The sequence below is a fragment of the Numenius arquata genome, chromosome 2 (genome assembly GCF_964106895.1).
Source record: "Numenius arquata chromosome 2, bNumArq3.hap1.1, whole genome shotgun sequence".
Lineage (NCBI taxonomy): Eukaryota > Metazoa > Chordata > Aves > Charadriiformes > Scolopacidae > Numenius > Numenius arquata.
The window spans coordinates 32324362-32461103 of NC_133577.1; the positions used below are offsets into that span (position 1 = coordinate 32324362).

The 136742-nt window shown below is 49.2% G+C and overlaps 9 protein-coding genes across 12 annotated transcripts; 4 read left to right on the forward strand and 5 right to left on the reverse strand.

Annotated features, from left to right (window-relative positions):
• Window positions 1–5345: 5345 nt before the first annotated feature.
• Window positions 5346–17089, forward strand: TJAP1 (tight junction associated protein 1). Its single transcript, XM_074168731.1, has 8 exons — window positions 5346–5471; window positions 8553–8581; window positions 9724–9885; window positions 10523–10589; window positions 11060–11089; window positions 12315–12422; window positions 14001–14084; window positions 15773–17089. Exons 1-8 carry the CDS (start codon window positions 5346–5348, stop codon window positions 17087–17089), a joined length of 1923 nt encoding a protein of 640 aa, XP_074024832.1.
• A 4613-nt stretch (window positions 17090–21702) lies between these two features.
• Window positions 21703–27662, reverse strand: LRRC73 (leucine rich repeat containing 73). 2 transcript variants are annotated; one of them, XM_074169146.1, is made up of 7 exons: window positions 27391–27662; window positions 26754–26914; window positions 25618–25740; window positions 24280–24380; window positions 23470–23603; window positions 23177–23215; window positions 21703–21829 (listed from the first exon to the last, which is right to left on the reverse strand). In XM_074169146.1, exons 1-7 carry the CDS (start codon window positions 27660–27662, stop codon window positions 21703–21705), a joined length of 957 nt encoding a protein of 318 aa, XP_074025247.1. The 2 variants fall into 2 exon arrangements, with proteins under 2 accessions (XP_074025247.1, XP_074025248.1); XM_074169147.1 differs by lacking the exon at window positions 23177–23215 and having other exon boundaries at window positions 21703–21773; window positions 23420–23603.
• Window positions 27663–32860: 5198 nt separating this feature from the next.
• Window positions 32861–38155, reverse strand: YIPF3 (Yip1 domain family member 3). Its single transcript, XM_074168865.1, has 9 exons — window positions 38063–38155; window positions 37782–37982; window positions 37601–37707; window positions 36913–36958; window positions 36438–36530; window positions 35964–36095; window positions 35325–35438; window positions 34734–34857; window positions 32861–33351 (listed from the first exon to the last, which is right to left on the reverse strand). Exons 1-9 carry the CDS (start codon window positions 38141–38143, stop codon window positions 33230–33232), a joined length of 1020 nt encoding a protein of 339 aa, XP_074024966.1. The 5' UTR covers window positions 38144–38155; the 3' UTR covers window positions 32861–33229.
• A 323-nt stretch (window positions 38156–38478) lies between these two features.
• Window positions 38479–42172, forward strand: POLR1C (RNA polymerase I and III subunit C). 2 transcript variants are annotated; one of them, XM_074168825.1, is made up of 9 exons: window positions 38479–38564; window positions 38659–38730; window positions 38843–38950; window positions 39855–39987; window positions 40107–40226; window positions 40431–40583; window positions 40761–40910; window positions 41429–41545; window positions 41858–42172. In XM_074168825.1, exons 1-9 carry the CDS (start codon window positions 38496–38498, stop codon window positions 41974–41976), a joined length of 1041 nt encoding a protein of 346 aa, XP_074024926.1. In that variant the 5' UTR covers window positions 38479–38495; the 3' UTR covers window positions 41977–42172. The 2 variants fall into 2 exon arrangements, with proteins under 2 accessions (XP_074024926.1, XP_074024928.1); XM_074168827.1 differs by lacking the exon at window positions 40107–40226 and having other exon boundaries at window positions 38496–38564; window positions 41858–41976.
• Window positions 42173–43365: 1193 nt separating this feature from the next.
• On the reverse strand, window positions 43366–74615 carry XPO5 (exportin 5). 2 transcript variants are annotated; one of them, XM_074168063.1, is made up of 32 exons: window positions 74440–74615; window positions 74010–74131; window positions 73272–73344; window positions 72544–72681; window positions 72054–72236; window positions 70115–70141; window positions 69600–69785; window positions 68857–68933; window positions 68316–68415; window positions 66836–66919; window positions 66301–66426; window positions 65985–66075; window positions 64393–64521; window positions 63515–63630; window positions 62402–62557; window positions 61952–61993; window positions 61238–61327; window positions 59698–59897; window positions 58978–59077; window positions 56943–57124; window positions 51991–52091; window positions 50773–50869; window positions 50097–50233; window positions 49361–49458; window positions 48936–48982; window positions 48539–48633; window positions 47674–47736; window positions 47093–47175; window positions 46263–46370; window positions 45945–46082; window positions 45627–45791; window positions 43366–45062 (listed from the first exon to the last, which is right to left on the reverse strand). In XM_074168063.1, the coding sequence occupies exons 1-32, from the start codon at window positions 74542–74544 to the stop codon at window positions 44922–44924; spliced, it is 3600 nt and encodes a 1199-aa protein (XP_074024164.1). In that variant the 5' UTR covers window positions 74545–74615; the 3' UTR covers window positions 43366–44921. The 2 variants fall into 2 exon arrangements, with proteins under 2 accessions (XP_074024164.1, XP_074024162.1); XM_074168061.1 differs by having other exon boundaries at window positions 61238–61345; window positions 74440–74544.
• Window positions 74616–74788: 173 nt separating this feature from the next.
• Window positions 74789–85122, forward strand: POLH (DNA polymerase eta). Its single transcript, XM_074168917.1, has 10 exons — window positions 74789–74985; window positions 75087–75221; window positions 75314–75561; window positions 75960–76129; window positions 79778–79881; window positions 80857–80976; window positions 81571–81694; window positions 82371–82436; window positions 83113–83276; window positions 84148–85122. Exons 1-10 carry the CDS (start codon window positions 74849–74851, stop codon window positions 85001–85003), a joined length of 2124 nt encoding a protein of 707 aa, XP_074025018.1. The 5' UTR covers window positions 74789–74848; the 3' UTR covers window positions 85004–85122.
• A 2041-nt stretch (window positions 85123–87163) lies between these two features.
• Window positions 87164–97797, reverse strand: GTPBP2 (GTP binding protein 2). Its single transcript, XM_074168437.1, has 12 exons — window positions 97612–97797; window positions 95584–95610; window positions 94761–94945; window positions 94357–94465; window positions 93610–93807; window positions 93186–93360; window positions 92334–92553; window positions 91760–91895; window positions 91292–91350; window positions 90353–90524; window positions 89915–90079; window positions 87164–89497 (listed from the first exon to the last, which is right to left on the reverse strand). The coding sequence occupies exons 1-12, from the start codon at window positions 97795–97797 to the stop codon at window positions 89300–89302; spliced, it is 1830 nt and encodes a 609-aa protein (XP_074024538.1). The 3' UTR covers window positions 87164–89299.
• Window positions 97798–98681: 884 nt separating this feature from the next.
• On the forward strand, window positions 98682–102020 carry MAD2L1BP (MAD2L1 binding protein). Its single transcript, XM_074169112.1, has 2 exons — window positions 98682–99035; window positions 99589–102020. Exons 1-2 carry the CDS (start codon window positions 98682–98684, stop codon window positions 100117–100119), a joined length of 885 nt encoding a protein of 294 aa, XP_074025213.1. The 3' UTR covers window positions 100120–102020.
• A 98-nt stretch (window positions 102021–102118) lies between these two features.
• LOC141479573 (epoxide hydrolase 1-like) lies at window positions 102119–114157 on the reverse strand. The gene is made up of 10 exons (XM_074168815.1): window positions 114129–114157; window positions 112753–112776; window positions 111040–111250; window positions 110093–110273; window positions 109100–109330; window positions 108603–108732; window positions 106621–106835; window positions 103718–103826; window positions 103271–103396; window positions 102119–102320 (listed from the first exon to the last, which is right to left on the reverse strand). The coding sequence occupies exons 1-10, from the start codon at window positions 114155–114157 to the stop codon at window positions 102119–102121; spliced, it is 1458 nt and encodes a 485-aa protein (XP_074024916.1).
• Between the last annotated feature and the right edge of the window lie 22585 nt (window positions 114158–136742).

The window sequence follows — 136742 nt, forward strand, 5'->3', positions numbered from 1 at the left end:
GGGTCAGAAAAGGCAATAGAAGAGAAGGTGATGTTAAGGAAAACCCTGCAAGTCCTCTGCAGCTTTGCAGGGAATATTCAGCTGCAGCAAGCAGGCAGGCGCTGTGTGCATCCTAGAACCAAAGCAAAGTATTAGCTACCTCAGACCTCAAGGGACTTGACATATATCAAGAAAACAATAAGTGTCTACAGATGTCACTTTTTTTCCTTCACTACTTTCCCTTTTTGTCCAAAGGGTTCCTTCTTGCACCTTTTTTTGTATATTATGAACCTCTTTCTTGTTACTGGAAACAAAGTGATGCTAACAGAATGGGTGGTGTTGTGGTTTTGCGTGCATGCCAAGTGGCTGTTAGTTCTGTGGGCCCTGCACAGAATAATCTAAGAAGTTCTGTGCTAGATCACATCTGTTCCTGGTGTGTGGTAAATGTTTTGCCTTTCTCAGATCACAAAGAGAACATAGCTACTCTGCAAGTGGAGAGGGTGGACTTTACACTGAGGGATACTCTCTCGTAAAAACAGCTGGAGTCAAGCTTGTGTACTCCCTGTGCAGTTGCACTAAGTCACTGTCTCTGCACCCCCTTACTGTGAGGAGGAAAGAGGTTGTGTGTGTTTTGTCTTTGTGGAGGAATCCTCAGCTTTTTGCATTAACAAAGAAAATTGTTATGTTTCCACTGCAGTCTTCTGACCCTTTGTGTGTTCGTGTCTGTTTGCATTGAAGAGGTGACTATGGCTGATGCCGATCAGTATGAGCTCAAGCTTTGTAGCCATCAATGAGCCATTCCAGTGAAGCTGTAACTGTCAGTGAGCTTAGAAATGAGACTGGAACTACAGTGGGTAGTAGCTAGAAGACAGTAGAATTGGAGCTACTGCAGACAATAGCCTGCTAGGAAGAGGACTGTAGTTAAGGAACGTTTCTGATGAGAGATGGAAAGGGCAGATAAAAGGGACCAAGAGGTTAAGTTTCCTCTTGTATTACAGTGCTAATTAGAATAGCTGAAGAGCTGCCTTCTGCTGTAGCTTCAGGCTAAAGCTGAACTTCTGTAGGCTAGTCAGAATGTGGACTTGACAGCAAGCTCCTTCAGAGAGGCACTTGTGAATAGTGTGGTGAGCAGAATTAGTGCTGCCTTCTATTTCTGGATATTACCTATATCAGTTCCTGCTTTGGAGCACGAGGTCTGTCTATTCTGCAGAGAGTATCTGCTCCTCTCTGAACAGAGGTGTGGTGAATTGAGACACCATGGGATTCTGTCTCTGCGGTAACAAAGGATACCCAAGTATTGTAGGCAAGGAGGGCTTAACTGTGCTGTTCAGTGCGGGGAAGTCTGCAAAACAAAATTAGGTTGGTGTGACAGGGTGGTTGGAACAGAATGATGGAGACTGGATTCCTGGTGTTGGACAGGAATGCAGGTGGGGAAGCAGTGACCCCTGGAGCCATCTAGAAAAAACAGCTGCCTTTCAGAGGTCAGTTACTGGTCTGCACGGGCATCCTGCTTGGTGCAGAGATGGTTAAAAGACTTCTCTTTTCTGGGACACAGTGAAGACAAGGAGCTTATTTCACTTCACTGGCATTAGATAGTAGCCTGATGGTGCAGCAGTTTGCTGCTGACAGCTGCCCTGGTACCTGGCTGGGGGTTGCTCTGCGTGTGCCTGGCTGTTTCCATGTGTTGTGCTAATAGGTGACTGACACCAAGTTTCCTTTCTCATGTTTCAGGAGCTGTTTGCCAGATGCTGCTGGATGCTGACAGGGGAAAGCTGATTAGGAGACAAGCGGCCAGAAATGTTTGGACACGTCGTCGCTTTGGATCTGTAAGTCCTTGTTTGAGGGAAAGTTGCCTGGAGGCACTGTGAGTATTTGTCTCTGGAAATTCTCAGATTGTGAGGGTAGGTTTCAAATCTCAGTATCTTTTCCAGGTAGGTGGGAATGAGATGGCAGGTAGCATAGTTGGTGGCTCTGGGGTAGGAAGCAGGACAGTCCTGTTTGAGCCTGAGGAACTGTGTGCTGAGAGACAGGGAGGCCTTTGACATGTTCATTCTGAGCACCTCTGTAATAGAAACATGTGTGGACCCATGGGTGCAGCTGTTCCCTGGAAGCCTCTGCTGTCTGCTAGCCCATGTGGCTGGTGGTTTTGCCTTGATGCTGAATCAGCTTATGCTGGGAGTTGGTGGAAAAGCAGATTCAAACTATGCCAGCCTGGTCCTTCCTGGAGGTGCACATTATCCATCTCTTTCTCCCCCTGTACTTTACAGCTTTGCCCTGCAGAGCAGTTATGCTGTTGTGAAGCTGTTTTTTTCCTGTGCTAGTCGAGACCCGACTATAGCATTGTAGTAACAAAAGGGGCCAGACAGCTTGTTGGGGCAGGGCCAGCACTAGGGCACTTCTTCAGTTTGTTTTGGCAAAGCTTGAGTTTGCGTGGTCCTGGTTGCCTGCCTGTTCCATTCAGCTTCAATCTGGCTCTCCCTGTGTATGTACAACTGCTCCACACCCTGCACTGCTGTCCCACCTCCCAGGGCTTGGTGCCATTGACAGGGAAAAAGCAACACAACATAAGTGCATCAGGGAAGGGAAGGCTCCACTGCAGTCTCTCTCATGCCAGTGGCTGTGATGGCCACAGAGCTACGCTTTTACAACTGGCTCCCAGATCAACCCAATTCTCTTCTTGTAATGATGGGTACCCAAGGCTTTGAACAGAGGGGAAGGTTGTTCTGAACTTCTGTTGTATCCTTGGTTGTCTGGACACTATTTTACAGAAGCCTGTTAGCAGCAAGGTAGAGCATGGCATGCTGCTTCCTGGAAGTCAGAGAGTAGCTTTCCTTCCTCTCCGGTGGACGTGTGGGTTATCAAAGCTGTAGGCACAAGGATGTAATGTTTTGGCTCAAACAAGAGTCTGATAAATGCCAGCTCATTTGTAGGTGAGAAGCACCGACACAAAAGGATGAGTGAGGCAATTGTTAGCATTACTAAGCTTCTATACTGAAGGCTTCACAGTTAGCATCCCTCTGCAGTAGAGGGGAAGATTATCTGGGAAGGTTCCATTTCACAGGAGGTTTGTTTAGTCCTTCCTGGAACCAGGGTTCTTTGAAGCTATTGGTTCATGAATTTTGAGTTTGTGTGGTCCCAGCTGCCTGAGTGCCTTGGACATGCCCTTGCCAGATGCCTTTCCAGCTCTTGCTGGGCTGTGTGGCCCGACTATCCTAAGCTAATTTAATTTACTTTCAGAAGATCTGATGTGGATTGGAGTGGGTACCTGGGGTGAGATGACCATCCAATTGTTCTCGGTTATAAACATTCCCTATTCATTACATATTTAAGGGGTGAGATTTCAAACTGTCTGTTTTGATGAATGCTAAGCTATTTGTTTCTCTTCTTCAGGGCATCTGAGTGAATGTCGCTGCTTCACGAGGCTTTGAATTTGAGCCGAGGCTGGTAAGTGCTTAGGTCCTTGTGGACTAGAGAAATAACCATGACTTCAGCTCGGGATATCTCCATGCTCAGCTCCTATCCTTAGCCTGGCAGGAATTGACATAAGAGTCCCCTAGATCACCTGTTTGATGGTGGGGTGTTGACAAACCTGCTTCTGGTCAGGATTTCAGCATTCCTCTTTGAAGAAAAATATCTTCCCAGTAAGTCAGACCCATCTGTTTTGCTTGGGGATGCAATGGAACGTGCATTTGGTATGCTGTATGTGATTTTTCTAAAGTATTAGAGATGTCTTCATCTACCTGAGCCTTTTTAGGAGAAGGGACCTTGAGGGAATGACTGCAGCAAGGGAGAGTTTCCAGCATTTTGATGGTAAGGATTTATAGGTTAGTCCTAGGAAGTTGTTCATGTCTGGAAAGGCATGAGAAACTTTTGTGAGCTTGAGTTTTTAGAAAAGTGGAGGACAGCTTGCAAATGTTCCTGTGAAGTGTAAAGCCTGTTGTGGCTTGGATCCACTCTGTGCTTGGTGCAGACGCTGCACACTTGCCGGTTCTCCCAGGGGACTCAATCTAAGTGTCAAGAAGATGCAGCAAGGCATGAGTTGATAAGAATTGGAGAGAATTCTTGGGGCTCTATTTAGACGCTTAACATGTAAAACTCAACTGGCCAAAACAAAATCAAGTGAAGTCTGCTAGGTCACTGGCTCAGTGGTATCCATTGACTGCCTTGAAGGTACATGAATGGGAGTCAAATGGCCCTGCCTGTAGAAGAGGGGAGAGGGTCATCTAAGTTGAGGTAGGTCCTGCATTTTGAAGTGCTGCAGGTCAGGTGCTGCCGATTGCAGACATGAGTGTTAGGATCCAGAAAGGGAAAGGGGAATGAGAAGTAGGTGCCTACCCCAAATATAGAGGGACTATGAACAATGTATATGTTCTCACTGGGGAAAGTCTGGTATTGGGCTCTGCAAGGACTGCTTGGCATCTCCAAGACTACTTGTCTTGTGTACAGTACATTGGCTGAAATCCTGGCTGCTTGAGAAGTCTTCCTGCCTTCCACTGCAGTCCTGAAGTAGTGGAAAGGAAAGCAGCTATTCCATGCGTACAAGATAGCTGCTTTCCTTCTACCCCATTTTTTGCTCTTGTACTGCTACTGCAGCAGGAAGAATCCTGCCCAGCATGGCTGGGGTAAAGGCACTAATCTGGTCTTTCCACTAGTGGTACTGCTGCATGTTGCAAAATCTGGCCTTAGACACAAACATCAATGGCATTGCTCCCTAATTTGGTGCCACTTGTGACTTGGGGGTGGTCTTTGTCTTTTCTGACAGAGTGAGCAGTTGTCATGGTATGGTACCTCCTTCTGACAAGCCTCCTGTGCTGTGGTCCATTGGGGTTCTGGTGTAAGCCAAAAACTTCTGGGTTTGGTCTCTTTAATGGTTGGAGTCTCCTCCCACATAGTCCCTGCTGACAGTGACAGCACATGATCAATAACTCCTGCTCCAGCTGTCACTGCTGCCTGTAAGGCTTGCAGTTTCCATACTGGAAAAGGCCTTTCCTAAAGAGCCTAATCAATATGCTGCTGTGAGGTCTGTTCTCGTTTGCTATATATAATCTGGACACACACAAACTACGTGAGTGAGCGTGTGTAGAGGGGGGGGAGAGGATGTGCCAGTCCTCTGCTCTTGCTGGCTGGGAGACAGACACAGCTACCACTTACTTTGCTCCCTCTCCTGCAGCTGCTGCTCAAGGCTTGTGGCCACATCCTTTCCCTGCTCTATTAGCACTCTGCATGGGGACCTGCTCTGGGACTCCAGGGGAGACGAATTTCTGCTGGGTCACTTCTAGGGTTCGATGGAGCGCCTGTGACTCTCTCTTCTGTGCACTTTCTGCTGTTGGTAGGTAACCCGCTTTTGGAGCCACGCAGGTGGGAGGATGTCGAGCACGGCTCCATCAAAGAAGCCTTACCGCAAGGCGCCCCCGCAGCATCGCGAGATCCGCCATGAGGTACCCATCATTCGTGATGACCAGGATGGAGTGATCTTGGCTGAGCAGAGTCAGGTAACAGCTTGCCGGGTGGCAAAGGGCTTAACACCATTGCACCAGAAAACAGGGTTTAGTTACACCAAGGCAGGCCAGCTCAAGCAGGCAGAGGGGTTTGAGGTTTGCAACCTGAACTTCTCCTCATCGTGGTCCCTGGAGTCCAGCAGTGAGAAGGAAGTGACAGGGTGCAGAGCAGAGTTGAACATCAAAAGCCAGACTGTCTCGCCAGCACTTCCACGTGGTGGGAAGATGGGGCAGCGAAGTGGGAAGCGGTGCCCAAACCGCAGTCATGGGCACCTTAGCAAATTTATGAGCCGTAGCATGGAGACAGTTGTGGTGTCTGGAGATGAAAGACACCATCCCACTTGCTCTTTCAAGAGCAGAAGCCTGGAACGCTCACTTATGTTTAAAGAGCCTCCTGAAGTCCTGACACCGAGGAAGTTTCGGGTCTCCTCTACACACCTGCCTCTCAAAGGGATCCTGAAGCAGACCAACATGACAGGCCCATGCCCTGAGAACTTACGCAAGTCCCGCTCAGTAGAGACACTCTCCCATGGCCGTGGCTCACGCAAGTACAGTGATCCTCAGGTCTGCCTCAGCCATAGGGAGAAGCGCTCACTGGAGCACAGCAGCAGCAGTGCCGCTGACTCTGTCAAGCGCAGGGAGAAGATCACAGAGGAAAAGCTGCAGTTCTCCAAATTCCTGGATGAGATTACGCAGCGGGTGCTGAGTCCCATCCGCTTGCGCTCACTGGGAGAGACCAGAGGAGCAGAACAAGACCAGAACTCTCCCCTTTTCCCCAGAAGCTCTGTGCCAGAAGGCAAAGGGGAAGGTCACCTGCAAGGGGTCAAAACCAAGCGTGCAGCTGAAAGAACCCCCTGCCCAAGCAGAAGAAAACCAGAAAAGAAATGTGAGGGGCTGGGAATGGCTTCATGCCAGAGAAAGTGTGCCGAGGAGGCTGAGAGAGCTTCCAGACTAAGAAAGAAACCTGTCCCTGGGAGGAAGGACAGTAAGGAAAAACTCCTTTCCTTGGAGAGAAGGGTAGTAGATCTGTGTCGGTACGAGCTGCAGCAGCTGGCAGACCAGGGACTGGCAGGGACATCCTCTGGGCAGCAGCACTCACTGTCTTCATGGAAAAGCAGTGCAGAGGGCAGAAGGGATGAAAGCAATCCCTGTTCACGGCTGTTACAGCCACACCATCTGTGTGCTAAACTCGGGCAGAAGCGTGCAGTGGAGCCGAACTACTCAGAGAAAGGATCCTTCTCCACTCCAACACGCTGGTGTCAGGAGGAGGGGCCTACCCCATCTAGACCCTCCCCTTCCTTCAGTCTGGCACTAAACAAGGTAGGTGCCAGGGCCACTGGCTCACAGACAGGGGTCTCACAAAGGCCAAAGCTCCCACCTGGATCTCATCTAGTCTGTAATGCCAGTGGGGAGAGTGAGAGCAGGCCCTCAGACCTCATGTTGTGGGTGCTTACTCACCAGAAGCTGCTCTCTTGTGTGTGCTGCTCATGGCTGTGCTCCAAGTTGGGTATGTCTTCCTGGGAGGAACCAGCTTCTCTTTTGGCCTAGGAGTTAGGAAGGCAGGAGCTGGTGCTGTTCCCCCCACTGCAGACTTTCCAGGTGTTTGCAGGTTGGAAGCCCTCCAGGCTGCAAGGTAGCAAGTGTGTGCAGCAGGCAGGCAGTTCTGTTGTCAGGGGATGGTGGGATCCTCCTGGTGCTTTTTGTGTTCCCTGTGCCTGACTGTCTTGGGGTGCTGGATCTTTGTATGATGGCTGTTTCAGGTCTTTGTAAGCCTTCTCTTTTTCTCCAGCCTACTTTGGGGCCATCACCTCATTTTAATAGGAATTGCATTATACCCTTTGCCTAATCACTAGCATCTGCTGTGTGTGTATTTGTATGGGTAGGGGAGGCAGTCGCTAGATAATTCTGCATGAATTAACAAGTTGCCACGTGGGGTTAGGATGTAAGAAAAGAATGGATTGATGCTTTCTTTGCCTTTAAGGACAGGAAGCTGTATGCAGGTGGTAAGGACCATTCTTTTAAGTGTGACTTGATGAAGGAAGCAGTTCCATGATGTCTTAGGGCCAGGACCGGCATTTACCTTCTGCAATATTGCTAGCAACTCAACAACCTCATCCACAACTGTCTGTGGCACAGCCTCTCAGCACAGAGCTGGCTGTGACACTTAATGAACAATCTGAAGTGTGGCAGTACTTTGGCTTTGTGCAGTGCTGTTGGTACCAAGCACCAAAAATAGTCTATGGGCAGCTTGGACTTTGTGAGAATGGTCACAGTCTTGGACTTTCACAGAAAATATGGTTGCTTCTAGTGCTAATTAAATCTCTCCTAGCTGTGCTGGCAGGCAGCAGCCATCTCATGGGTTAAAACAGAGAGCGCAAAGGAAGTGAGAATAGCTGAGCCGTGTGCTCTTGTCACTGTGCTGTGTCTCCTTGTTCTGCAGGTCCCTGCTCCAGCCATCTCTGGGGATCTTACCCAGAACGTTAATTACTTTCACAGACTTTTCTGACCCTTGGTGTTTCTTCTGCTATCCCAGAATAGTTACAGTGGCTGGTTTCAGGTCTGCAGAAAGAAACCCTTTTAACAGCACAATTTGGGTGGTAGAAGTGGTAGGCACACTTCTCAGCTCCCAAATGATTCTTTCTCATTCTTTTTGTGGGGCTTCAAGGGTGTTGCAATTGCTGTGGTGACAATTTAATTCTCAGTGTATACTGGCCTGTGAGACTCCTGCTACCCACTAACTGTGGATGTGGAGGAAGCTGAAACTCCAGCTAAGGTGATGGTGTTACAAGAGATTTTGAGATTGCACTGTGGGAGACTAAAGTTACCTGACTTGTGTGGTGGTTTCTAGTCTAGCTCTTCTACCCTGAACCAGAATACATAGTCTGTCTTGGTATCAGACAGCTGAGCGGTGTGTACAGATCCTAGGAGCTCTAAGCTTGCCTAGCATGACCTGCCAGATCAGGTGAGGAAAAGGCACAGTTAGGGTCTAGCAGTCAAGAATCCGCCCTTTAGTACAGTGTGAGAGACCAACTCCTCCTCTGAAAGAATCTCACAGCTGTTTTCTTCCCCATACAGGAACCCTTGACGGATGCAGAAAGGATGAAGTAAGTGTCCTGCTCCCCTTTTATGCCTGTCATACTGCAACTGTGTGGGTGCTGATTCCTCACATCCTGCCTGTGCCACCTGCACAGTGAAGCTGACTGGCCCTGCAGGCTCCTCTCAGATCGCCAGTCTTCTTGAGGCCATGTGGGCAGAGCTTTAGTCTGTGCCTTGCCACCTCTGCCTTGCATGTCACTCCCCCTGGAGGGGGCGGAAACATAGACCCTCAGTCCAGGTGCAGGCAGAGGAGTTGGCGGGTGTGAAAGAAAGTAGGAGATGAAGACTTTAACGCTGGTGGAGAGAGGAGTGCCTTTTTTAACCCTTCTTGTTGCCATTATTTTGGTGTGAGCCACCAGAAACAATACACAGAGACCTGCTGCTGACTGAGGGTGAGAGCTGAGCCCTTTGCTGGTGGTGATGTGGGGCACAGACAGCTGCTAGCACTGAGCTCCAAGCCATAGTGAGGAGCAAGCTTGCACTGCCAGAGAGAAGCCATGCTTCTGCGTTTCTCTGAGCAACTGAGCACAAAGGAATGAAAAACAACAGGAAATCCTTCTGACCACTAGGCATGTCTTGGCTGAGGAGGAACAGAGCAGTTTGTGGTGGAATGGGGTTGACTGGCAGCTGTGATCACATCAGTATAGGCACCTCACCACCTCGGCTTCTGGGCTTAAGGCTGTATGAGTCCTCTCTCCACAATAGGTTAAAGGTGTGATGGCTTTTGAACCATTTCAGGGGACGAGAAAATGATTTTACTTTTTTTTGCCTTCAACTCTTCTAACCTGGTCTGGGATAAATTATTGAGGGGGTTTCATTCACCAGTGAGGGACACTGGAGCTGTGCAGCTTGTTTGGCTAGTGGGCTTTATCCAAGCGCTGTAACCCGAGAGGGAGCTGGGAGCCATGGCTGGCCAGCTGGCATGTGCTGCTTTGCCCCTGCTCCGAGAGAGTTTAGGAGAGTCTCCCTCTCCTTGCCAGTGATGCACTATTCACTGCGTGTGCTGGAGTCTCCTGCCAGTTCAGTTCCCAACTTGTTGGGGCTCCTGTGTGGGGCCCTGGGCCCTAGAGCAGGGCAGCGGGGTGGGTGGGGGTACTGGTGTGGAGTACCCCTTGTGCACTCAGTGGTACCTTGTTCCTGTGTGCCACAGGCTACTGCAGCATGAGAATGAAGAGCTGCGCCGACGGCTGACATATGTGACTAACAAAATGGAGGCGATGGAGAGGGAGCTGGAGTCAGGTCAGGACTACCTGGAGATGGAGCTGGGCCAGAACCGCGAGGAGCTGGAGAAATTCAAGGACAAATTCCGTAGGTATGGAAAAAAAAATGAAAGAGGTAGAGCCAGAGAGATCCTTCCCACCAGGCACTTGCTCAACTGGTGTGAGCAGGCTGTGCCCTGTTGTGGAAATCAAAAGCATGCTGCATCCTCAGAAAGGTACACCCCAGGACTGTAGGGGAATTAGAGATTCTGCAGCCATTACTTCCTCCAGGGTAGTGTAGCAATGCGGCCAGCATGATGAGCTGACAACAACAGGGAATTCTTCGTCTATTGGATATTGGACAGGATCCAGCTTGGATGATTACCCCACTTGTGCAAAAGGAGCGACTGATGGCTGCAAGAAAATACATTACCACTTTACCTGAAAAGCACCTCAGTTAAAGGTCTAGTCTCTGGTCACATGCTTATACATGACATAGTTCAGAGGAGACCTCCAAAGTCATTCACACCCTCCCCTGTAAGATCCTTTCACCCAGGAAACCTCATCTGGCCTCCAGTAGCTTGGGATCTGAAGGCCATTATGTGGCAGAGGTGAGGCATAGTTAATACACGTGGTTGGCTTAGCGAATGCCAGTCTTTCTGGAGTTGTGGAGTTGGTTTGCTTGGCAGCTATGAAGGGGACTTGAGTAGGTGCCTAAGATCCATTCCGCTGTATGTCTTGTTTCTGTAGGTTGCAGAACAGCTACACTGCTTCCCAGAGAACCAACCAAGACCTGGAGGAGAAATTGCATGCCCTGGTAAGTGCCCTATTAAGTCACTACAGAGAGGAGGTGGAAGTGACTTGGGTGTTAGGTCCAGATGCAGGAAGGGGCTCTGGCTTTACCTAGCAGATGTAGCAGTGGGTGGGGGGTGAGATTCTGGCCATGACCATCTACTCCCCGTTCCGGCTGGTGTCATGAACTGATTTCTTGGTTTACTGAGCCCCTACTTGGTTATTATGCATGTGAGCTTTGGTTCCCCACAACATAATTGCATGGTATTCCGTCATGTTGCTTCAGTCCCTCTCAGAAGGCCAGGGTTGTGTCAGCCAGTCTTGGGGTGGCCATCCTGGGAGGACGGGGACAGTCAGAGCAGAGCCAATGTGCGTGTATGTCTGTTGTGTGCATTCATAACACTCATGGCTGTTTCTTTTCTCTCCCTCTCCCTCTTTCTCTCTTTCTCCTCCCCACGCTGCCGCTGGCACACGCTGGGCGCACTCACCTCTCAGGCCTCTCTCAGCCAAAGCTGGATTTTTGCAGTTGCGTCTTTTCGTTTGTGTGTTTTTTCTTTTTCCTCTTTACATGTCTCAGCCTGTTGGTTTCATTGTCAGTCCCACATACACCATCCCAGATGGAGGGGCCCCAGCCCTCGTCCAGCCAAGGGCTCACCTGGTATCCAGCAGCTGCCCGCAGATGCAGCAGGTCCTAGCTTGCAGTGCTCCATCTCAAGAGCATTTGACTCTGAGCCAGCTGGAGCACGGTGTGCTGGGAAGCGGTGCCCATAAGCTGTGGCACTGCACAAGATGTGGATGGCTGTGAGCCTCGTTTTCTCCCTTTCCTTCCCCTTCTGGGCTGTGAGCAGGCAAGTCGAACAGCTGAGATGCTGATTGCCTCCATGTAGTCCAGGATGAGATTATTTTGGTTCTAGCACTTGAGTTTCTTGGGTTAATATTCATTGTGCTGGTGCCTGAAGAGACTGCCTGTGTGGGAAGCATTGTCCTCCCCTACTGCCCTGTGTGTCACTGTGATGTACCCCTGATGCATGACTGGGCCCTGGTGGTCACAGCCTCAGAGCACCCTTGGGCAGTGTTGGAAGAACTTCTGGAGAAGGGGCTGGCTTGGTTGTTCTGAGCTGTTGCCACTCTCTGCTGTTATGTCTGGGTCTCTGTCAGCCCTGTACCTGAGCTGTTAGGGAGCCTGAGGAGGCAAGATTCTCTGCTTTAGAGAGGGCATTACCTAAGCTCCATATGAAGCTACACAGGTACTTTTTCTTACTAGAGCAAGGCTTAAACTCTTTCAAGATGGTACCCTTTCCCTGCCAAACAAGCTTTTTTGTCCATTCAGCATTGACTGCTGGACCTTTATGGGCCATATTCTCATTCTGTTGCCCCAGAGAAGAGGGCTGGGTATCACAAGCTCAGAGGTCTTTGCTGCCAGTGGCAGGATAGGGTTGACTGCTCAAAACCACTAGCTCTCCACCAGGCATTGTGTGAACAAGGGCAGAGAGGAAACATGGTTGTGCTGCAGAAGAGATACTGCATTAAGGAGGTTCAAACTCAGCCTGTTGTCTCTGTAACTAGCAGAGTGGCTGGCTCGGTTTGGCCTTTGGAGTCCCTCCCTTGGTGAAGAGCCAGGCTGTCCCCCCTGCCTGTCTGTCTGGAAGTTTTTGTATCCCAGCATTGTGCTATGCTTGGGCTGAGGTGGGTGGTGAAGCCAGATTCTTCTGTTCTGGAGAGATTCACACTTGGTGTTCTTGCATCCCAGATTAAAAAGGCAGAGATGGACCGCAAGACGCTGGACTGGGAGATTGTAGAGCTCACTAATAAATTGCTTGATGCCAAAACCACCATCAATAAGCTGGAGGAACTCAATGTAAGTAACCCTCAGTAAGTTTGCAGATGGGACACCAAGTTAGGCAGGAGTGTTGATCTACTTGAGAATAGGAATGCTCTGCAGAGGGATCTGGACAGACTGGATTGATGGGCTGAGGCCAGTTGCATGAGGTTCAACAAGGCTGAGTGCTGGGTCCTGCACTTGGATCACAACAGCCCCATGCAACCCTACAGGCTTGGGAAAGAGTGACTGGAAAGCTGCCTGGTGGAAAAGGACCTGGGGGTATGGGTCGACAGCTGGCTGCATATGAGACAGCAGTGTGCTCAGGTCGCTAAGGCAGCCAACAACATCCTGGCTTGTATCAGAAATAGTGTGGCCAGCAGGGCTAGAGAAATGATTGTGTCTGTGTACTCAGCACTGGTGAGGCCGCACCTTAAGTTCTGTGTTCAGTTTTGGGGCCCTTACTACAGGAGGGACATTGAGGTGCTGGAGCATGCCCAGAGAAGGGCAGTGAAGCTGGTGAGGGGTCTAGAGCACAAGTCTCACAAAGAGCAGCTGAGGGAGCTGGTGGTGTTTAGCCTGGAGAAAAGGAGGCTGAGGGGAGACCCTCTTGCTCTCTACCTGAAAGAAGGTTGTAGCGAGGTGTAGGTGGGTCTCTTCTCTCAAGTAACAAATGATAGGACAAGAGGAAGTGGCCTCAAGTTGTGCCAGGGGAGGTTTAGATTAGGAAAAATTTCTTCATTGAAAGGGTTATCAAGCATTGGAAAAGGCTGCCCAGGGGAGTGGTTGAGTCACCATTCCTGGAGGTATTTAAAAGACATGTAGATGTAGTGCTGAGAGACATGGTTTAGTGGTAACTTGACAGTGCTAGGTTAACGGTTGGACTTGATGATCTTAAAGGTCTCTTCCAACCAAAACAATTCTAAGTGTCAGTCTGCAGATGGCTGTGGAAGTGTGTGAGGTCTGGTCTTTTTCTCTTGTGTAAAGGAGCACATTTCAGTGGGTATGAAAGTGTGAGCGCTGCACACAACAGTAGGGACAAACAGAAAAGGGTCTGAGGGGTTGTGCAAGGAAGAACTGATCTTCAAGTTTGATGTATTTGTTCTTCTGAGCTTAGGGTTTGACCCGAGTCCAGGCAGTACCAATGGAGGCATCATTTACTCTAGAGCTGGGAGGGAGCTGATGCCTTTTCTACACCATTAACATACAAGTTCCTGGATCCTGGTGCTTGTTTCTATAACTGCTCTCAACTCCCTCCGGTCTGTCTGTCTGCAGAATGCCTAACATCAGGCAGTGTCATCAAGCATGGCTGAGAGCTCTGGGATGGGTTAGCAAATCTGGTGGGACTTTTGGAGAGTATTAAAATCCCCAGAGGGAAACAGTGTTCATACACTGCCAGAGTATATGCCTGGAGCAAGGGCTGGAGTTGAAAGGGACACCTTTGCTGAGTAGTAAGAAAAGAACACAGATGTGTAGAGAGGAGGGAATGGCAAGTGCCCTCATCAGCAATTCATCAGATGCCTCCTCCTGCTTCTGTGCAAGCAGCATCTGGTCAGGTTTTTGGGTAGGAGATCGGGCCAGTCTGACACTGTTGCACACCTGTGCCTTTTCTTGCAGGAGCGCTATCGACAGGACTGTAACCTTGCAGTGCAGCTGCTCAAGTGTAACAAGTCCCACTTCAGAAACCACAAGTTTGCTGATGTGAGTAGCTCTCCTGCTGAGATGGGGGAGAAGGGCTCAGGGTCTCTGCCTGCATCTTGCTTTCTCCACAGGGCTGTTGGCTTCTCATCCTTCAGCCTCACATAGAGGTGTGGGGGGGGCTCCTATTCCCACTCCCACTGAGAAGGCAGCACAGAGCCTCTGCCAGCTCCTCTTTCACACCAGCTCCATTTCACAGTCCAGCCAGGAGCTGTTATAAAAAGCACAATAACCTTGAATTTGATAGCCTGCTGGGTGCGTGCTGGGAGCTGGCAGGAGGACAGACCTCTCTCTTAATGTGCTCTGTCCTCTTCCCTTCCTCACCTGGCCACATGGAAGGGTCACGCTGCCTGATAAGAAGTCAAGCAGCAGTAGTCTGGCCCTGCTTCACATCTTACTCTGAGGAGAAATGTGGGAGGCAGCATTCAGGGTGTCTTTTAGGCCTCCTGAATGGGAGAAGTTGGTACCAACTCATACTCCCCCTTGTGGGGTCTGTTCAGCTCATCCTGTGCTCAGGATGAGCAAAGACAAGAGTTTAGGCCTTTCACATTAGTAGCATCACTTCTTCAGTTGGAAGTATCGTTCAGGCCCTTACCCCAGCTCTCTCTTTGCCGTACGCCTAGTGTCCATCCCTCTTTATGTTCCTCTCGGCAAAATCATGTGCTTGTCTTTTTTAACTTAGCAGGTGACCAATATGTCACCCTCTCCCTCCCCCATTGTGGCTCAAATTAGCACTCTTGAGGTCAGTGTATCAGTTACTGCTGGGGTAACCTTGACCTCTCTCCCAGCTGTCTCCCCTCCCTGGAGCTTTGAATTCTGCCCCCCAGAGCACTGCATCACACGTGGCTGCCACTGGAGGGGCATTGGTGCTGAGCAGCTGTGCAGACAGTCTGCCTCAAAGCCAGCTGTTGTCATGCAGTGTGCCCTCTGTCCCCAGCTTTGGACGAAGTTTCCTTCTGGCTGTGATGGGACAGACCTTGCTGTGCCACTGAGTGGCTTGTGGAGTTCTTCTCTCCACTTCATGCTCTGCATGGGTGTGGTGACCAAAGCAAGGGCAGCTCAGCAGGGTGGTGGGGAGAGCAGTAGCACCCATTTGCATGACAAGGGGCAGCCCTTACCCCCTGTTGAGACCCCAGCCCTGCAGCTTTGGTAATAAACCCCATATTTGTTTCTCTAAAATTAAGAGAGCGAGGAAGTGGGATGAGGTGGTGGAGTTGGTGGGAATAAGGGAAGGCATCGATTCTGGTCTGCAGGCAGGCTGCCAAGGTGGCATGGCTGCAATTACCGCATTCGGGGAGCACTGTGAATCCCAGCTCTGGGGGCTGTTGAGTCACTTCAGTGCAACCACCGGCTGATTTTCCACAGATCAATAGACCCCTTCTGAGCATGTGCTGGCTGGACCTTGTCTCTGTGCTCACAGGCATGGGGGACTGAGCCCACGTGCTGTCTTCTCTTGTTCTCTCTGGAAACTGGGGCCTGTGAACCATGAAGAAAAACATGGCTGGTGTGACAGCTCACGTGGGGCAGGTTTGCTTTGAAAGAGATACCTTCCCTAAAGCAACGTACGCGAATGTTAGGGTCAAGATAAGGAGTACAAAGCACATTTGAAAATTGGTTGGAAAGGGCAGATTATTTAAAACTTAATGACTTGCATGGCAGCCCCCTTCTAACCTCATTTTCCTTCTCCTTAGCTTCCCTATGAGCTGCAGGACATGGTCAATAAGCATTTGCACAGCACTCAGGAGTCCTCAGGCCCTGGTCAAGAGGCAACCCACACATTGGCTCCATCTGATGTTGTGCCCACCTCAGTCATTGCCAGAGTCTTGGAGAAACCAGAATCCCTGGTTCTGAATTCAGCCAAGTCTAGCAGCAGCAGCTGTCCCATGGCTGAGGATGTCTTTGTGCATGTGGACATGAGTGGAGCCCCTCCTGATGCCTGCAACAGCGCAGGGCAGATGGGGAAGGAGGGAGGAGATGCGGGGAAACAGCAGAATGGTGGCTGCAAGCCACAGAGCAGTGTGGAAAGCGTGTCAGAGGAGGTGCCTGCCTTTGAGAAGCTAAGCCCATACCCTACACCCTCCCCTCCCCATCCTATATACCCTGGGCGCAAAGTGATTGAGTTCTCTGAGGACAAGGTGAGGATCCCAAAGAACAGCCCCCTGCCCAACTGTACATATGCTACGCGCCAGGCCATCTCCCTCAGCCTGGTACAGAGCGAAGATGAGAGCTGCGACAGGCACCGGACACTCCCCAACAGCCCTGCTTCAGAAGGGCGCCGTTCGGCCTCCAGCTGTTCCTGTCAGCAGTCCCCCAAAGCAGCCAGGGCTCACGGCTCTTCTCAGAGCAGCCCATTCAGCAGCCCTCCCCAAATCCCGAGCGCCTTCGCCAGCTCTGCCAGCTCTGAGGAGGACCTGCTGGCCAACTGGCAGCGGATGTTTGTGGACAAGGCACCCCCCACCTCAGAGCGGGTGCTGATGAACCGCACAGCCTTCAGCCGTGACACAGCCCCTGAGCTCCAGAAGAGGTTCAGCCGCTCCATGCAGGAGCTGGGTAGGGCAGCCTCGGGTTACTCGGATGGTGAGGAGTCTGCGCAGAGCTGCAGCTGGACCGTGAGCCGGGACTCGAGTGTGGACACAGACAGCACTGAGTCCAGAGCCCGCAGGAGCCATTTCTCCTCAGACTATGGGACAGATTTCTCTCAAGATGAAGCCCAGAAGCTGTTGCAGGGAAGTGGAGAAGGCACTGCTGAGCCTGGCAGCCCTTCACCAGAGAAGCACAAGGACTATGTGGACCTTGGCTTGCCTGAGAGCCCAGGTGAGGAGAGAGAAATGTTGCTCCAGGGAAGCAGGGAGAGCAACCAAGGAGGCGCCCAAGAGGAAAGTGGAGAAGGCAGAGTCAAACCTCCCTTCAGTCGGCCACACCGCAGCCCCAAGAGGATGGGGGTCCACCACTTACATCGCAAGGACAGTCTGACACAGGCCCAGGAGCAGGGCAATCTCCTCAGCTGAGGCAAGGCAAGAAGCAGCCACACACTGCAGAGCTATGGGCTGCCTCCATCTGTCCACCTTCTGAGGGAGAAAACTCCCTCGGTACCCTCCTCCTGGGGGGGTGCTCTGCTCTGAAATTTTATATTTATTCTCTTTTTTTGCTACCTGGAAGAGCTGAGGTCTCCCTTCCCTGGCACCTCAGACCCACAGTACTAGCACACACAGTGTGCAGAAGCACACCCACTGCCCTGGCACACTTACATCTCTCTTCACAGCCTCACACTGGTGCCTGTACCGGAGCTTGTTCTTGGTACCCGTCGTCCTGGTGCCTGTGCCTCTTTATGTTCGCATCTTCCTACCCCCTTCCCACTCAGGTACCTGGGGCCCCGGGTGCTCTCATGCTGGTTGCCCGCAGCTGCTCTGCTCTCTTTTAACTTGTGCCAACAGGGCAGAGTGCCTGTGTGGTGGTGTCTGATTCCCTGGGAGCCCACAGGGGCCGTGAGTGGGGCACAAGGACTCTCCCAGCGGATGGCTGTGGGCCCTTGGGGATATGCTGGGACTGATGGTGTCTCATTTTCCTGCTGGGTTTTGTTTTCCTCAGCTGCCCTCTGGATGCTTCTCCAGAATCTGCCTCTGTAGGTCCCCATTGCTTGGCTCCTGCACCGGGCTCAGCCCCTGACCTCCACTGTGGCCCGTACACGGATGCTGGAGCTGTGGCGTGGGGTGTGGGTGCTGTCTGCCGAGGCGGTTCGGGGAGGCACTGCCTGCAAGGCGCTGGGGTTTGTGTTCGTGTGTCTCCTCCCTCACACCTCTTCCCCTGCTCTCTTGTGCTGTTGTTTTGTTTTGAACGGTGCTGATGCTTTGCTCTTGGGTGGGCTTCTTTCTTCTTTCCAAGCCTTTGGTTTTGGGGTGTATTGTTTTTTCTTTCTCCCCGCCCTGCATAAACAGACACAGCCGTTGGCGGACGGTCGACACCTGCATTGAGGGTGTGTTGAGTAGGCTCAGCTCTCAGAGCTGTGTTTCCCTCTGATCCTGGCCTCTAGAAACCCCTCCAGACTCGAGAACAAAGTCTTGCCCTGGGCAAGCAAGCCATGAAGGACGCTACTGGGCTTTTCTAGGCAGGGCTTGGTGCAGGGCCAGCGGGGACGTGAGGGCAGCGTGTTGAGGAGCTGCTCCCTGCAGATGCACTACCTCATGGCTGGGCAGCAGCCCTTTGCCAGGGTCTCCTCGCATGCCCCCTTCTCTGGGGGGGGCTCCAGGCTGGCTCTGGTGCCTCTCTGGGGCCTCCACTTCTGGGTAGGGCCTCTCTGTGCATTTTTCCTAGTGTAGTGTGATATTGCGTGACTTTTCTTCGCAGTCTTGTGTGCTCGGTGTCTTGGGGGGGGGGGTGGGAGGGAAGGGGAAAGGTCTGTAGCTGTAGATATTTTTTTTTTGAGGGCTTACAGAGTCCAGGTGTCCTGTATTAATTTTGTCCTGTGCCCTTGTCTGTCTGGTGTTTCTTCGCTCCCCCAGGGGTGTGAGACAGAGAATAGCCTGGTTCCCTGGGCTGTGTCTGCCTCACACCACGCCGGCTGTCCTCAGTCTCCTGTCTGTTTTTTGAGTTGGGTTTGTGTTGTCCTCTCACCCTAATCAATGAGGGCTCTTCACTGGGCTGTAGGAGAGCAGCCCTCTGTCCAGGAGGGAGCTCCTGTTCATATGCTTACAAGATGCGCAGCCAAGAACTGCCTGGGGGCCCTGCCCCCCTCCCCAAACCCCCCATCTCTGCAAAGGGCCTCCTTCAGCTCAAGCCTGGAGGCTCCAGGGCCGGTGAAAGGGAGCTAGAGGCCTCTCTGGTGGCTGTTTGTTGGCTGTGTAGGTTGGTTTGTGTGCCCTGGCTTGGAGCTGCTGCCTACATGCTCGCCTTTTTTCCCACCTCTAACAGTTGTGGAGCTGAATGCCACCCTCTGGTGGGGAGGTGGGACTCAGTATTTCACTACAGTATTTTGCTGGATACCTGTGCAAACAGGCTGGTGCTGAGAGTGGGAGCCTCCTCTGAGCCTGTAGGGTGTTCATCTCCTCTGTCCTGAATGGGGTGGTGGGGGCCTTGCATTTGCTTTCATCAGCCACTCCACTGCTGCATTTCTTCGGTTCTTCTGCAGTATTGTTGAGGGCTTGTGGCTGCCAGCTCCTGCCTCACGGACATCACTTGGGGTTGGACGCTCACTGAGTGAGCTCCTCTGGCTCTGAAGCTGCTGGTGGCCTGCCTGTGAGACAACACAGCCACCTGTGCAGTGGGGGAGAGGCATTGCCCCTCAGGGCTCAGCCCCAGCCCCCCTGAATCCTGGCATGCTGATCAAGGGACAAAACCCACTCTTGCTGAAGCAGCTGGTGCTGATGGTGCTGGGCAGAGCCAGCCTCCCTCTGCTTTTGGTCAAGGTAGACTTAAAAGCAAAACTGTGGAGAAATGGAGGGGTGACAAAGGGGTGTGCAACACCTCACAAGACACGCTTCACAGCATTATGCTGCTGGCAGAGACTGAGGGGGAGCAGTGGCCTCAAGAGGAGGAGAGCCCTCTCCTGGCGGGCATGCTGCCTGCCTTTGCACTCCTGCTCACCTCCAGCAGTATTGGCTCTGGGGCCTTGAGCTGACCCCACTTTCAGTGTCCCAACTCCAGACTGTTAATCTGTAACTAATGTGGGTTTTTTTTCTGAAATTTTCAAACTGATGTATATTTTAAGACCAGAAATAAACTATTTTAAAAGTAGATGGTGATGGCTATAGCGTTCTCTCTGTTGGTTAAGACCTGGACCAAACTGATCCTGAGCATGTGAGGGAGCAGAACCCCTCATGGTGCAATGTCTCACGTTTGCTGAACTGCTTGTGCCACCTTTTAGCTGTCCTAGGGAGAGGTCATCCTCAGTGCCCACTTTAGCAACAGCCTAGTTCCAGGTGTTTGTGCAAATCAAGTCATCCGTGTTGGAGAAGAGATGCAGACCCAGGTAAGGAGTGATAACATGGGGTGAGTGGTGTTTTACTTCTGTAATTGTATCCAAACTCTGGAAACTGCTCTCTGGGTCTGAACGTAGGCTGTCAGCTCCAGGAGCAGACTGAGCCTGCAGACCAGAATCCATTGTTCACGGTAGCACTTGTGTCACGGTTGACTCGGAAGCTGACAGCAGCTTAAAGAAAAGGGCAGATTATTTAACCAGGCAACTTTGAGAAACATCACAAAACAATGTGGACAATTTTCACCTTATTTAAAGGCTTTAAAGGCTGGGCTTGGCAAAACCTCTGCAATGAAGCTGCTTGTGCTGTAAGCAGCCTCAGTGTTACTAGTAAAATTCTGCCTACCCCATTTCAAGTATTTTGCTGGCTGTCATTCTCTCTGATCCGTGTCTTGGCAAAGACCTCCACGTACTGATCTAGAATAGGATGTGATGTAGCTAATTCTTGTATTATTTGTTTGTGTTCTTGAAGCTCCAGCTCTAAGTCACATGAGAGTATCAGTTCTCAATTTCAGAAACTGAGTTATGTAGAACATGTAACATACTCCCTCCCTGGAGTTTGTAAGAGGTTTATAATTCTAGTGTCAGTATTTTGTGAGGAGGGAGGGTTGGGGTTGAAGCCCTGCAAACATGAGAGAAGCAGTTCCCATAGGATGCTGATATGGACATCTGGAAGCATTTCCTTGTCGCGTTGAATGGTGCTGCAGAGCTCAAGGGCTGTGATGAAATTTCCTCCATCTCCCAAGTTGTGCTGCCTGTGCCCTTCTGACCTAGGTGTATGCAAAGCGTAACGCAGGAAGAGTTTCTTGTTTCTTTGTCCCCATAATTAATGATTTTATTCTGTGTTCCCTTGAGTAGCAGCTGCTGCCACGATTTAATCTTCCAGCCTAATCCGGGCCTTGAAATGCGATCTTCGTCGCCTAGCTCCAGCAAGGGGCACTTGGCTGGGCAGTGAAACCTTCACCAGAGGGTGCACAGCTGGCGCCAGACTCCCTGCCAGATGGGTTCCAGCCTGGCCCTCTCCCTCCTGGGCAGAGGGAAAGCCTATGGGACAGCAAACTGGGTTATGCCCGACCTCCCTCTAGGGCTGGGAAGAGAACCTCCAGGAGGCCATGGCAAAGAGTTTGCCCGCCAGGGATGGAGGGAGCCCACCAGCCAGGTGGGCAGTGGGGCAAGGAGCTGCTGCCCCCTCCCCACCTTCCAACACCCCCACCCCCAGCTCCTGCCACCAGGCAGTGATGGAGGCTTATGCCGCCACAAGTGGTGCCACATCTGTGACCTTTATAAAACTCTCATCGTGACAGCGATACAAGCAATAGAAAGAACATCTCTTATACACATCTGAATAAATACAGTCTGCACCCTGTGGGCACAGCCGGGTGTGGGGAGAGGCAGGGCAGCGTGAGCTACACGTACAGTGACTGGACAATCACAAGCAGCCAACGGGGCATGTGACAACACAGAGACGCGTGTAGAGATTTGCTTGGACCAGGCTCCAGTGCTCAGAGAGCAGAGGGAGGCATCAACAGGACGTGAAATGTGTGAGAAGACAGCTGGGGCAGCCCACTGGAGGCAGAGGAGCTGGGGGAAACACACGCTCCCCCAGTGGGCATGGTGCTCTTCTCGGCAGAAGCAGGCAGGGTAGCCCAGCTACATTTCTGTTTCTGCTAAGAGGCTGTCACCGAGACCTGACGTCATCAGGACCATCTGGGAGCTGGAATCTGTGTCAAAAGAAGGAGAAAACCATGAGTGGGTTGGGCTGTTGGAGAGCGTGGGGCTGTATGCCAGCTCCAGAGGTGAGGATGAGGAATTAGAGCGCCACAGGGTGGAAAGTGAACTGCTGAGAGGATTGTGAGATTAAGTAGTAACTAGGTCTACTGTGGCCACGCAGCAGAACAGAATTGATGTTTGGAGAAGGAGGAATGCGGAGACAGCAGCAAGAGCCCAGGGTGCAGATCTGCATTTGTTATCTTGGCTGTCGAGAGGAACATCAGCTCTGAACTGCCCCCACATATTCTTGCAGGTGATGCTGGTTGTGCTGGCCCAGCCATGCCCTCACCCAGCCCTGCACAGCCCTTTAAATCTGCACTCACCATGTCCTTTCAGCTACAGAGACAGTATCCAGGTGGCATGGGCCAGCAGGCTGCAAGCCAACCAACCCCACATAGGGTGGTGGTGGCGGTGCCTTCCCAAGAGCAGGGAACGCAGCGGGCAAGCAGCCATTCTATGACAGCGGAGGTCTGGAAATCCTGACTTCCTGTGCTGCATGAATGGAGGGTTTGTGCAGCCCTTCCCTGCCTGCCTCAGGAAGGTGAGGGCAGCTTGCTGGCTCTGCGACAGCACAGAGCACCAGCCAGGAACACTGCGACTCCCCCTGCACCAAGTGAATCAGCTGCAAGGAGGATGGGCACACATAGCAAGTAAGAAACTCAGCAGGGTACCAGTTTCCCATCCAGAACCCTTTTTAAACAGGAAAAAAATATTTTCTTCCTGGATGTGAGGGGGGAGATCTTCAGTGCCCATGTGCTTCAGATTCAGTCCTACACATTCAAAGCTACTGCATGGAATCTCTGTTTTGGGGATCAACTTCTGGAAACTGGATCCAAAACTTGGCCAGAGATGGCAGTAAAGGATTTTTATGGCTCTAATAAATGAAGATATAGATGTTTTGAGGCCCAGAGAGCTACTATGCTTGTTTGCTGTTAGTCTGATATGAGAATTCGGAAGGGGAAAGCACAACTAAAGGTAAAAAAACCCAACCCAACCCCAAAGCAGCAGGATCACAAGGCTTGTCATGACAATATATAGTATCATATATACGAGCAACACACAGCAAGCTACTGCTGTCTCCATAATACACTTTTTTTTTTTTCCCTGTTAGAAGCTGCTGCACAGATAGGCTGTTGCACCTGGCTATCCCCTTGCATGGTTGGGATGGAGATAGGAATAGCTGATACTGTGCAGATTGCAGGAGGTTCTTCTGGAAGCAGTGAGGAATGACATGAGTTTTGGCTAGGATACCTGGCAAAGGTCCCTGAGATCTTTAATGCTCCTGCCCTTGAGTTTTAAGACACTGCACAAAGATTTCGTTCCTGCAGCATCAGGGAAAACACCTCTGAGGTACCGTTTCCACTCTTTGCTGCAGCCGCATTGTCCTTGGAGGCTGCCTTTCCAACTGTGGCTCAGCCCAACACTATTTAACGTGAAGGTCGTGCCTGGAGGCTGTCTGGATTCTAGTTCACAGGGAGAAGGGACACACCCCATTCATCAACCCCACCATGAAAGACCAGTGGCACTAGAAACACCCCAGACATCCCAATTCCTTCCTGCCAGCCCCTGCCCACAGCCCAGGTCCCAGAGCTCTTACTGTTCTGGCAGATCCAGGGGTTCTTCTCCCTGGCTGTGACTTCGCGAGACTCCGTCTCCTCCTCTTCCTCACCCTCCGAGAGCAGGTCAGAGATCTGCTGCTGCAGCTCAGGACTAATGTTGTTCTCCGCCAGGATGAGTGTCCGTAGGGCTGTGGGGTAATTCTCTACCATGTCCAGCAAGGTCTGGGCAGAGAGCAAGATAATCATGCTGACAAACAGCACAAACAGCAGCTAGGCTGAGCAGAAAGATCTTCAAAGCTCTGTCTTCCTGCAAACTCCAGCCTTCCTCTTCTTACCTCTGCCTCCCCTTGGCTTTGACCTCCCTTTGCCAGGGCCTTCTGAGAGCCTGAAGGCTTCCCATCTTTCTGTGGGAAGAGCTGAGCTTGGATTTCCTGGCTCTTTTTAAAGAGGAGGGGACTGCTCTACATCCTGTTGCTCCCACATATCCAGGCTAGTCCCCTCTTATCACTGGGAGCTGGAGCTCTGAGAGGACAGCCTCTGCTACCACGCCTTGGTCCCTATCTGTCCCCAGAGCTTTAGCTCTGATCCCCAATCACAATTCCAACCCCTTACTTCTGAGAAAACCACACTACAAATAGAGCTGCGTGTTTCTCCCTGCTGACTTGAGGGAGATCTGGGAGCCCTAGGTCAGAGCTGTGGCTTACGAGCTCCTCCTGTGGCCAAATGCCATGGGCCAGGGGAATACAACAGCCACCCTGGGTGCAGGGAGGGAAGGGGGTGCATGTGGACACAAGGAGGGGTATGGAGGCAGGTATAGCTCCTAGGGCCTCTATAGACAGCCAAGACCTGCGCCCTTGAGATGTCAGTGATGCTGTAGAGTAACTGTGGGCTCTCTTACCTGGGCTGACTGGTTGGTAAGTCCTGTTCCCTCCAAGTCCAGAACTTCGAGGGTTCGACTGGAGGCCACAGCGACAGCGAGCATCCCTGCTACCTGGTCACCTGTGGGAGAAGCAAACCGGGGCTATGAGCAATGTCTGCCTCCCCTCATGTAATACCACATGCCCTCATGGACCTGGGGCTGTCATGGAAACATCCTCTGTGTATTTCTGCCATCAGACAATCTCCAAATCTTTGTTACCTTGGGTAAGAAAAAAAAAAAAAAAAAAAAGAAAAAGCTGTTAACAGAGAAAAGAGACAAGGCAAAGGTGCACCATTTTGTGGTTACAGGAGCAGTCATTGATTATCACAGGGAACATGAAGGAACACAGTGAAATTGGTTTTATTCCCTCAGGAACACGTCTTCCCAAATCTCCTTCCTACTCAAGGATGTGAGGGCCTTTAACATCTCAGATGCAGAAGAAGGAGCTGAATACCTCAGTCTAGGGGGAGGTCGGAGCCAGACAGGGGGCCCTGCACCAGCTGATGGACTGCATCCCTGGAAAGGGGACAGACTTTTGAGGGTGGACACAGCAGGGCCAGGAGCATTAAAGATTGAGGCTGGTGAAGAGACAAGACTTCAGCACTTTCTCCTGACATTCCCTGGCGAGTGCCAAGATATCATAAAACTGTGACACCTTCTCTTGGAAAAAAAAAGAGGTTGCTGTGCGGTAACACCCTGGATCCTTTCCTGCCCAAGAGGAGGTACCCGGTCAGACAGACAGGGCCTAGAGGAAGGCTCCGTTTCCAGAAGGGGTAAGGAGGGGTGCACCCTGTAATGCTCCGGGAGGCACGGCCTGGTCTCCTCCTCCACCACCTTGCAGCAGAGCTGGAGAGAGTTGGTTTCTATGGCAACCAGTGCCAGGCTCTCCTCCTCCTCCCTGCTCCACCGCCTGGAAGAGGAAGGAGGGATCGAGGGGACATACTGCATCTGCCAAGCCGGCGTCACTGCCCAGGGCTTCAGGAACAGGGGAGACGTGGAGGGTCAAACGTGACGACAAAGGCAGTGAAGTGGGCAAGGCACAACCTCCTTTCTGTGCCTCCCCGCAGGGCATGTGGCCACGTCACACAAGCAGAGCAGCAAGGCCGGCTTTCCCTACAAGCCGAGGGCACCTGGCAGGGTGAACTCGCTGCCAGGGATCAGAAGGCACCTATGCAAGAAACTGCCCCATCCTGCTGGTGAAGCTCTGCTGCCCTTCCAGAGCTCGGTCCCTGGCCCACCCACCAGCACAAATCACACAAATGCTGAGAGGCAGGAGTGCCATGTCCCCTGCCCCTCCTCCCTGGCCCCCCAGCTTACCTAGGGGGTTGTAGTCCAGGTTCAATACACGGAGCTGTGAGCTGTGAGCCACTGCAATGGCTAGGCGTCCCCAGCCTTTGCTTGTGACGCCTGGGTTGGCGCTCAGCGTTAGCTCTTTGAGGCCTGGAGAAGAAACAGAAGCCAAACCAGAGCCTTAGGGTCACCAAAGCAGTCTCAGGGGAACTAGTTCAGCTAACCAGGACAGCTTTGAGATGTGTCCCCTGTACTCCAACAGGCTAAAGGGTTTGGTTTGCTTTGACAACAGTCATCACTGCTTTCAGCAGTGTCCTTTCCTTTGCCCATGCTTAGACTGCCCCATTTCTCTGCTCTCCCAAACTGTGTCTCGCTTACCCTAAATAGTGAACACAATGGAAACAAGTAAGGGGTGTGTGAGGTGACTGACCAAGAGGTGGCATGAGGTGACAGGTTGGAGAGAGGATAATAGGGACAATAGGCTCTGAAGCTTGCACCCGAAAAGGGTTGCCAGTTGAGCTAACAGCATCAGTGGCACTGTGAGCACACAGACGAGAAGATGCTGGAGAGAGGAGGCAGAAAGCAGTTTGAAAGTCAGGAGAGAGGGGTGGTGTTACCTCAGCGCATGCCAGCTTTCAGCTCAACTGGCCCACTGGCCTCTGACCACTGAAGATCATCACCTGTAAAGATCTGAGTCATGATGCTAAGGCTATGACCACCCAACTACACACTCATAAAGTGCACCCACAAGCAGGGACGATTCCCAGGCACTGACAATAAAGCCAAGTGCTCAGGTGGTGGTACACCATATATTTATGTATGGTCATTACCAACATGCAAATGCAAAATAATAAATTCAAAGTCCAAGCTGTCCCCTCTTCCAGTTTCAAACACTCCCATCATGAACCAGAAACAACCTGTTGGTTCCTGAGCTCCAAACTGCCAGCAGGACAGATCAATAGCAGAAAGACCATGCCTGCCCGAGGGAACTGCTCCTCTATTGCTTGGCTTTTCTGCTTTACTTAAGTTGGGGAAATAAATTCCTCAGCCCAGGCAAACTATAGAGCTTGCCTCCTCCCGGGCTGAGGATTCACTGCTGCATGCATCTGCTCTATGTGCAAGCTCCACTGGTCATTGTGCAGCCCACAGCCCCTGGTGCTTACCGGACTTGGCCCCGTCAGGTGGCAGGAGCCCACAGATAAGGTTGATGCCTTCATCACCCAGCATGCAGTCTCCTAGATCCAGAGCCACCAGCGAGGGGTGGATGGAGAGAGCAGGGTTGAGGAGGGCCAAGCCTGCATCTGTCAGGGGACTCCCATGGAGGCTGTGCAGGTAAAAGGGAAAATTACTAGGCACCCTTCTTTCTGGGGGCTAACTAACCCAGCAGGGAGGGACAAGCAGACGAAATAAGGATGACAATTCCTAACCTCAGGTGGGGGAAAAAGCCCCAGGAAGACTCTACTGCAGGGATCACCTGGCTGCTATGGTGGCCCTCCTCTCCCGGGACGAGGGGGTGCAGGGGATGCCAGCGGGGCAGGGGCAGCCCCTGCCACTGGGGCAACCCAGGTTGGAGGGGCCAGGACGAAAAGCCAGGGCCGTGCTCAGCTGGGGGCAGGGTTGAGGGGGACAAGTGGAGGTGGCTCCCTCCCAGGGCGAAGGGTGACCCTCTGACACGTCAACGGCGTTTTACCACCGACGAGACTTAAACTCAGGGGCTGGCCCGGAGCTGCGAGCCCCCGCGGGACCCGTCCCCACCCGGGAGGGGGCCAGGGCATCCCCCCCCCGCCCCGCTGTACTCACAAGAGGGACTGGACGGAGCGGTTTGTCTTCAGGGCCTCGGCCAGCTGCTTGACGCGGTTGATGTTTGAGACGATGCCCAGGTTGAGGTTGAGCTGGGCCAGGGAGCGGGACTCGGCCGCCCCCCGGCAGACGTGCCCGAAGTCCCGCTCGGAGAGCTGGCAGCCCCGCAGCGACAGCAGCCGCACCGAGTTCTCCCGCAGGCTCTCGCAGATGTCCCGGATCTCCGCCCCCGACAACGTCTCCCCGGAGATCTGGATGGACCCCGGCAGCATCTTCCCCCCGCTCGGGGAGCCGCCGCCGCCCGCCGCCGCCGCCGCCCGCCGATCCCGTCGCGGCGGCTGGGCGCCGGGGGGGAGCCGCGATGCGCGATGCGGGCCGGGGCGGGCGCCGCCGCCGCCGCTACCGCCGGGCAGTCCCGGCCCGGCCCACCGCGGCCCCGGGGGCGTCACCGCGCAGCCTTACCGGCGGCCGCCGGGCCGCCCCGCTCCACCCGGCGGGACCGCCGCCCCTCCGCCGGCGGCGAGACCCGGGGGAGCCATCGGCGGGGGCTAATCCGGACCGGCACCGCACCGGGCTCCGAGCCCCGCGGGGCCGCACCGCCCCGCTGCGCCAGCACCGGCCGGGAAGGGGCCGGGCAGCCCCGCCCCGCTCCGCCCGCACCTGCCGGGCCGCCCCGCCTCCTCCCCGGGCCCTCCTACCGCCCGGGGCGGGCCGCCGCCGCCCCGCCACCCGCCTCTCGGCCCCCCCACATTCCACCCCGGTGTCCCCCGCCGCCATCTTGGGTCCCCGGCGCCACTCGAAGTCCGTGAGCGGCGACGCCGGCGCCCGCCGGCTCCTGGCCGCCACCCTGACGCGGTGGCGGGGCCCAGGCCGGCGGGGGCTGCGTCCCGATTGCTGAGGGGGTGCGGCAGGCAAGGGAGGGTGGGAGAAGCCCCTGGGAAGGGCCCTCCCTGCTGGCATCGCTCCTGCCCGGGGAAGAGGCAGAAGCCATCAGGCCATGGCCAGTTGCTTCTTGGCCTGAGGAACAGTATCCTCCTGCTGGCTTTGGCAACATTTATGCTTAAACCCGCAACACGTCGAGCTTGGGACCCATGGCTTAATGGTGAGGTCAGTGTGAACCACTTCTTGCAGCCCAGGGCTTGCGGAGGCAGCTGGTGAAAGGTGGAGGGGTTGGGGTAGCGCCAGCTCTTCAGTCCGGCAGCCATACCTTGCCCCCCTGCTAATTCCCAGGTATGGATCAGAGGAATTTTCCCTCTCTGTCCTCCGAGTCGGGTCATCCTGTACTCGGAGAGAAATAGGAAGCAGGGCCCCTGTGCTTTCAACTCCACTGAGCTGAAAAAGCAAGCCAGTGATGTGGAAATTAGGTTAAACCGCCTAAGTAGGCAGCTTTCTGCACGTAACTAATCTGGCTGCTGCATATAGCAGTGCCCAAGTGAATTCCAGTCTGGTGGGTAACTCGGGGACAAACCCAGGGTCCTCTGCTTGATTTCAGGCCAGAGCGGGAGAGAGGGGATGGACAGTGAGGAGGAAAGTAGGATGTGGAGGAGGACATGAAGCAATTCTCTTCCACTGAAATGGAGGCACAGGTCACCTGAGCCAAGGGCTGCACGTTAGGTCCTGAACGAGACAAGGGGAGCACCAGATAAGAAGCTGGACTCAGATGTCAACTGTAAGACTTTGGCTGCAGCATCTAATTTACAGTGTAGGTGTCACCACTGCCCTTTGAGTAATCCATTGCTGTTCTCTAGAGCTGTCCACATGCCTCCCTCTGTTTTCCTGTTGCACAGGGGTGCATGGACTCAATACTGTACCTGCGAGCTGTGCCAAGAACAGACCACTGGCCTGGCAACTCAGCTGCCCTGGGATATGAACAGCGGCCGCGAGCATGGAGATGTGCAGTACTGGTACAGCTGATGACTTTCAAAAAATGAGCGACTGATGTCTAAGGGCGCGTTAAATGGTCCAGGTGAGAACGAGATCCTATGTATTGCAGGGCTGTAAGGGGCAGAGGCTGGATGTCAGAGTGGTGGGCAGGGGTTGACGAGGAAAATACCAGCTGCTGATCAGCACAGGTCGACTGGAAGACTGCACTCAGTCTCACCTCACAATTACCTCCAGGCACTAATTAACCCATGCTTCATTAAACAGTCTATTATTAGAGAGGTGCTTGGAGGAGAGCCCCTGGGACACGTCCCACTTCAATTGACAACAGCAGCCCCGAAGTCTTGCTTAGAGAGCATCAGGCTGCTTCTAAAGCCCCAGAGCTGACATTTTCACTGCCTGTTGTCAGGAGGAAGAGCACATTGAGGAGACAAGTGTCCTACCTTGCTTTGTGCTCATACATTGAGAAAAGTGGCACAGGAGCTAATGGTTTAAAGCATTGGCTCACTAAACCTAATTAAGGGCTATGCAGAGGGGAATTTGGCAGTGGTATTTTGCGAAGAACTAGATATTGCTTCCTTGTCATGTGCACTTACCCAGCAGGTTTGGGAAGGTAGTTTATTGTTTACCTACTGGGGGCACAAAGAATGAGAGTTGACTCTCTAGACTGATACCATTAAGACAGAACACATAAATGGAGAAAAACAGTGGATGAGGAGCAGGTAGAATGGGACTAGACGCAGGAAGGAAAGTAAATGGAGAAGAAACAGCCTACCCGTAACCCAAAACACAACTAAGGTGACAATAAATGCAGCAACGATGGACTGTAAGAAGGGTTGGACTCCCAGGTACTGCAGAGGAGAGGAGGAGGTCATAGCATGCTTTAATATACATGTTACTTTCTTCTTTTGAATCTGACAACCTTATACTTTTATTTCAGCTTTAATAAAATGGAGCTTACACAGTTCTCACAGAGCTACCCTTCCTCAAAAGGGGGAGATTATTTCAGATTTGCTGCAAGGGAGGAGGCAGAAAATTATTTTAGATTTGCAGCAAGAGCCATGGCAGGAAACAAAGGCAGAGATAGTCTGGCATGATAGGGCTGTAAGGCTTGTCCTGATAACTAGAGGACTTGAGTAAGCACCGAGCGATGCCCTCCCACAGGGACTTTACTAGGGCTGCGTGCTCAGCATACTCCCTGCAACTGCAGCATGCAGGCATTTCCCTGCAAAAGCGCGTCCCTCTCTGTCAGCAAAAGGAGATGCTGAAGCTCTCAGCTGAGTGCTGAGTTTCTGGCAGTACGGAACAATTCAGCTTCCAGCTGCTGCTGCACAGAGAATTAATCAGGGCTGAGGAACTGGAGCAGAGCAAGCCCCCCAGCTTCTGAGAGTGTGCTTGGTTGTCACCCTGGTCATCTGTCTGCAGCTGACATAACACACAAGCTGTGCAGGGGAAGCATGAAGAGTTTGCTCGCTGCTCTCTCCTGTGCTTTGAGTGAAAACACAGGACACAGCTTCATCCCTCTGATTTAGCTAAGTGATTAGGTGTGGGAGGGGAGCACAGCTCTCCTCTGACAGTGTCCGTAGATCAGCGGTGATAGAGTGTGGTGCAGAGTCATTTTTCTTCTTGGCTGGACTTATTCTAGCCACAATTGTCTCTTTTTCCTTTCCATCCCCCCGCCTGTGCTTGGAGGGTTTGCACCACGAGAAACAGACCCGTTCCAGGCTGTCAGGGCAAGAAGCGCAAATTGGAAACCAACCTCCCTTGCAGTTATGAAGAGGGAAATATCAGAGTCACACAGCATTACAAACTAACACTTCCATCTTGTCAGGTTTAAAAGTAATAGAAATTCTAGGAGCTTAAAGTGGTTCAATTGGTCAAAAAACAGTCAAAAAACTACTAGCCCAAATCATTAATTTCATTCCCCCAAACAACTTGCTCTGAGTCGTGTTCTTCAGCCACAAAAAGTTTCCCAAGGTGGGTGGGCAGGGCAGGACAAGAGGGGGAGAGGAGGTGTCTATTACATATGTATTTGTTAGCAGATGAGCTTCTTGCTCTTGGAAGGGGGACAAGTAATGAACGCAGGAATAAGCTTACAGTGAAAAGTAGGTCTGTGACTGAAAATGCTCAAGTCCTATCCAGTGACATTTTTGTTTTAACGGAAGCAGATGACCAGCCTGATGACACCAGCTGGCGCCATCTTCCTCTCTTTCACTACACCTTGGCACTAGTCCAAATGCCACTACAGCTGTGTCCTCTCCCACTAATATAACCAAGAGGCCAAAGAATCATAGAATGGTTTGGGTTGGAAGGGACCTTAAAGATCATCAAGTTCCAACCCCCCTGCCTTGGGCAGGGACACCTCCCTCTGGACCAGATTGCTCAAAGCCCCATCCAGCCTGGCCTTGAACACTTCCAGGGATGGGGCATCCACAGCTTCTCTGGGCAACCTGTTCTAGTGTCTCACCACCCTCATAGTGAAAAAAGAGTGCAGTTCTGACACGCTGTCTGCCTTGTGCACAGCTAGCTTGCTGGCATACCAAGAAAGGGAAACATCGTGTTGGGTTTTTTTTTGGTTGGGGTTTTTTCTTTTTTTCCCCAGCATAAAAGTGTAAGGGCGAACTTCTCTGAGAAGTGACTCCTCTTCCCAAGTCATCCAGAGCTAAAGGGAGAAGAGAGAGAAGGTGAAAGCCAGACATCAGCAAACAGCTTTCTACTCTTGGACCAGTACAAGTTAGAGCAGTGAGGGAAAGCTACGTCTGAACTACACAATTGTGAGTTACTGCAGTAAGCCTAGGCTAGGCTGCTCTGCTTCCCCATTCTTACTGCAGCTTTCCTGCACCAGTATGCTGGAGGTACATATGCCAACTCTACTACCATTGTACACTCCCCATTTCTCCCTTTGTTTAATGGAAAAACCCTGGAGAAGAGTTTGCCAGAGATTCTCTCTTAAGGCTCCAGAAGTCCTTGCAGAAATAAAGACCTAGACTCAGCTTGAAAAGTCAGACAGGACACAGCAGACTGTGTCTGGGGGAGCAGGATGCAGCTCCTGCTCAGAGCGATGGGGTTAAAGTCCTGTGGCTGGGAGACATGACAGCAAGCTGCACGAGGCTGGGCTGAACTGGCCTCTTAATAGAAATATCCACAGAAAACCATGCACAAACATGCTGCCCCTGCAGTCAGAACTGCTGTCCCACAGAGCAACATGGGCAGAAGGGTGATAAGAACAAAAGGTGCTGTGAAAGCATGAGGACAGATACATTTCTGACGTACGCAGGAGAAGGGATGGTGAGGTGAGATAGCAGCTTGGACCAAGTGAAAACAGAGGGATCAGTCTGGAACATGACAATAAAGAGAATGTAGTTAAATGTTGTGCTGTTCCTGAAAAATCTTAAGAAACTAAAGTTCCTGTGCCTTTTGGCCTATAGAAAAGGCGCCCAAGACAGACCCCATATCAGAGAGTACTTGAAACAGGACAGCAGAAAATTGCAAAGAATCCTGTTTTGAGTCTAGGACAGGACAGATAAAGGTGTCAAGATCCAACACCACTCTCCCATTACACAAGTAGGCTCAAACGTAATACATCACTCAGCACCAACATCAATTTAATTCTTCCCTCTTCAGGACAGGAACAGGGCAGACAGCCCTGGGGTTACATCAGCAAGCGGAAAGAGCGGTAAGGGACAAATTGCACTGGGAAATCCCAGCTAAACATGCAGGCAACAGAACCACTCTACTCAAGACAGCCCAGACCTGGTTGGGGGAAGAGCACGGTTCTCCTGAATCACTAAGGTGCAGTCCACTCAGCTGCCCAAAACCACAACCTAAAGGACAGGTCCAGGAAAACAAACCCCAAGCCTTCTTCCTGCTGTTCTGTCCTGTTCCTAAGAGGCAGCAAGTTATTATGGCCCTATGCAGGCCCAAAAGTAGTGAAGGAAGCAAGTCCAAGTCTGTGAAACTACAGGGTCAATGCAATGGCTTTGGCTGTTGTGTTCAGTACAGCATTGGAAACAACTGGAATGTCTCGGGCAACTCTCTGAAACGGTGGCATGTTGGGTCCTTCCAATGTGTCCAGGATACCTGCAGGGAACAGAAAAAAAGAGGAGAGTGGCAAGAGTTAGTTAGATGCAGATGGCATGTTTCTTCTTGCTTTTCTCTCTGGCTGGGTAGTGGTTGATGGTGGCAGGGCCCAGGACATGCACAGCACTTGTAGGTGACGAGAGGAGACATCTAGCCCCAAAGACTGAACAGGAGTTGAACACCTCCATCCAGAGACCACAGGATACAGATCAGAGCTTGTCCTTGGGGCAGGGAAACCGCATGTTCCCAAGAGGAAAACAGATCCTTTTTGGGTGCCAGATCCTCTGCCATTTGACCCGAATGCAGACACTGCCAGGGACGCTGCTCTGCCGATGCAGGTTGATAAAATCCTCTCCCCACCTCATCCCAGCACAGATCCTGCTCTTAGACCAATTGTTTGCTTTCATCCTGAGATAGACTTGCAGACTCACATGAGGAGCTGCAGCTCAGGGTGCAATGTGGGATTTTTATCACTGCAATGCAAACAGAGATGACGCTTGGCAGGAAACACACAGACTGACATAAGTGTCCTCCAGTCCCTGTCAATTACCCTCTCAAGACCGATCATGAGTCTTGGAGTGCCTTGAAGAAAATTGCTTGGAGTATATTTTATCCTATTTCATTGGCAGAAAAGTTGCAGATCAGGGCTCAGAACCTTCACCATAAGAACAGATCCAGAAAAGTATAGTATTTACATTTAAAGGACTTGTAATGCTATGCTATAACCTCAAATTATGCAGATTTATCTGAAATACCATGAACACGTCTGGCTGCCTAAACTCATAAAGAAACTTGCAGAATTGCATATTTAGGGATCTGGAAACTCTAGCAATGGGGTAGGGGAAGACCTATTTTTTTTTTTTTAAAGGAGATTGAGACTTTGTTAGGAGAAAAAAGAGACACAGAAAGGGGACCTGAACATGTATAGCCTGGTGAACAGCACTGACTGGGAAAGATGCAGCTTCTGCTACGTGTTGTACAACACGAGATAAAAAAGGTGTTACACAAAGAAGGAGAAAGGCTTGTGACACATTTCCTGATCAGAGAAAAGCAACCCGACTGCAACAAAATTCAGGAAGGGACTGGACATCTGCATACAAGAACAGTCAGTGCTGTTACACTTCACTTGTGGGGAAAGAGTAAGTATCCTGCCTCCCAACTTTGGTCTTAAGTACTAAAACTCAGTGCATAGAAACTATCCCACGCCTATCTGCTGCCCTACTTTGACAGCTCCCTCTAATAAAGCTAGTGCAGGTCATTCTTGGGTTGGAAACCAGCACAGATGCCCTCAGGTCAGATACAAACTGTCCATCCTTTCCCTCAGAGATGGCAAAAAGCAGCTCCTCCTCCCCCAGGATATGCTTCATATCTCCCTTGCTTACCTTCTACCACCTTGTGATAAGCAAAGTGCAGATAGAGGAGGAAAAGCATATGCAGAGCAGCAAGGGTCCCACACAGGATGAGCCGCTGGGTGTGCCCCACGGTGCGTGACACCAACACAGCAACCTAGGAGAGAGGTGGAGATGAGAGACAAGGTAGCTGCTACCTGAACCTCTGGCACTGCAGTCAGGAGCACACAGGAGGATGGGGCCAAGTAGAGCCAATGGAAACACTGCTTACAGCCTTTCTTGCAGTTTGCGTCAACAAATTCAGAGTAATCTGACTTTTTTTCACGTAGTGAACCTTGCCCAGCCTCACCAACAGCATGGGATGCTCAGGCACGACTCTCCACAGCAGCAGGGGCTGTAAGGGACCAAACCTCCTGCAGCTGTTAGAATGGGTGAGGATATTAATCCAGGTGTCACCTCCATACACCAGTGGCCAAATGACCCAGGAGTGTCAGGCTGTCCTTCACAGCAGCCTGACTGGTTGTGAAATGAACTGCCAGAGGCCCAAGGAACAGATAACAAACAACACATCTCTCCCTTTTTTTGTCCCCAGAAGAGGAAGTCCCCAGGCTGCTTGTCCCTTACCATTCGTAGTGTAGAGAGTCCGCCAACACCAAACCAGAAGATATAAAAAAGGGAGTGGAAGTGGATATTATAGGTGACAAAGAGAGTGATGCAGTGTCCAAAAAGACCGTAGCCCTGACAAAACAAAAATATTCATGTTACAAGCGTCAGTGCCATACAAAAGGCCATCGATCAAGAGCATGAGCAGCCTATTCCCGCAATGCTTCACCAAGGTAAAGCTTCACAAACCACTCATTCAATGTCAACGCCAAAGAGTCAACCAGCACAACGATTTTAACAGCAGCTCACACCCAGATAATCTGTCTGAAGGATTCACAGGGATGTCAGAGATTGCAACAACTTGGGAAACAGAGGACAGAGCCTCTGATTCCAGAGAAATTGGAATCTCCTGGTTTATTTACCACCAGGCTCTCAGATCACAAAGTGCAAAGCAGGAGACCTGCATGGAAGAACTGCCTCTTTCTGCTACTGCTGTGCCTGGGATGGGGCAAGTCAGAGGATCCTGGAATTCCAGGTTGTACCAAGTGCAGTTACTTGGGACCACCGATTTACGAGGACTTTCCCTGTTGTCTGAGAAGAGCTTGTGCTGCAACATCATGCAGCCAACCCGCACCTTGGGGTAGCTCCATTTTTACGTACCAACAGCGACAGCATCTGCACCATCGTGATTTGGGCGTTGCACAGATATGCCAGGAAATAGATGAAAGAGGAGACGCCCAACCAGTAACCGAAGCAGGTGCCAATGGCTGTGCCCATCAGTGTGCCTTCCCTCTGTGGAGACAGCATCAGGATGAGGAAGACTCAAAGAAGTGGCCTGCCAGCACCTAAATTCCACCTCTGAGTCCCAGAGCCTTTCTAGGCATTATCAAGTAGCTGGCTAGCAGCATTCAGGGTGCCACGTGGCCTACACCCCAGCTCTCCCAGCAGCAGAGCATCAAGACTTTCTGATGCGTCCTTCCTCCCATCCCCAAACAAACAGGTTCTTCCTCAAATCCATGTGCTTTTCAGCAAGATGCTATTCAGTCATGGAAGAGGTTCCCTCTCCATTTCTAGCGTCATTATAGCAATCCAGAGCTCAGTTAAACCACAACTTATCGCAAAGACTTAACGTACAATGATGGTGTCCGAGGTCTTCATTCCATGCAAAAGGATGGCCACCAGTGTGAAAACAAGCATAAGGGGTCCATATAGCTCACCTGCAATCTTCTACAAGAAGAGACAGATCAGGGAAGTTTCGTTAGTGCTCCTCAATACCAGGCTCCCCACCCCAAGGGATGCAAGAAGTGCCTTGGCTGATGTTTATCACCTAGCTGCCTAAGAAGGAACAGCAAGGCCACTGCTGACAGGAACCAGGCAGAATAGGTTGGGCGATGAGGAGTCTGGGATGTGTGAAGTCTAGAACTGTAGCAGCACTAAAGGTAGCACAATGAAGTTTGGAACAACCACAGGGAAGGGTTTACCAATGCTTTCAGGGAGATGAACACCTAACAAACTCGGGTCCTTAATCACATGAACTACTTTACTTCTATAAGGTGCCTGTGGAACATTCACTTGGCCACGGAGTCTGATTCAGCAACAGGGAACTCACCTGTGGGAAATTAATCATCTTCACAGGAATCATGGACTCCAGCAGCCTGCATCACACCAAAGCAGGGAATGACACCAGGAGCAGGGAGGACAACAGGATGGTTAACAAAATGCTTCAAAAGTAAGAAATCCCATACACTCATTACCAGTGTTTTCTGCTGTGGTCATAGGCCCTGGGGGACAGAGATTCCTTCTAAAGGGTCACAAAAGGTAACTAAAGGAGAAGAACCTACTGGGTTAACTCTGCCGGGGGGATTCAATGAAAACGTTTAGGGATCCACTGGGGGTGAGAGCTCATCGACAGAGCAGCAGGAAGGAAAGGCACCTTTCTTCATCCAGCCGCACAAAACTTTGCCTTTTTGGACACAGCTATGTCGCAAGCCCAACAGAAGCCACATAACGTAGCTGAGCGCTAATAGGCTGAAGATGCTCCAAAGCTCCTTTTTCCGCCCTGTGCAGCAATGCCGAGTGACAGGGCGACCGGCCCACCTGGGGGACCTCATTAAGGACAGTGGGACAAAGCACAGTTTGTTTCCCCGTAGCTGAGCCCTGCTGCAAGGCTGGCAGCCCACCCCGGCGTGCTCCCTTTGGTGGCGGGGGAGCAGCCATCCCCCCCCTCTGGCAAGAAGTCGCTGTCCCCTTCCCGGTTCCTTCCCCGGCGGAGGTGGCCCAGGCCGGGCCCTGCCCACCTGGCTCGCACTTGGACAGGCTCCACGTCGAAGTAGGGCCGGAGGATGTCGATGTTGGCATAGAGGCTGAAGGCCCTGGAGGCTTGCCTCTTCCCCACCTGCCACATCTGCGGAGAGAAGGGAGGTGGCAGCGGCCGGCCGGGGCCCACCGGGGCTGGGGGCGGCGGGGTGCCGCACTCACCTGGTCAGCCACCTGCCGGCCCAGCTGCCCCCGCAGCCCCTTCATGCCCAGGAATTCCCCGTCCTCCTCCTCGGCGGCCCCTGCCTCGCCGTCCTCTTCCTCCTCCTCCTTCATGCGCTGGTGCATCTCCCCCATGTCCTCGAAGCTGGAGCCCGACGTGTCGTCCATGTTCTCCATGTCGATGACGGCGGAGCCGCCACCCTGCGCCGGGGCAAGAAGGCTCGGTCAGCGCCCGCTCGGCTGGGCCCCGCCGCACCGCCGCCACCCCAGCCCGGCCCCACCTGCATGTTGTCCTCGAAGCCGCCCCAGTCGGCGGCGGTACCGCTCCTGCCGCCGCCCGCCGCCGCCCCCGGCGCGGACATGGTGCCCGGCCCGGCCCGGCCCGCGCCGCGCTGGCTGCTGCCGCTCACCCGGATGTGACGTTAGCGGCGGAGCGGCGCCTACACTCTCACGAGGGAGAGCCGCCGTGGCCGCCATCTTGTGTGTGGCGGAGGGCGGGGAAGGGCGCAGCAGGGGCGGGGAACGACAAGACAGCCCGGGGGGGAGCGAGGCGGGCGGGATGCGCAGCTGCGGGGACGCCGGTCCCGTCGGCCGTCGGTGGGAGAGCGCCGCGCTCCGCGGGAGCGGCGAGGCCACGCGTGGGCGGGCGGAGGCCCGTCACGTGCCGGGGAGCACCGCCCCCCGCTCCACCGCCCCCCGCTGGCGGCGGCGGCCATGGCGGCCAAGCGGCGCACGGACGAGATGCGGGACCGCGTGGTGCTGGGCGAGTTCGGCGTCCGCAACGTGAGCGGGGCGGGACGGGGTGTGGGGTGAGGCGGTTTGAGGGGCCCCCGGCTACCAGCCCCCCTCATGGCGCCACCTGTCCACCTCCTCGCAGGTCCACACCACCGACTTCCCCGGCAACTACCCTGGCTACGAGGACGCTTGGGACCAGCGGCGCTTCGAGGAGGTGGGTGAGGGCCGCCGGCGGCTGGGGCGGCGGTGGGAGTGGTTGTGTGTATGTGTGTGTGTGGGTCCCACGCGCGGAGCCCGGCGTGACCGGCGGCGCGTGGCCCTTGCAGGAGTTCCGCGTGGACGTGATCCGCGAGGAGGAGGGCGCGCTGGAGTTCGACATGGTGGGCATCGACGCCGCCATCGCCAACGCCTTCCGCCGCATCCTGCTGGCCGAGGTAGGGCGGCGGAGGGAGGGTGGGCAGGGACCGAGGGTCGCCGGGGCGGTGCGGGGAGGGCACGGGGGTCCCTGCCGAGGAGCGGGGAGGGCCCTGCGTTAGGTCAACCCTTGCGGGCAGCTTCTGGTTTTGGAAGAGGGCTACAAAGATGATTAGGGGCCTGGAGCATCTCTCTTACGAGGAAAGGCTGAGGGACTTGGGTCTTTTTAGCCTGGAGAAGAGAAGATTGAGGGGGGATCTGATCAACACATATAAATACTCAAAGGGTGGGTGTCAGAAGGAAGGGGCCAGTCTTTTTTCAGTAGTGCCCAGCCTCCAGGACAAGAGGAAACGGGCACAAACTTGAACAGAAGAAGTTCCATCTAAACATGAGGAGGAACTTCTTTACTTTGAGGGTGGCAGACCACTGTGCAGAACACAGGCTGCCCAGAGAGGTGGTGGAGTCTCTGTCCCTGGAGACATTCAAAACCCGCCTGGACATGTTCCTGTGCAACCTGCTCTAGGTGGACCTGCTTTGGCAGAGGGGTTGGACTAGATGATCTCCAGAGGTCCCTTCCAACCACATGTGATTCTGTGAATTCATTCTGCACGTGTCAGGTGCCCAGAGGGAGTTAGGGCCTTAGCAGCATGAGTGATGGCGCTTGTTGCTCTTAAAGTGTGCTATTGGTAGTGTCTGTGGATCAGCCTGCCCATCACTTCTTGTGGTCATTCCTTTTTTTACAAAAAAAAAAAAAAGGAACAGGGAAGGGTGTATATTGGGTGTAAGGGTATATTGGGTAGCCAGATTTGGCAGAAATAACACTGAATATTATTTATGGGAGAGAAGGGACACTCTAGCTGGATATTCTGTTGGCCTGTAGCTCAACAGTCATCTTATGCTGACTTTATCTCTCATCTCCTTGAGGTGCCAACAATGGCTGTAGAGAAAGTCTTTGTGTACAACAACACATCCATTGTGCAGGATGAAATTCTTGCTCATCGCTTGGGCCTCGTCCCGATCCGAGCTGACCCTCGACTCTTTGAGTATAGAAACCAAGGTGAGAGTCTTGGATCTAATAGAAATATTGAATGTTTACCCCGGAGTAGGAAATCAGGGTTGCGTAAACAGAGAAAAAGTGTGATTCCATAGAGGCTTATGCTGTTCTCCCCTTCCCAGGAGATGAAGAAGGCACAGAAATTGATACTCTGCAGTTCCAGCTGAAAATAAAATGCAGCCGAAACCCTCAGGCAGCCAAGGAATCATCTGATCCTAATGAACTATATTTCAATCACAAAGGTGAGATCTCTTCTAAAAATAGGTGCCATTTTTTTCTTTTTTGGTCTTGGGAGACAGGATTTGGACTGTTCTCTTAGCCCTGTGAGTAAAGAGAGCTGATTCCTTCATTCTGCAAAACACATTTTTTGCCGTCTCCAGTCCTGTACAGGTCAGCAACCTGTTTTGAGACAGCAGCTGGCTGATGCTTGTGGCTTCTCTTCGCAGTGTACAGTAAACATATGACGTGGGTGCCCTTGGGGAATCAGACAGACCTCTTTCCAGATGCTGACTTCCGACCTGTTCATGATGACATCCTCATTGCACTGTTGCGGCCTGGCCAGGAAATAGATGTGCTTATGCACTGTGTCAAGGGTATAGGTGAGTTGTGGGTCCTGGGGCAGCGGGAGGAGGAATGTGAGTGCTTGGACTACGGCACAGCTATGCAAAGGGGAAAGGTGGAGAAATGGCTTTCTCCCTGGAACTTTAGGCCCTGGTATCCTTGCACTCTTGTCCTCTGAGGCCTGCCCTCATCCTTAACTCTAACTCTTTGTGCAGGTAAAGATCATGCCAAGTTTTCTCCTGTGGCCACGGCTAGTTATCGACTGCTTCCTGACATTACTCTCCTGCAGCCTGTGGAGGATGAGGCAGCTGAGCTGTTGCAGAAGTGCTTTTCCCCTGGAGTCATTGAGATCCAGAACATCAAGGGTACTGTTTTCCTGCTCTAAAGTTCCTTACAAGCCTTAGCAGAGACTGATGAGAGACTAGAGCCAAACCTCGTAGAGACAAAACCACATTGTGGTGTCTTGCTGATCAGCAACTGTTCATGCTATTCTGAGCCTGATTTTATGGATGAGTAGCTGTCACAAGCTGATGTGTTGGGTGATGAACTGAACTGGGATCTCCCTGAAACACTAAGGCATTGGGAGTCTACCTGCAGAGCCCTGCAGCTGCTGACTGCAGCTTCCAGTACTGCTCAGTTGTCGGTAAGACTGGATAGCGAGCTTGCTCTTTCCAGCAGTTGAGTGTGGAGAAGACTTCTTGTGTCCTGTCCAGGGGTACATACAAGCTTTGTGTTTGGGTTGGAACTGTTCAAGAAGACCAGTCTGTTGGGGATGTGTTAATTCTTTATATTGATAGCTTTGCTGCCTTTGCTGATGTGGGAGTACACGTTTGAGGGGTAAGCACCACAAGGCACCTATCTGCTTTCATCTTTTTCTCTTTAGGAAAAAAGGTGGCAAGAGTAGCCAATGCACGGTTGGACACATTCAGCAGAGAAGTTTTCCGTCACGAGGGTTTGAAAAACCTTGTGCGTCTGGCAAGAGTGCGAAACCATTACATCTGTAAGTGCCCCATTTTCCACAGGTCGTAGAGCCCTGCTGTGGTTTGTGCAGACAAGCTGGGCCCCTGCCTCCCACTTCCCCCCCACATCATCAGCATTCATACGTTCATGTTCCAGTGGGTAACTACTGAGGTGTTGCTTTGGGATTGAATGTGTTTGTGCTTCCTCTGGCAAATGTAACCTCTTCTCCTCTGGCTGTGAAGATCTGGCTTGTCAGGAGTGCAGTGTAAGGGAAGACGAGGGACAGAAATGCTGGAGCCAGGTGTAGGCTGAAGCTGCCTAGTGGCTGTGCTGACTCATGTCTTCTATGCAGTTTCAGTGGAGTCGACGGGTATCTTGCCTCCAGATGTGCTGGTGAGTGAAGCCATCAAGATCCTGATGGGAAAGTGTCAGCGCTTCCTGAATGAGCTGGACTCTGTGCATATGGAGTGACTGGGCTGGGAAGCGTATCCCTGCACTGCTGTTCTGGGCTTCCTGTATCTGCCTGCAGGGGTGATTCCTCTTCCATCGGCGAGAGGTTTGAGATGGACTTGTTGAATCCTAGGACCATCTCTTTGAATTTGTTTTCTGTTGGTAATGAGCCTCAGTGAGGAGATGCACTAAAATAAAGGCTTTTCTTTACAGCTGTCTCCTTCTGTGCTGCTCCCAATTGTGAGACTAATACACAGAGAAGACCATGCAGCAGGTCTTAAGGTGAATAATGCATTTTAGATTGCATACAGTATGTGAAGAGGAGTGATATGGCAGCGTGCTAAAGCACTTCGCAGCAGGTCAGTAAGAGTTAACAAGTCAGTATCAGTGCAGGGCTGTTTTGCGAGTGTCTCAAACCAGTTCTGGGGTAGTTAATGTGGTATGTAAAAGGATGTACTGTCAGAGGGCTGGGACACCTCTCCTGTTAAGAAAGGGTTAGAAGCGTGCAAGGTCAGGTTGACCTCAATTTTGAGCAACCTGATCTAGTGAAAGATGAACGTGCCCACAGCAGGGGGTTGGACTAGAGGGTCTTTGACAGGTCCTTCCAGCCCAAACCATTCTATGATTCTGTAATAGAGTACTGGCCTTCTCTGTGCAAAGATGTGGTTTAAAAAACATGGCTCTGTAAGGACTGACTGTCCTTTCTTAAATAGCTCAAGGTAAGGTGTTTCTTCCCAGGTGTGAGATTTGACTACTCTGTTCCCCCTTTCAGTGCCCTGTACTTTGGGCGGAACTGGATGGTGGAGGGCAAGTGACAGTCAAAGGCTTGTCTCCACCCAGGGAAGCCTGGGAGGACTTGCAAATTAGTTGCAGTGGTGAGCACTACTGTAGTGGGCATGGGGTAGGTCTTGGCTTGTGAAAGTCTCTTTGCAAGCTGATGAAGGAACTGGAACTTCAGAGAATGGCTGGGAGTACTGGTGTGTCCCAGCAGGAGGCTACTTTAGTAGCATGTGCACCTTTGTGTTACTCTTTCACACTTTCCCATACTCCTTATGGGACTTACCCAGGCACAGCCATGCCAAATGTTTCTTTCACTTTGGCAACATGTACCCTTCAAGCTGTAAACTGGGACCTGGCAGCTGTTGTGGAATTAATATAAACCAGCTCTGAGTGACGTATTATTACTTTTTAAATGCAATTTTCCCCTTGCCTTCTATTTTAATTACATAGTCTGGCTTGGTTCATCTCCTCCCTGATAATGTACGTTGACTACCAGCAAAGGTGTCCCTTTTTGGTAGCTGGAATAAGGAATCCTGAACAATCCTTAGGAAGGCAGCGTGAGCAGAGCAGAGGGCTCAGATCTTACTGAAACAGATGAAAGAATAAAAATGAGACCATGACACCACATGTATGAAACTGGAATAGCTTTACTGACATTCGGAGGTGTAACACAACCAGTTCAGAGACAGCTTCGGATTTAAACATTCCTACAAAAAAGGTTCTAAAAACCATTTAAAAAAAACCAAACCCTTGTGTCTAGCATGAAGTCACAGAATGTTAAAAAATATCACAACACAATATACACCCAGCCTTTGCTAGAGCCAGGAACCATGTTAGCTCAGAGGTTAAAAAAGTTTGAGGCCAGGAGGAAAGTGAAGGCTGCTGGTGGAACAGCAAGGGCAGGAGGGTAAGTGGATTCCCAGAGCCTGCTCATCCTTTCTGTGCTCTCACCCCTCCCAACCCCAGCTTTTCTGACCAGTCTGTCCCAGCAGAGACACCATCTTCTCTGCCCACCACAGATTATTACCTGTTCTGTCTCCTGGATGTCAAAACTGCCAGCTAGCTCTGGACAGACCCTCCCAACTTCTCTGCTAACACTAGGTTAGATTGAATGTCATGTAAGAAGAACCAGCTTTGCAGACTGGAGTGGTCTGACAGTCCCACCTCATCTAAAACCCAGTTTCTGACCTGGCTCCCCCTGCCCCCTGCAAACTGCAGTATAAACCCCACCCCTCCTGCCCCGCTAGGCAATTCTCCGAGAAGTACCAGGCTGGGTAAAAACACAGGCTACTGTCACCTCCACAGCAAGAGAGTGAGGAGATCCCTTTTGGTTTGCAGGTGCTTCAGATATTGGTCCAGATTTTGTGTACCCTGCACTGGCCATGTTCTAGTCTACAGGGCATGGTAAAAAGAAATAATAATTAAAAAAAATAAATCTTTCCTGCTCCCCCTGAGAGATGTCCAAGAAAGGCTGGCACAAAGCCTTCCATTTGGCTCTGGATAGAACAAGCTGTATGATCCTATATATATACATTATGCATGTATATATATGTATGACAGTATCTGCCTCCTAGAGAGCAGCTGCACCTTAAAAAGGCTGATCTCGAGGGAGATCCTAGAGCACTGCTAGGTGTCCTGGCACACAGCCCCCAGCCCCCGGCTCAGCATCCTGCGGGGAAATGGATTCATCAGAATACTGGTCTGCTAGGGACAGGTGCCGACAGGCACGGTGGAAGTGTCCGATCCGTTCCCTACGGAGCCTGGCTACTAGCACCCAGAGGAAGATGAGGCTAGCTCCTTTTCACATGGCGCACTACTCTGCCTTTTGCATTAATCCTAAACCCCAAAGGATGAAGCAGTGGAGCAAGAGTGACCCAAGGCTACAGGATGACCAGGCTTTACCTAACGGAGTCTGTGGGCTCAGCTCCCACCTTGCAGAGAAGCAGAGGCCTAAAGATGCTCATCCAGTGGAGGGGAGGGGAAGGAATCAGGAAAAGCTTAATAGACTGGTTCAAATGCCACCGCAGGCCCCATCCCAGTGTAGGGAGGAGAACGGGACAGGACCTGTAGAGGGGCTTTATTCAGACAAACGCTTGTGGAGGTGGTGACAAGGAGAATCTAATGTGCTTACTATGAGGAGAGACAAAATATAAGGTAGGGGAGGAGACGGTTGCAGCATCCCAAGCTCAGGGCTCAAAGAGCGCGTTGAGGCCTTCCCCATCCTCGTTTTCTAGCACGTCTGTCTCCAGTGATGGCTTCACCATTTTGAAGAGAGATGGGAGGTTCCGGATATGAACCTCTTTGCGGAACTGCTCCCCAAGGGGCTTCTGCAGAGGACAGACAAGCAGACATCAGTCATTACTACCTTCACAGCCCCACTCAGCTCAGAGGCAAACCCCAGATTCTGAGCAATACCTGGGCCTGCCCCCCACACTTGCATTTTGGGGAATCCTGGGCCTGGTCCCTCCCAGGTGCCAGGGCACTGAGGTAACCACCAGCACACCGAGGTAACCACCAGTGCACCAATTCCCCAGCTCCTAACCCAGTGCCACCAGGCTCCAGTGATACCATTCTCACAGAAGCCCAGCACCCACCTAGCAGCTTCGCTCAAACATTTTAGCACCCTGTTCCCCCGGGCACCTCTGTGCAAGGTACCCCCTGTCTCTCCGTGAGAAGTCATTGCTGGAGGGTCTGCTCAGTCTGTGGTGCCACCCCTGCTGTACCTCCAGGGTGAAGAGAGACAGAACAAACACTGAGAATATGCCTCAACGGCCTCCTGGCTGGCAATGGGGGTGGGCTGGGGAGAGGCAGGCAGGCTGGCTGCCCCGTCACTTCTGCAGGGTACCTGCCTGAAACAAAACAGGTTCATTTTCCTCCAGGATATCACCTACCCCAATGCAACCTGTGATGAGGCGCTTGAAATGATCCTTCCGGCGCTTGTCTGCCACCTTCTGAAGTGTTGGGTTGAGAAGCTTTGAATCAAATTGCTCCAAAGAGTCCCTCTGGATATCTGGGACCTGCTCCATCACTGCCTTCAGCTCAGCGTAGCGAGGGCGCTGCAGGGAGAAGTACAGTTAACACAGCCCTGCTAGAAGAGGAGCCCTGCCCTCCTTAGGGGGCAATTAGCTCCTCTATCCCTACCCAAGCAGGCATGGGATTAGTTTTCCACCAGCCAACCTGGCATCTGGACAAAGAGCAGAATTTCTCACCAAGGCCTCGTAGATCTGGAAAGCCAGGTGGACAAGAGCTGCCATGCAGCCATCGTGCTGCCCGTGTATCTGTAAGCCCTTCAGCACGCTTGTGAAAAACCAGGACACGGCATCAGGCAGGAGGTTTCCCGGAAGCACCTGGGGAAGAGGCACTGTCAGCACGGAAGCAGGATACTGATACATGACTGCCTTTCTGCAGCAGCTTGGTCTTCCTGAGTGAGAAGGTGCCCAGGGATGAAGCAGCCACACTTCTCACTACATTCAGGGCTTCCTCTCCCAATCCTGCCAGAACTAATCCCTTCTTCCTCCCAGAGGTACCTGTTTGAGCAGTGGCCAGCAAAGCTGTGTTGTGGTTCTTTGGCAGGACAAGGTGTCCTTCCAGGAGAGGGATGTGTAGGCAGTGATCAACAGCGCGGTGCAAACATCCTGAAAAAAAGGGTATAGAGGGAAAAGTCAGAGGAACTATTTCCCACCTCCAGGGTTCATACCTGAAGGGAGCCAAGAAGCAATCCAGGGAGTCTGCAGGAGCTCCTCGGGGCCATCTGCTGAGAATCCTGTGTGCTGCTGCTCCAGCTGAAGGTGCTCAAAAGCACCCAGTGTGCATCATCATAGCCATGAAGAACCAACGTCAGGCAAACCTGCTCCCTTCATCACCCATGGCCTCCCATCAGCTGCTGCTCTCAAGTCAGCGCAAAAGCTTCTGAGGGGGCCACAGGAGAGGAGTATACAGGTATCAGGATGAAGGTACTCTGCACAGTGGGTTGTATTAACACTTTAGCTCCTGTGCCAGCTCTGGCAGATTTTACAGAAAAAAAAGAGCTGCTAGATTAAGTTCTTCCTTGTGAAGACTGGCACCCTGGTGGGGGCAGAGCCAGGGAGCACCTTGGAGGCTGAATGCCCAGGGCCTCGCCCACAGAAGGGCTGAAACTCTGTGGCTGCATTTTATGCTGGATCTCAACCCCCATTTGCTTCGTGGCTTCTGCAACCATTAACAAGGCCCTTAAAAACCACACATGTTCCCAAGAGATTGTCACACTGGGAAATGCTCCAGCAGCCTACGTCTCTGTAGCAGCACCTGGCTGCACCCAAAACAAGTGTGACAAGGAGTACAGAGAAAGGATGGTGGAAGTCAGAGCATGGGCTCTTACCTCCTGCTTCATCAGACACTTGCCGAGCTCGGTGAGCTCTGCGCTGGCAGGGGGAGTCACCTCTGTGGCCATCGCCTCATCATCTGCAGAGCAGAGAAAAGGCAGCACTGTGAACACGGCCTCCTGAGGACTGAGGGAGACAGCAGGAGGCACAGCGAGAACTATGCTGGGAACCAGGAGACAGCACACAGAATCATTACGCTGGCACAGTGTGCAGAATATCTCTCTCCAAGCAGAAAGCATCCCCCCTTTGTGGGGGAGGAAGGGCACCCAGCTAGCTACCTCCAGCTCTCAGGAAGACCACGCACATCCCCCTCTGCTCCTTAGCCTTCTTCTTGGTACCGTAAGAATTAGCTGCTCCAACATGCTACCTGTGAACACTACAGCCTTTGTTCCTAGGCTAGACTGGGTTTTTCTGTGAGCCCCAGACACACTGGCCAGGACAGAGCTGAAAGCTTTGTACCACACCTATACCCTTCACATAGAACTTCCAGCAACAGGCCAGCCCCTCCCTCTTAAGAAATGGGAAAAGTGCTTGCACACACCAAGGGGAGGAAATGCAAAGATGGGCATTTACTCACCGTCTCCATCTACAGCAGCAGTAGTGTTATGCTCAACACCTTTCTTAGAAACACAGCAAACAGCTGCAATAAGAGTTGCAAGTCAGAGAAGACGTTACTTCAGAATGTGCAGAGATTATCCTACAGAGTCTGATGGGCTCCCAGCAGCTTCAAGCTCCCCCAGCTCTAACACAGTATGAAGAATCTGGAAGCCCATTATAAAAGCCAAATACTGCATGACCTGGAAGGCTGAAACACCCCACCCACAGCATCCTCCCACAGTGGAACCTGCTGCACGCTGGCGGCTTCGAACTACTGACAACCAAGAACGTGCAAAACCATTTGAAGCCTAGAACCTATAACAGCAGCATCTTAAGGCAGCAAGGCAGACCAAGAAAGGAGATACAAGGTTGAGGACCTGTAATCTCAATGCAGAGTCAATTTTCCCAGCCTCTCTGCTCAAAGCCATGCTGGCAAAAACATGTTGAAGAAAGGGAACACAAAGAAATTAAATTGCTTTGCTTCCCTTCTGTCTGGCTAGAAACATGGCAATTGCCAGCAACAAAACTGCTCTACACTCAGGTTGTCCACAAAGCGGTGTCCAGTATTGGGCTCCAGGGCACAGAAAGGGAGAAGCCAGATTCTAAAGGACTGGGCTCCTACAGAGACAATGCCAAAACCATAGAGCCCTAAATGAAAGAAATAAAACTCTTCTGAAGGTTTTTAATTGATCTCTTACTAGGTTTTAGGTAAGATTTTGGCAGGTTTAACTGTCTCGCACCTAGCTTCTAAGGAGTATTACTGCTGGCCATTATACTGCACATTGGAAACTCCTGTTGGGCAAATTTCCCAAATATCCCAGGGGACCTAGCTATATTTCACTTACTGATGAGATCCATGACTTCTCGGGTCAGCAGCCTGACCAGCTGTTCCTCAAGCATCTCCTGAGACTCGGGGTTGTCATCTGCAGCATCATCCTCACTGAGGAGAACAGGTTTTAGTGTGCATCACAGAATCATAGAACAGTTTGGGCTGGAAGGACCCTTAAAGACCACCTTGTTCCAATCCCCCTGCCGTGGGCAGGGACACAATGAAGGGAGCCAATATGTTAAAGTATTCCCTCTGCCCAAGCACAGGGAATGAGTCATCATCAGGGTAAACAGTATTTTCTAGCTTTTGCTGGCAGGGCTATCCCTGGGCCAAAGGGCCACACAAAAGGCCAAAGCTCCATCCCATTCCCCATTTCCCCCTTTCAGTACTTATATCAAGGGATGACAGCTTACCAGAGCATGCTTCGCTGGTTGATCACCTGCCATTTCTGAGACAACCTCTGTTCAAGACAAAAGGGAAGACTCAATACCTTCCTAAGGAGCCATGCTGGACACAATGAAGAGAGGCCCAAGTGATAGGTGCTGACAGAAACACAGGAGCTTTAAACACAGCTCTCTTGCCAAGCCCCGTTTTGAATGGGACAAGAACTGCTACCAACTGTGCTGAAGATGCTGTGCCCGTGCTGCGTGTAGGAATCTGAGTCAGCTGTCAGAAAAATGAGGGAACACAGGCAAAAAAAAAACCCACAAAAATTCTCAGGGCTCTCGGGAGCCAATATCCACAGGTTTGAATTCACAGCAAGGGGTGCTGTGCAACAGCCAGAGTTCAATGCGCCTCAAAAGCCCAAGAACAGGCATCAAACAAGCTGTTTTCTTACCACGTGCAGATAGGTAAAGAGTGGTCCCAGCATGGGGCAGACAAGGGTTTCGTAGTATTCTGAAGGGCAGGAGAGTACCAAGGGCTTCACAAACACACCTGCACAGACCAGTTAAGGAAGAGCCCCAGCACATATGGCCAGCTGCTAGGGAGACTGCAGCACCCAAACCAGCCCATTCCACTGGGAGGCCAAGCAACAGACACTTTGCACTTTGAAGCCCATCTCCTCGCATCCCTGAATTAACATGTGGCATCTCTACACAGCAAGAGCATGAGGTATTTGGAAGCCTCTTCCCCTGACAGTTCAGCTGACAAAGCTGAGGGTGCTTAGCGCCCATTTCCTTGCTGTGAGTCTGAATGTCCAGCCCTGGAAAGCGGGCTGGGAACCCCAGATAGTCACCGCAGAAGCCCGAAGTCTAGTCAGACACCCTAAGGCTGAGATCCTACACTATTCATGCCCTCTTGCCCCCAAGAAGGCACTACCCACCCCTCATGGTGCCTCCAGGATCACACAGATCCTTTGCATTTATTCTCTCTGACCCCACGCACTGCTGTTTCTGCTCATGCCCTCCTAAGATCAACACCTCATCCACACCAGGTGTATCCCCGTTCATTTTCCTTCTCAATCACCCTTCTTTGGCTTGGCCACACTGGAAATGATGCTAGGAAGCCACCATGTTTTCTATTTACATGCTCAAAGCCTCCTTAGCTGGCCTGAGACAGTAACGGAAGGATACGGAGCATGGGGCGCAGTCTGTAATCCGGAATGTTGTTGAGGTTGATGAAAGCTGAGCTGAGAAGCTGGGTGGCGAGACCCTCAACGGTGTAGAAATCCTGTTGCATGGAGGGCCCTGCATTTCCCAGGATGTGGAAACTTCAACAAAAAAAAAGTTAGTTGCAACTCTGCTAAGTAACAGGTACCATGCCTCTGGCCTGCAAAGGTCGCAAGTACTATCATCTCGAGATTAGATAGTTACCATGTTCTCAAACAAATACTATGGAGGAATTTTAGCATGGTATCTCTTTTTTTTCCTGGGATGCCTACAGAGGGACAATTAATTAGGCATTTAAACACTAAAATGCACTTTCAAGTGCTGATGTGTCCTAACACGTAAAAGTGGCAGAGAGACAAACCAGGTCAGGATATCAGATAAGTGCTCCAATTCAACTACTAACTGCAGAAGAGCTAAAAGCAAATCTACATTTTGAGATACTTTTTCCAGCGACTGTGTTCCATGTATACGCAGTAGGTTACAATGACCGAGTGTAGTTCACCACTGCAACTTGTACTTGGACGTTACAGGATACAGCTCACATGAAAAGTCTAACTTTAGAAGAAGTCAGCACCCAGCAATAGCCCACTGCTCCAGCTGTGCAATGCTGGATTGTGTGTGGGACATCTGCTGCTCTTACCAGTTGTCGTAGAGGGTACAAAAGAAGCCCTGCATCCTTTCTAAGACCGTTTTGTAAACAGGAGAGTCATACAGCTCCAGCAGAGGCTGAGGGAGACCTGTGGGAAAGAATAAGCTTCAGCTATATTAATGAGAGAGCAGAGTGCACCTTCAGAACGTGCTGGGCAGGACCCAGCCAGCCTGACGGCAGTGAGGGAAGTACTTGGCAAGATCACCATGCAGCCAAATGGGAAGATGTGCAGCAATCCTGGTGCAAAACCTCCCTCAGAGGTCAGCCAAAGTCAGGTCGGTTGTACCCAGAGCAGAGGTATTCCCACTAAGGTTGTGTTATAGTCCCTTCATTTCTCCAAAGCAAAACTTACTGGAGCTATCGGAACCCAGTCAGAAGCAAAGCTGACACTTGCGCAGCTCCTCTAATAGCCCATTCCTTCAGGTTTGTATTAATCTCTGATGGGACACAAACTACTGCTGAACTACAGTATCAAAGTTTAGAGCAGAGATCAAAGCCCTGCTGCTTTACGTGCAGCAGTTCACAGAGAGTCTATAGGTCATGGAAAACAGATGAAGGAAGGATCTCCTAATTTTACAGATAGGAAACACAGATAAGACAAAGCAACTTCCCCCGAACTATTTCACTGCCTGTCAGAACCTGAAATTAAACCCCTATTTTCAGAGTTGTGGTCTACAATTTATCCACAAAGCCACCCACTTCTGCTTGGCTGAAAAGGCTTCTTTGTTCACAAGCTCAAGCTTGTTTTAAGACGGTTCCAAAAACCTCTTTCTAATACACCATCTGGAAACAAATGACAGGGCCATACTGCAGGACTTGGCTTTTGCCCTCCAGGATACACCTCTGCACCAGCACTCAGGGATCCTGCTGAGCACTACTTCTGCCTTTACTAATTCTGCTCAAAGGCAGACAATTACAGCACCCCCAGCCTCTCCAGCCTGAAATGCCATGTTGCAGAGATCACCACCCAGCTGGGATAAGCAGTTTGGCAGGGTACCCTTTATTTCATGCAGAAGAAACCAATTTGTCAGAGACCAGTAAGTGATTTAACTTCTTCATTTCAGCAGGTTCAAATCATAGCTGAGCTGTAAATACCATGAAGAAGCTGTCTCTCCAGCTCCTATTCACTTCCACTGCTACTTAATGACCACTGCCTCAAATACCTCCGAGAATCTGCCCACACATTCCTCCCGACAAGAAGCCCCTTACCTAGGATGGCATTCTTCTCCACCTCCAGCATGTCTAAGGCCTTTGCAAATGTCTCCCCCATCCTAGCCACCATCTCTGGCATGTAGAGATTATTGTGAGTCCTGAAACAGAAGAGCACTTGGTTTATACTCATGTGGGTAAATTCCTTTTGCCCTTGACAATGGGATCCTCTCCTTCAGCTTGTGAACAGCTCCTCTGAGGCAGATGATGAGGAAGGTGAGACCAAGCACGTGTGCATGGGATCCCCCTTCCCCACCTGCAAAAATATTGGGGAAGCTGACCCGACAGAGACATGGAGTGATTCCACCTCATGTCCTGAATCTCCTGGCTGCCCCTTCCACTTATTTCAGTTCACCCCACCCCTTGCAAGCACTGGCAGTAAAAGCTCCCAGCAATTCTCCAGTCGATGCTGGCAACAGCTTATCAGCTTGGCCAAAGGGATCAGAGAACGTATTTTAAAAACTGACAAGACATGGATTCTGTGATCTCAAAAGATCTTCTGCACCTGAGGCCCCTGCAGAGGGAGGGGCTATTTCAGCTCCAAAATACACACACTGCCCCCCAGGAATGGGTCACAGTCCCCAGAATGGCAGGTGGCATTGGAGGGACTCTAGGGAGAACATCAGTCCATCGGATGTTACTCGTGGCAGACACACGTGCCCCCTGGACAAGACATCCAGCTGGGAACAATTCCGCATCATCAGGAGGCGGCCACGGTCAGCTCTCCGCAAGGGACACCAATTCAGCCACGGGTGGCTGGTTCTTGCCATCCAGGCCAAAATGGGTCCCCTCTTAGCCAGGGTACTGACACTGAGCGCTGGACTCGGCAGGGGGTGTCTCTCTCACCTACCTCTCTCCTTTGAGACCTCAGACCTCCACTCTGGGTGTCGCCAGCTGCACACAGCACAAATCCTGCAGCCTCCTCCAAAACTGCAATGCCATTGTACCTGCTGCTAGAGGTGATCAAGGGCAACTCAGTATCTCCCCCTAGAGCAGCGTTTCCCAAAGCAGGGGGTACATGGGAATGGCTGGGGGAAGGGAGCGTGGACAGACCTCAGTATGTTCTCCAGAGTCTCAGCTTTCACTCATGTCTTAATTTCATTTTTTTTTTTTTTTTTTTGGAAGGTCTATGTTCACAATCCTGGTAACCCCGACGCAGTGACATCTGCCTGAGTTTGCAGAGAGCCTGAGTTAGCTCCGAAACGGTAACTATCCCATTTCTCTCTGCAAGTGTTAAATACTTCCCAGCTCACTGCACGTGAGGAAGGCAAGTATGTAAATTTCATAAGAAAGAGCAACACAAATGTCTTCTTAACGACCCATACTCTCATTCTGGGCTGGATCTAACACCATGCAACAGGCCTCAAAAAAGGGCACAAGCTGGTTTTATTTTCCCAAGAGGGGCCAGGGAACAGCCCAGCCTCCACAAAAGTTTGGATAATGCTGTTCCACTGACTCAAAAAACATCATTTCTGCTTGAGGATACCCTGCTTGAGGATACCTAGCTACTAAAATAACCTCCTTTTGTATGCCTCCTGTCTGCTCCATGCCAATGCTGGCTTTGCCTCATGCTGGGCAGAAGGGCAGTGGAGCGAACCCAAGGACTGTGGAATTGCAGGGGGGAACGTTGAAAACCCGCTGCTCTAACCCCAGCAGGATGGGCCAGGCAGTCATATCCTGATGCTGCGGTCACAGTCCTTGGTGGTTTCAGAGTCCTTGAAGCATTTTCTCAAGTTTGACAGTTGGGAGGGCAGATGTTCACTCACAGGCTGATCTCCCTTAATTAATACTTTAGCAAGGTCCCAGTGGTAATGGGGAGAAAATGGCTAATCAGCTACTCCCCGTAAAGAGTTAAAAAAGCATCCAACAGCCCTCGTACATGATGAAGATGTAGCCCCTAAGCATGTTCCTGCTGAGACTCTCAGCAGTAAACAGCACTTCTAGGCATCTCACACACAGGAAAACACAGAAAAAAAAAATTCAAGAGACATTTATGCTTTAGAAAAGACAAGCAAAGGATATGGCAGGACTTGAGGGAGTATATTTTTAGCGATGGTCTCAGCTCTGCTGGAAAGAGTGTCTGATGCCTAGAGAGATGGGCTTGAAGGCCAGAAGATGAGTTCTTTAGGACAGTCCATGCTTGAAGAATCTATATGCAAAGCTGGAGCCGTCTACAATGAAAACACCTACAGCATCCATGTCTATCCAGTTCTTTCACCAGCATTAACCAGCATCTCATCAAGAGGAGTTCCAAAAAAGCCTTTGTCCACGCAAACCATTTGCTGAGCCTGACCAGTCCAATTGTAACAGAACACGAGCAAATCCCAGCACAATAAAGGTGCTGCGCCCATCAGTTCGTGCAGCTACTGACTACAGAAACGTGCCTTTATCTATTAAGGCACAGAAACGTGCCTCCTTATCACAGAGGACAGGAGAATCGTCACTCAAAAAGCTGCAAGCAGTGATTAACAAAGCAACCTCGAAACAATTCTGTAAATACAGCTAGCAAGACAGAGACAAATATGGGTAGGCACAAAAAGATGCCACTCAAAACTACCTTATTTTTCCTTGTTACCTGGACTCCCTCTCACTCTTCTCAGCTCTTTGGTCTCATCCATGACCTACCTTCAAGCTACTTACCTTGGCAAAAAGTAAACAAAAAAAGCAAGCAAATGGCTTAGCGACTTTCACTGTCTGCAAGCACAGCAGAAGAATACCACACAACATCCAGAGAGCAGCAGACCCAACTGCTCAGCCTGCAAAATGCCCTTTTTTTGCATACTGGTGCCTGACTTATTCAATTCAGCTGCTCAGTAGGATCTGTCCCACTGCTGCTACTTGCAGATCTGCTCACACAGTAACCAACGCAATCTGTGAGGACCTCCACCTCCTGCTTAAGCACATGAGCAACACTAGACCTTGCTTATCCGCACAGTAAGCTGCCTTATGGCACAGAGCTAAGAGAAGCATCCATCCCCAAGCAGCAATGCAACTATGTTCCTGAAGGCATCCTCAACACAGGCAGCTTTCCTGCCAGCAGTCTTCCTCATATCCCTGTACTTCTTGCCTGCTGACAGGCTGCTACAGATTCCACGTTCTCTTGTGTAATCCATATTAAAGAGGGCCTGAGGAAGCAGTACATGGAAAAGGTACTCAAAGCCAGCGAAAAACACACCAGAAGCTCCACAGCACAAGCTCCAACTTCTCCAGAAAGACATAATCACCATCAATATTTGCACTGAGCAGCTACGAGTTTGCAGTTGTCACATAAAGAGGCCTCTACATTCAGCAGCAGCCAGGAAAGGTATGAAGTGGAGCATCTACTGCTCTTAATACACCAGCCGTTTGGTTCTTGTCGGAGCATCCAGCCTTAAGAAAAGCCTGGATACCTCTGAGTGAAGGACAGGGTGCACCATGTATGTTACCACCACATGCTCAGAAAATATTTCGGTCTGCAGTGGAGACGCTCAAACACCACAGATGCATTATCTCAAAAAACAGCAAGGGAGCCTCTTCTTTATGTTGATGGGGAAGCACTGGCAGCAGAACATAGCTCATGCATTTTCCTGGAGGTGGTAAACAAGCAGGCACAGAACTTCTGCTTCTTTACAGGAAGTGCAGCAGGAGTTTGACAGAAGACAGTTTGGTAATAGCCTCCAACGCTTGTTGTAAAAGAGATCCCAAGTGTTTTTAGTAACGCATAAGTTCTGGCAAGAACAGTGATCACACAAATGAAAAGTCTGTCCATTGCAGCCTGTTCAGACCTTGGCCACTGGTTTAGTTCGTCTCCCATAATATGGAGCACATTCCAGGCTCTGGAAGAAACGGCATGAGGCAACTCTACCAAACCTCTCCCAAAAGCTCACTGATAGAATCTTCAACGTTCCGGGATAAAAGGCCAAAACACTTCAAGCACAGCTCCGCAGCCATGACAAGACGGTTCAACTGTGCCCATTGGACAAAGTATCACCTGGTGTGCTACACAGAGCTTTGCATTGAGAAACACTGCTAGGGTAGGCCAAGACATCACATGCTTGTCTTACCAGTCCAAGCATGTTGCTTCGCACTGGAAGCAGCACGGTCTTGAGCTCAGTGGCTACCAAACACGCCTGACTACACAGAGCTTGAGTAATAGGGCCCCTTTCCTCACAGACATTCGAGCTGAAAAATCTACATAGATCTGAAAATGCTCTTTCCCAACAGGCTCCTGCCAAGGACAGAGCCTCAAGTTTTCAAGTATACAACATGCACCATTATCTCAGAAAACTGCCACATAAGCTTGGCAAAATCCCAGTGTCAGCAGTTACCCCATGACAGATTCCTCCTTTATAATTCTAGGAACTGTGTTATTCAGGATTCCCCTTTTCTGCCCTCTCTTGCTCCCTCCTCTGGCTGCCCCAGATGTACGCAACACCAGTGACGTGCAGAGAGGCACTGCAAGGTAGCAACAGCCTGAGAGTATGCATCCACTGATTTCAATAGCAGACAGTGCTTCAGGAGGCTGGTGTTCACGTTTGGCAAAACCAGCTTAATTTAACACTGAAGAGAGAACAACGCAAACGGGATGCGATGAGAGCTGGGACTGCCCTGGTGGTGACTGGAGAGGTGGCCTTGTAGGGGCTGAGGGCAGAGCAGAGATGTTAGTCGAGAAACCATTAACTGGGTGGCAGATTTATAGCAGTGGAGGTGGGGGAGGCAACCCCAGCCCAAGCTCCCATTGGCTTTGATGGACTCTTGTAGGACAGGCCAATGAACATTCAGAAGGCTCCAGTTTCCCCAGTGCCATTCCCCACTGTGAACAGTCAGGAACAGTACTTGGGCACCTGCAACCAGCCTGTGTTCCTGCTGGCTTCACTGGGAGAACATGCTCTGAGCATAATATGTATTTATTACACTTTGGCTTTCAGAGAATTTTAAGTCAACATAAATGATTTCAAGTCAACTTGACCCACCTTATAAGAGCAAGTAAGTTGTCAAGAAGCTTCAGGACCTGCTCAGTACAGGGATTACGGTAGATTGGACTTCCACTGGGCATGTATCCCACCAGGAATCCTCCAGCTTTCGCCTCTTCAGTAGCAGCAGGCCAACGAGCTCGTTTCACAACTCCCAGAATAGTGTACACACAAAAGCTTATCTGCGGCAAGAGATGTGCAGAGAGTTTCTTAGCCAGAGCACAACCTGAATAAATAAGTTTCCAGAGAAACACATAATCATCCCATCTCAAAGGGATCACTCTACCGTGAGCCCAACCTGGTGACAGGAACAAACTGGTGGGTTTGCTAACAAGAAAACACAGCAAACGATCATGCTTCATTCCATCATCTTCAGTGACCCTTGGCCATGGCAAGACAGCCTAGGAACAAGCTGTTAGACAAAGCATCAATGCGTACAGTCTCATGAGTATGCAAGAAACCATGCAAGTTGCCCTCTAAAAGGAAGGGTCTACAGCACCAGTCCCTTAACTCCTTCATGTGCTGGGATGGATCTGGAGATCTGTGATGACACAGTGGTCAAACTGCATTAGCACCAAATCACAAGCACAGCTGTGTGGACTGCATTTCAGTGTCTTCTACAGACCTAAAGACAGCAACTCCATCTGCAGTCTGTCCAAGAAGTGAAGACATGTCACTAGCAACTTGAACAACATGAATCTCCTTGGATGAATTTTAATTACATTCCATGCTGCAGCCTTAGCATGACACTTTCCATAGTGCCTGGCTTGAAAAGCACAATTCACTGCACCCTATTTCCAAAAATCATTAAACCAATCATAGAATCATAGAATCATCTAGGTTGGAAGGGACCTTTAAGATCATCTAGTCTATCAACCTAACTGACAAAAAAACCATCACTAAACCATGTCCCTCAGCACCATGTCAACCCGTCTTTTGAACACCTCCAGGGATGGTGCCTCAACCACTTCCCCGGGCAGCCCATTCCAATGCTTGATAACCCTTTCAGTATAAGAATTCTTCCTAATATCCAACCCGAACTCCCCTGTCGCAACTTGAGGCCATTTCCTCTAGTCCTGTTGCCTGTGACTTGGGAGAAGAGACCGACCCTCACCTCTCTACAACCTCCTTTCAGGTAGTTGTAGAGAGCGATAAGGTCCTCCCTCAGCCTCCTTTTCTCTAGGCTGAACAACCCCAGCTCCCTTAGCCTCTCCTCATAAGACCTGTGCTCCAGACCCGTCACCAGCTTCCTTGCCCTTCTCTGGACCCGCTCCAGCACCTCAATGTCTTTTTTGTGGTAAGAGGCCCAAAACCGGACACAGCACTCGAGGTGGGGACTCACCAGTGCTGAGTACAGGGGGACGATCACCTCTTGAGTCCTACTCACCACACTGTTCCTGATACAGGCCAAGATACTGTTGGCCTTCTTGGCCACCTGGGCACACTGCTGGCTCATGTTCAGCTGACAGTCGACCAACACTCCCAGGTCCTTTTCTGCCAGGCAGCTCTCCAGCCACTCTGCCCCAAGCCTGTAGCGCTGCATGGGGTTGTTGTGACCCAAGTGCAGGACCCGGCACTTACCCTTATTGAACCTCATCCCGTTGGTCTCAGCCCATCGATCCAGCCCGTCCGGATCCCTCTGCAAAGCCTTTCTACCTTCCAGCAGGTTGACACTCCCACCCAACTTGGTGTCGTCTGTGAACTTACTGAGGGCGCACTCAATCCCCTCATCCAAATCATTGATAAAGATGTTAAAGAGAACCAACTGCTTCTCCAAACCAAACTCTGCCACAGAAAGAGCAGGGAATAGTGTGCTTCACTCTGCTGAACAATCTGTGTTTTTGCAAAGCTTACAAAGCTCAAAGAGGCAAAAGCCAGCCTGTTATTCTGCAACCTGCAAAAACCTACTGATTCGGATCCTAAAAAAGTAGATGATCAAGTAAGATCTTGTGTGTAACCACAACAGAAATGAGGGATGCAAGGAAACAGGTCTTCTCTTGCTAAGGATTACACCTCTCCAGGTAACGATACTCACTCTAGAGCGGTTCAGGCCACTGGGATCTTCCAAGACTGGATCAGCAATTTTGTTGTCTGCACCCACATAGGAGATAAAGGCTTCAGGATCCAAGAGAACTCTGGCATCAACAAAAGACAGCAACGGAGATTATTGTTTGTACCAGAGAATTTGAACAGAGCTTTGTACTGGCAATGAACATCTTAACAAATACAGAGCAGGCTAGAGAGACTCGCTAGTGCTCCACACTGGATCTGGGAATATGATAAAAAGCACCAAAAATGTGTGCACTCTCCAAACATCTCCAGTTCTTCTGGGCCATGGGGACCTAAAACCTTTGAAGCTCTTATGAAGATAGCCCTGATGGGAAAATGCTTGTTCACACACACAGCTGCCCAGGGCTGCAGGACATCTCAGCTTTAGTAAGGAGAGCTCATCCTCCTTGCTTCTTCTGGAGATGAGCAAAGACATCTTCTACTTCTCATTTTCTGCAAATGCTTTCAGTGTGCTGGGAAGTGTTCCCCTATCATCCTAAACAATTCTTACCTAGCAATTTTTAACAAACAGCATTTAGACTCAGTTGGCAGTTTCTGAACTGCAGGAGAACTATTACCACAATGACTGCCCAGAGCACAGGAAGTTACAAGGCAGCCCACCATCTTCACATTATCACGCATTCCCTTATCAGGCACATTACCTCTGCGACACATCCAGCTCAAAGCTCAGAAAAACGACCCGTACCTCTGCATCTCTGGAGAGAGCCATAAGCCAGCAACAGGAGCCATGAGCTCCTCCAGGAACGCTTTCTGCCGCTCATAGTCCTTGAACTGGTTGCTGATGAGAACAAGGGCCTCCATAAGGGCACACTTCTCCATCTGCGTCAGAAGTAGTTCATTGGACAGCAGCTGCTTCACGTGGTTGTACAACATCTCAAAGTTTGGCTAGAAAACACATCCAAGTGGAAGAGCATCATGCATAAGGTGTAGAGAAGAGCTACGGGGGCAGGCAGAGGTGGTGTGTACTTTACTATGCAGAACAGCTGGAGGAGCATATCTAGGTTACCTTTTCTCTACATAGTCATCTCCTTCTCAGTCTCAAGTTTCTGTGAATGTTCAGTCTAAAAGAACCTCTTCTCTTCCCTACCCCTCTTCATCATCCTATATCCGGTTTACTTTAGTTCCCGGAATGACTGAAATAAGCAGAGGAAATCTCTCTCTTCTAGGCAGTCATATCCCCTACAGCAGTGTCACACCTCAAAATTGTTCTCGTGCTTTTATTTGCTCACAGAAAGTACCTCGCTCCTTTGGCTTTCAAGTGCCAGATTCTTCCATCTCTTTGCTCACAACTATGTTAATAACGATTCATACGGTTATCACTATCTCCATAAAGAATGGTTGACTTTCTTCCCTGTCCACTCTAGTTGCCACCGTGTCTTCCTGTGCCTGTATCAACATTAGCAATCACCCCCTTCATCAAAGTCATCTGAACATATTATGGGGCAGCTCTGGGCCCTTGGCTCCTCCAGTAAGGATGTCTGGCTGGCCACAGGAAAGAGAGCTGTAGTTCAAGGACCAGTAAAGTGGGACAAAGACAAACCCACTAGTTCCTAGCAGCTATTGAAGAATGCAGAGTGGAATCCCTAAATTACCCTAACTAGCATCCTCAAAAAATGTCTTTGTTTAAAATAGGAATGTCCTATGGTGCTCCCATAATCCTAGAGCCAGCCCACACAAACACCGCTAAAGAAAGGAGTTCAGAGCTACGCAAGTTGCATGCAGGCTATTTAGTTCAGCAAAACCGAACAAAATACCAGCTCATAGACTTTAAACATGTTTTTTCTAGTCTCCTCAAACTAATCCAGAAAACAAATAATCTCCTCTTGCTCCTACATTCTCTGATGTAACAGAAGAAAGTCTGGAGATTAGTCATTGCTAGTGGTCTTCAGCTAAGGAATCAATTGAGACCACCACAAGTGACCAAATGGAAATTCAGCAAACATTCCCAAAAATTAATCTAGTACTGCTTGTGTCCTCCTCATCATCCCATTTAACTCACCACCTTTTGATTTAACTCATCACTATACAATTCAACCCCACAGGCAGAAAATTTTTCAGGGGCTGGGAGGAAGAAGGGAAGTGCAGGGAATAAAACACTTTGCCTTTGTGCAGCAGGAGTGTTTCTTGGAAGAAAAGCAGAGGCTGTAGCCAAGGCAGCTGAAGATCCCACAAAATGCAGCTGAAATTGAGGCAAGACTCTTTATGATAGAGTTGAATTTACATACCAGGACAAGCTGAGGGTAATCCCGACACATCTTTATGATTGAGGAGCATGCATGCCTTCTCACATTCTTCACTGCTCGAGTTCTAGGAGCCTGGACAGACATAACAAACTTCAATGCAACAAAACAAAAGTTCAGACAAATGCAGGGTATCTTCAAGAGACAAATGCATTACATAAAGTTTTCTGCACTGTTGATTACAGATCAAAAAAGGATTCCCACAACCCCCAGCCCAAACAATCACGCAACAACCAAATTTCCTCTGGAGCAGTAGCCAACCCAAGAAACCCATGTTTGAACAAGCTGTGCTCAAGGAGAGAGGATGCCATGGATCTTACTCACTATTTCAAGATTCCAAGCACTCCCATGGTAGCTGGAAGCTTTACAGCCATCCGTCACAGCCACGTATACCAACCACTGAAGAGTGCCCATAGCTAATGAAGGGATTTCATTCTTGTGAAGGCCAACATAGACTTTGGGACTAAGTGCACTGGCCTTAGACCACACCTGTGGCCTTCTAAATTTGTGAGCCAAAGCTTATTAGGCTACATCAACCAAGAACAGATCAGTTGTATCTAGACTTCCCAGCCCTTTCCAGGAGCAGGACTATACTTGAGAGGCCTACTACAGCAGAGTTTTCAGACTTGGCATGCTCTCAAGCAGTGTATAATTGATTCCATTGTTATAGCTTATTAACAGAGAATAATTCAGACATACCTTACTTTCTTCTATAACTTCAAAGGTAACTGAAGCAAACAGCTGTGAGAAAAGGAAGGAAAAATCCAAAACCTCATGTCATTTGTTAATATCTAGCACTCATGTGTGTTTTCAGCTCAAGACTTTGGTGCTATTTTATTAAAGTCAGTGAAGAACCCTTGACTAAGTTGACAGATGTATCATCAGCACAGTAAGGCCCTGAAATAAAACATGGTGTTTACTGGCCAGACTGTGCACTTAACGTTAAGATTTAAGGCTAGGAACTATAAAACTTGTGTTATTTGATGTTGTTTCTTCCTGAACAAGACTCAGTCTCAGTTTCTCCCATCTTTAACATGAAAAATAGTCCTTCCCTGACAGCTATGCCAAGAGGATTAACTCCTGCATTTTACTACAAGGGCCTTGCACCACAAAGTCTACTTGATTTTAGCATTGTCTGCAAGTACCTACCTTGGAAAGTACTTGCGGTAGGTATTCTGGTCGATAAGTGACAAATGGGAAGAGAGCAGAGACATTGGTGAGCACACAGGACAGGATGAGAGGGTCCTTTGTTTCAAAATTAAGGACAAGCTGCAGCAGATCTATGCCATCATTCACTGGGATTTCCTACAGAGGCAAGAAAGGGAAAACAGAAGGGAAGAAGAAAGGAGGCAACACTCAGTACTTCAGCCTGTAGCACACATCCTACAACTCCTAGATCTAGGCCACGGAGCTGCTGCTATCATATCAGGACTTCTCAGCTGAACACCACTGTCCTCAAAGCAGAAAGAAAAGCAGTAGAAACCTCAATTTAACTGTTATGTGTATCTGCTGAGGGGAAGAAGGACAACAGCACTGCCATGGTTGGTAGGGCAGTCTTGAGATGTCAGTCTCAAGTCCCCATAGTATTGCTTGCACCTCTGGGAAAGGCAAATTTCCTCTCTCTTAGTTTGGCTCCCAGTTCTCCTCTTGACTCCGTCCAACAGATTCCACGCTTAACCAACTATACCAACTCATGTAATTATTTTACTGTGATTAGAACGATGAACTAAAGTGCACAAGCCTAATTTAACAAAAAAATCAAGTCAGTCTACATCAGACTGAGAAAAAAATGCTTTCCTTCCAATTTGCCTGCTGTTGAACAAAAAAGCACAAAAAAGCTTCTGATCTCCTACTCCCTGAGCATCAGTTTGTCTCATTTAGTTAAAAGTTTTTTAAAAAATATAAAATATAATCAGGGGATAATTAAAAAAAGAATGAAGTTAGGAAATTTCTGGTTAAGCAGTCCTCTTCTCTTCTAGCCAGACACTATGTCAAAGCACACCACCCGAGCACTCTCCTGTGACTTCTCATGGCATAGTGTCCAGAACCAAGACAAGCCTGACACAGTAAGCCAGTATGAGTTTGGTCCCATCTAAAGAAGGGACACTATTCCTCATGAGAATCACTCACCAAACAATCTGGTGTTCTGCATGGAGGTAACCGGCTACTACAAACTTTTCAAGGACAACGTAGCTGAAAAAACCCGCTCTTGTCAACCCAGAACAAGCCAGAAGAGCAGGCAAGAGCATCTGGTACACATACGTCTTTATCCAGGGTTCGAAACATCTGGCTGATGACACTCTCTGAGAAGAAGGTCATGGCATCCCACTGCACAAAGGATGGAGAGAAGATGGAGCAGAGACCTTCGCCTGTCTTAGCTGAAAGGAAGAGAACACTGTAGCTCTCACCACGCTCCTCTCCACATGCACACCACCAGGCTGGTAAGCTCCCACACTGCAACATCTTAGGACTCACAAGTATTTCGGTCACACAGCTCTCCCTGCAGACGCCTGGCAGGGATGCACCGGGAGCAATTAAGGTGCTCCCACATGATTTGCCTCATCCCAGTGAAGGCTCCTGACACATAAGTCTGACCTTTGAGGTACTACAGGGAGCAACACCAAGAAGTTACAGAAGGGAAAAGAAAAGGAGGGAGACTGCGTGCACAGACTCAGCACTGCAGGCAAGACTGCCCTTGGCCTGACTTTGCAGAGCACCAGGTGGCCTTTCTTCACAGGAGGGAAAGCAAGGGGCCTGACAGAGGGATCTGCCACACAGGCAGAACTTCCCTGGACAAAAATAATCAATATGTTATAGAGAAAACAAGGTCCAAATAATTGTAAAATTGTATCAGAGGGACAGATGCATGTGTTTTACAGAGAGATTTGGGGGAGGGAAAGGAGAAGCCAGGAACTTTACATTAGCTATTCCATAGGTAAACTGCAAAGGGTTAAATTTGGGTGGGGTGGGTTTGATTTGATTTTGGTTTTAACTTGCAAAGACCTTAAAAGCCTGAAAACCTAGTGTTGAGTCTTGGCTCCCCCTTGAAAAAAAAAATAAAAAAAGGCAAAGAAGTTTCTTCTTGGCTTGAATCATAAACCAAATCCCACATCCATATTTTTTTTTTTCAGGTAACTCACAGTTCATGGGTCCTGTATCAACAGGAGCTGTGAGCTGGTACTTCAACCATTCACCAGCCATTTGGAAGCCAGTTCGAGGGTCCAGACGACAAGCCATCCTCATCACCTCTCCTTGCTGGGCTCGGAAAGCTGCAGTGAAAAAATGAGACACCATGCGACAAGCTGATGCTGCAAATGCTCCCTTCCCCAAAGCTCACCTGCAGCTTTGCACACCTGGGAACATTATGGACTGTTGCTCTGGCAATAGCTCTGTAGTAAGCTCAGATACACAGTCAGTAAGCTAGGTGCAACAGGATGGGCAATTTTTGAAGCAATTTAAATGGACTAAAAAATGATGGATTAACATAAAAAGAAGTACAATTAAAATGCAATATGAATTATGAAAATCTATGCTAAACCCAGATTTACTGCAATTAAGCTTCTATTTTTCATTTATAAAAATATCTCCAAACTATACACGTTTGCTGCTTACAAAGCACCTTGAGATACTGAGACAGGAAACCAGCATTAGATAACTACCACTTCCGTCAGCTAGGCACACTTTCTCTACGTTATTCAACTTAACCCAGTTCAGATTCTAGGCTGACAAGCTAATGCGAACTCAAAAAACCCAAAGAACCCTTGTTTTCAATTTCAGATACAAAACGCAAAGAACAGAACAGGAACTAAATTTGTTCCAAAATATTCCAGTACACGACCACATAAAAGAATCAGCTCTGCTGACTACAGATGCAACCTGCATTGTTTAAAAACGTTGTTTTATCAAGTAATTTTATGTTGTGTTTCAAATCAGTTTTATTTTCTTACGTATGTAACACCTTCAGTATCACTTAACTCCCTAAAACTATTTCAAATTCTGGCTTTGTGCATTTACCTACTTTTTGATTTCCACCCAAACAGAGTTATTACGGTAAGTAAAAAATAAACTATCTAACAAAAAATAAAAAATGGAACACTTAAAATCTTCAAACATAAATGTAAAAAGTAAGAATTTAAGTAATTTATTAAGTATATCCTCACAGCCACCAAGTGAGTACCAAACAATATCAGCCAGTGAGAACTAGCTTTGGTTTTGGGAATTAAAATACAAAAAGAAAAAAATTTATTAGTACCCAGGGTTCCCCATTTGCAATAAGATCATGATTAAATTTGGCTATTTTAATTGCTCAAGTCTACCTATTGGTACCGAACCAGATACTTCTTAGCAGAGTCAGGACACATCTTCTTTCTGGAATGATATTTAAAGTCTCTTGTAAGCTGCCTTCCTCTCCTAACCTGAGCAGGACTCCAGGCTGTTTCATTTCCTCCTCTAAGTGACCAAGAAGCACGTTTTCTTTGACACTAGGTAGCAAATACTACCAGGCCACCTACCTGGCCAGCAAGCAAAATAATAGCAAAAAGTAAGTAAAATGGAACGCCTGAGCTGACACAGGAAAATCTTAAATTAATTTAACTCTAAGGTCCAGGTTTAAAGAGTCAAGACACAAACAGAAGCTGCCAAGCCAACATGGTAGGCTTCAAGCTCAGCCAGCAACTGCAATTAAGAGGAAAGGCACAGACAACAGCTTCCACATGGGGTGATGGCAACTTACAGTTGAAGAAGGCATTGAAGTCCTCATCACTATCAAAATCAAAGCGGGAATATTCACAACTGGGGCTGTCTGTTTTAGAGGGAAAGCCCACCTGGAGACAGAACAGGCAAGGTCAGGAAGGAAGAGAAGTCACTCATCACAGCTAAGACTGTAGGCAAGGAGCAGATGGCAAAATGTTGAGATAAGCTGTTTGCTCAGCGGCCTGGAGATCATCTCTCTGGCAGACACAATAAAACTGTAGTTTCTCCCCCAGGACCCACAGGCCATGTTCACCTAGGCACCTTCTCACACCTATCTGGCCACAGGTCCCACATACCTTCACTAGGTTGGTCATAGATGCACGAAGATACTTGGGAATCATGGCCAGCAACAAGGGGTCACGAGACAAAACTTCATGTCGAAAGAGGGCTCCCCATGTGATCTGGGTGGAAGAACGCAGAAACTGGGGAGAGAAGAGGGAAAAGAGGGTAACAGAGAAGTATTTCAGTGCTGGAATCTCCACTGCTAACATGAAGTGTTGCTAGCAGAAGGCAATGGCAAATTACACAGACTATTTGGTTGAGGCCAAGGCACCCTGCAGGCATAACTCAAACTTCCAGAATGACAAAACTTAAATAGTAGGGCTGATTGCAAATTCTGCACTTTCTACTCAGCACCTCTGTGTCAGGCACTGTCCCTAATGGGGTGGTAACAGAGGAGAAAACGCTCTGCCTTCCAGGGCTCCAGCTGAAATGGAGAGCCTGGAAAGCAGTATTTGGCAGCTGAAGTTCTGCGGTCTCCTATAGGTTAGCTCAATTATGTATTCACACATTCTAACATGGACATAAAAAGACTTTCAGCCCTTTACATACCTGGCTGGGATGGGTCGTGAAGGCTAAAAATGAGTCAAGATATTTTCCAAAGTTGGCTGGTGTTTCCACATCAGCATCCGAGCCCTATTAGGAAGACAAAAAATTTCAGACAAAATACTAACTATATGTCATGCTGGGCTCAAAAGTGGCATGTCACTGGGTAAAGCAGGAGCAGTACATCCAAGGCCACAGGCTGTAAAGGAGCAGAGTCAAAAACATCAAACAACTGCAATTTTCTCTGAAATCAGTATAGCGTGAGGAGCAGCAAGTTCTGCTGACCAGCCTGGAGGTGCCAGAGACAGCACCACCTTCACTGAAGAGAAAAGGGTGACTTCTCAAATATTAGAGTTCCATTAAAACCAAAGTCATAACCACTGCTGCTGCCATGAGTCACAATTTTCCCCCTATTGGGTTGAGCCCACCCAGCAGTACCAAAGTGGAGCAATTCTCAACTGCAGAATTTCACAAGCAAATACACCCAGACGACTTCACACCCATTGCTCCAAATGTTTCCTGCATTTAACATACGGACAATTCTTACCAATACCTTTGTGGCAAGTTTGGCAGGAACATAAATTTTACCTGGAGCCATAAATTCAAGGTTTTGCTGCTTCTTGCTAATCACAATGTGACCTGGTGCCCTCAAGATCCCTGTTCTGGAGCTGTACAGCTCAAGTGCTGCCTCTCCCAAGCCATCGTGGATGAGAGGACTCAAATCCCCATCTCATGACTTCATTCCAGACTAACAGCTCCCACTGCCTAAGCGCAAGTGAAGTCACTGAAAGTAATAACACACATAGGACTTTTTTGCTTTCCCTCCCTGTGAGAATTTACTCCGGTGTCACTTGCCCAGGCTGGCTGCCTGTGTCTCCCCACGAACAACAGCATCTCTCAACAAGCCTGCCTTCCTTACTGTAAAAGCACCGCGCTGAACAGAGGGAGCAGGAATTCAGCAGTCAGCACGGCACACGAAGTACCAGTGTGTGTCTTCACCTCAACATTGACAAAAAGCATTAGAAAGATGAACAGCAGGAAGAAAACCTGTTTTTTCTTCAGTTTGAGAGAATCTTAGAAGAACGAACAGGTATACTTTTTGAGTTATTTGTAATAGGAAAATTTAAGAGGCTTCCAACACAAGGGTAATTTCCTGGAGTAATTTTTCTGTAGCAGTAGACAGTAAGAAACTTGACCAATTTTCAATAAAGCTTCAGCATTTTACAAAGGTTACAGAAGATGACTTTTGATGACAGCCGAGGCCTGGAATCAGTCAGGGTCCCTCCATATTCCTATGATTTGGCAGGATACAGTTATCTCACTTGCAAGCAGAGCCATTTCTGCCTTTTCCAAATGTGTGGAGAGAACCCTAGGCCTATCCAATGTGCAGAGATAACCCTGGTCCTACCTTCAACTGGGGCTGCCTCAAGCCCAGCCCTAAAAATTAGCTTTGCCAGGGTTGCATCTGGTATTAGTAGAAACTTACTAGCAATGCACACAGCTGGCTGCCCAATGCGCACAAAACTTGGCAAAGTCTCTTCAAGAAAACATAGTGCTTCTCCACCAGGCCTTCTCCATCTGCTGTCCTGGGAATGAGGGGAAAAACAGGATCACAGTTAGTCACGGTGTAGGTAACAGGCACACTGCTATCTATCTCGTAGACAAAAAGAGGACGAGAACAATTTCATTTTATCACAGTGGGATTTTATTTGCTATTATCAAGAAGTACTGCTTTATGGGTATCTAAAACCTCTGTAATTGCCTCTCTAAAAGAGTCCCTCCTGATCAGTTTCAGGCTAAAAAAGAAAGCTGGGGAAGCTGTGATATTTACACCGATTTGTCCTTCCATTATGTGATTTGAAAAAGCTTGCAGTTTTTCAGGTTTTTCAAAATAAATGGGGGTTTTGTTCTCTCCTAACCCAGTCCCAGCTTCCTGCAGTTAAGCAGCAATACCTTTTGTAAATTGCATCTACAAAGCCATTTGTATGCAGTTTTGTGTGAAATTACAGCAGCAGGATGGTACTCACTGGGCAGCAGAGAGAATGTAGTGCATGGCAACATCTCCAAACAAGACCATCAGAGGCTTCCGATCCTCCAGCTTACCCTATGTGTAAAATACGCCAAAAGCCTCCATTAGAACATACTTATTTATTTCCATCTGCAAGTGAAATTAGGAGATCCCCAGCTGTCCTTCCACCTGGGGAAGTGCTTACAGTCCACAAATTATTTCTGTAAAAACTTGCCAAAATATCTAAGGTATTCCTGATCTCAAGGGATTTCCGCAAGCAACCCCACCACAGGAACTTTAAACTAAAAAACTGATCCTGAGGCATTAACTCCTCTTCACTGCAGACTGGCTAGTTATGTAAAGGCACCTGATAAACACTCAGCCTTGATACTAAGCTGCTTGTGAACGCATGTGTCAAAATCACTTGTTTAGATCCTCCTGTCATTGCTCTGAGCTGCCAGACAACACAGCTGGTGACAATATTTCCCACTTCACAGTCGTAGGGAAAAAAAGGTTAACGGGGATCTCCAACTTCAAAAATGCAAGGAGAGCTGAGCACAGAAGTTGGAGAGGGTTCCAACAGTTGCTATATGTATTGTGTTGGCATAACATTCACGCTAAATATCATCAATATACGCAGCCAAATTTGAATTTTGTTTCTTAAATAAAAGGGCAAAGATATCATTGCTCAATTTGAAGTATTATATAGGAGAACAGGAGGAAAACAAAGGGGACCCAGAGGAGCTGAGGAGGAGAACTCACTTTCCTGCTGACAGCAATCAGTAGACACTCTGCTGCTCCTATTTGGAGCTCAGGTTCATTTAGGAGCAGACACAACATCTCCAAGAGCTTGCAGTTGTCTGCTGTGATGTGGCTCAGGGCCACCCAGTCAATGTAGCCAGCCAAGGTGTTGAGTGCTGCTATCCCCACACGGCAGTTTGCTTGGGCCTGCGAACAGAGAGGAGGCAAGAGGTCAGAGCGAAACACCAGTTCCCGCCTAAAGCCATAAACCCTGGAAGAACAGTATCAGAAACCACTGAGAGTGAGGTGGCAGCAGAAGGGTACAAGTTCTCACGCTAAGGATGCCAGTTAAGGCCTGGGCACTTCTCCACTTGTGCCTCATTCTTTCTTCTCCAGAAATCTGTATTATGGGTGAACAAACCCACCTGTAAATGACTATCGCAGGTAACAGACTCCAAAGCCTGGAGAAACCTGGTTCTAAGCAATCTTAGTCTTAAGAAACACTAATGCATTAATTCCTGCACATCTCCACTCACCTTTGGCTCCTGAGCCAGATCAGTCTTCTGAAAAAGAAAACAAGAGATGGTAAGTGAGCAGCTACATCACATGCTTCCACCCAGGCACTGCTGGACAGGCTTATTCTCGAGAATGTAGCCAGAAGCAGCTTCACAGAACAGCTCCCTAGTGACAGAGGCTGCAACACAGTCTCCTGCTCGGGACATCGCTGCAGCCATCATAACCACCTCCACAGCCCCCTGGCAGGGAAGACAACAGGACTTTCAATTGCAAGTTAAGCCATGATTCCCTTCTCATCCAAAAGATGATACTCCAGTCAGCAGGCATCAGGGAGACACAGGGGACAAGAAGGAAAGGAATTTCAGTGCTTCCTGGAAGCTTCCAGAGAAGAAACTCTTGACCTTTTAGAGCATCTTACATCCAAAAGCCAGACTCTGAAAGATGCTGGTGGCTTTTACGTGCTGAGATTGATGTCTGAAAAGGTTAAGGGATTTGTCCACAGTCAGAAAGGCAGCTGGAGAGAGAGCTGGGGCAAGAGCTTACAGCCTGACTCCCAGTTCCAAACACTTAACAGCAGCAATGAACTGCTTGCACCATCTTTTTGACCAATGCAAATGAGTTCCTCAGACACTCAGGTTTGATATGACAAGCATTTCTTTCTGCTGCAAGGTTTTGGTTTGGAAACTCTGTCCATCAATGTATTCAGTGCAGTGATTTTAAGTTAATTTGGTTGTGTTTCAAGCATTTACCTGAGCCACCATGCCAGAACTGCGTAATTGTAAGCACTGCAGATTATGGTCTTGTGGAACTGCCCATCATCTTCCCCAGTCTCAGTGTGCAGACGGGGAACTGAACACCCAACCCTCAGAGTTTACCCTGTGTGCAAACATCCCAAAGATCTGCTAACCTGTGGAGTGGTGAGGGCTTCTTGTTCCTGGGGTGCTCCAACCTTGCCAATCAGAAAGATTCCACCGTTAGCAGAAGCAGCCACACTTCAGAGCCTCAAGCACTGCAATTCAAACCTTACCTGGAAATGCATTTCAACCAGACTACAAAATGCACCAGGGTCTCCCACCCACCACCATGAATTGCACAGAGAACTGTCTGTTCTACTTCAGCATGTCAGCACACCAGGAAAATGAACAGAAGTCAGATAGGAGAGGGTTTTTCATCGCCTCACAGTTTTACATTTAGTGTATCTCTGGATTTTAAATCACAGAAAAAAAAAAACAAGAGATACACCGTAGCAACTTATTTCTAGATTGCTTTCTCGATTGTGCTTCACTCTCAAATCCACTTCCTTCTCACAGGAACAGACTGGGGTAGAGACTTGCCTTCACCAGCCATCTTGACCAACCTGCACATCTCTGACTCTAGGTAAGAATTCAGGAAAGAAGTCTCTTTACGCAAAAGGGAAGAACATTCCTCACCACAACTTGACAAAAAACGGGCTTCCTGACCCAAGCTCTCAGAGAAAAGGACCACAGAGGCCCAGATGCAATGCTGAGACATCAGAAACTCATGCATTTTGGTGCATCGCCACAAAGACACCACTACAGCATAAGAGAGCAGATGCGAGCCCAGGACGGCATCTCTTTACCACTGTGTGTTACATAAAGTACCCCAAATCTACCCATTTCTGCTACAACCACACCTTTGTTTTGCTACGCCATACACCCCTCGTGTCAGCGGAGCCTTCCACCAGTAAGGATAAGGCACTCATCCACTCAAGCCATTTAGACCAGCAAATCCAAACTATCAACACTAACCCTGTCAACCTTGTGCACTCAGTCTCCCTGACCAGCACCGACTTCCCGGGCCACAGCAGATCCCCACCTCACAGCGACAGCAGCAGATTTCAGACAGTTTCTGCACTTGCTTCCCCAACAACTTGAGAGCTGTACCCCAATTCCTAAACACCTCCAGCACTGGCTGAACCCAAGGAAAGGAAACTCTTACCATGCGTCTGTACTTGTTGACATTCTGCTGCAGGGTAGTTAGTAGGAAACTGAAGATCTTCTCCATGTTCTGGGTGAGAGTTTGCTGGATATCTCGTCGCCGCTGGGTAGGCAGAGTTTGAAAAGTTACCACATCCTCTGCCAAACGTAGGAGGATGAACATCACCAGTTCTGTCTGAGTTTCCTGGTGTCCCAAAATGAAATACACTCCATCAGCACAGTTCAAACATCAAAAATCCCTAAAATCCAGCTCAGAGATGTAGAGAGACAGTGAGTATGCATAAAGATACGTCACATCTTAGAGAAACAAGAGAGGATGATGGTCCTCTCTCTGCTGAAACCATCTCCTAGAATAACCTAAACTAGTGAAGATTTTTAAGTCCATCATCAGCCTGTCTCAAGTGACCACCTTGAGGCTCTCTTCGGGACAATGGAAGATTGAAACCCACACTATGAGCAAGCAGAAGAGAACAGACAGGTGTGTTTCATACCCCTTGCTTGGAGAGAGTATCCAGCTCCTTTAGCATGTCAGGCCAATGCTGAGGCCACTCACGCTTGATCATCTCCACCACAATGCGAGACAGAACATCCTTGATGTGACTTTCCTCCTCCAGAATACTTTGAGTTCCCTGTGATAGAAGAGGGGCAGAGTTACACAAAACAGCAAACATCAGACATTTGTAATTCTGACCTGGGAAACACAGTGATTGCAAATATTCTAAACCACACAAAATAATAACAACAAAACACAACATTGGGCAGCTCTTCATCCCAGCTACCTTGAGTGACACTCCTACCCTCCCAATCACCCATAGCTAGTGAACTCTGGGCAACAAAAGGATTCTCCTCAGAAGAAGGTCACTTGGTCACAAGAGCAATCACAACAATAGAGAACACGACTAAGATAACGACTTTAGTATTCTTGCAAAGGATAAGAACATCCACATTTACTGAATTTCCTCCTAAGGAAAGATAAAGTACCTTATATATCTCATCCAAGCCTCACAACCTCCTGCCATGTGAGGTGACATGGTTAGTGACTACAAGACAGAGAAAAGCATTGGAACAACCAGAGATGCACAGCAAGAAAGTAAAGAAATGCAGAATTGAATTCAGGTCCTCTGTGCTAACTAACTGCAGTCTTTTTTCCTTCTGCTCTCACTTTTCCCAAGTGAGAAAATCATGTTTCAGAGAATAGTCTGGGGTAGAAGGTACTTACACTGGATATGAGGCCCATGACATTGTTCTTTAGATAAACTTTTTCTAGGCGAGGCATATTGTTCCAGCGGAACCTGTTTGAAACAATTTAAAAAAAAAAAAAAGGACAGAGAAAACAAAAAGGACACCAAGTCAAAACATTTATAAAGATCTCTGACTTGATTCTCCATGAACCATCACTTCTTTACCCGAAGTAAAGAGAGATACTACAGCTCACTAACTCTGCCAGTGCTGAAGCCTTTAATAAAAAGGCTGAATTAAAACTGCTGCTGGCAAATGGGCGTGCACCACTGAGGTCAACAGACATGAGAAGCAGCAGTAAAAGCACAAAGCATCAGGTCTGTAGAGGCGGCAGAGAGAGGAATCTCAGAACTGAACTAATACAAAGCCTCTTTGTTAGTGTGAGGCTAATGACAGAGAACGCAAAGCCCTGCTGACAACCCTGTGCGCTTATTTACATCTTGCGATGTCAATGTGTCTCAGAGCTGGGCCAATCAACCTTCCCAACCTGCCCGAAAACCATTTTCTTCTCTCCTTCTTTGACAGAGGAGGAAAGAAACAGAGCAGGACAGCAACTGTCCTCTGCTGCAGAACAGACTCTCTGCGCCCTAAAAGTGCATCCCTGAGGCGGGAAGCGCCAGAAGGGGATCAGAGCCCACGGTGGCGGCTGCGTGGCAGTGGGCCGGCCCCCTTCCCCAGGCAGCGCAGGGGGGCGGGCGGCGGGGACGGGCTGCCTTACTTGACCACATGCTCCAGGATCTGCAGGCCGAAGTGCCGGACGATGGCCGTCTGTGTCTTCTCTGCCAGCTTCAACCCGCAGGGCACGCAGATGGGACACTTCTCCTTGAACTCCTCGCAGAACTGGGAAAGGACCGGGGACAGATACACACAGTTATATCACGGGCACGGGGCGGCCGGTAACGGGGAGGGGGGGGCAGCCCCGACCCCTGAGGGAGCAGGCCGGGGGCGGGGGGGGGGGGGGGCGCCCGACCCCCTCAGCGCCGCGCAGGCGCATCCCCCACCGCCTGCCCCCACTTGCTGATGATTCCCAGCACCTCAGGGGCTGCCCGGACCCGGCCCGTCCCCGCACCTCGCTCGGGTCCCGGGACCGTGCGGACAGCGGCACCCGCGTGGCCGGAGCCCGGCACCTCCTCCCCCCGGCCCGGTACCTTGAGCGCCTCCAGGCGGTAGCGCTGCGTGGAAGCCGGGTCCATGATCACCGTCACCGCCTTCACCAGCTGCTCGCAGAGGCTGCTCACCTGCTCGGCGGACATGGCGACAGCGGCGGCGGGCCCGCGCCACCGGCCACCGACGGGCAAGAGGAGGAGGGGGCGGCCGCCACGCGGCGCACGCGCGGCACGGCGGCGGCTCTGCGCATGTGCCTGGGGGGGTGTGGGGAGGAGTGAGCTGGCGGGGAAAGCGCATGCGCCACGGCTAATCGCGCTCTTCCACCCCCGAGAACCACAACTCCCGGCGTGCCCCGCGCGGGTACTACGGCTCCCGGGAGGCTGTGCGGCAGGGCGGGCGGTCGGGCGGGAGGCGGCGGTGGTACCGGTGGTGGTGGCGGCGCCGGTGGGGATGTCGCGGGGCCGAGAGCGCGTGGTGGTCCTGGTGGACATGGACTGCTTCTTCATGCAGGTGGAGCAGCGCCTCGACCCGCAGCTGCGCGGCCGCCCCTGCGCCGTGGTGCAGTACACCGAGTGGCAGGGCGGCGGGTAGGTGGCCGCTCGTAGCGGCGGCAGCAGCGGACCCCCGGCCACCCGCACCCCTCCCGGTGGAACCCGCCCTTGCCACCGCCTTCCTTGTCTCCTTGCAGGGTCATCGCCGTGAGCTACGAGGCGCGCGCCTTCGGGGTGTCCCGCGGGATGTGGGCGACCGAGGCGCGGGCGCTGTGCCCCGATCTGGCCCTGGCGCGGGTGCCCCAGGCGCGGGGCAAGGCCGACCTCACCCGGTGAGAGGGGACGGACGGGGCGGCGAGGGGCTGGGGGGAGTGGTCTGCCTTACGCGGGCCGGTGGCTTGATGCTGTGGCCGCCGCCCGGCAGGTACCGGGAGGCCAGCGTGGAGGTGATGCAGGTGCTGTCGCGTTTCGCCGCCATCGAGCGGGCCAGCATCGACGAGGCGTACCTGGACCTGACGGGCAGCGTGCGGGAGCGGCTGCGGGCCCTGCGGGGGCAGCCGCTGGGGGCTGACCTCCTGCCCACCACCTTCGTGGAGGGGCTACCCGAGGAGACCGGACCCCAGCCCGGCGGGAAACATACGCACCGACCCGGCCCTCAGCCTGGCGGGAAGGGTACGCACCGACCTGGCCCCCAGTCCCCAGCCCCATGGGGCTTTGGCCGCTGGGGCCGGCACTTTGCATACCACAGCGGGGCGGCTGTAACGGCTTTGCTTTGAGACCGCACAACGGAGCAAGAAAGGAGCCCGGTGCTGCTGACCCTCTCCATTGGTAACACTCCTGACAGAGGTAGAGAGTGGGCTGCTTTATCCCCCCGCAAAGCAACAGCATGGTAAATGGGATCTATGTGTTTCCCAACAAATGGCTTTTAAGGTGCGTGCTTCTCATTCTTGCTGTTGGCATGTAGTTACAGAAGCGCGTGACTGTTTGCTGGCTCTTGCTGAAGCTACTGATCCCTTTGCTGGGCTCAGCAGGAAATGCCCATGTTGATCCCCTTTCTGTCCCTTTTCTAGAGGAGCTGCGGCAACGTGGCTTGAACGAGTGGCTGGCATCACTGTCTTTCGATAACCCTGATTGTCCTGACCTGCAGCTGACCATGGGTGCAGTAATTGTGGAAGAAATGAGGGTGGCTGTAGAAGAAGCCACCGGATTCAGGTGTTCAGCTGGGATTTCTCACAACAAGGTATGCGTGTGGTTTCTTCTGAGTAGCAGAGTCAGAATGTGCTGTAGACGTTCTCCTGTGCATTCTTCCAAGTCTCACATAGAAGATGAGCTGAAGGGGGAACGCAGCCATGTGTGAGCACACCTTCAGGGAAATTATAGGACATCTGGGAAGTGGAGGAATTTTTTTCCCAGAGATGTGGCCTATGCAGTCAGCACTCAATTAATTTACTGCCTGGGTTCCTGGTGTACCCTAATGAGTTAGCTCACTATAAATAAAAGGGGTTTAAGTCCCCCAGGAGGGTTTTCTTCAGGAAAAAAATGAGAGCTTAAAGCAGGAAATGCCCACCTTGAGTTTTAGGTAACAGAGGCCATAGCCAGGGAATGGTTTTTACTGACACAAAATCCCAGCAACTTGCAGGAAGAATACCAGCGTTTTGGGGCACTGAGGTGAGTCGAGTTGCTTTTCCTCTTTCTGGTCACTGAGTCTTTACCCCTGCTGGCCACGCTTTGGGTGATGCTCAGCTGCTAAGAGCAGCCACAGGAGCACTTCGTGCATGACAGCAGCTGCAGAAACAAACGGACTTTGATGCTGCAGCTACAGAGGGTTTCCTGCTGAGTGAGATGCAGGGTGGTTTACTGAGAGCACCTAGCACTCGTTTCGGCCTTTGCAGTAAAGGTTTGTACCTGCAGAAGTGAGTGGGCTGTGGAGGCACTGTAGCGTGTTCTGCACAGCCACATGTAGGCTTTTCACCTGGTAATCTCTGCATTGTGCTTGCTTGTATGGATACACAGCTCTTCAGGTGTAGCGCAGTATGCTGTAATTTCCTTGCTCCCTTTAAAAAAAAAAAAAAAAAGAATGCTGTCATAGAAACTTAATGGAAGCTGGGAGAAGCTGCTAGGGATAGCAGGGATGTTCTCTTATTCTTGGTTAAGCAGAGCAAAAAAGCAAGTTGAACATCCCTTCCACTGGAAGTTTCTACACCAGTGATGATCTTCAGTTAGCTCATTTCTGCCTCACAGACTGCTCTAGTTTCAAGGCGAGCTAGTGCAGAATTAGCTCCAGTACCTGTGTACAGCTGCTAATAGTTCCAGTTGTTTCTGCAGCAGGCTAGGATGAAGCCTATCTCCCTCAAGATCCAAAGAATTGATTTAGTCTTTATCTTTTTCTTATTTTGGTCAGAGCCTACATTTTTAAAGTTATAACTGTACAGATAACCCCTTTTGCAAAGGCTGAAACGACTGCTAGGTGCTCTCAGTAAATCACCCTGCATCTCACTCAGCAGGAAACCCTCTGTAGCTGCAGCATCAAAGTCCAGTTGTTTCTGCAGCTGCTGTCATGCACAAAGTGCTCCTGTGGCTGCTCTCAGCAGCTGGCTTAGCATCACCTAAAGCGCAGACAGCAGAGGTAAAGACTCATTGACCAGAAAGAGGAAAAGCAACCCAACTTACCTCAGTGCCCCAAAACGCTGGTATTCTTCCTGCAAGTTGCTGGGATTTTGTGTCAGTAAAAACCATTCCCTGGCTATGGTCTCTGTTACCTAAAACTCAAGGTGGAGATTTCTTGCTTTAAGCTCAAGGTCCCTCTCTTGAGGGACTTTTCTTCCTAGTGAGCTACCTGGTTAGAGTGTACCAGGAACCCAGCTGATAAATGAGACTGAATAACTGAATGAGCTATTTGGAAGCAGCTGGAGGATAACAGCATGGTTTTACCATGACCCAGTTACACCCAACTCATTTATGTGCCGCCTTTGACAGCGTAAGTGGCCTAATGTACAGGGGAAACTGCAGATGTGAGGTGCTGACCTTAAGGTTTCTAATGCATCTCACCCTGAGTCGCATAAGCCGATACTGACACCCTAGCAAAACATAACATGGCTGAGGTTATGTGAAGGGCATGCATCTAGCTGAAGAAAATCTATTGTTTTCCATAATGATTTTGTTCCATGAGTTGCACTCAAATTGGGATGTTTAGAGTGAGATCCTGGGGAGATCTGTCTGAGGTCCACTGAGAGCCAATATTGGGGGTGTTGGTGGATGAGAAGCTCAACGTGAGCCGGCAATGTGCGCTCACAGCCCAGAAAGCCAACCACATCCTGGGCTGCATCAAAGGAAGCATGGCCAGCAGGTTGAGGGAGGTGATTCTGCCCCTCTACTCTGCTCTGGTGAGAGCCCACCTGGAGTACTGTGTCCAACTCTGGAGCCCCCGACATAAGAAGGACAATGGACCTATTGGAGTGAGTCCATAGAAGGGCCATGAAGATGATCAGAGCAACCTGGTCTAGTGGAAGGTGTCCCTGCCCATGACAGGGAGGTTGGAACTAGATGATCTTTAAGGTCCTTTCCAACTCAAACCATTCTATGATTTTCAACGAAGCCCTGTAGAGAGGGATCAGCTGTAGGAATTCAGGTGATGCTAAGCACAGATGTGTCTGGGCTGTGAGACTTCTGGGAGATGAAACTAGTGCTGAAAATTCTGTGCTTGGAAAAGTCCAAAACAGTCTGAAATAGCCAAGCAGTGCTTCTTATGCTCCTCACTGACTGTTTCAGTGGTTTATAGGAAAAAAGCAACCAGCGGGCTTTTGGCTAAGTTGCAGTAAGTCAGGAAGTAGCCTGGAGTTATTGTGGACAAGCAGCAGGATGAATCAGTAAATTGAGTGCTCTTGTAGAAATGGCAAATCCTGTTTCAGCATGTGCAAATTAGAGAAGGTGTCAGAAAAAGTAAATTATTTCTCCCCATGAAGTCTCAGTAATTGGTTCAGCTTGCAGCACTGCACTTTAGGAACAGTGTGGGTAAACTTGGAAGAGTCTCCAGTGAAACAAGAATAACAGTAATTGAACATCTGGAAAATGTCTGGATATGAAAAGTTGAAGGAAAGGGATCTACTTTGTCTAGAAAAAAGAATGTATGTAAGCCTGTAAAACAGGCTGTCAATAAAGATCATAGCTTAACGGGCAGGAAAGAAATTCTGCTTAGTTATAGGATGTGTGGTAAAGCAGTGAAAGAGGAAATTACTAGACTTGTTCAAAAAAACCCCAAACACCCAGTTAAATGTATTTCAGGCTGGTCTGTGTATTCTTGATCCTGTGGTAGATTAAAGTGGGAGGGGAAGCTGTATAGCAGACAGGTTAGAGAACATCCCTTCCAGGCTAGCATTTCTGTATTTTTCAGATTTCCTTTTGCAGCGTTATGCTGCTGTGGACCTTGCAGAGAGAAGAATAAAATAGCGACCTTGAGTAAAGGCAAGAGAAACACAGAAGATGAAGGAGCAAGACATAGTGAGAGAAATATGAGGAGGAGTGAGAGAAATCCTGGGGAGGATTATGGGGATACTCTGGAAACTTTAGCGTGCTTGCCTGATGGAAAACTAAGCTAACTAGAACAGATGATAGACCCAGATCCCCTAAGCTGCCTGAAGCAGGAGTCCAGCCCTTTGCAGAGCTAGAAGTCTGGAAGCAGCAGTGCTTTCAGAGCATCCAGCCAGTGTGCGCCAAGTCCCAAAGTGGGTACTACCTGGGAGCAAGCAACGGTGCAACCTGCACGTCCTTCCTAGCAGCTATTCCAAAGGCAGCTCTTAGAGGTGATACAGCACAAGCCGTTTGGTAGACTCACAATCAAGTCAGTGGAAAGTTTGTCATAATGGGGTTTCCACCCTCTTCTGTGTTACAGACATTGGCAAAACTGGCCTGTGGGTTAAACAAGCCCAACCGCCAGACACTAGTATCTTCACGATTTGTGCCACAGCTCTTCAGCCAACTGCCTGTCAGCAATATGTAAGTACTGGGGAGCTGCCTGCTTTTGTGCAGCCTGGGACTCAGGCTGAGCTGCTCTGTGGCAAGAGCATGTATTTGAAATGCTGGTGCTGTGCTTCCACGATCCAGGCTTTTATCAGGAAGAGAGCCCTGTTTGTCTTCATTGTTGTGGTATTTGCTCCTGTTGGTTTGTCATCATTGTTTGTGTGAGCAGAACTAAAGTGACTCAGGGGTAGGAAACTGTTCCTGGCCACCTCAACAGAGAGTCGTTTGATGCTAACTGATAGCAGCCAGCAAAGGCTTTCAACTCCACAGTAACTGCTCATCAATGCTTGTATGAAAAGGAGGAAGTCCTGCCAGTAATCCCTCACAGCTGTGAGCAGCAGGTCAGGAGGAGCATGCCTGGGAGCTGCAGCCCTGCCAGTGAAGGGACCACACTCGAGGAACATCTTGTGGGCAGCCTTTCCCTGGGTAGAGCTGTGCTCAAGATGATTGCTGGGGTGCCATAGCTGTGCCCCAGCATGAGTGGCAGAGTTGTGCTCCCAGAGAGCAGATGTGGTTTGGTTTTGAGCATCTACGCTGTGCACAAGTACTTTTCCTGGTGTAGGAAGGAATCCTACCAGAGGAATGGATCCCTGGTCGTGCTCTCCAGGCTGCTCTCTGCCTTCAGTGTCTCACTAGGGATGGAGGGAGGGGTTGTGAGGAAGGGTCCTGTCTGTGTAGGAGGAAGCAAAGAATGTGTGAGGCATTCTTCAGAGCATGGTTTGGGTGAAGCACTGAAGCTGGGTGAGCCAAGGAGCAGTTCCCACTTCAACTCCTATGTGTCATTCTACTACGAGCAGAAGAGCTGTTACGTATCAAGAGTTCCCTTCCTAAGTCCTGCTAGTCCTGACTGCTGCTGGCTGTCCTGATCTAGGGACAGCTGCTGCAAGACTTGGCATAGTCTCCACATGATGCTTTGTGTTTTCACTTTCTCTTTTTCTTTCTATGCCATAGCCGTAACCTGGGAGGCAAGCTTGGCACTGCCATCACAGACATTCTGGGAGTAGAGTACATCGGGCAGCTGACACAGTACAGTGAGACAGAGCTCCAGACTCACTTTGGAGACAAAACTGGGTAATGATAAACCACTCACCACAACTTGGCTCCTGGCAGGAACTGAGACTTCCTTTTGGTCACAGGTTGTTCTGCTGTGATTAGGAAGGTTGGAAGGTAAAATTTCAGTGATGTCTTTGAGAAGCACTGGTCTGGCAGGCACACAAACAGGCTTCCAGTCTTGCTTGCTCCCAGGCACTCTCCCCAGCGTAATGTTTTGCCTGTCAGCCAGCTCCTTGGCCTTCCTCTGCAGTGTCTAAGGATGGTGCCACGCTTGGGAAGGGCTACCTGCAGGCTGGGAAGCAGGCAGGCTTGGCAGTCTCATTACAGAGGAAATTACAAGGCTTGGACTGGTGCCTGAAACACCACTTCTGGGCCCAGAGCAGTGGTTGGGGTGCCTTGTAGACTAGCAAATGACTGCCACCTCAGGAGAAGAGGCAGAGGAGTGGCACTGACAGGCATTTGTGGCCTGAAGGAAGCCTGCCTGTTCGGCTGCGGCTGCACCTACAGAGCTGGGGATGAGAGGCAGAATCACAGCTTGCACAGAGCTGAAAGCACAGCTCAGCAGAAGGCTGACTTGCTGCCCAGCAATGCCTGCCTGTCTGTGGCTTTCAGGTCCTGGCTCTATGACTTGTGCAGAGGAATTGAAGAGGAACCTGTCAAAAACCGGTACCTGCCCCAGTCCATTGGCTGCAGCAAGAACTTCCCTGGAAGGACAGCCCTGGCCACGCAGAAGGAGGTAGGAGAAGCCTACATCTAGCACAAGGCTTAGCCTTTGCCCTGGAGAAGTTGAAAAGACTAAAAGCTGAGACTAGCTTGCAAAACTGCTGCTTTTCTCTGTCCCAGTGCCCTGAATTTCAGCCTAGGGGCTCAGTGTGAGGAATTGGTTTGGGCCCCAGAAATTAGGGAAATCCCCGTTTGACAGAAATGTATTGACTAACTCCTGACAAAGAGGTCCAAACTTCTTGTAATTTCCATGAGCAAAACTGTGGGCCTGTGCTGTTCAAAAGGTATTCACGGTGCCAAGCTTAAATGGGCTTGGTTGCTAGAAAGAAGGTAGCTAGCCCAAAGAAAGAGGAAGAATGCATCTTACCTATTAGCTGGGCAGAGGTTCCCACCGTGGGAAGCGTTTGTAGGGGAGATGCAAATCCAGGACAGGGGACCCAAATTACTTGGCAAAGTCTAGTGGTAATGTTGCAGGACTTGTATGGTATCTACAATGCCTTGCCTCCAGCGTTGAACCCTCACCTGGGCTGATGTCTCCAGGAGTACTCCAGAGATGGGGCCTTGTGACAGTCTGTGTCTATTCCAGTCTGATCCCCCTCTAGCATTCCCCCTGTGCGGAGTGTTGCTCTGGCCTAGTGGCAGTCCTGGGAGCAGAGGCCCAACCTGTCTGTTACCACTCTTTTGTCCAGGTGCAACACTGGCTCCTGCAGCTGGCCTTGGAGCTGGAATCCAGACTGACCAAGGACAGGAGCCAGGTAAGGAGAGCAGGCGTGGGAATAGCGTTCTCCCTGCTGGCCTTCAGGAAGCCATGCAGCGTGTTTGCACTGTGAGCTGTTTGCAGGAAGCTGAGGGTGGTGTGTGGTGGGGGAAGAAATCTGCTTGCCCTCAGATATGTGTCTGTGTGCTGAGGTGCCCCGAGGAGAGGTGTGCAGGAGCCCAGCCAAGAAGGATGGTTTTGCCCCAAAACACTGTGGGGGGCTAAGGAAGGTCCTTGTCCTATGCTTTAGGATTCAGGGACCTGAAAGCCACCACACCTTCATCCTGCCACGCTGCTGCTCCCTTGCAAGCCCTTTGCTGATGCAGCTCTGCCTGTGCTGTGGGCTGTGAGAGGAAGCAATACGCTCAAATCCAGAAGGTAGACTGCAGGCCAGGGTGCGATTAATCTGCTGCCTTCATTGCTGCACGGGGGGCAAGAAAAGGTCCGCAGCTGCCTCTGAAGGAAAGCAAGGACTAAGTGCTTCCCATCCTGTGTGACATAAGCTGTAGAAGCACTTGTATCTTCTCTGCCGTCAAGCTGCCGTCTGTCCCACAGCATCATCGTGAGGTGGTAGCTGAGAGCACAGGGTTCTGGGCAGCGAGACCGTCTCCTCGGTCTTTCCTGCTCTTTCCTGCAGGGGTCGCTTGAAACTCGACTATCTCTTCTCTCTGCAGAACCACCGAGTGGCCAAGCAGCTGATGGTGGTCATCCGCATGCCGGGAGACACCCGGGTGTCACGCTTTTGCGCTCTGTCCCGCTATGATGCCCAGAAGATGTGCAATGATGCTTTTGCCCTCATCCAGAACTGCAACATGGCTGGGCCTCACCAGGCAGCCTGGTGAGTGTGGGAGGAAGTGGTTCATGTCCTCGTCAGGGGTTGTTCTGCTGCAGGAGGTGCAGGGTGAGCCAGGCACCTGACAGAAAGGAAGGAGTGTTATGCTGACTGGTGGGAGAAGCAATCCCCAGCACACACACACAGCAGAGCGCAGCGACCTCTGCTCGTTAGCAGCAGGACAGCTGTGAGAGCCTGGCCTCTTCCTAGCCCCACATCTGGCCAGACACTTTGACTTCTGTACTCGGAGCTGATGACTGCTACTGGCATGGGGATGTCCAGCTGCAGCAAGGCAGTCCCTGCACTGTGGGGCCAGAGAAGCTACCTGGGTCTTGCTCTCCTCCCCCAAGGACAAAGGCACTTTCTGGGAGGAGGCTGTTGGGGCAGGAAGGAAAACTAAGGTGCACAGCTCCGATATTCATTGGTACTTCCTTCCTCTTGCTTTGCAGTGAGGACTGAGGCATAGCTAAGGCAAGAAGGTCCTGTCTGTTAGGCTCCCAGGAGGCTGCTGCTCCCTTAAGGGCCCTCTCACCCTGACTGGGAGTCTCACAGCAGCTCTGGCCTGTGGTGGACTGAAAGTCCAGGCTGGCAGTCAGCTGCCCCTGCTCCTGTGGCCTTTCCTTTGGGAAATGCCGCTCGGGAAAGAGGCTTTCTGCTCTGCCCAAAGCAGCCTGCTATGTCTTTGGGACTGTGCTCTGGAGATAGCAATACTAACACTTTTTCAGAGAAAGCATCTCTCCCACACCTTGCCAGGTACTTGGACTGCAATTCCCCTGTCCTCTGCCTGTGAACATTCTATGTTGCTTAAAGTCCTACCTCAAAAGGCTTCTTGCTTCCCAGGCTGGTGACCGAACTGATGTTGATCTGTCCTTTGCAGGTCTCCACCACTCATATCGGTGCTTCTCTCGGCAAGCAAGTTCTCAGAGCCTGCCACGCATCTCTCTGCAGGCATTGCCACCTTCCTGACGAGTGATACCCAGCCTGATGGCACTGCCACTGCCAGCCAAAGCATGTCTTCTACGAGGCCCAAGGTCAAGTTCTTCAGGAGCCCAAGCAAAGAGCTTAGGCAGAAGCCAGTTAATGCTATTGAGTCATTCTTCCAAAAGGTGGCAGAAAGGCAGCAGTCACAGATGGCAGCAGCAACCTGCCTGCCCACTGGTACCACTGCAGAGTTGCCTGTGCCCAGCTCCCCAGAGCACCAGCAGAGAGATGGTGTTGGACTCGCCTCTCTGCAGCGTGGCTTGGAGTCCCCTGTGAAGCAGAGTCCCAGAGATGGGAGTCCTACTTCTCCTTACAAGAGGCTTCCTTGTGAGAAGTCACTGTCAGATGCTACACAAACACCCTCGACTCCACCCAGCTCCAGGACCTTTCTGAAATTAGAGCCAGCTATGGAGGGAAATGAGCAGAATTTACCACCTTCTCCTGAGCTCACCTCGCTCCCTCCTGCCTCGCCGGGAGACCAGCAGCGCTGTGAGAAGTGTGGCCAGCTCGTGCTGGTGTGGGAGTTCCCAGAGCACATGGACTACCACTTTGCTTTGGAGCTGCAAAGCTCCTTCTTGGAGCCCAGCGCTCCCACAGCTCCAGTAGCAGATTCCAGCTCAAAGGCTGCAGCTTCCAGGTCTCCCACCAAGGCAAAAAACAAGCTCAAGACCCCAGCAGGATCTAGTGCAAAACGACCCAGAGAAGGTGTGACAAGAACTTTAGATTTTTTCTTTAAGCGCTTACCTCCATAACTCTCAGCCATGCTGGGAGTTTTTAGATAATCAGTGTTTTTAAAGAATCAGTGTTTTTAAATAGTTTATACTGCCTGTCAGGTTTTAATGCAGAAAAGTCTAATAAATTATCTATACCCGAGAGGAACTGGAACTCATGAGTTGCATGTGATGTTGGATGTACTCAGTTTAACTGGTGGCAGCTAGCTTGCTTCTGCCTGCTTGGTGCTACCAGAAGATGCATCATACTGTCACCTACGCTTCCTGCCATGGCTATTTCCATAGCATCACTGCTCAGTAATTTTGTTCCTACAGCTCTATGTTCCTACTGTAAAAGCAGGCAAGGTAAGCACAGTGGCTTATTCCAGGGAAGCCCCAGCCAAGTCTAGGCTTGAACCTCTATCCAGTCACTTAGTATGAAGCCTGCACCTCATGGCAGTTCTCTGGCTACAGTTGCAGGCCTTGCCCTTACTGTATAGCTTATATATGGTAGCTTAGCCCTATGGTTTCTTCTCCGCTCACCACTGGGAAGACACTGATTTTTATTCCCCGCTCATGAGGATTTTTGTTACAGATAGTTTGGCAATTCCCTGTGTGTAGCAATCCATTGTGTGATGCTCATCACCAGCTCTGAAGCACAAGAAAGACTGCTCCTGTCAAGTCAGATGTGAAGAAGCTGGAGTGGCATGAGCATACTTTTTGGTGTGCTTTTTGAAATCTCAGTAACAGTTCCTGATAATTGCTATTGACATATAAACAGTCCGCTGCTAAAGCCCTCATGGAAGGGAGGCACAACATGTTGGGAGTCATGCAGCCCTCTGTGAAAGAGTTTATAACCACGTTTTTCCTCCTTCCCAGACTCTGGGTGATACTACATGAAACTTGGTAACAGGTGACTGTGCTTTTCCCCATGACTTGTTCAGCTCTCTGGGCCACAGGTCACATCAGAGTGGCTGCCCCAGTGCTCCACAGATTCTAACAGCCAACAAACCAGAGTATCATGGAGGGGACAAGTGGGCACTGAGAGAGGACAAGAGATGTGCTTGCCCTCAGCTGCCTGGCAGGGCTCAGCTCCGTGCTACGCTGCTGGCTGCCTGGAGCCCGCCAGCCTCTTCCAGAAGTGCTGCTGCCAATAATTTGAACTAAGCTCTTAAAGCAGGGGGAAGGAACGTGCCACGTCAAGGCAGCACTGGGTGGGGCTTGGAAACAGACTTTGCGGTGAGTTTCATCAGCTGCAGGCTTCCTCTCCCTCAGCAGGGGGAGAGAACCTTTCAGGCAGCAGATAATGATGCAAAGTGCAGCTGTATTTGCATGTGCTGTTTCCCCTTCTTTTCTGAACTGTACTATCCTGCTCCCAGCTGTTGAGCTGCTCTCCCTCCAACAGAGAGCCTGTGCTGGGAAGCTGCTACACTGCTGTCAGCGGCAGTCTGATACTTGACAACAGAGTTGTTGAGAGATTTCAGGAAGCACAAGCAGCTCTGCTGGTAATCGGCAGAGGAAGGAATTATGGAGTCACTCCCTTAATGACAGTCCTCACGTTGCAAAGTGACAAGTTTCCCCAAAGTCCTCATGTAAAGACAAATAACAACCAGTCTGGCAGCGTTGCCTCACACTCCTATGACAGCAGCACGTCTCATTTCCTAAGAGTCTGGCAGGACCAGACTGCAGATGTCACTACCTGACACAAAAACAAGCTGAGAACAGGCAAATCCCTTCAGTGACACAAGTCACTTCCATAGGGAAGCCCTCCTGCCTCTGCCTGTCCCAAGGGAACAACCTGTTCTCATGGAGAGAGGGCAGTTGCAAACCCTTTGATAAGGTCAAAGATATTTTAAAAACAAACCACCAGTTAGATGTGTGCCCTAGAAAACACCCCTTTAATTAGGCTCGGGGGGAATTTGTGGCTGGAAGGAAGCACTCACCACAGCCTGTTCCGCCCACAACAGCCCGAAGTGCTGTGCTCAGGGTGACGTGGCTGCCTGTCACCCCAGGCTGCACACCCAGGCTTGCTCAGATAAGCCGGGAGAGCACGGTTGTAAACAGGAGTGTGCGTGCATTCCTTCCACGCCACTGGCTGGTATTTATAGGCTGAATGCAGGAAGCTTAAGAAGGGGTGAAGGGCAGCCATCTGCAACCATGACCCAGCTCCACCCTTGCTCGTTGTACAACTCAGCCAGCAAGCTCAATAAAACATCTTTATTCTGTACATTTATATATAGATGCTTGGGGAACAGGGCCAAACCCCAGCATTAGAAAAATTCAAGACAACAAAACAGCAATTATGAAGAGTATGGCACCAAGAACAGTCATGACACAGATGGCAGGGATGAGGTGAGACCAGCCATCAGTTATTTCAGAGAAGGTCACAGCACCTCATGCCCGCTTTGGGGCAGAAAACACCCAGCAGCAGGGCTGCTGCAAACAGCTGGAATTCCCCCCACCCCCCAGGCAGCTTTCTTTGTGACCCACTAGCACCGAAGAGAAGAGCCTGCTGGCAGCTGGGTCTGTCCTTCTTGCGAGCATAGGTGAAAGACCATGTCACTGTAACACCCAGACCGCTGCCAGGATAGGAAGAAAGAGGGAACCTGCTTGGCCAGCGAACCTTAGCCAGCAGCTGCTGTCTCACTGCTGGGCTGATGGGGAAGAAGCAGATTTTCAGTTGGGTCAGTGCTCCTGACAAGGGACAGGTCACTCCTGTTGCTACTGAGCTGCCTCTGAATCCCTTCATTGATGCCACCATTTCACTGGCTTCCCCACACCTCCGCACGCTCATCGCAGGGTGCAGCCACCCCCCGCTGGAGCCCACCCCAGCAGAGAGCGCTGCTTTGTGACATCCACAGAACAGCATGGGCGGCTCAGCCCCACAGGCACTGCGCCAGTGCCAGCAGCCCGGAAGCAGAACTTGCTCTCAGGATGGTAGAAGGGCTTGTTTGGGTGTCCAAGTGCTATCACAGGCCCTTGCCCTTCTCTTCGGTCAGGGCCTGGCAGGCCACCATGCCACACGACGGGGCTGGCTGAAGGCCTGTTGCTCACAGCTGACACATTTGGTCTAACAGTCAACAATAAAACCAAAAGTCTATGTACAGCTTATACAGCCCCTGCTGCACGCTCCAGGCTACCAGTGGCCTGGAGTAACGGTCACACGGGAGCTGCACGACAGCGAGTGGGAGACACCATGCTCCACTCTTTGTGCACAGAGTCCTTGCTGCCAACACCAGCTTTCCTCTGACAACAAACCCCAGTGGCAGGGGAAAGAAAAGAATTCTTCCTCCAGGAGAAACACAAATAAAGTCACGCCACTGTCAATTCACATCTAAACAATAAAAGCCACCTGGTTCTGTGTTAGTAACACAACCTGTCCTCCTCACACACAAGGCAAACCTGTGAGGAGCAAGCTGGGCTGGGCCCTGGAACAGCCACACCAGGGAGCCCACTGCAAACCACTGCTGCCCATGTGCAGGTGACACCTGCGGCCGAACATCCACAGAAACAACCTGCACACGCCAGCACAGGCCCAGGCCCCACTCTGCTCCACGGAACGGCCTCCTGCCCAGCTGCTGCAAGGAACAGATGCGAGTGCAAACTCTGCCTTCACGCCGTTACGTCAGGAGGGTCTGCCACTCAGAGCTGCCACAGCTTCCCGGGAGCCAGAAAGTGGGGTGCTGAAGGAGTCCGTACACGTGAGTGGGGAACAGGACATTTGTCCAACAGTAAGACACTCAGATTAGAGTAATGCAAAACCAACACACAAATGGACACATAGCAGATTAAAGCCAACCAAGATTAAAACAGTTAAAAAGTGTCCTGGATGCATTCTGAGAGGTTCTACCAAGCCCCTGATGTGGGTAGCAGGGCCTCTTGCATACCCTGCCCAGAAGCATGTGCTGCAGGATGACTCAGGAGAGGACTGTTATCAACCCAATGCTCAGAAAGCAGAAATGGGACCAGATCTTGTGTCAGAGATGGAATAACATCCCATCACTGCTAGTCTTCAAGGGTTCTGCTCCTCCCAACAGTAATTTTCAAACAGTAAACAAAGCCAGAACTTGCCTGCCCAGGTCTGCAGGTGCCTCTGATCTATTCTGAAGGAGGGCAGGGTAACAAAAGTTGCAGGCGATGTGGAGAACATGCTTGAGTTGCCCCATGTACGGCACTGAATGCAAGAAACTCTCCCAGGCTCCATCTCACAGTGCGGAGAAGGGACACCCACACTAGAATGGGACAGCAGCAGCTCCAGGCATCACTCAGAGAGCCACAGGAGCTTCCATCCTTCTCCCTGGGTGTTGGTGAGTGGAGATCTCTCTGACCTGGTGGTAGTCAGAAGCTCAGCTGTGCAGGCCCCAGGGACTCCTCCAGGCCGTTTTCTTTGGTGGTGATGGCTTGGAGGTCAGTGACATGCCCAATGCCTTTGGTGACTCCTTCACGGAAAAGCAACTTGGCTCCGATCTTCAAGTATTCAGGATGCTTGATGAACCTGAAACGGACGACTGCCTTCTCTCCTGTCCGCAGCTTGTCCTGAAAAGAAAAAGGGGAGAGCTTAGATGCACCTACCATACCAATGCATGCAGGAGAGGTGTGCGTGGATGCTAAGAAGATGAGGCAAATGAGCAGGTTGCCTCCCTCAGGCTGTGTGGCTTGAGCCCTTCCCATTACTGTATGCATAAGGGGAGAGAGGAAGGCACAAGCTCTGGAGAATGGAAAGTTCATCTCCCTTCTCAGTCTTGCTGTAGTCCACCATGCTGCTTGTTTTGTAAGGAGGGAACTCTTTAACATGTTTGGAGGAAAAGCAACCAAATGGGCAGGATAAAGGGATGGAGTGTGCTCCCAGCTACTCAAGGTACCAGCAGCCCCTAGCTTTACTAGAGGACATAGTGGAATCCAAACAAACCCCACAGGGAGGTCCATCTTCCTCCTCTTTTCTCCCATGCGTACCTTTCCGTGGATCTTCTCTACGATAGCAGTCTGTCGCACATTCCCCACATGCACCGTCACCTGAAATCCTTTCCGGAAAGTCGTGGCATGGAACAACAGCACGATCTCAGCTTCAAACACTGAGCAGATGGTGGGGTTCATTTCTGGGCTCACCATGACCATGCCCTGCACAACAACCCAAAGCTCAGACCAGTTAGGGCCAGTCCCCTTGCTTCTGAACAGCCCCCCAAACTACAAATACATCTCCGCTCTGCAACTTGGTCTTGCAGCCCATTCTTGAGCCTTGTACTCATCCTACTTTGTACCCTGGCCATTTCCTCCCCTTCCAGCAAGTTTCCTGCAAACATCTCTACTTCAATCCCACCCTACCAATGGGGGATCTCCAGGGAAGCATCTAGTCCTGCTCTCTGGTTCAGTGTGCAACCTGGCAACACCCACCTTCCGCAGCAGGGAGCGGTCGAAGGGTCCGAGGGCCAGTGTGGCTGCTTGCCCAGCCCGCAGCACGCGGCAGGCAGAGCGGTTGCGTTGGATACTGCACACTTTCAGCCGGAGGAACTTCCCATCATCAGTGGGACCAACCACCAGGTTCTCCCCTTCTCGGCAGATCCCACTGCCCAGGGCAGAAGAGCAGCACAGAGTTCATCAGGAGACAAAGAATAAATTTCATCCTCAAGATCAACCTGCACAAACTCCCCAGGGCCAAGGAGGTGAGTGTCCTTGGACTCTTACTCGGGACCAACTAACAGGGATGCAAAGCTGGTGGGAACAGGGATTTCCTACATTAGGAGCAAAAGGCACACTACCACACCTAAGAATACCAGTAATCATACCTAAGTATCCCTCAGACAGGGGCCATTCTGTCCCTAGTGCTCTGCCACACTGCATTGTTTCTGCTGGAGAGACTGCAGTTGACTCCTGTTGTGTGTGGATGCACTGTAGCCAAACTGCTCTGATCAGTCCCAAACACTGAGGGACAGCTGCCCTCTCACGGGGTAGCATGCCGTTAACCTCTGCTGGGATCAGAGGACTCGCCCTCTAACTTCCCTCCCCCTGCCTGAGGAAGGAGGAAGACAATACCTTGGGATCATGGCTAACCTCTGCCAGCTCTGGGTCCCAGCATGCCTTCCTTCAGCATGCTACAGGTCACATTCCTAATCCAGCAACTTTAGAGCAGACTTTCTGCTTACCACCACATGACCAATGGTCTGCTCATCACACCTCCCAACGCCCTGGAGAGCTTGACCCTCCCTCATCTCAGTCATCTGGTAGCAGTCAGGACTGAGCCTCACACTGCTTCCATCTGCAGTGGGCGACTCTAACCTTGTGGGAACTCCAGCAACCATTCACACCCACGCTTGTCTGCCTGGCCTCACTTACCTCGACAGAGTTCCTCCCACAACAGTCCCCACCTCCGGCACAGTATAAATTTCATCAACCTGCAACAAGGCAACAAGAACGAGCTGCTCAGCTGTGAAATAGCACTCCAGAATGAGAACAAGGTGCCCGCCCTTTGTGTGGAGGGAGGTGAGCTTTCTGTTGGTGATCAGACACCATCTCAGAGCTTTCACTAGCTCCCGCTACCTTCCCATTAAACAACCTCTGCCTTTTAACTGGCAACCAGAGAAACAATCCTATCTCCGAGATGGGCACCTCTTAGTTAGGACAGAGCCCAGCCTAACAGGCTTTTTTCAAGGAGCAAGTCTGTCCTTTATTTATTTTGATGTCTTCTGATAGTCCAGGAGTTCGTCACATCCCTCCCCACGGTGTCCAGAGCCCCTAGATGTTTGTTAGATGTCACAGCAATGAGTGCAGGACCGGGACTGGAAACAAACTACCCTTACACACCTGAAACTCTGTGAGTTGCTGCATTAGTTCTTCCTGCTCTTTACTGTTGGTCAGTGGAGGGAGGATGTTGAGGAAGACTTTTAAGAGATCCAGGTTCTCCCCAGAAACGCTGGACAGTGTGAAGATAGGGGTGATGCTGTCAGACACAAACAGACAGGAGTAAGCAGAAGGCCAGAGTGCAGCTGCAGAAGGTGGCTGGGATTCTGAACTTACCGAGTCCAGCAAGAGGACAGAGACTACAACAACAAATGGCCAGAGCAGGAGGGCACATGGGCTAGGTACAACTCTGAAGTAACCCCTGCCTCAATGGTTGGTCGAGGCACAAATCCCCTGCCAACTCATGCTTCAGTCATGAAAAAGTAACTCCAGTGCAGCCTCGGGCACCTTCTGCTCCCAGAGCCCAGAAAGAGGCCTGGGAGGGGAAAATGCCTTCTTGGAGAATGCAAAGGTAGGAAGCTTGATGAGAAGTCAAGATGTGGTCACCTTCCCTATGGTTGCCCTTCCCCAGCTCCACACAGCAGCCCAGTCTGAATTGCCTGCTGAAGACAGGCAGAAGAAAGAAATTTTCCCTTACTTGGGAGACTGTGCAAACTGCTGTGCTGCTGTAACAGCATCATCGTCCGAGTTCACAAGCAGGGGAAGCTTGTTGCAGCCTGGCTGTTTCAGGATTCGCTCCAGCTGCTTCACTGTCCGTTCCACAGTGGCTTTTGAACACAAGTCAACTTTGCTGATGACAATGAAGAAGGGGACCTTGAGGGCCATGGCCAAGCCCAAGTGCTCTCGCGTTGTGCCTGCTGCAGGAGACAAGTGAGAGTGTCAGTGTGGTAGCAGTCACCACTGTTGGTTGTTTATGGGACAGCTGTGTCTCCTGACCCTCCCATAGGCCCACTCTAGAGATTTCACCCTAACTGCTTAGTTCATCAGCCAATGAAAAAGCAAAGTTATTCTTTTAAACAAAATGAAACATCAGTCCAGAAAAATAAAAACCACAAAGAATTTTTGCGACTGATCTGTTTGCTTCAGAAAGATGCAGTAGTTTTCATTCTTGGGCTAGAATTTACCAGAAAACAGTCACAAAAATGTCAAGAAAAGATGTGAGAGAACTCCAGCTGCCCTTTTACAAGGCTTCAGGATTCAGCACCCCATAGAATATGCCAAAGTTTTTTAGGTTTTTTTTCTGACAAACACAGCCTCAAATTCCAAACAAAGACTCTCTGTCCAGGGTACAGTTTAATGCAGTATACAGCTCATAAGAGGATCCCAGCTCTGCTCCTCTCCCAGGCACTTATAGGCACCATCTTACAAGAGATCAATAGAGGCTTCCAGACTAATATCTTTTTCTGACAACCGTTTCCAGCTAAAAAGAACCCAGTCCTCCCACTCTTCACACATTGCTGTCAGTCCATGCATGCAGGGCAGCACTCACCAATGCCAGTGTTGGCGCTAACCACCAGCATAGCAAAGTCTGGGCAGTAGCTGGTGAGGCCAAAGATGGTTGTTTTCAGATACTTGTGGTGGCCAGCCAGGTCAATGAAAGTGATCATTTTGGAAGAACTCTCACAGATCTCTTCTGCTGTTCGGGAGTCGCTGTAATTTACCACCTGAAAAACGTAAGGACTCAGTGAGAGAAGGAGCAGGCAAGTGAAGAAAACCCAGCTCTTATCTATCTACTTTGACCTCAGAATTAGTGAGGAGAGATCATTCACCAGACGTGCAAGAAACATCTGTTGCAAATGGACAAGTAGCACTCAGGTTCAGCTAAAGGGACACAAGCTGTGCCCGCTCAGTTGTAACAGGAGGGTAGTCCTACTCTCCTCCAGCTTTCTGAGTTCAGCAGCACAGTCTCTCACCTCTCCTTTGCTGTTGAAGCCAAGGATCTCAAAGCTGATGCTCGACGTTCTTCCTGACTGGATTTCATGGAGGTGCCGGAAGAGGTTGAGGCGTGCTCTGCCTCGCCCGTTGTCCAGCTCTCCTTGCGTTAGGACACCCAGCAGGGTTGACTTCCCTGAGTCCACATTCCCCAGCACAGCCACTCGCAGGTCTAAGAACTACAGGAAGAAGAACAGAGAAATCATGAAACTTAACCGCTGCTGTGCTGGGTGTGCATGAACACTACATGGCAGTGAGATGTGCCTCAGAGAGCTTCCCTCCATGATGGGCACTGCACTGTGTAATTTTGCTCAGATTCTGCTCTTGCTCCCAGCAAACCACTGTCTAGGAGTTGTGATATGCTTTCTAGAGTTGTGATGCGACACATTGAGTTTTAATATCATAAAAAAGGCCATTTGCTGCAGCAGGACCTCTAAATCCTTCCTTGTTTGCACACTGGCCTGCATCAAAACTGTTGCCATAGAAGTAAAATAATTTCTTGCCTCTGATCCAGGCAATCTTCCCTACTGGTATCTGCCTCAACCACAATCTTGAAGATGAAAAGTGTTATCATGAAGCCTCCCTCTGGCAGCTCTTTAAAGCATCTGCTATGGTCCAATCTATGACAAAGTGCCTCTAGGCTTTGGGCTCCCATCCCAAAAGGAAGCTGCTTGTATGAAGCCTCTAAGCCTCCAGCAGGAGAGGATGGCCAAGTTGCAGGTCCCTACCTGCTGGTTGTCAGGCACCTTTCGGACAAGCACCTCCGTTATCTTCCTCGGGACGTCGCTGTCGTAATCAACCTCCCTCTCCCGCAGCACCGTAATGTCAGCCCCAACCCTGCCACAAACACGAAAGGAATAAGTGAGACACACACATGTACTCAGCAGCTCTTGCACCTCTAGAATCACAGCTGGCAAAGTGAATAGGATGAAAGCTGGGAATAGCAAGGAAGGAGCCTCAGGCTTCCAGCCAAAAGCCTTTGTATTTCCAGAGCCTCATGATAAGGGAATTTCAGTCATAGAGGGGCTTTGTAGAATGCAGCCATCAGCTCCTCAGGGGACTCCTGGGGACAAGCCTCTCTACTGGAGGCTGTTTATGCCTGCAGGTCCTGCAGATGAAAGGGAACACATACTTCTCTGCCATACGGCGCAGTGTCTTGAGTGAAGCACGCATCTCTTCCTCTGAGAGGCCCACCAGCAGCCCGTTGTCCTCCACGCCGATCTGATAGACGGCCTCACCTCGACCCTCCTGTAGTCGCCACTTCATCTGTGTCACCAGGTGCTCAAAGCGATATTGCGAGGGATTCACTAGCTTTAGCTGTTTAACGGAGGGGACAGTTACAGTCACAGCCTGGATGCAGAGGAAATCCCATTGCCCAAGCCAGCAACTCCCTAACCCAACAACACGAAGCAACACCCCCAACTCTGACCCACCTCTAGAAAACACAGCCCATGTTAGTGTCTGCATGGAAGCCATAGGGCAGATGAGAAAGGATTTCATGGAAGTACACACATATGGTAGAAAAACCTCCTGCATCTTAGCAAAGGGATCTGTACCCTGCCTGCTATGGGGGTAAAGACAGCACTGTGGGACCTATCTGTGACACAGGAGCCAAGTAAATGCAAATGGCAGAACAGCCACAAGAAAGTGACAAAAGATTATCAGGGACACCTGCAGCTCTCTTTCAAAAGGAAGATTTCATAAAAAACACAGTGGGTCTCATCTCCTAAAATAGATTCCTAAAAATGAGTACTGAGATTAAACTCTTCCAGTTTAGCATACTCGGTATTGCTAGGCACAAAGACACAGAAGATGACTGACAGTTCCTTAGTACGGTGTCCACTTTTCTGTCCCTTCCTTGGACATGTTCCCCATATGCTGTCTTTGGTGAAGTTACTACTGCAAAATAACCCCTCTGGGAGGAAGACCTCCTTCTGCAACATCAAAAGGCTCACCTTGTATTCGATGTTCCCATCTTCTGCCTGGTCAGAGAGAATGAAACAAGACAGAAAGGTTAGATGCTGTGCCATCAGGGACTTCTCTAGGTGTCAGCTGCCCAGATACTCCGCAGCTCATGCTGACAGTTTCAGAGAGAGGGAACATGGCAGAAATATACTGTGTTAGGTCACAGCCTCTCTGCCGTTCATTCCTACACTCAACTGGAACTCACTTTAGGTTTGTTTCTGTTGTTTGCATCCCACATCATGAAAACCAGAGGACAAAAATAGGGAGGGACACCGTGGGTAATACTGTTTGGGGGGGATTATTTTTACTGCCAGTAAAGAATAGGAACAATCTAAGAGTCACAGTGAGAGAATTCCAGTTTCAAAAAGGCACAGGCCAACAGGTGATTAAGTCTCCTCCCTCACTCATCCATGACCCACAACGCTACCCACTGCATCCCATTCCCACCCTACCAAGCAGCTTCCATCCACCCAACATGGACAGAAACATGGGACTGGGAACAGAAGTTGCTGCCTCCTCTCCTGCACACTGATACCTTCCCTCACTCAATTCGTTTTTCATGGACTCCTTTACATATCCTTGCATACCTCCTCTCTGCAAGAGAGAAGGACTATAGACATAAGGAAGCAAGCTGGCAGACTAAATGGGGCTGCCAAGACTAAGCACTTCCTTTTCCTCGGGACACCAATTTACATGTCAGAAGAGGCAATAGCCGTCTCCTTGCCTTCTAGCTCAGCTTCTAACCACAGCGGTGCTTACAGTGGCAAAAGACCAACAGAGGGAAGTTCTGAATTGTCAACTCAGCTCTCAGGCAGCGGAGCTATGCAGTGAGAAAAGGGTACTTGCGGAAGGTTTTCCTCTCTTACCATCTAACAGCTTCCCAGCTCTAAGAAAAACACATTCACATACTGTGCTGTGGTCTAAATAAGGGGGTGGGTCTCTTTCAAGGCAGCTGAGACTAGAAAAGCAACAAGCCTAGACTTGCTGGGTCACATACTGCACAGGGTAGCCAGTGACAGGAAGCTCTGCTGAAACCACAGGGGGCCGTCCAGCCTCCAGCTGAAAAGAACAAAAACTAAACTGCGGCTGCAGGGAACAATCCTCGTGGAGAAGATCTAACAGTAGCAAAGCGCTGTTTTCCCTTCTTGCCGAGAGTCATAGCCCTGCCTTGTGGGGGAATCGCTTCCTCCCAGCACAGGGTCTTATATTTTATAGAACGCTTGTTGAGTGGGGCCAAGCAATCGACTCCAGGGGCAATGTAACGCTTCCCCACAGCGACAGCCCTATTAGTGTGGTGCCAACTGCTTGAACTAACCAACACACCCACTTACTACCAATACCATTTTTTCCCTCTGCAAGAGGCAGGTGCCTCACACTCAGTCAGTACCGTCTGCATCTCCACGTCAGAAAACAGTTGCCAAATTAGCTGGGAAGGGAGTCACTAGAACCCGCTGAGCAATGTCTACTTTGACTTTGGCAGCTGGAAAGGGACTTACACCCACGTCTCCCAGGGAGAGATGTGAACAGGATGCTCGGGACTACGAGTTGAGCAAAGCTTTATTTCTGAAGTTATTTAGTTCCCAGACGGCAAAGCACCCACAGACAGATGCCAGGCAGCAAGATGCTACCAAGGGACAGGTTTTGGCAGACGACACAGGGAGCTCGCTGGCACTGGGGGCTGCCACATCAAACCCCGGAGGAGACCCCGGAGCAGGGGGATCAGGGCCGGGGCTGCAGGGCCGCCCACCAGCTTCTAGCCCAGCCCCGGGGCCACCCCGCACCAACACCTCCGGGACCCTCTCCAGAACCTGCCTCCAGCCTGACCCGCCACGAAACCTGCCAGGGGTCGGGGCTGCCGCGGGGCGCTAGCCCGCCTTGCACCGAGCCTTCCTCCCGCCGCCCCCCGCCCCCGGGCCCTGCCTGGCCCTGACAGGAGCGGCGCCAGGCCCCCGGCCGGGGGTCACCCCCTCCGCGGGTGACGGGACGCGGCGCCCATCGGCCCGGCCGAGGGAGCTCACCTCAGGCGGCAGGTACGGCGGGTTGTTGGCCTTTCCCCCCCGGCTCCGCCCGTTCTTCTTCTTCGCCTTCGAGCCGCCGCCGCCGCTGCCAGGAGCGGGCCCCCCGCGCCCACGCAGCGCCCCGCCCGCCCCACCGGTCGCCGGCCGGCAGCAGCCCCCGAATAGCTCCGACACCCGGGAGTCCATGGCGACCGGCGCGGCCCCGCCGCCCCGGTGCGGCGCCCGCTCCCGGCCCGGGCTCCCCGCCCCAGCCCCGCCGCCCCGGCGTCAGCAACCGCCGCGCGGCGCCACGGGAAACTGAGTCCACCCGCCTACAGCTCCCAGCAGGCCCCGCGGTCCCACACCGCCGAACTACAGCTCCCAGCGTGCCCCGCGGCGCCCCATAGCTCCTTTATGGGCGCCCCGCCGCGGGGGCGCATGGGAGTTGGAGTCCGAGGGACGAGGCGCCGTCTAGCGGCCGCCGCGCACGATGCGCTGGGTGACGCCGCGCCTCCGCCCCGGCCCTGCCCTCCGGGATCCGCCGGTGCCTCCCCTCGCCGTGCTCCGGAGGCGGCGCCCAATGGGGCTGCGGCCACGTTGTTTCCAAACACGGCAGATGCTGCTCGCTCCACGCCTCCCGTGGAGAGCCCGCCGCGGGGCGAAGGGAGCTCTTCTGCCGGGAGAGCGGAGCCAACGGGGCTGCCAGCCGAAGGCGCAGGGAGTTCAGCAGCCTAGGGGCGGGCGGCCCGTAGGGCTTTACCCCCTCACTGCCGCCCACCTTACGGGCTTGCTCCGGGTGGGCCCCGGTACAGGGCGAGGGGAGAACCCCAGCTGGGCTGTTTTCCAGAGCCCCCTGGGCCGTCCTGCAAGGGGGTGGCCAGGTTGGAGCACCTGGGCCTGCCGCAAACACCGCAGTGTCTCTTCGGCAACCCAGCAACAGCTCCTGCACAAGCCCAGAACAGAAACGGACCGGCTGAGCTCAACCCGCCCCACTCGCCGGGACCGAACTGCCTACAAGTGCTCCCTCTGCTGGACCCTTCTTCCCCACCAAACATGACGCCATCACCACCGGAAGTCGCGTATGCACTCCCATGATGCCCCGCGGCGGCGGCCATTCAAATCCCAGCCGGCCGCCCTCGGCTGGACAGAAAATGGCGGCTCCTGGTGTAGCGGTAACTCCTACGCGAGCGACATCTCCCGCGTCCCCGCTTCTCATAGCTGAGGCGCCGCCGGCCCTGGATCGCGGTGGCGGCGGGATGAGGCCCCGGCGGAGCGGGCCGACGGTGGCGGCATGCCCCTCGGTGTCCGTGGTGTTCCCGGGCGCCGTGAGCCGGGAGAGCTGCTGCCGCTTCGCCTGCGAACTCCTCAAGCACGTCCTGCACCAGCGGCAGCAGCTCCCGCTGCCCTACGAGCAGCTCGCCTACTTCTGCCGGCGGGCGGCGCAGGTGAGGGGGCTGGGGCGGCTGGGTTTTGCCCTTCGGCTAAATATTCTAGCGGAGAAACGTGTAATATGTCAGCTGCTTCTAAAGTAAAGCGCTCGTAGTTGTAGCCTTAAATGTTACCGCAACTTAATTAAAAAAAACCCAAACAAAACAAGGGAACTTTAGATGGTTAAAGGTCTCAACAAGTTACTGTTTATCTCTTGTTGTCCCACTTTCTGCTCAAAGTATGCTAGTATTTTGTTTGTTGCTCAAACAACTCTAAGAAAAGGTGTTTTTTTTTTTAAACTGAAGTGATTTTGAAGTGATAGCTGATCTTTAAAAGATGGGCTGTCTAATTCTTGTGGGAATTCATCAGTAGTGTGATTCGGATTCAAACTGAGCGGCTATAGAGCTTTCTCTTGGATCTCCAGATTCTATATGTGGGTACCTGTATCTCTTAAAAAGAGCAGAAGACCCTCTGAACCTCCCTTGACTTTTAGGGATGGGATAGGCTCTGCTTTTTGCAGGGTGTTTTAGGACTAGTAATGACATGTGCTAATATTGTTTTGTTTTCCAGGATGGAGTTGCGATTAAGAAGCCACCCTCCATGGACCTGGCAAGCAAGAAGTGCCAGCAGGTGCTGATGGAGCTGGAGGGAGTGTTGCAGCACTTGGAAATCATGTTTAGTTTGACACTGGTTCCTCGGGTTCTTATCCTACTTGGAGGCAATGTCATGAGCCCCAAGGAGCTCTATGAGCTCAACTTGGAGGGCATCTATGAGGGCAGTGCTGAGGAGAGCCTGAAAACTGCATCCTGTGTTCGCAAGCTCTTCCATTCACTCTTCGTTGCGGATGTCTTCAGTGAACTTAAGGCTCTCCCTGTCACGGGCACTGTTGTTATGCTCCAAGGACACCGCGATTGTGGTGTTAATTGGTTCCGGCCCAAACTCAACTATAAAGTGCCAACCCGAGGGAGGAAACTAACTGTTAACTTGTCTTGTGATGGAGACGTCAATATACGTGCCTCATCTCCTCAGCATATGACTTCTACCTGGGAGGACTACATATGGTTTCAAGCACCCGTGACGCTCAAAGGCTTTCATGAATGACCTGTGCTCTGTAGAACTTTTATGGAATATTGAATAACTTTTGGTGCTCCTTTAAGTGATAATAACTTTATCAAATGTAACCGTGTATTCTTGTCTGCCTGAATCTCTTCCCCAGGGCATCTGCTGCCTTCCTGTAGCTGGGCTGTGTTTGTCTGACTTCATCTCCTGGATTGTTGTTGAAAGCAAATACCCTTTAAGGCACAGTTGCACACAGGATACAGTGATTCGTTAGGGACCCAAGTCGTGGCACAGGAGATGAATTAGTGTATTGGGAGTAAAACTTCCCTGCCATGTACTTGCTGAACTGGCAAATACTGGATACAGTCTTCAATCTCCTGAATTCTAATGTGGCCATTTCTCTGGTAATAATTACTAAGTTAGCTGATTGTTTGGGAGTCTAGATAATGTATGTGACTATTAATACACTTGGCCTTTACTATAAAGGCCGTAACTGCTCTTGCCTACCCTTTTCCTGCAAAAGGAGACCTTTCCCTGCAGTCTGATCGAGCTTGTGTACTCAAGTGTTTGCGCATCTATTTGAAAAAATTAGACTTCCCCTAACTCAATTTCAGTTACTTAATAATCCAAAGAGTGGGATTTCACAGCAATTGGGTGGTCTTGTAGTTAGTACGGTCTTGTAATAGTGATGAAGAAAGGTTGAGCAGTCCTCTAGAGGCAGGGAAGCACATCTTCCCAATTTTTTTACGAACTTTTAATCTAACAGCCCTGACAATCAGATACACAATTAAAATTAAAAGTAAGCAGTTTCTGCTCTAACCCTCTTCAGAGGAAGTTACTTACTGGGGCAGGACTCCTGCCCCAATATGCTAGTTTATTCTCACTTAAAAAAACCAACAAAATAGTTTCTTACTTACTTTCACCTCTTAGAAGTCTTAGACTCCAAATGTTTCTGAAATCTGAAGAAGAGGTGAGGGGACTGTGATCAAATTCAGCACTATCTTTACCTGTCAAATTCCTGTTCTAAGTCAGAATGTATTACTTTGAAGCAGAACTTGAGCCCTTTCTTCTGGCCTGGTGTCTAGCGTAGAGTGGGACAGGGAGAAAAGCCCTTAGAGCACAGTGTGTCAGAACCTAGGTATCTGCTGGGGTTTTCTGCAGTCAACTGGGTACAGATCTGTAATGAGCTTAATAGCTCCATGTAGCTCTATCCCCTTAGAAAAGAAACTTGAACCTTCTGGTAGTGAGGTTGCTTGTGGTTTCTTGCTAGCAAAAATTGCACGATGGGGTGGTAAAAATCCTTTGGAAGGAGGGTGAAGGTTGAAGTAACCCTCTACACTTGGTGCGTATTTCAACTTTGTCATGTTGGAATGGAATGAGGTTGTAGGAGGAAATTAAGTTGGTATTTTTGAACTTGAAGAACACTAGGAGTGCTGTCTCTGCCTTATTATCCATTAACAACTGTTTACAATGTGTAGTAACTGCTAAAACTAGCTCTAGGGTAAAAACTGCTCGAATGAAGAAAGCTGCCATATGTGCAGCTGCCTACTTGAATATGTAATCGCGGGTCTCTTGAATGAAATATAACTTGAACGTAGGAGTGTTTGTGCTCAGGAGATCAAAACACCTCCACCAAAGCTGCTTGCAATGCATATTTAAGAATTCTAGCACTCAAGTATTGAAAGAAGCTTTTGAACAGAAGCCTAAGTTCTGAGGAACAAGGGGCCAGTTCCTTTCTGCTCTCTTTCCCAAATGAGTGCAATGTTACTGCATTAAACTGTTTACATATTCTGTTATACTTGAACTATGAATGCAGCAGTGATATGGTGCCAGGAATGAAAGAAGACAAGATGCTTTTTTCTTTTTTCCTTATGAAGAGCTTTAGAGCTTGATTAATAAGTCTAGTATTATAATCAGTATCAAAATAAAATGCTGGTTTCTGTATGTGATTGGATTGGATTTATTTAATCTCTCAAAGTAAAGGTTCTGCTGGTGGCAGAACAGCTTACATACATAGGATGTATGTATCTAAACCGCAGTTTCACAGCTGTTCTACCTTTCTGACGAAGTGTATGATGTCTTGTGCCAGAAGCTTTGGTTCCTCAAAGGCAGCAAAATGCCCTCCACGTGGCATGTAAGAGTAAGTGATGATGTTCTTGAACATCTGCTTTGCCCAGACACGTGGTGTATGTACTAACTCCTGAGGAAAAGCTGCAATCCCTGTGGGAACATATACTCCAACCCTAGAAAACATTAGTTAACTGCATTTTTGAAAGAAGTTCTGGGGAAAGTCTATAAAAACCTTCTGACTCTGGTAGCTGTCACAGTCTGCTGGAGAACTTTTACCACAGCAACCCATCCTGTGGTCTGTACTCTGCTGAAGAGCTTTACTTGTATTTGCATCTCCTTGAGTTTAAGAATTTTATACCTGAAGATGTGTAGAGCCAACTTTGCAAACAGCTCAGGCTTAAAATGTTTCAGATTTTTAAGCTTACTTTGTTTTGTTGTTTTGTGATACATGGCAAGATGCCACACCTCTTGTGAAAGTCAGAAATGAGCTAGCTCCTGTTTACTTTAGAATTTATGGTACCAGCGTAACAAATGACTCTCTCAAGGGGAAAGGTAATTCAGTCTACAAAGAAAAAGACTCTCTTATTTGTTTGTATGATCAATCACTTGGAGAATTCTGCTCGGCAGCATTTTCCTGGTCAGCCTCTCTTATAATCATCTTAAAGACAGCGGCTGTTAGAAGGTGCTTGTTTTCAAATTGCTTCCCCAAGTTTGTACTTAACACTTGCAGTTCTTGGTTTATCCACCAGTAAGCCATATCCTTCCTAATTTAGTTTAAACTTCTCTTAGAAATGCCCGCGATTTTCTGTTTTGTTTCTGCTGAACTGAGTGACAGATTACATTTGCTTGGTGAATAAATACATAGACCTGTATTTTGAACACAAATGAGACTGAATATACTTTGATAACTTGTCTGCATTGTCTCGGCCGCAAGCCACCTTGTGTGAATTACAGGTCCAAAAGAAAAGTGGCCGTTAACTATATTTATCCAATGAAAATAAGAACTTGGATTTTTCTTGAACTAGTTAAAGAAAAAAGATGTTGTAAGTGATCTAAATGTTTATACAGGCGAATGTGGTTTGATCTCATTTGGAAATCTGTCTTGCACCTACTACTTCATTACCTGGCATGAGCAGTTAGATGGGGGTCCTTGGAGAAGTTCTCCTTGTAGTATCGCACTGAGGACACAATGGAGGATGTCACCCAATAAATCATCACGTTGGTCAAAAGCTCATCAAGAGAGTATTTGCTGTTGAGAGAGAAAGATGAAGCATTTCATTGGAAGCTGGTTTTCAATACGCTATATTTGGCTCATGCCCTGAAGAACGGTTGTGATTGTTCTCCACTTGTTTTTAAGCAGCAAATTAACTGGTACCTATGTGTCCAGAGCAAAACTGTCTGGTGCTGAAGCAGTGCTTTGCAGGCAGCCTGCTGTAAGTTTAAACTACTAGCCACGTGTAACCTTTCACCCTTAAAATTCAGCTTTGACTGGCCAGCCTTTTACCTATCTCCTCATTAGTTATCATCACTCATTCTTTTAACAGGTGTTCTAATTGAACCTTGTTCTTACCTTTCCAAGCCTCCATCATCTTTATCCAGAAAAGATTTATCTGTCCAGGTAGAGAATTTCTCCAAAATATATGCAGCAAGCCCCACAGGAGAGTCATTCAGTCCACAACCTAATTCAGGAGAAGAACGGGAGAGCTATTGCAGTTGCCTGACATTGCAATACTTCAGTGGAACTTAAACTGGACTTCCATGAATTCTTCAGAGTTTTCTATGAGAATTCAGTAGAGGGTCTGTATTTTACTAGCCTCTGGTACTACTTTATTGTTGATAAATTCAACCCAATGGAATTTCAGCTGTAACTAACAAGTGCTACAGACTTGTGTAACTCCTATACGAAAGAAGCTAGGAGCTAAGAAAGTCCTGTTGTCTTCTTGGTAATGTGTGGCAGAAGGAGCAAATTCAGATGTAAAGGGATTACACTCTGAAAAGACATTTCAGAAAAAAAGTTTGGGAGCACTGTCCCGCCTAGGATGGATAACCAGGACCCCAAGTGCTGTTCATCACTTTTTACCTAATTTAAACAATGTAGTGTTGTATATCTTTATCTGTAACTGCCTTTGGGGAACACTAACAAACATTACAAACACAGCAGGTACACAGCATGTTATAAGTGTATTCTTACCTGTAAAACAGGGATAGGGATTACTTCAGTAAGGATAGAGGCCTGCCTTGGGAAAATTCCTTTACCATACCCTAGGCTGTAGTTTTACAGTGTACTCAGTGTTGCCTACTCTCAAGTGTATTTTCATGCAACTTTAGCACTGAGTGATTTTGTAGAAGAGGATGCCCAACATGGTCTCAATTTAATAGTGGACATAGCCAACACAAAGTGAATTTGTGCATTGGCACAACAGTTTCCCTGCACTGGCAGGCCAAGTGATCCTACAGATCAGAGTCATGTAAATATAGCACATTTTACCCTGTAGGGCAGCTAAAATGTGCCAGCTAGCACATGACCCATCTGAAGATGAGCATTTTCTGAGCTGAAAGCTGTGTCGGAACCACTGTAATCAACTTCCATGAATTAGATGCTCAGAAATACCAGTCCTGTTCGCAGCTTATTACTCATTCAACCTGTACCACATCTTATGTACCACAACTTGTGGTGACTGAAAATACTTTAGCTTTGCTTTAAACCTGCCTAATGAGAACTGCACTGATAATGTAGATATTTCTTGAGACTGAGAAGGGAATACATTTTTTTCCCTTATTCATTTTATACATTTCACAATTTTAGTGTGCTACAAAATCCCTGCTCTTTTTCCAGGTTGGAGAGTCCTAGACTACGTACAACTGTGCTTGTACGGAAGCTGCTCGGTCACTTCAGTCTTCCTTTTCTGCCCTTCTGTCTTCCTTTTCTCCCCTTCCTGTATTCTTCTGATTCTAAAATATATTTATGAAACAGGGTGAACAGGGGTGCAACAGATTCTGAATATCAGGGATTTAGTATTTTGTCTTAGTCTCATTTTGCATTCTTTAAGGGTTTGTAAGATAAACTCTGAGCTGGCTGGCGTTTCAAAGCACTATCCATGACTCATGGATTCTTGCGTATGGCAGCAGCCAAATGAGCGCCCATTGTGATTTTCTTCCTCTACTTAAATTGCTTTGGACTTTGTTGACATCAGTTTTTATTGGCCAGTTTAATCAGCCAGTCACTTACATGTTTTTGCAACTCTCTGCAGTTATCTTTAGATTAAACCAAACCTTGGATAGCTGTCAAATTTTCACTTAACCATTAACTTTTTTCTGCAGAGAAATTAGGGTCATGTTGAAATGTACAGGTACCAGCACAGATTTTTGTGATACTCTCCCTCCCCTGGAACTTGCTTACTCATTCCTATGCTTGGATTCTCAACTTGTTATTAAACCATGAATGTAATCCTTTTCTTAAGGCAGTTTAATTTCTTTAAGAACATTGGGGGAGGAACCTCAACAAAACTTTTTGGAAATGAAATATGTTCCATTATTGGATCCACAGCTCTTTGATTCTTCTCTGAGTTTTGAAGTGTGATTTCCCTGTGATATTATCACCTGTAAATCAATTCTCCTCTTTAAAATAGTTCTGCTATTTTTCTGATCAGAGACTAGCCATACAGGTCTTGGTTTTCCTGCGGCCACCTTCACTGTTTGGCTCTTTAAAAAAAACCCACAGACTCAACCCCAACCTGGTATCTTGTTTGTCTCCTTTTATTTCTTTGGGGTTGTGATCAGTTCAAGCAACAGACTATGCATTAGTTAACATTTCAGTTTGGGTTTCTTCTTTTTCAGTGAATTGCCGGGATGGGGTGCTATTCCTTCTATGGCATTCACATCTGACACCAGTCTGAGGCAGCTCCACTGTCTTTCCTGATTAGGGATTACTTCTGATTTGGATTATTTCTGATCAATATTATTATAGAGGAATACCCCATAATCCTTGCTAGTGAGGACTGATGCAAATAATTAATTTAACTTTTCTGAAATGTCTGTATCTTTCTTCAGACTCTTAATCTACTGGCCTCACTATGTCAGGCTTTTCAGGTGTTTGGGCAGTGTCTACCTTTCTGCAAGTTTCACATTGCACTTGCTTATGATATTTTTCTTGCTTTCATGCACATTTATTTCTAGAAGCTGCAATTTCAGGACTCTCTGCTTTGCTTTAAGAGGCTTTTTGCAAAGGGGTTCTTTCCCCAAAAGAAGTGGCACACCATGTAAAAGACTTTGAAAAGTGGTGTTTGTAGTCTCCATCTTTTTTTATACTGTTTCTTTTAAATTCCTTTTACACAGTTCTTGTCCACATGTCTTGCATTCAATCACCAGAACTCATCACTTCTCAAACATGGTTGGCCTTTGTTCAACCATAAGTTTTTATATACCATAAACTGAGTATATAGTGTTCATAGTGATATAGAGAAGGTTCATTACCTGCAGTGTCCGGTTTGGTGGCTTGGATGTGTAAGTAACCAGTCTCTCGCAGAAGTTCATATACATTCTTCTGCATGAAAGGGTATATACGTTGAGCATCTTCCCTGGTGAGGCCTACGAGCCATGGTAAGTAAGCACCAAGTATCACAGAAATCATCCTTCCCAAACCTTGTCTGTTGACGAAGACGAGATTCAGATGAAGCCCCTTCACAGATCTAAAATCAAGTTAATGGATAGATGGTTAAATCAAGCGATTGTCTATTTCCATCTTTTCTAGAAAATAAGTCTGACTGAAGCTGTGATAGAAGTATTTCACTGAGCAAAATACATAAAGATTTCAGGTTCATCATGGTTGAAAAGAAATAATTGTGGGAGTTAGAAATGGTACAGGTGGTGCCATCTCCATCCAGCTGTGCCAATGGTATGATGTTAGCTTTAGGCACTCAGTTTCTGGATGTGGCATATCCATGCTGGTAGCTCTGGCTGTTGCTCTTGTGTCACTCTGCATAGTAGGTAACAGGCTGTGTTGGGTAATTTCTGAAAAACTTGAGTAGATCACATGTGGCCACAGTGCTCTGGGTGCTGTGAAGCACAACTGCAATAGGGAACAGTGAGCTGCTCAGCCTGCAATCTGATGGCTTTAAGAGCTTTCCCCCTTTTCATTAAATGCTAAACAACCATAGAATCATAGAATGGTTTGGGCTGGAAGGGACCTTCAAGATCATCTAGTTCCAACCCCCCCTGCCATGGGCAGGGACACCTCCCACTAGACCAGGTTGCTCAAAGCCTCATCCAGCCTGGCCTTTAACACCTCCAGGGATGGGGCATCCACAACTTCCCTGGGCAACCTGTTCAGTGTCTCACCACCCTAACTGTAAAGAATTTCTTTCTAGTATCTAGTCTAAATCTCCCCTCTTTCAATTTAAAACTGTTACCATTTCTCCCCATCTCTCCTGTACCCTTTAGGTACTGGAAGGCTGCTATAAGGTCTCCCCAGAGCCTTCCCTTCTCCAGGCTGAACAGCCCCAACTCTCTCAGCCTGTCTTCAAAACAGAGGTGCTCCAGCCGTCTGATAATTTTCATGGTCCTCCGCTGGACCCGCTCCAACAGGTCCATGTCTTCCCTGTGCTGAGGACTCCAGAGCTGGACACAGTCCTCCAGGTGGTGTCTCAGGAGAGCGGAGTAGAGGGGTAGAATCACCTCCTGCAACCTGCTGGCCAGGTTTCTTTTGAGAGAAGAACCTCTGAGAGGTTAAAGCACTCCCTGCAGCCAGAGACCTGGGTGGCTCCGTGTTCATCTCAGTGAGTGACCGCTGGTGGCAGTTACTCCTCATTTAAATCTGCTGCTGCTGATGTCCCTGACCCTGCCTTGTCAGATGCCCTCACGTGAGCTGCTGCCTCCCTGCGCTGCTCTGGCCTTTCCCCACCTCAGAAAAGCGTGGGAAAACCCCCTTTTTGCCGCAATTGCCTGGCTCATGCTGGATGTGCCAGCACCGGAGCTGTTCATCCTGGTGAGTGACCAATGAGCTGTGATGCCATCTTCTAAGGAAGGTATCGTGTTTCTTTTCCGATCAGTCTCAACTCTGCATTTTAGATTGGAAAGTCCTATACTTCACAATACTGTTCAGCTGCTGAAAGGTGGAGGTCCTTCCTTCCTTCTCTCCCCACTGATTTTAAATTTTTCTCCTTCCTGATTTAGAATGCTGATTTCCCTTGAATCGGAATGCAGCAGCGTGTACTTCCACAGCTAGTGGAAGAGAAGCCAAACAGAACTGAAATTCAGGAAGCATGAGAATGTGGCCAATATCAATGCAAAGCATATGGATACAACTGAATGCACAGGGGTGGGTATGTCCTTGGAGGAAACAAAGCAGAAGGGGATGAGAGGCAGGGCAAAAGGAAGGCAGGAGCAGGACTGTGGAGTCAGAAGATGGGGTAAGAATAGGAGGCAGCTTTTCTGCACTGATTCCCTTTGCTACTCACTGTGGCAGCATCTGGGCCATATTTGTGGTAATACGAGATCCCCAGTCTCCTCCCTGTACGTAGTATTGCTTGAAGCCCAATCTGTTCATCAGCTTATGAAATATCCGAGCAGTTGCTATGGTGTCAAAGCCTGTAGGTAAAGAAAAACACCGGTGACCTGTTTTTCCTAGAGTTCATACTCTGGCCAAAGGCCTGACAGAGGCAGGTGAGTGTGCTGCCATGTGAAGGTACAGTATGCTATGCTGCAGTGCCTCACTTCTTGGCACTAAAGTGAACACAAGATGATGGAAATTCAGTGAAAAATGAAGAAAATGGAAAGCAGACCTAGCTTCCAGCTACTGTGGCCTTCCAAATCCAGCCCTAGAACCTCAGCCACATGGGTGTTAGTGCAGAGTCAAGCATCTGCATTCACAAACTGCAGTGCCCAGGGGCCCGGGGATGGCTGAGGTGTTACTCCAAAAACCTTGTGATTCCTGCAGAGCCTTTTCATTGCTTACCTTTCTGGTGTGGTGCCTCTGAGAAGCCATAGCCTGGGATGGATGGGCAGATGACCTCAAACACCACATCACCCTCATTCAGGCCGTGCCCGGCTGGCTCCGTGAGCAGAGGGATGATCTTGTAGAACTCATAGAAGGAGCCGGGCCAGCCGTGGACCATGAGCAGAGGCTGAACAGCTCGGCCGTGAGGGACATAGGAGGGCTTCACGTGGATAAAATGGATATCAATCCCTGCCACACAACCAAGACAGATAAATTAAAGCTCTGGTTCTATCACAGTCTCTACTTTCTACTCTGAAGAAGAAGGGTGGTGCATTGTAGATAGCATTCATAGCAGAAGTTACACAATCAACCCACAGCAAGAAGATGCCTAGCTGAAAGGGGATGCCTGGTATCGTACCTATGTCTCATCTTTTTCATACAGACAGAGATATTGATCCCAGCCCCAGGTATTGGAGTCAGAGGAGACTGAGCATCCACCTCCTGAGAAACTGATCTCACAGTATATAAGTATGTCTGTACCTAAATGAATAGCATAATGCAGGTAAGACACATGCAAAAACATGACAAAATTTGTGGGTGATGAGAAACATGAAAAAGTTAGGTGCAAGGTAGAAGTTTAACCTGCAGATCACTAACCTAAAGTCTGGCTAAACTGTGTGGTGGGGGGAATTCTAGCCTCAGAGTCTGGGTAAATTTTGCAGTTTTCAAAGGTGGCTTCAAGGCAATAGCAGAATAAAACCTCACCATTAGTTAGCACAGGTTCAGAGCCAGATGAAGCCAATCTTGAGACAGACCTAATCTTATTGTGACTGTGTAATGGTCTTAATCCATAGAAGGTTATTAATAATATAGCCTCCACTAGTGATGTTTCACTCATATCACCAAGCTGTCATGTATACTGTTGTCTTAAATACTGTAACCTCTTAAATCCTCCCCTTCCATTCATGTGTTTCAGAAGGAGACCTGCTCAAGCCACAGAGACCCCCTCACCTTCAATAGTGGTTTGGAAATGGGGATATTTGTTCAGGACTTCCACTTGCTTGCGCCAGTCAAATTGGTTCCTCCAGTAGGCCACCACCTTCCGTAGGTAGTTGGAGTTGAAGCCGTAGTGGAAGGCGGCCCCTTCCAGCGGTGGTGTGTAGCGGGCCTGCTCCAGGCGGCGTTGCAGGTCCTGCAGAGGGGAGCCCTTTTTGCCAGGCTGGCCAGCTGCCCGTGCTGGTCAGCAGCTGCTCTGCTGGCTTTTGTATTACTATGTGGGACACAACGAGTGTTCCTGAAGCAGTGGCACACTCTGCATGGTCCCCTGAATCATTTATATGGGGAATTTATTTTTCTACTACGGCACCCAGGAGTACCAGGTCCTACTCCTGCCTGGCTGCTAACTTGCTTTAGGGTTTTTAGCACAAGGAGCTTGCTGGCACTACCGGCTGGGAAAAGAATAAGAAGCTCAGCCTGAGCTGCCCACCCCTAGCTGGCCAGGTAATTAGGGACAGAGGTGCTGCGACTCAGTCGAGACCCTGTCCCTCTTCACCCTTCCAGCCCTTCCCCCTGTGGAAGCCCCTCAGTCCTGCCCCAGTGGTGCCACTGCTGTCCTGATGCCCTCCCACCCTGCTCCACCATCCACAGACGCACTGTCAAAGTCTGCTTCTCAAAGCGGGGCCTTTCCTCAGGAGCAGCCCCAGGTTGCATTGAGGGTCTGTGGTCTCAGAAAGTCTTTATGGGACATTGCAATGAATCTGAGCTCAAAGGGCTCATTACTGCCCCATTCCTAAAGGGCAGTAAGCCAGAGCATCATGTAGTGGTGCTAGGTAGCTGCACTGGCGTATGTAAGTGCCCTGCTGCCAGCCCCAAGACATGACCTCAAAGCAGTAAGGTGGATGATGGATTGGCTCCACCTTGCAGCTTTCTGCCCCTCCCTACATCCAAGCCACCAGTACCTCGATTTCTTTGTCAGATGTTTCAATCTTGAAGGGACGGATACTTTCATCTTCTTTCCCTTTTAGGAGTCTTTCTGAGCCCCACCATCCATCACCCATTTCAATAGTCTTGATCTTGTGCCTAGACCTCAGCCAGAAAACCAGGATCCCTCCAACCCCCAGGGCGGCCGCGGGAACCAGGACTGCATTCTTCTGAGAATACTCAAAAGACCTGGGGAGGCATAAAATTTTTTATAGAATTGCCTAGGTTGGAAGGGACCTTTAAGATCATCTAGTCCATCAATCTAACTCTGATCAAAACCACCACTAAACCATGTCTCTAAGTGCTATGTATGTTCAATGTGGGAAAGTAACAGAAGATGGGCGAGGAGGACTGTAAACACCCTCAAGTGACTCGCACGTGGGATGCTGGAAAACACATATATCACACTAATTGTTGTTTAGTCTTATGTGTTCGACAAGCAGAACATCTATACTTAGGTAATGTAGGCCTGTGATGGACTCAGGGGCACCTTATTGAACATGCCTGAGATTCCTGCCCTGCTGTTGAAGAAGATCAAAGCACAGTGAAAGCTATGCCTGCTTGAACCCTTGAAATACAGGCGAGAACAGTAAGTCCGAGCTCTCGCTCTCTCACTCCCTTGCTAACAAGGACTCTCTCACTAATAAGGACTTTCTCTTGCTTCGCAGTGCCTGTGTCCCCTGCTTGCCTGCCTCTGCCTGGCTGCTGCTTTGGAGATTCCCCAATCCATGTGGTATCGAGATTAAATTTGTTCTTTGCCTTTCATCCATGGTTTTGTGGTTGTTCCTGGGTCCTGCCTGCATTGGCTCACACATTCAACAACGGAAGTGTGAAGGATAAAGGGACTATGCTGAGGCTTGTATTCACATCAGTTGGGCCTGAGCAGTAACAAATATCTGCAAATCCCATGGAGTTAGCAGGGGCTGGGGTTTTTTTATTTTTGAAGATCACAGGCAAGATGTGGGGCAGGCTTACATCTACCAGTGCTTCTTAGGGACATTAAATCCTTGCTGATCAGGACTTGCTGATCACAAGGCTTCCTTGCCCCTCTTCTTGTGAACCAGGGTGCCCTGGGGAACAAGGGTCAATAGGATATTGGCCAGTCTAATTTAAGGCAGGAGCTGGAGTGAACGGGATATTAACGTCTGGACTCCTCCAGGAATAAAAACTGCACAGATAGAATGGGCCAAGGAGCAGAGACAAGGGTCTTCAGCTGCTGGAGAGAGCTGGATGTGCTGGACGTGCCCCTCTTGGCAGTGCTTTATACATAGCACCCCTACAGATTCAGTCATCTTTAGGGCAACGCTGGCCATGGGTAAGGGTCTCAGCTTGTCTGTCTGGTGCCCCTGTTTCTGTTCTAGACAGCAAGGATTCACACTTTCTCAAGGTGTAGAAGCTAAGTCACCAGAGTTGGTTTTAACAGACAGGCAGCATGTTTCAAAACTGTTCAAAAGCTTGAGCAATCATTCCTAAATGTAGTGTACCTTCCCATCCCTCTGACCTGTGCCTCAAGCTCTCCAGCTTCCCTTGGGGATTAGTGAGGTGTCTGGGGCTATCGCAGGGGGCTGCAAGGGGACTGTGAATGAAGATTTTGTTGTTGTCATACAGGGTGAGGAAGAGACTATACTGTGCCGCAACTCATGTGCTAATAAAAAGTGAAGGCCTCAGCACAGAGCAGCTGTTTCACTAACCTGATCCGGGACAAGATGCTCTCCCTGCAAAACAGAAAAAAAATAAAATCCTTGTAGTCTGATAGTGTTATCTGAATGGTACCAACCCTTGGGGATAGGGCAAAGAATGTCACCTGCCAGCACCATTTACTGCCCAGCCATGGGATCACAAGCTGTTTAGCCACCCGGCAACATCGGCCATTATTTTTCCAACTTTTTGGATGGGACAGAAGGCACAGGCTTGGAGCACTGCTTCTGCACAGAGACAGTGTTTCTGGGCTGTGTTTTAGCTGGATAGTTTGTTGCCATAATATTCCCTCCTTCAGCACAATTTAGATAAAAGGCACCAAACAACTGGGTAGGTGACCTTGTGGTGTTTCATCCTACCAGCGGCTGTGTTCCTTCAGGCAAGAAAATAGTTTATTTTGACTGCTGTGCAGTGATAGGTGCGCAGCCTTGGCAGGGGACTTTCAAGCTCAAGGGTTATTCTGCTGCCAGCCACGTGGTACTCATCCTGCTGTGGGGCTGGCAGGAGGAGAGGCTTGTGGGACCTTTCCCTGTTCAGAGTTCAATGAGCTGCTACTTCAAACTACTCCTGACTGGATACCAAGCTTTTAGGTCTCACGTGCCTGCAAGGAAAAGAAAATATTCTCCTTGGTTCAACTTCAGCCTGGTAGATTCTCTTGCAAGGAAAGCACAGTCTAAAATCTAGCAAAATTAGAAGTGACAAGAGAAAGTCTTGTTACTCTGCCTTGTGGAAGGCAGCTAGGTTAGAGAGCCATTTGGTGTCATAATTAGGATACCTTGAGGAACAAAAAAAAAAAAAAGGACATGAAACTCCATGAAAAACCAAGTCTGCTGGATGTTTCTTTTTACCTAGTATCATTTCCCACTGCTACCTGTGATGCAGAGCCTGGTACCTGTATTGGAGATGCCAGCAGTTGTCAAGATAATTTGTTAACAATCTCTGAGACGGCCTATGTGTGATTTTAAAGGACATATCTCCTTAAACTGCTCCCAGACAAGGAAGAACAGGGCTCCTAAGAGCAAACAATGTCAGCCTCCACCTCCCTGAAGGCTGAGCAGCTTATGCAACAGGTAATAATACCCCCCTGAACTTACATCCCGGAGTTTAGTGAGTCAGAGGCATGAAACCAGTTAGCATGGCAATAGCACAAACTCAGCACTGCTAACAAAGCAAGCATGTCCCAGAAGCAGCTCTCTGAGTGACACAAAACAAGGCTCAGTCTAATAAAACCTCCTCCACCCTCAAGCTCAGGACAGCTCAGCCACACGCTCCCACCCTCTGATGGCATGGTGACCCCGCAGGGGCTTTCTCCCGCCCCAACCCTGGAGATTCCTGTTCAGAGTCCCTCCTCCCTCCTCCAAGATCTCACCAGGCATTTGGAAGGAACTCCTGCCACATGTCTGCTCCTCGCTTGGCCGCTGCTCTGAGCAAAGCAGCCCAGGAGTTTCCTCTGCTGGTTTCTCTTCAGCAATGACGCTCTCTCAGTGACAATGCAAGCTACATCATTCATTAGTGCCACCTATTGCCTAAGCGTGCAGTTGCAAATTAAGTTCAAGCGAGGCAAAAGCAAAGTCCTGCATGGGGAGGGAATAGCCCTGTGTGCCAGCACAGGCTGGATGCCAAATGCATAGAAAGCAACTCTGCAGAGACTGACCTGAGATCCTGAGCTGAGCCTGAGTCAACAAGGTGTCCTCGCAGCACAGGCCAGCTGCATACAGGGCTATCTAGCAAGCATGTTAGCCAGCACGCTGAGTGAAGTGAACCTTCGCTCTCTTCAGCACGTGTGAGAACACATCTGGAGTGCCATGTCCAGTTCTGGCCTTGCTGGTAGAGGAAAAACTTGAGTGAGCCCACCAGTTGTGGTGTAGGGCCAGCAAGCTGCCAGGGGACTGGAGCACAACATGTACAAGCAGAGACAGAGAGACCTGGGCTTGCTCAGCCTGGAGAAGAGAAGGCAAAGGGTGGGGTCTTATTGCTGTCTACAGCTACCTAGGGGAGAGCTTAGGAAAAATGGCTCCAGACTCATCTTGGAGGAGCAACAGTTGAAGGACAAAAGGCGATGGATGCAAACCGCAACAAGGGAAATTCTGGTTAGATATGAGGAGAAATTAGTTCACCATGGAGGTATTTAGACACTGGGACAGGGGCCGAGAGGGGATGTGGGATCTCCATCCTTGGAGGCATTCAAAATTTGACAGGAAAAAGGCAATGATCAACCTCACCTACCTGGACCTGCTCTGAGCAGGAGGTGCGATGAGTTGACCTTCAGGTGTCCCTTCCAACCTGTGTATCATGTGGCTCTATTCCATGCACACCTGTGAATTGCAGCAGCCCAAACAAAAAGGAAACATTAAGTTTTTCATTTTCCATGGAAGGCAATGCTTGTTTTAACTCAGGGAATTAGATTTCATTTCCCTCATGTTCGGTAAAATCTTACTGGATAAAGACTTCTCCTTCCTAAATTGTTGCAGTGTCCTTGCTGTGCTTCACTGGAGGAATAGCTACATTTTACTGTCAGAGGAAATGGTTCCTAACTCCATGCAATGCTCAAAGTGAAGTACCATCACCAGTGAGATCTGTGATTAGGTCTCATATTGCTGTGAGTTCATATGCAGCCACTGTGCCATCAGAAAGAGCCATCAGGAAGAAAAGCTTGTAAATCCTTCATTTGGTGCAAGTTCAATTTATTGCTCCACCACAGCAATTAGCATAAGCATTTCTGGTCATGTCCATCTGGGATTATGTAAAATTAAGGTTTTATTTCCCAAACAAAACAAGGTGTCTTGAGGCCTCTTGGAAGATGGCATCCCTGACTGCAGAGGGACTATAGTCAGAAGACTGGAAAACTATTAGCAATAAAAGAATTACAACCCACGTGGAAGGTAGCTGAGGACAACTGTAAGGTCCTAGGCTGTGATGTCTCCAGGAGACAAGAGAGACCTGGGGAATATCTATTTCTTACCTAGTACGGGGAAAAAACATAAAGGCTGGCAGAGGAAGGTCTGTCTTAAACATCTGAGAATGAAATTATCTATAGCAGGAATGTGGAAAGAGAGCCAGCAGAGCTAGTTAAAGCTGCAGAGGAAAGACACAAGTTGCTGCTCTGTCTAAAAGATTTGGGAGAATCAGAACAGCTTTTGCTTAAGATATAAAGGGACACACCGAGGCCATAAAGACCCTGGGGCTAAGAGGCAACAAAACCCCACTGGTAAATCTGAAAGAGCTGAGATGCCAGGATCACGTGTACTGAAATGCAGGGGATGTGCAGGAGTTTTGTCAGAGTGCTGGTGGGCAGAGATCAAAGGGTCCCAAGGGAAATTCTGCCCTGTGGTGCTGTGGCGGCTTGACTGAGGAAAACAAGTTTTTTTCCCCTCTCTCTTACAACCTCTAGTGGTCAAAACGCACAAAGCCAGGCAGAAACTGCTTGCTGGAGTCAACAAGCCTCCCTCCCATGAGATTTTAATGCATGTCCCATAAATGGAAAGGGGAATCCCACAAGAAAGGAGCTGCAAAAGTGTCTCAGAGCATCTCCCTGCACTGACACAGGATCCCTTATCATTAATGACAGACGTCTTAGAAACTAGTTTTTAAAAAGCTTTCTTTAACGCTATTAGAAAGTTTTCTGCCTCTGTCCCAGTGCTGTGATTTTGGTGGCTCAGTTGCTATTCTGGCATGGGTTAAAAAAAAAAGAGTGAGAATAACATTTGATGTACTGTATCTAAATATTACATCTCTGTCTAAACTTCCAACTGCTGCCATCCTGCAGTCTCTTTGCAACTGGCATCATTTTATAAAAGGATTTCATATGTTTCCATTGCACAAATCACATACTAACAGAGAGCTTTGTTTCCTATGTTTTTCTCTTGTTCTTGTCAGTGATCTGCAGGATCACCCCTGCAGCAACGACAGAAAATGTGCACATGGAAATGTTACAGTAATGTATTTTTTCAGCTGGTTTAGCAGCTGGATACAAACAGGAGGAGCCAAACACAACATCACCTGCCAGCTCTCCCAGGCCCATTCACTAATGCTGGTGTAGTATGACCTGCTGCCGGGGAAACCACCCAAAGGACCAGCAGCAGTCCTGCAAATACTGGGTGCCCTCTAGTGGGAAAGAGGAGCTCAGAGTCCACATGATACTTTTTTTCCTATTTGCGCTTTTTTTTTTTCTATTTTGGATTTTCTGTTTTTCTCATTGTCAGTTATATATAATCATGATCCAAGCCTCATAAATACTATTAACACTGAAACCTGAGACACAGAGAGGAAAGCTGGTGACTTCTGGTTATGAAATGAGCTAATGAACAGGGGTAAGAGTGGAGCACAAAAGCTTTGAACATAGCTCCTTTATAGCTCGAGGTGCTGTGGCAACTTGGAAATTATTATTCTGATCTTTAGAGCCATGGCAAAGCCCTTGCGAGGATTTATGGCCCTGGCTGTAATGCGCTGCCCTTCATCTTGCAGCATGAAGGCTTTGATGCATAATTTTCCTTTTGTATGCACAAAATTAGGTTCACTGTCTTAAGAATATTACTACAGAAAAAATGGTGCTCAGTAACAGGGGATCTTTATGAATATGGTCTCCTGACTTATACCAGTAACCAGCTCAGCTCTCTCCTTTTTATCTGGTCGTAGGCCACTACCCGTGAGCTGCTGGCCAGTGATGTTTGCAGGGCAGGGCAAGCTGGAAGATTCAGATCTCCCCTGTGCTCCTCCAGGCTCCCACAACCCTGCTTGCCCCACAGTGTCACTCTGTCTTTGAACTTCACCTTCTTCCTTTGGTTTTAAGGAAAGTCCTTAAGGGTAATGAGGCTTTCCGTTGCTTCACTGGATCTTTGCTCCCACAGGCTAACGATACCAAATGCTGTATTTCCCTGCGTGACTTCTGAAGGGGAATGCTCCCCATGGTCCAACAGGGCCAAGCTGGGACTGCCCATGCACACATAACTCTTCTCAATTGGTATGGTATGAAGAAAGCCCTGCCCAGAAATGGGATCGCATAGGAAAAATCGGAGAGCTTACCACGTGTGACTGTGTGCCAGAGGTTAAGGAATAGCCTCACGCACATCACCCTACCTGCAATGGATAAGCAAAGTTTTCACCTTCCCAGTGAGGTCTCAGGACATTCAGATGGTTGGCGAGAGATTTGTTTTGCACCAAAGTCTACTCCAGCTGTGAATGGCAAGCTCTGTGCTCAACCTCAGCGATCATGTCCTTGGAGGAAACACTGAGCTCCTAAGCACTTCCAAGCTGTTAATTCCCGAATCTTATTAACAAGAGCCAGCTCAGATATCTGAGAGCAAATCGCAGCAACACCTTGCTCCTGCCTCCACCGGCAGCCAGCCCATGAAGCCTCTGTGCTGCTCCATGGTATCTTATATAAAACTCAGATTGCAGGAACGATGAACGACTTGGGAGGGCAAGGGACATTCTCTCCCATCCCCTCCTCCCCCTTCACAAATACTCCTTTCTTGCCTAGAAAGCCCATCATCATTTCTGCAGTTACCTTCCCCCCATCACCTTCTCTTTTGTCCTTTGCTCTGCACTGTACATTGAATAAAAGTTAGTGTTTTCCCAGCTGAAAACGGCCCCTTCTCTGCCTCTCTTATTCTCAGGAGACCTCACAAATGTTTCACTGCTACCTCCGGCAAGGACTAGCCCCTTCTGTTGCTAATTAGGGACCTAAGAGGTTCCCCCGGGCACTTCCCAGTGAAACCAAGCCCACTAAATGAATGGCAGGCAACGTCTCTGGGGGTGGGGAGCAAAGTTACACAACAGCTGCTTTGGAAACAGGCAGTTTGTTACGTGCGCTCGTTTTAGAGACTCAGCAACATTAAAAACAAAAGCAACTTTCAAGTCCAAAACAGTGTATTTAGGTCACTGACACCCTGGGGATAATCTCGGGGATATTGGTGATGGGAGGCAGGCAGCAGGCGCTGGGAGCTTGTGCTTAGAGCCCGGATACGCAAAACATGATGGTCCCCGTGTATGCACCGGGACTTGCACAGAAAGCCAGTTGTATGGGTCCTTATCTGTGGTCTGGGGTATGAGTCCTGTTATGCTCCACACTAGGAGCATTAAACCTGGAGCGCAGTGTGAGACAGACAGAGCCCTCTTGGGCTTGGACAAATTGCTGGTGTTTTTGTGAGTGAGTGTGGTGGAGGCCTGCGGGCTTGGCTCAGCTAACCCAGGTGCCCAGTAGCCTGGACATGAGGAATTTCTTATACAGAAGGAAACTCCATACCATCAGTACAGATACAACTTTAAACCCTCGTCAGTTATGCCCTTTAAGTCTTACAGTCTTAGGAGTGCGTTGTGTATCTCCTGCAACCACTGGTCCAAGTGATGTGGACAATATAGATATAAATATCTTATGGAAAAGAATATCCTGGGTGATTTATCACACTGTAGTGACAGAAGCATTGGTGGCAGAAACAAAGGCCTTATCTTCAGATGAATCTTATCAGATCTTACCTGCAGATGAATCAGTATGTGTAGGGGGTCTATACTCACTAATTTACTTAGTTTAACAAAAAAATAATTTCTAAAAAAGCAACTATTGTATTCGGCTGAGGCAAAATGAAACGGCAGAGAATGATCTCCAACCTTCTTTATAACAATGACCATTGCTGAGGATCCTGTAATAGTAACTATTATCACAGGCCAGATCCCAAGTTCCTTTTCTCTATCCTTATCTCGGCAAAATCCTGGTCTTGCTTTTGGTGGGCATCAGAGCTCAGCAGCTGTGAGGGGCAGGTGCGTTGCAGGAGAGGGGCAGGTTGTCTCTGTCCCGTTGCTCTGCCATAGTTCTTCATAGCCAGCTTCCCAAAACTAGCCCTTACAAAGAAGGGCTTCAGAGGAAAAAGGAGAAGCCCAAATTTAAGAATGGGTTTTGTAGAGGCATCAGCTGAGCATTAGACATGCACAGAGCTCCCACGATTGGTATGAGAGGCAGCCGAGGGGCTGCTGGAGCATCTGAGCTCTGAAGAAACATGCAAGAGGAGACGTGTTTCTTGAGAAGTCAGTCTCATCATGTGTTCAGTTCACTGGAAATTTTGGAAAGTTTCCTGCTCTGATCCTGTGTGTTATTTCCTCCCTTTTGGGGAACTGTGCTAGCTGTTTGGAAATATTTCTGTGGCCTTCTTTCTGAAAAATGATTCATTTCTCTATACTTTTTTTTTCCTACTGCCCATTATTATTTGTTATGCCTACATTGTATAACAACAACAACAACAGTAATATGAAGAAACTCCTCAGGTCCAGAGCCATTAAGAAATTGAAGACTGAATCAGCTGAACTTCTAACATAAGGATATGCTTTTCATTTTTCATTAAAAGCAGCTTGTCTGGAAAACCAGGGATGTTTGAGTATAATGTAATAACAGCACCACAGACATCTCATCTAAAGAAAATAGCACTATGGACCTTATACAAGGACCCACAAATACAGCTGGGAAAATAATCAGGAATTGTATTTTAAGGTACTGGTCTGAATATAGTAAACAAGACTGTATCAACAAATCTGTAAGTATAATTTTTTTTTCTCCTCCAGCTTTTCAGCATTCTTGGAAAGACTTACCTAAGCAAAATCCCAACATACGTAACTGACTGGCCTTTCCCAAAGGTACAAGGATAAAGCCCTTTGCAAATGGCTATTAAGAAAACTTGGCAACAAGAGCTTGCAGGATGAATCCTTGCCAAAGATTAATAAGCAGTTCCACAAGCAGTGGAACTAATGAAGCCTCATTTCTTACATGTATGTGCAAAATACAGCTACCATTTGCAAATACAAAGAATCTGTACTTTGCAAGTACAAACACAAAAAACTTTATAACTGAATTGTTTTAAGACTTTGTTTTCTATAGGTATGTTTATAGAATTCCTCTTGCACTTCCCAAAAGCAGTCAGTTTTCATGCCACATGTAGAAGCACCTTTCAGAACTATTTTTGAAATCTCTGCTTGCCGAAGTTTTTGAAATCAGCCGACAGATCAAAAAGTTACTGGGAGGACACACTTATAGACAAACTAAGTGATTGCCCAAGCATTGGTTCTGCAGGAAGCAAGGAACTAAAGTGAAGTTTAGAAAAAGAAAAACATAGGAGAAAGCCTCCATTTCTTAGGTGTGTTGTGTTGACAGGAGTTGCAAGGCATCCCCCATGATTAGTGCTGAGACATACAGTAGCCAAGAATGATCCAGTCCAGCTCCTTTGATTTCAATGGCAAAATCTTCAGTGCTGTCAGTGAGACCACAGCTTACTTTTGCACCACATTCAGAGGATGACGTGTTCAGTGGGGTGGCAAAATCTATGTAAGATACAGAACAACTGGGAAAAACTTCAAAAGGCCCTAGTAAAGACTGCTGCTTTTAAACCCAATGCATATTTTGGCATTTGCATTCAGTGGGAGCGGGAATGAACCGAAAGTTAGATAAGTGGGACAACGTGATGGTAGATGGAGCTCTCTGTATGCCAGTACAAGTTAAAGGAAGCTGGAAAAAAATATTTCACTTACTTAATACTTAAATGAAAAACTCTGAGTTAGAGCTGATCTCGGGAAAAAGCTCTGGGCACCTCTGTGGACAGTGCAATGTTGAGAGAGGAAGCTCAGTGCAGAGCAAAGAAAACCAAAATAAGATGTCATGCATTACATAGGACAGGAATGCATAAATTACCATAATAAATCCTAAATAAATCAGCTGTGTATCTCCACTTTGAAATCAGTGTCAGGTATGGTCACTTCTGTAACAAAGGGGCAGAGAGGAACAGAAAAGGCAGAAAAAACATGGCACCGTAATTGCTGGGACAGTGGAGGCTGTTACGGGAGAAGAGAATGAGTGAGCAGGATGGTTTAGCTTTGTGAAGAGTTGAGTTAGGGGAGAGACAAGCATAACGAAATTCTAATTTGACCTTTATTAAAGTCTCTTGCCACCTTCTGAGCACCTTATATGAGCAGTTAATATGAATTATAATCCAGGAGTTACACAACAACTGGTGTAGTAAAGAAAGGAAGTCTAACTTTATGACACGTATAATTTTAAGACAAAAAGAATTGCTGAAAAATATAACCAAGACAAGTAGCTCTAGTGATAAGATCAGTATTAATAAAGTTGGTGATGGTGAAAATTTGTCAGTTCTTGTCCCTCTTGTCTTAGGATTCCCATTCAGCTTTGTGTAGCTCACTAAAGCTGAGATTCTTCCTGCTGCTCTTTAAGCAAGGCAGCATCCACATGGGGAAATACACTTAAAACGCAGAGAGCTAGAGCTAAGGATGGACAGCCAGAAAAAGCCAGTGTAATCCAGGTTTCTGTCGCAAAGGCATCACTTAAGAGAGTGTAGAATTATCCTTTCTGCAGATCCCATGCAGTTACAAATATCTATTCCAAAGGTATCGGAGGGTTTTTTTAAACCTGCATCTTCTTTCTGGAGTAACCACCTGAGGGCAACATCACACATGCAATGGGACACACAGGGCTCCTGTGCCTGGAATATTGTGCTCACTTCCAGGAACCATGTTACCAGAAAAATTGTGACAAACAAGAAGCAGCTTAAAGAACAGCAACAAAGATGATTAGGAGGCCGGAGCTACTATGCAGAAAAACATTACAAAAGCAAAATCTAGTTTGCCTAAGGGATGATTGATTAGGAGTAGAATCCCAGCCTCCAAATATTTGAAGAGCGAAGAAAAATTATTCAGCATAATAAAGGAAGATAGAACTATGAATAATTGGTGGAAATGAGGCAAGGAAAATGTGCCTAGTCTTCCTGTTGTGTTTTTCCTACCTGTGAGTTACTGGGATGTGAATTAGAAGTATTCATATCCTGATTCTGTGATGAAAGATCAAGGCTCTGTCAAGGTAAGCATAGAAAATGTGAATAGGCTAGGAATAGAGAGCCTTGGTCAAGAAGAGCAGCTCATAGTCTACGTGACAGTCAGGAGATGACTCATGGGTAAAGCACATGAATATTGGGACAGGAAGACAGGGATACCACGAAGTGAGAGGTTCTTTGAAAAAGAGAAGTTATTGCTCCAAGAAAAGTGTCAGAAGTCCCAGGAAATCCAAGCTGTTCTCCCCCAACCACAACTTTCAAAATACATGCAGTCCCAAGAAGGGTCTTGGGTTCTGCTTTGACTTTGGGGGTGCTTTAGAGCAATACTGATTTCAGGCCAGGGCTCCTTCTGCACCTTCCCATGCCTTTCAAAGAAAGCAGGGGTTTTAGCTCTTGGTCAGGCATGACAGTGGTTGGAGACAGCCCCATGAGACACAACACCATTTGCCCTGATTCTGGAGAATTACTTTTTCTCGTGGGGAGGGGAGTGGAGGCATCCTGCTCTGTGCAAACACTGAGCTGGTGCCTAGAACAAGGCATGGAAGGGAGCGCTGAATTTATAGTGTGTTGATGTGAAGTGCCACCTACATGTGCAGACAGGTCTAGAGAGTGGATACAGAAGTCCTGTCTGCCCTGCAGTCCAGGTTTGGCTTCTTCACTGCATGGATTTGTCTACCATAGCACAAAGTTGGCAGAGCCTCACGGCAGCGGGCAGTGAGGTGTTTGCCATGCTGATGAACCAGTAGTGAGCTGTGGGCTGGGAGGGCTGTGCCAGAGGGACCCAAGGGGACTGAGAACAGGACACTGTTCAGTGTGGACACAATCGAGCACCTCTAATGGCCCATGGAATGGCCATGATGGAAGCAGTCCAGCCTGGTCCCTCCTCTGGGGCAGGCAGCCATCCCCAGCTGCCTGACAAGGTGGGAGAGAGGTGCAAGGAGTCTTCCAGTAAGGGGCCAAGGCGAATAGGACAGAGTGAGCTGGATGCACTGGGCAAGCTAGCAGAACTGTGGCGCTGCAAGCCCTGGTGCTGCCTGAGCCTCTTTGAAGAGCGGATTTAGCAACCTGGGAATGTACATAGTTGGCAGGATCACAGTGTGCTAGTACTAAGAGCAGAGCCAAGCTGCAGAGTTAAAGCTGTAGCACTCGGAGGGAGGTTAGCATCCGTTCTCTGCTCAGGAAGGGAAAAGCTTACACAGTGCTCACAGGGGAAACTCTGGGTGCCCCTGTAAACACAACACAAGGAAATGGTGCTAAAACAGAAGCATGGCCTGTCATTTGGTAGGAGCTGCCAGCCTGCACAGGTGAGCAGTGGTCAATAAAGCAAGAGTTACAAACCAGGACAGTACAGGGGTGGCAACCCTGTCTGCTCGTCTAAACCCAGTCTGCACTTCTGCTGTATCCAGCTCCCTTGCGGCAATAAGTGGGCATTTTTGTGCAGGTCTTGGAGTTACTAGTCCTCACCAACCCAGCTCTCCTGCCTTATTCCCCTCTCAATATCCTTTGCCGGTGAGGTATGAGGGACACTGGTATAGCTGAGAGCCATCTCTTTCCCCACTTTTCCCCCGCCAGCTCTCAGTCATCCACCTGGCAACCAAATTCAAACCTCCCTGTATCAGGCTCTCCCTTTCTTCCCCTTCTCTCCCTCCATCCACTTCCTTTAGTCACTGAGGGGGCCACATCTGCCCTTGGAACAGGCCAGCATGAAAATCAACTCTTTGCACAGAGCTCCCTGCAAACGCGGAAAGCTGTCCAGCACTTACATATGTGCCTGGGCCCTGGGCAGAATTGGAGCAGGCTCAGCTAATCCTGAAGGGAAATTATTAGCAGCTGTAGACTTGCATCTCAGTGGCTCAGGATTTGGGATTCATTTTCTTAAAAAGTGTACAGCCGGAAGCTTCAGGGTGATCTGGGAACAATAGAGAGCCCTGGAAAAGGAGTGATTCTGGACCTGTCCAATGTGCAGAGTGCCCCATTACACCAGGACTATGCAGAAGGATCCACAAGATGTTCCTTATTTAAAATGCAATTGGAGAAGGGAATGCTGCATGGGAAGACTCATTTCGCTCCAAGTAGTTGGGACGTCAACAGCAGAGAAGCCACAGCAGTGTGGTCTAACAAGCTTGCTCAAGCCACTGACTAGACTTGACTGGCCTTCCTGGAAGTCTGTCTTGCTGCTACTTCATCCTTATTGGAGTTTATATACAGTTGCTATGCTGCAATTAAACACTGATGCTGTGGTAAGCATGCCCTAAGTGTGACGGCGCCTGAAAATTTGGGAAGCAAACTGAGCTCAAGTAACTAAACTGACTCCAAACAGAAAGCAATAAAAGACAGCAACCCTGCCTTCCCTTCCCAGATCCCCTATTCAAGAAAGAAAATCCTAATTCTTTGAACAGTTCTGTTATAGGACTGAGCTGTACCAATGATGACAGGTTGTTTTTTTTAAAAAAAAACAAAAGGGCAAATCTATTGTCTCCTCTCAGAGGGCTTATTTGCAAACATAGCTAACCAGATCCCTTTCCTACAGCGTGCAGCAATATTTTTTCCCTGAGACTGAGGAGTCAACACTCAAATGCATCAGTCTATCTCAGACCCTGAAGGCAGACTAATGCACCATCTCCGCTAGAGCATTATCCCCACAGTCCACTGTTTTCAGGTTCCTGATAAAGATTAATAATCAAAGAGCAAACAGCTTTTGTTTTGACTCTAATCCTGATTCAAGCCTGAACCTCTGTTCAAGCAAAAGCAAACCAAGCGAGTGTTCATTTGTTTTGAGAACCACTTCTTCCCACGGAAGAGGATGAATTTCTCTTTCTATCTTCTTGAGAGTTGGTGTGGGCAGCTCTGTGCCCAAAAGGCCGTCATGCCTCCATGGCACAGCAGCTGGGGCCTGGAGCACATAAGCCCATGAGAGAGGTCCCTTATCCTGCAAACTTAGAAGAAATTGTTAGGGAAAAAAAAAGCAAAATGATTTTCCAATCGAGGGCACTATCCCATGGCTTTTCGGGCAACGTAAAGGCCTATCTGAACGTTACAAACATCCTCTGCAGGTTCCCAAACTGAGTATCTCTGAGCCAAGGATGAAAAGGGGAAAGAAGGAGACCAGTACTGCAGTGCTTATTTCTCTGTGTTGGTTTTCTAATATCTCCTGCCCTATTTCCTACCCTTCAGTTCCACTGTCGCAAAGCAACATCCAAAGGGTATCTGGCAATGCATTCAAGTATGACCTATGCAGTGATGTGAAGAGTGAGATACAAACTGTTCTGTTACGGAAGACATGGCAGAGGTCTCCCTAGCTGGAGGGGAAGTCACTGCTAGGAGACTGCTTTGTTTTTCCTGGCAGTTCCTTCCTGGCTTTGTAGGGTCCTTGCCCACAGGCTGTTTTCCTGGGAGAAGCAGTCAGAGAGGTTCATTTGATTTCATCATATCCTGTTTTCACTGGCTTCTGGAAAATAAAGCTGTTGTAAGCGTGAAAGAAAAAAAAAAAGGGCTGAGCTCTTGAACAGTGACCCGTAGAACAGCAACAGCTTCCACAGCTATATGGGCTCCCCAGCCATGACAGCCCCTCCTTGCTGCACAGACCCCGAGGGAGAAGGTGCAAGAAAGTCCAGAATTGTACCCTAGCACAGAGATGGGGTCAGGAAAAGGTGTCCAAATATCTGCTGGTGTGTCACCAACAGGTCATAGCCATTGCTGGCTCCTGCTTAGATGTGTGAGAAGGGCAGCAGCTCAGGTTTCCAGGTGTTTCCTTGCTCTTGTACTTTAGCTGCAGGGTGCCGTTATCCCACCCTTTCCCCTTTTGACTTCAAGAGGAGGAGAACACGTCCATCAAAGCAGAGACACACTGTCTAGTGTGAAATGATGTTGGTCTGGGAAATCTGGAAGCCAGCAGCCCCCTCTGCTTAGGGCCTCATGCTTTATTCACCCTCCCTTGCTCTGAGTTTTGGGAATATAGATCCAGCCAGCTTTGTCTTACAGCTGGACATGGAAAAGGGTCATTTCACAATCCTTTGGAGCTGCTCGGGTTTTGCTGGCCTCCAACATCTGTCCCATTGCATATTCCTGACATCTCTTTTCCATCTGAACTGCTCTTTGATGTGCAATACTGCCATCATTACTGCTCCTGACTGCAGCATGCTGTCAAGCAGAAGCTGGTGCCTTACTACTTCATCTAAGTTCAGTCCCATATACGTTCCTCTTGGCAGTGATTTCCTGGATGATGAATATTTGCATGGATCCTGGCCCTCATGTTTCAAAAGGCTTAGAGGTGGAAGGCAATTAATATCATCCTCCTGTGCTTCCTGACCTGGAGGAGTTGCAGGGATGCTATCAAACACCAATGCAGAAGGAAGTTATCTAGAGTTTCATACATTGTTCTGAGAGAAAAGCACCTCCCCTACTGAAGTCTGTCTAAACACTTTGTATCACAAGGAGCCTTCACCCTCCAGACTGCTGCCCTGGATGCTGCTCTGTGAGTTCCTTCAGCAGGGGGTTAAATGGAGAAAGATACCACAGAGTATCCGTGACCACTTTTCTCAGCAGGAGACCATCTTTGGCTCCCTTCCCAGCGCTGCAGTGAACTTCTGGAGGCAACGGTGGAAGCTGAGAAAGCACAAGGCCTTTGTGGAAGACTGTCAGTACATTATCCCCCTCTTTCCATTTCTCCTAACACAACTGAGTATGTTCAATGGTATATGCATGAGGTTAAAAGCATCGGTGGCTCCAGGTGAGTAAATCTCTCACCTACCAGGTGCAGACACTACCAGCATAATGGGGTGTGAGTGAAAGGAAGCCCTGGAGGTTGTCCTGACACAAACCCCTTGTAATAAAACAACTGGAAGCAGTGATATGAAGGGGAACCAGTTTGCACAGTTCTCAGGGCATGGGGTGTGGTGAGCCCTGAGAATCCTGCCGAGTTCGGCGGGCAGAAGGAGCTAGGCCATCAGAAACACACTTGAATCTGTAGCCTGCACCGTCTCCTGACACATCCCAGCCTCGGAGAGCTCTTCAGTCCCAGCAGCGCTGCCTGCCTGAGGAACCGCCATCCAGGAGAGTAGCTGGGGATGTGCCAGAGCATGCAACTCATTATGCACAAAAGTGCTGCACCAAAACATAAAGGAACAAGAGATTAAAGGGGAACAGATGTTGGCTGATCTTGTCCACCCTGCTCCTGGGAGGCAGCCCACTGCAGCTGCTGACTCCCCCAGGCTCTGTGAGCTCAGGGTAGCAGGGCTGGGATCCTTGCAGCCTTGCACTGCTCTTCAGAGGACAGCACTGAGTATGGCCCTGCTGGCACCCTTTTCTGCTGTGGCAGCTTGTTTCATGGGGTGACCTTTCTGTAAAAATTAATTTAAATGAACCCCAGTGATCATAAGACATGAGCATTTAACCGTGGGATTCTGTCCCCACTGAGGTGAACTGTCCAATCCATAATGGGAAAGGAGATCTGAACCACTGGATCATTAGTCCCAAGCCACATTAAACCATCCGTGATGCAGAGCTTGCTATCAGAAAAGCTAGGACGGGCTATTGACACTGCCTGACAGCTCAGCGGCCAAAAGTTGTTTTTCTCATTTAGCGCATAAGCTACATTATTCCCAATTTTTGTATCATTTTCCTGCCTTTCTTTCATTGCCCATACTCTTCCTTTCAATGCTCTGTCTATCCCTGCCTCCCTTATTCTGCATTCTGCTGTATGAAGCCACCACTTATACAATGGCTGGACTCCTTCTCCTCATATCTTCCTTGCTCACCCTCTTTTTTTTTTCTAAATCCTCAGGGAAATGCTGCCACCCACATTGACATCTCTGAAGGATTTTCTAAGGTGCCTCAGCCAGCTTCTGGAGAACTTAGGCTCCTGTGTCATTTAGACAGTACAAAAAGGCCCAGTCTTCAGTCATTTAAATATCTTTCCCTAGAGGGTCCTGATGGAGAGGGATGAAATAAACCTAACCAAGAAGAAACAGACCAAATGGAACAGCTTATCCTTTTTTGAATATTCTCCTTCAGTATCTCTAAGCCCTTTCTACTGTTTACTGATCCCACCCTTCTGCCAGTCCCCACCACTGGGAGCTATTGTCCAACTAATGCAGAGCAGAACATGACAGTAAGCTCCAGCCAAATTCAAACCATTAGTTGTATTGTGCCTACCACTACAGTATCCGCAAATAGCTGTGAAATCCCAGAGAATTAAGCTTGAAGACTTAATGGTAGAAACTGGCCTCTTGATTTTTATTTGCGTACGATGGCTCACTCATGCACATTTGATAACTGAGGCACTGCAGCTGTCATCGTGCAGTGGAGCTCAATGCCTTCCAGCCTGTGACAGCACTTTCCCCACAAGTACATCCTGTGTCCTTCCCCATCTCCTATACATACAGGAGAGGGGTTATTCTTGCTGGTGCACCTCTTGGATTGTCTTTCCCTACTCCTTGCTGCATGTTCCAGGCTGTTGCGCTCACAGGGCTCTACTGAAACCCCAGCAAAATGGCTACAGCTCCGAGCTCGCACCGTGCCTTCCCTGTGGGGCCACCTTAACAGCTCACTGCATACCCCTGCTCACAGCTGGGCCTGCCCCAGCACCCAACACCACCAATTGCACGTTCCCTGTGTCTCTCCTGATACAGCATCATATGCTACCTGATCCTTGCAAAAAAGAACATCTTTCTCAGCAGGTGTCCTGAGCCCCCCAGGAAGTGTTTGCTATTCTCTGTTTGCAGATCTCTTCTCATTTATCAGGCCAGCCTGGTCACTCATCACCTACTGATGTTAATGCTGGAAGATAGGGCCACTGAGTGCAAGAGTGGCAAAGCTGTCATGCTGCAGCTGGGCAAAAGTGGAGCCTCACTCAGTAAATATTGACACGTCTGCAAGCAAACAGAAGTCAGCTTTCAGCAAGCAGCTTTCTGGCTCCCTGAGCTGATGCTGGACCAGAGACGCTTGGTGCTTTGTGGTTATGAGCTGCTGTTTACAGAGGGCAGGATGCAGGAATGGATCTCCAGCAGCTGTGATGACAGTGGCAAATTAATGTGCTCACAGGAGCCACCAGCTGCATGCCCACTGCCCACCTGCAATACAAGTGGCTGCAGCCACTTCAGCCTCTGGAAAAACAAGCTGTTTTTTCCATCCCTCCATTAAAAATAGACAGCACAAAACAGAATTTTGTTCCAAGTCTTTAGTTCCCCTGATCTACTGTCCTAAAACATTGCACTTAGTATTTAGGTGGTTATTGCACCTGCTGTAAATTGTCAGATTTAGGCAAGTCAGAGGTGCAAGTGAGTATAAACACAGAGATAATCTGATGGAGTTCTTTTCATGGGTCCATGGAATTGAGTAGCTGGTCATTAGCAGTATCAGTTTTTACAGAAATCCCAAAGTTTAGTTCTTACACCTTGTAAAAACTACAACTTAACTTGCATCCTAAAATGGGAGTTTTATGCCCCCTTTCAGACTATTGCCTGGTAGCTAAATGACCACATTCCCTGTGCTCTGCGTGGAGCAGAGTCCTTATGCAAAGAAGAGATGGGATTGCAAGGGCTCCTGATGGATTGGGTTCACTTCCTGGCCCACCCTCTCTATGACTTTGGGCAAGTTATTTGATCTCTTAATGCTCTAGTTCCCATCCATGAAAAGGAGGTGATAATGCTTTCTCTCTCCAGCTCCTTCTTTTATCTATTTAGACTGAAAGCGACTTTGCTTTTTTCTGTGCTTCTGTGTTTTCTGTTTGTTTGTATTCTTAGAACAATTAGATTCTGATCCACAGCAGAAGTTCCCTGGTACCGCAGTAAATGCAAATAATTATATGATCTCATTTAGAGCCCGTGGGCACCATCAACAGCCAATAAACAAGAGGATGACTCAGATCCTTAACTGACACTGTATGGATCTTTAATAGAGAACTACAGAGTGGGACAGTAAGTTCAGAAGTAGATCCCAGGAGTCACCATGCGATTAGTCCCTTTCACCTCCTTTTCTGAACATCCAAGTTCTTTCTTTACATTTGTTTTCCACTTTCTGGTTTGTTTCTACCACCTGCCTCTCACTTGCAGAATAAAGACAACAGTTAATCCCCAGTTCCTTTCCTCTGCATGAAATAAACACTCCAAGTAATGTGCGTACTTTGGAAAGAGGGCATCCCTGGCATGGAGCACATCTCTCGTCTTCCTTGCTTTCTCTTGCCATTTTTCATTTCTAAAGCAGACTGGCAGTTTCTTAGAGCAGGGATGTTGTCTGTGTCAGGGAGCAAGCACAGTGTGCCTATACACTTGACAGGCTGCTGGTGTAAACTGTACTAGGAAGATTCTTATTTATCAATTTCCTAGAGTAAATCAGTCACTGAAAGTTTTCTGTCAGACAGCTCCTTTGCTGAACCAGGTGTTGGGTGATGACAGGTGCAAAAAGAATGGAAGAGGAGGGTGGAAACTGCCGCCTAGGGACAGGGGAAGAGAGCCCAAGGATTTGGTTGGTGCAAGACCAAATGTCTCACTGCTATAACAGCTACAGCCCAGGTGCTGAGCAGGGCCAGAAGGCACCTAAGCACTGCTTTGACAGCACTTGTCTTCTGATTCAAACCTCAGCTTCTACAAAGCAACTGTTTGATAGTAAATAATTTCAGCTGTTCCTCTCCTTCAGCCATCCCTGCTGTGTGAGGCCTCTGCAGAGCCCCGAAAGGAAAGCCACAGCTCCAGGCTGGGGTCAGTTTGTTTGCCAAGATCACTGGAGATCACAGTCAAAGCCAGTGCCAAAACTGCTCTGTGCCTCCAGCACTGGCAAAGCTACCAGTGAATTGCAAGGCACGTTGCTGGAGATCCAGGGGAGGGACAGAGACAGAGAGAGAAGAGGGAAACACAGCAAAGGATGAAAAGAAAAAGAAAGGGACATAGCAGGCACAAAGTGGACTTAAGGGTAAATTAGAAGGACAAAGTGGTGATACCTTTTGTTAAATATTCATTGAATGATGGTTTGCACAATTACAGCCAGAAGCAATATTAACAGCAGGCACTGAAACTTCTTTGTGCTGGCAAGCTGCATTCCTCTTCCAAAAGTCACCCATCCCGACCACTGAAACAGTATCAGTGTAGAGCTGTCAGTACATATGATGCTGAAAATTATGGCAGGCAAGTTTGTCTTACAAACTGCTTCCAGTAAAAGAACATACAGATAGAGAAACTACACTGTATGTCACCTATGCATAGAAGACAAAATGAAGAATCCTGTTATTTGGTGGCTGGTCTCACTGCTTGACACTGGGTTAAGTGAGACTGGACTGCACCTCTGCCTTCTGTGCCTAGAAGAGGATGAGCAGTAAATAATTTATTTGGAGACTTTTCCTGGCATGGACAGATGTGTATAGACACAGAAAGGAAACGTTGCTTGTTGAAAGGTCAGCATATATTGGTTATGAGCAGGGGAATGTTCTCACAGGAAACACTGAAGGCTGTGCAGAAGTAAACATACCTCCAGTGTGAAGTGGCGTGGTGATCCAGCTGAGTCCCTCTCTGGGGTCGAGCTTCCCAGGGATGATGCACAAGGCCCTTGGGGTATTTACACAGCCTGTTCTCTAAAGACCAGCTGCCACTCAGCACAGTTTATCTTCTTTTCCTGATTATTCAGACTGTGTTTTCTTTGCTCCTCCTGGCTGCCTCTTCTTCCAGTTCCTGGAACTGCGAGGAGCTGAGGCTTCTATAGCACCTGTGTGCCTGTGCCAGGCTCAGCAGCTGCTGCAGCCCCCGATGCCGAGTGCAGCCTGTCCACCACACGCATTTTCACACCACTGGTCAATTGGCTACTTCCAGATCCTTCCCGTGCAGGTTTGTTTCTAAGCTCAGAAACTTCGTATTTCCCTGGAGCATGAAAACTTCGCTCTTAGTCCTCGGCATCTCTGCATTTCATGTTTCTTTCAATCAGGAGGACTCCTTGAAAAGACCCACCTTCTTGTTGCTACCAAAATTAGGAGACGAGAGGCAGTTCCAGCTTGTGAGAAGCCTGGCTGAATTCCAGTAGAGGCACGGGGAATATAATGAGTGAGGATCTTGCTGTATCCCTGCATTTGGGTGCTGAACAGCAATTGAAGTGGATACAGTTCTGGTGCTCCTACAGAGGGTCAAAGCCCCTCTTTATTTCTGCTGGCAAAGGCTTGTGTGTCCATGTCTGCTAGATCTCCCTGCAGGGACACAGAAGTCTATGCTCAAATACTTGTTGGGGTCTCCAATTTGGGATGGAGGAGCCCTGACTTGCAGAGGATTTCCAAACACACAAAGATTAAGCAGGCCAGGCTGAATGGCTGGCATCTCTTCAATGTACTACTTAGCCAGAATTTTGCTTACTTCTTCCAACAGCAAGGTTCAGAGGCATGCATTCTTCTTTGTGGAATAAAGAGGGCACTCTCTACCAAGCTTTTGCTATACAAAATCAGTTCAGTGAAATTCACAATTGCTGCTTGCCTGCTCCCTACTTTCACAGGCCTGCTGTCTCGACTACCTCCACTAGACCCATTATTTTTTTGGCCCAACTGCTGTAACAATAAAAAAAATCAGCATGATTTGCCCATAGAACACAATTCACATCTGTTTCTGGAACACAGAACCTGAGTGAGAGAGAAATTTCTTCATCCACCCTAGGTCTTTTCTACAGTCATAACCCGGCAAAGAAAGAATACTTATAAAATATGATTTTAAAAAGAGAAATACTTCCTAACTGCACAAACGCTTCCCTTGCTGCCTGCAGGTTCTATTAGCATTAAACCTCTCAGTTTAAAAACAGTGGAGGAGAGGAGAAATGATAATGTTACTATCCATGAGATGTTCATAGCACCCAAGGAGGCGCTGTTTAAACTAAACAAGAGATTTCTTGCATGCTGCCTTCTCCCAAACCAATTCTTACAGGGTAGGAATAAGTGCCTTGATGTTCTTACTACTGAGGGAGCAGGGGGGCTGCTCTGGTGGGTACAAAGTCTATGAACGTTTACAAGGTAGGATTTCTACAGCATACAAGGGAGCTAGTCATCAGCCAAGGTTACTTCTGGCTTAGGCAATCAGTTCAATGGACTTTACCATTGTTATATAATTGTAACCAGAAGTCCTCTGGGAGTTTGAACCATGCTGCTGTGCTCTCACAAGAACTAATTTGTGAGGCATCTTTCCCCTTAGGAGTCCACATTAGTCAGTAATGTGGAGCAGCTGTGTGCTTTCTTTGGGAGAGAGGTACTCCCAATGACCAGAGCCCAGGTCACGCTCTAATCATCTCCCCTGATGTTATCTTACAGCTTTTCTTCAGAGCATGTGGCCACCTCACAACCACTTAAACTTTCTCATCAAGTTCATATTGTAGGTTTATAATTTAGTTTCTCTATGCAAAACATCAAGCATCACATCCAACCTTACCATAACTGTTTTACTGTCGTTTCTGCTACTGCTGTTCATTGGCTCCTCATTTGCACTCTACAGATGAGATCCTGACCCAGCAAGATCAATGAAAGCTTTGACACTGACTTCTGCCAGATCTAGGCTTCAACCAGTAGCCTCTGGTTGTTGCTAAACCTGTATTTTAGCCCAGATACAGTTTACAATTTCAGTTTTTTCAAAGCATAATTCTTCCAACCACTCAGCAATACACACATCTGACAGCCTACCTAAGCTCCTATTTCTGCTTACATCAAGTAGATAATGTTTTGAAATAGGCTGCAGCTTTCACCTACCATCAGCCAAGTTCATACAGCTGTGACCCATCATTTCAAAGATAAATGATCTCAAGCTGCCAAGTTGTGATTCTGGGTTAACAGGGGCAAAAAGAAAGCTGTGGTCAAATGAAAAGGAAATATTAAGTTGTTTTGTATTTTGAAACTGATCAAGCATTTGCACACGGAGACCCACTGAAGTCCTAGAACTAGGTCTCCAGATCAGTCAGTACTGACCCGAGCAGCTCTCTCCTAAAACAATTACACCTTAACCCGTCCCTGCTGGTAGTGGTAGCTGTAAAACAAACAGTGCTTGAGGTTGCTTCATGGTGGGAAAGAAAATTTGGTTCAAAAGCACCACTGTAGTCCATGCCTGCATGTCTCAGGTGCTCAGAAGTTGGCAACAGCCCATCCCAAGGTGATTCTACTGTGCCAGGTCAAGCTTTGTGATGTGTTGTTATTAGTCTGAGGTGAACTGTAAGAGACAATATGGCTGTCTAAACCAGGAGTTCACCACAGCACCCACTCCCCTGCCCTCAATGCCAGTTTTCTTTCCAATGGGAAGCCGGAAGCATGGCAGGGAGGAGACGGAAGAGAGGGCAGACAGTTACACACCCAGGCTGCATCCTGACAAGCAAGCAGGATGTGACTGCAGCGCACATCTGGGCCTCCGAGATGGAAAACAGTCCCAGGCCTCGCAGTTCAGATATGCCTCTATGCCTCAAAGGTTGTTGTGAGCATAAAATTGTCCTGTGGCTAGCTATAAAGCTGACTGTGTAAGGCTCACCCCATTTTCCATTGGTATAGTGCTCTGCTGTTGTATTGACAAACTCACAGTGGGAGCTTGGGCAAGTAGTTTCTCTTATTGCCGTTGAGGAAACTTCCCTGGCAATGACTTCCAGACCTTGCTGGACAACGTTAAAGTCACTGTGCTGCAGGGAATTCTGAGGTAGAGACTGCTAGAAACAAGGGTTTTGCCACAAATTCTTTCACTTAATTAAAGATGAGAGAACCGGAAAAAAGATCAAACCAAGAAAGGCTTGAGTCTACAAGGAACTGTGTGGCTTAAGCCTACAAATTATGGTTTTATAGAGTTAATCAGGTTTTGGGAGTGATGCAGATAAACAAATCAAGGCAAGAAGAAGAGAGGTATGAAATACATTTCAAAGGATTATGCCTCTGGACCAAGCTATTAAGAAGAGTCTTCATGCATGCCCGTGAAACCACAGACTGCATTCTCTCTTTAGATCAAGTAGAATCTCTAAGCAGACAAGAAGGAAAAATTTCTCCTACCGGAGCTCTGTCAATAAAGAAATGTCAATAAAGGTTCAGTTGATTAAAACAATTTCCCAACACAGAGGATAAAATACATTTTACAGGGTGGTCTAGTACTTCTTTCAATGACAATCCTCTTCTCAGTTACAAACGATTACTTAGCTTTTCAATAGCTATGTTGGAGGCACACATCCATTTAATATTTGGAGTTTTTCACATATAATTCCCTTTTGAATAGTCAGTGTGTGTTTAAGATTTTACTAAATGAAAATAGAGACAAATTCTGCTCTTTGAAAATTTGACGTAAATCTGAAGTATCTGCCCTAATATCGACTTCTTAAATCAGAGTAAGTGAGAGCATGCTTTGGCCTCATGATATTCAGCACAGGAGCGGGAACATAGTACAAGAAAGAGTTACTGTCTAACTGCTTGTAAGATTTAAGGCAGATAAATAAATAATAATAATAAGTCTTTGTTTCTGAAAGGAGATATTCAGTCTACCCAAAGCACCATCCAAGTCATTAAAGGATTCCCAGGTGCCAGTATTTGGAAAGGGTATTAGCTATTCAAACAGTTTAGGCAGAGGTCTCTGCTGTTCTCTCTCCTGGGTCATCTCAGATTTCCTCAATCTCTGCCCAGAACTGAGCACAGGGGGGAAAAAAAGGCTGGAAATTTCAGAGGAGTAATATTTTTCCAGAACTAGAAAGAACATATTTTTCAGTCTTGCAGTAAAAACGAGGAAACCCCTCCCTTGTTAGTACAACTTTAAGGCTGGCTGGGTAAGGGCCACACGCTGCATGGGGAGGGACAGACTCCGCAGCAGATGCTGTGTAGGGAGCCCTCTTTTCCTCGCCTTTTCAGATATAGTTTACCTGGCTCCACTCTATTACTGGGAAAACAAACCACATAAAAGTGTCAGCATGACACAGCTGGGTTGTTCAAAGTAATTCAGCAGAAGGTGGGAAGAATGAATCCTGGCAATGAATCCTCCAACAAAGGCAAAAGGTTTGCTGAGGGGATGCAAACACCTCTCCGGATATTTGATGCTTGGAGGATGCAGACAGTCATCTGAAGCCACCCACCCCACCTGAGCTGGTCTCTGGTTCCTGCATGTTTGTAAAGGTTAATAGTTCTAAGCAGGTGTGTGATACTGAGCAGAAATTTCAGATTGGAAGTATTTTCCTAAGGGGAAAAGTGTTGAAAA

What these genes read in the sequence shown, in the direction of transcription:
- GTPBP2 (XM_074168437.1), bottom strand. Translation starts at nt 97,797, where the DNA reads ATGGACTCCCGGGTGTCGGAGCTATTCGGGGGCTGCTGCCGGCCGGCG. An exon ending in CAGTTTGCACAGTCTCCCAA is followed by an intron (nt 91,896 to 92,333) that starts GTAAGGGAAAAT and finishes TGTGTCTGACAG; the next exon opens with CATCACCCCTATCTTCACAC. An exon ending in ACCGCTCCCTGCTGCGGAAG is followed by an intron (nt 90,080 to 90,352) that starts GTGGGTGTTGCC and finishes GTTGTTGTGCAG; the next exon opens with GGCATGGTCATGGTGAGCCC.
- XPO5 (XM_074168061.1), bottom strand. Translation starts at nt 74,544, where the DNA reads ATGTCCGCCGAGCAGGTGAGCAGCCTCTGCGAGCAGCTGGTGAAGGCG. An exon ending in TGATTGCTGTCAGCAGGAAA is followed by an intron (nt 68,934 to 69,599) that starts GTGAGTTCTCCT and finishes TTTTACACATAG; the next exon opens with GGTAAGCTGGAGGATCGGAA. An exon ending in AACTTACTTGCTCTTATAAG is followed by an intron (nt 52,092 to 56,942) that starts GTGGGTCAAGTT and finishes CTTCTGTTTCAG; the next exon opens with GACTCACAATAATCTCTACA.
- POLR1C (XM_074168825.1), top strand. Translation starts at nt 38,496, where the DNA reads ATGGCGGCCAAGCGGCGCACGGACGAGATGCGGGACCGCGTGGTGCTG. An exon ending in CTTTGAGTATAGAAACCAAG is followed by an intron (nt 39,988 to 40,106) that starts GTGAGAGTCTTG and finishes TCCCCTTCCCAG; the next exon opens with GAGATGAAGAAGGCACAGAA. An exon ending in GCACTGTGTCAAGGGTATAG is followed by an intron (nt 40,584 to 40,760) that starts GTGAGTTGTGGG and finishes CTCTTTGTGCAG; the next exon opens with GTAAAGATCATGCCAAGTTT.
- LOC141479573 (XM_074168815.1), bottom strand. Translation starts at nt 114,157, where the DNA reads ATGTGGCAGGAGTTCCTTCCAAATGCCTG. An exon ending in GAGTTCCTTCCAAATGCCTG is followed by an intron (nt 112,777 to 114,128) that starts GTGAGATCTTGG and finishes TCTGTTTTGCAG; the next exon opens with GGAGAGCATCTTGTCCCGGA. An exon ending in AGCATCTTGTCCCGGATCAG is followed by an intron (nt 111,251 to 112,752) that starts GTTAGTGAAACA and finishes ATGCCTCCCCAG; the next exon opens with GTCTTTTGAGTATTCTCAGA.
- POLH (XM_074168917.1), top strand. Translation starts at nt 74,849, where the DNA reads ATGTCGCGGGGCCGAGAGCGCGTGGTGGTCCTGGTGGACATGGACTGC. An exon ending in TGACCAAGGACAGGAGCCAG is followed by an intron (nt 82,437 to 83,112) that starts GTAAGGAGAGCA and finishes TTCTCTCTGCAG; the next exon opens with AACCACCGAGTGGCCAAGCA. An exon ending in GGGCCTCACCAGGCAGCCTG is followed by an intron (nt 83,277 to 84,147) that starts GTGAGTGTGGGA and finishes TGTCCTTTGCAG; the next exon opens with GTCTCCACCACTCATATCGG.
- LRRC73 (XM_074169146.1), bottom strand. Translation starts at nt 27,662, where the DNA reads ATGCTGCCGGGGTCCATCCAGATCTCCGGGGAGACGTTGTCGGGGGCG. An exon ending in ACCTGACGGGGCCAAGTCCG is followed by an intron (nt 25,741 to 26,753) that starts GTAAGCACCAGG and finishes TTTCTTCTCCAG; the next exon opens with GCCTCAAAGAGCTAACGCTG. An exon ending in GAGGAAGAGGAGGAGACGGA is followed by an intron (nt 23,216 to 23,469) that starts GTCTCGCGAAGT and finishes TTGGAAAGGCAG; the next exon opens with CCTCCAAGGACAATGCGGCT.
- YIPF3 (XM_074168865.1), bottom strand. Translation starts at nt 38,143, where the DNA reads ATGTCCGCGCCGGGGGCGGCGGCGGGCGGCGGCAGGAGCGGTACCGCC. An exon ending in GCCGGCAGGTGGCTGACCAG is followed by an intron (nt 37,708 to 37,781) that starts GTGAGTGCGGCA and finishes TTCTCTCCGCAG; the next exon opens with ATGTGGCAGGTGGGGAAGAG. An exon ending in AGACCTCGGACACCATCATT is followed by an intron (nt 36,096 to 36,437) that starts GTACGTTAAGTC and finishes CTGTCTCCACAG; the next exon opens with AGGGAAGGCACACTGATGGG.
- TJAP1 (XM_074168731.1), top strand. Translation starts at nt 5,346, where the DNA reads ATGTCGAGCACGGCTCCATCAAAGAAGCCTTACCGCAAGGCGCCCCCG. An exon ending in TTCAAGGACAAATTCCGTAG is followed by an intron (nt 9,886 to 10,522) that starts GTATGGAAAAAA and finishes TTGTTTCTGTAG; the next exon opens with GTTGCAGAACAGCTACACTG. An exon ending in ATAAGCTGGAGGAACTCAAT is followed by an intron (nt 12,423 to 14,000) that starts GTAAGTAACCCT and finishes CTTTTCTTGCAG; the next exon opens with GAGCGCTATCGACAGGACTG.
- MAD2L1BP (XM_074169112.1), top strand. Translation starts at nt 98,682, where the DNA reads ATGATGCCCCGCGGCGGCGGCCATTCAAATCCCAGCCGGCCGCCCTCG. An exon ending in TCTGCCGGCGGGCGGCGCAG is followed by an intron (nt 99,036 to 99,588) that starts GTGAGGGGGCTG and finishes TTTGTTTTCCAG; the next exon opens with GATGGAGTTGCGATTAAGAA.